Source organism: Pongo abelii, chromosome 4, assembly GCF_028885655.2.
Source record: "Pongo abelii isolate AG06213 chromosome 4, NHGRI_mPonAbe1-v2.0_pri, whole genome shotgun sequence".
Lineage (NCBI taxonomy): Eukaryota > Metazoa > Chordata > Mammalia > Primates > Hominidae > Pongo > Pongo abelii.
In genome coordinates this window covers 33,251,498-33,395,676 of record NC_071989.2, presented here as the reverse complement: position 1 = coordinate 33,395,676, position 144,179 = coordinate 33,251,498, and the positions used below count along the sequence as shown (strand labels likewise).

Below are 144,179 nucleotides of genomic sequence, written 5' to 3'. Positions count from 1 at the left end.
CCAGATACTAAGCTTAGAGGCCTTAAGCAAATGGGACAGATCAACAAGTCAACACAAAACCATAATCCAAGATGATTATTGCTAAGAGATTTGGAACAAAGTGCTTTTAAAACATTTCAACAAACTTGTCCTCAACTAAATTACAGCTTCATCTCAGTGAGTTTGCCTTCTTAGACTCTTTACTATGCTCAAATAGAAATATCTCTCCTTTAGCTTAGTTCTTTCCCAAAGAAGGCATTATTCTCTGTTCTTTCTAATGGATCGGCCTAGAAAGTCTAAGTATGTTTTACATAATGCTATCAATTATTTATTCTATTATAGCCATACTATAGTTCCCATATCATAAAGATCACTGGGAAATTTCTTCAAAATTCCAAGCCATTCCATCCAAATAGTAGCTATGAGCTACATGGACTTTTTTGCCATGAGATTCATTCAAGAGGAAGATGGCTTCCTCCTGAAGAATTGTATGCAGAATACTAAAGATGTGAACCCAGTCATTGGTCTCTTAAACAGAGGGTTCTTGAAAAACAGGAAGAAGTGGCAGCTTAATGTTCTTTCAGTTAAATCGTCTAAAACCATAAATACGGGAATTCCACTTCCTTATCAGTTTATTTATCTCCAACGCCTCTGATGGATAAAAGAGGCGATCTCACATTGTTGATTTGGATGGGTAGCGAAGCATTATTTGGAATATGTTAGAGGAAAGAAAAGTAATGCCAATTCTTTAGAACAATTACGGGGAAACTGCCAATGGAGCTGGCACTTCTTTATAAACAATTGGCTTCGAATGGTCCAGAGATTAATTGACTGGAAGGAGGAATGGCCTCATCAGCTTTCCCCTTGATGTCATGAAACTACTATTACTTGCTCTTCCCTCCACCAAACAAAGGCACTGAAAGCCCTTGGTGACTCAGTTTCCCTATTCCTGTCACCAAAAGTCTTTATGCCTTTCAATGGCAATGCCTCTCTAAAGGGACCCCAACCCTGCTGAACCAGGAAGAGAGAGAGCAAACAGATGCTTATCTGCATGACCAGAGGAACAAACTGCTCTCTGGTCTGAACCTGGTCTACAGCTGAGACAGGCACCACGAGGATACTGTCTGGCAAGAGGCCACCGTGCAGCCCTCTGTGGAGGCCCGGAGCCCTGAAACAGTTCCTTCACTCCACCTGGGTGAGCAGTTTCCTCCCAAGTGGCTACTCACCAATGTCAGACCCAATTACAGACAAGATTGATAGGTCTGCCTGGATTGCTGAACCTACTTTCATTTTTTTTTTCTTTGAAAAAACTAATCTTCACACACAGAAACTCTAGTACAAATAATAGGAAGATTCCTTTAAACAGAGTTTAAAAGGAAACAAGAAAGCCACAAGAAATATCACAGAAAGTGACTCAGGAAGCACTGACTGCCACACCTCCCTTCTACACCCACACCCACACCCACCCTGCACCCCCCCAACACAAACACACCCTAGAAGGACAATAATTCTTGAGGCCAAGAGTTGAAGATCCTGTCTTACTAGTGTGGGAAAAGCCATAAGCTCTGCCTACGGGAAGTGCATGGGCTTTGAGTGCGTTCTCTCCCTTCCTGACTAGATTCCTGCAGCTTAGGGGATCAGTTTGCCTTTGTGCCATTTTATCTAGAATAACTTCTTAGTAAAGCTGTATTAGAATCCCAAGGCCTCTAATTTCACCTACTAGCATTTTTCTTCCAGAGAAAACTACAGAATTTATGAAGCCCAGTATAAAATAAAAATCTGGGCCCCCTGTTCACAATAGCAGGAGGAAAATAGTTTTTTTCTTCTTCTTCTTTCTTCTGTGGTTCCTTTTTTGGCCTGAGAAGGTGTATTTTTTTTTTTTTTTTCGAGACAGGGTGTTCCTCTGTCACCCAGGCTGGAGCGCAGTAGTGCAACTCCTCTCACTGCAACCTCCACCTCCTAGGCCCAAGCCATCCTCCAACCTCAGCCTCCCAAGTAACTAGTACCACAGCACAAGCCACCAAGCCCAGCTAATTTTTGTATTTTTTGTAAAGGCAGGGACTTGCTATGTTGCCCAGGCTGATCTTGAACTTCTGAGCTCCAACGATCCTCCTGCCTTGGCCTCCCAAAGTGCTAGGATTACAGGCGTGAGCCACCACACCCAGCCCCATTGTTTTCTTAATTTGTCACTTAATGTTGCATTTCCTTCGGTGCAAGAGAGAACAGCAGAGCAAATGGAGACCTTCACAGGTGTCCAGGAACTAACACTGCAATATGGGGGCATATGCACTTGACCTCAAGCCTCCCTCCACCCATGCCTGTGCCCTTACTGCAGGCAGAAAACAGCAGTAATAACTGGACTGTCTCATGGGAGAGAGTCAGAGAAGCCATCCAGTGGCGGTAGCAAGAGACAAGGGCACAAGTGAATCAAGGCTCCACATGCCTTGTGCATGCTCCATTGTCCCATCGGATTCCACTTACAAAGTGAAAATACAAACAGAAAACTACAAAGACTTTCAAGACAGTGACCACAGAGCATTAAACCCCAAGTAGGGAACTCTTTTCTGAGTACAGGAACCTGGGCAACTACACTGGTAGCCCACCCATAAAGCCAGCTCTGCTTTCTTCTAACACAGGAAATATTGTGTGAGCATAAAAACTACAAGAGTTTTCCCCACCAAACATGTAGCTGTAGATTAACAGGTGGACACATGCACACATGCATTTACATTTGTGTGTAACTGGCTCTTCCCTTATTGTTTTCTTAGACTAGTTCCTTGGATGCAGGATTATTGAGACAAAGACACGAACATCATTGGGGCTCTTGATGCATACTGACAGATTACTTTGCTAAAGGGTGTGGTGACTTTCACTGCCACCAACAAATCCCAACAGGACAGGTTTACTACATCTGCTTAGGCACTGGATAGTATTATGTGCTGGTAAATAGTTTTGTTCACTTATGGGAAAAAAATTTAACATAAAAAAATTCCATCTTAGGCCAGGCACGGTGGCTCACGCCTGTAATCCGAGCATTTTGGGAGGCCGACACGGGCGGATCATGAGGTCAGGAGATCGAGACCATCCTGGCTGACATGGTGAAACCCCGTCTCTACTAAAAATACAAAAAATTTGCCCGGCATGGTGGCGGGCGCCTGTAGTCCCAGCTACTCGGAGGCTGACACAGGAGAATGGCATGAACCTGGGAGGCGGAGCTTGCAGTGAGCTGAGATCACGCCAGCACTCCAGCCTGGGTGACAGAGTGAGACCCTGTCTCAAAAAAAAAAAAAAAAAATTCCAATTTGAATTTGGTTTAAAATATTATTTCATATACTTTTTGTATGTCTGAAATATTTTGCAATTTTTTTTTTTTTTGAGACGATGTCTCGCTCTTGTCACCCAGGCTGGAATGCAATGGTGCGATCTCGGCTTACTGCAACCTCCATCTCCCTGGTTCAAGTGATTCTCCTACCCCAGCCTCCCAAGTAGATGCGATAACAGGCGCCTACCACCAGGCCCGGCTAATTTTTTGTATTTTTGGTAGAGACGAGGTTTCGCCATGTTGGTCAGGCTGGTCTCGAACTCCTGACATCAGGTGATCCACCACCTCATCCTCCCAAAATGCTGGGATTACAGGCATGAGCCACTGCACCGGGCCTATTTTGAAATTTTTTTAAAGAGAAAGTGTCTCACTATGTTGCAGAGGCTTGTCTCAAACTCCTGGCCTCAAGCCATCCTCTTGCCTCAGCCTCCCGAGTAGCTGGGACTACAGGGGCACACCACCATGCCCAGCTATTTTTACAGTTTTTAAAACCATCAAGTTTTTAAAACATTAAAGTATGCTTTTTAGTGATATCATGTGACACTAGTTCAAAATGTTGCCTTTTGGGTTGATCTTAAGGTAACTATCCATATTCATCAGAAAAGGAGAGAAGAGGGAAGGAGAGGAGAAGAGAAAAGAAAAGAAAATGAAAAATTAAACTTCAATGGGGAAGTATCTTACCTTAAAGTTATCATTGCTCAATGTGGCAGTTGTCATTGTAGAACTTGTTATCGTAACTGGACAAACACCTCTAGTCCTATGGCATGTCTTATCAGTAGTCATTGTAACGCCTGTATCATTTGCTGTTTTGTACCACGGTTGCTTATATGCATGTTTTATTCCCCATCCTTCCACCCTGAAATAAATTGTAAAATCCCTAGGTCTTATTCAGCTTTTCATGTTCCCCCATGGCCTAACACAATAATAGGAACATAGTCACCACCAGACTTCTGAAAGCATCAAGAAAATTCAAACATCTCATACATGCTGAGGTCCTTTATTCTATCCTTTCGCCCTTATATATAACTACTGCTAGATTGATGAGTTTCAAGTAGAATTATATGGTAATCTTGGGTGAAAAGATAAAGAAATGAGTCCAGAAGAGTTTGTGTTATATAGATGTAAATACAAATATAAATGATAGATAGATAATGATATTCATAAAACTGCAATATCTTCGCTATTCAGAATACACAATAGTTGTATTTTTACTTATTTCCTAATTAACACTGAAATCCAGGAAATTTGGGGTGTCTTGGAACAATAGTTTCTAACTCAGCAAATACACATATTAAAAGTATACAATACATTATTCATTAAAAGTCTGCAAATATTATGAAATAACCAAACAATGCTGAAGTTAAACATACTATATTTTTAAAAGTTTTAACTGAATGCAATAAAGTTTCCTTTTTCATGAACCAGAGTTAAAACTAATAACAATAACATAGACGACTCAATACAAAACTGTCTACGAATAGAGAAACATATTTTTAAGAGATTCACCAGACCATGCAGTTACTAGGTAAACATGTCCTGTCCGGTTAAATAACCCCTGATATAAATCATATATATGGATGTAGACAGAGCATATATATCTATAGATATAGATACAGGTATATATATAAATAGATTGTGGATAATTCAAAGGATTATCATTACTGTGTTCTCCGGCAGTATATAAAAATACCAACATTAAAAACACTTTATTGAGCATTTACTGTGTGATAGGCATTCTGGATTATAGCATTAATTCTCACAACAATCCTAAGGAAACAGGAACTGCTGTGGTCCTCCATTTTACAGAGAGGGGAACTGAAGCTCCGGAAGATGCAGGAATCCAGTGAGTAGCAGAACCAGGATATGAACTCCAAGCAACTGAGTCCAGCTTTGGCCTCTCCAGTTTTCTGTCACCCATGGTGTTATTAGTGGATTCACTATCCTTAAAGCTTGGGCCAGGCCACCACCTGCTTCTTGCCTGGGAAGCCAACTTGTAGGCTTGCCAGATTCAGCAAATAAGAATACAGGATACCTGGTTAAAATTGAATTTCAGATAAAAAGCAAGTAATTTTTTTAAAGTATAAGTATGTCCCAATATGGAATGGAGCATACTTGTATTAAAAATGATTCATTGTTTCAAATTTAACTGTGTATCCTATATTTTATCTAGCAACCCTTGCAGCTTGCCATCTCACAGTAACTCTGAGTGACTGTCACAGTTTCTGAAATGACAGCAATGTGGCTTTTTGAGAAAGACAGAAGAGTAATTCTAGGTTGAAGCTGCCGTCAGAAACAAGGACAGACCCTGTTTCCGTGAACAAAATCTCCACTGAATAGCAGCCAAAATGAACATCCCTCTTAAGCCTGCAGGTTGGACCAAACAGCCCCATTGAACACCTCTTCCCACAGGCCCTGTAAACATTAATCAATATTTGCAGAATGAGAGCCTTCTGACCTTCAGCTTCTCAACCTGTAAATAATGATAATATTTCAATTGGTTGGTTGTAAACATTTACTATAAGTGCTATTTCCCATCTCATGTTTTTGGACATACAAAATTAAGAAATTATGTCTTTTTTTTCCAAAAACCAAGAATAAATGTTGTTGATCCAAGCCACTTTCAGTGAATATATAAATCAGGAAGTCTGATATTTAAACAGATTAAGACTAAAAACTAATATATTTGAAGGGGCATTTTTTAAGAAAGATTTAAATTTTGAAATCGCATGTAAAAAAAATTACCTTGCATCTGTTCTGACAATCACATACAAGTAAAAATAGCTCTTTATGCATATTACATTTATTCTTTATTTCCATTATTATGTGATGTCAACTTTTAAAAAATGACATGGATACACCAAAAGCAAGTGATATCATTAAAGGTCATTGTTTTTTAACTGAAACGCTACCAAAACAATTAGATAGAACAAATGCTATATTAAAATAGGTAGTAGCTAAGAATAATATGGGCAGAGAAAAAATAAATACATTATAGACATACAGAGTGATAATGAAACAATGATTTTTAAGAGTAATTTACCAACATTTTTTTGACATTTTCTGAAGTGCTACGGAAAAAGAAAGTCTTGTTTTTAAAAAGCTCCCCAGTCCCACAAATGGGAACTTCAGACTCTTTTCTGTTTAGAGGGGACCTTTTTTCTTTACAAAAAAAAAAGAAAAAAGAAAACACTTCTATGGAAAAGTTAACTGTACAGAAGTCTTAAATATTCAAGTTGAATTGATCAGCTAAAGAAATTTGTTCCTCAAAATTCCTTTGTAGACTGGCAGCACTGCGTCTGACCAGGGTCAGGGGGTCAAAGTACTTGAAATATAACTCTACTGCTAGAAACTTCTGAAAGAGTTTGAAGAAACTCCAAGGAGTTTGAAGAGAAACAGTGGAGTATAGAACAGAGAAATCGTTAAAGCTAATGGAGCTGAATGTAATTCTGTGACTACCGAGAGCAGGGAGCTGAAGAGGCGAGGTTATAAGGAAAAGGATGTAGACTTTGCAAATCAGGAAAATCTGAATTCTTATCCTGGCTCCACTTCCAACTTGCTGAGCAGATCATTCTACTCCTCTGAGCCTCCATTTCCTCATCTTCAAAATAGAGACAATAATATCTCACGGGGATGTCATGAGTAGTAAATGAGATAAGGTGGTAAAAATACACCCAATTAAAATTAATAAATGGTTGTTATAAGTAATGTTCTTACAATATTTGTAAGAGAGTAGAACCTGGGGGCTAAATCAATGCTCAGGAAAGAGGAGATTCTGTGTGGGAAGATGTCATAGGCAGAACTCAAGAATTTTACACAGTGGAGTTCATTTGGGCGCAAAGAGAAGAAACTGGGGATGAAAAAATAGTTACAGTGTCTAGAAAAAGAGCTGCAGTTCCAGAAAGCTCTGATGTCAACTGGAACATAGACCTAGAAATTGCTGTGAAATTGCTTCCATTGTCTGTGGACTTGTCACTGAAGTCACTGGACACATAGCTCATCTTACAGATTCACTTCACACAATAATCACATCCTCGTCTATGCTGTGCCCGAGTTTGTCGTATGGAGGCGGCACAGGAGGGGAACGATGACTCAGGACAGTGTAAGAGAGAGGTCATAGATTTAGAGGAGAAATACATGATGGGATGTGATAGAGGAAAGTTTCCCATGTGTCAACCAAACCAGATAGATGCACTCTGGGCAGATGATTTCATAGTTTGCAATGGTTCCAAGTTGGAAACAGTTGGCAGACAGTCAAAAGGGAAATCATGTCAAATCAAATCAAATTATGAGTTCAGTCTCATCTCTTCCTTCTGCTGCTCTGTGGGTGACAGCAGCTGACTTTAGGAATCAATGAAATACAAAGCACTGCACTTCCCAAATTCCAGTAGATGCATATGAGGGCCTCTGAGTGATTTTTTGTGAAGCCTTCTCCCCTACTTGGCTTAAGGTAAGAGATAAGTACTCCCTCTCCCCATACCCCCAGGATGGGGATTATTCCCACCATGCTGAAAATGTTCTCCAGAGATGTGCTTCTACTGACCTTGTTAACCTCCTTGTGAATTCATAGGCTTTTCTAACAGAGCCTCTTGTGTGAGCTAATAAGGCCAATCCCAGTCCTAGATCAGTAATTTTGCAAATTCTGCATATATGGTCTGTTAACCCCACTCTATAAAGTAGATATTGGCATCTCTTATTTTGTTCTTGGCTTTATGGGCCTCTGAAAAACTGAGACATCAAGAAAAATCTCAATTAACATCCCATTTCTTAGCATATTGGTAGAAAAAAAACTGAAGAAATATATATGAAAGTATATGCAGTCGTTTTCAAGGAAGTGAGAGTGATCACAAGGGACTTTGATTTTCTACATGATGTAATTCTACTAAGTTCAAATTTATATGTGTATTTCTTACTTTTGCAATCAGGAAAAATAAAGTAATTAATGTGGATGTCCCCAAAGATCCGAGGTTAAGGTATTCATAGGGAACGTTGAATTGAATACGAAGTCCGAGCACAGAGCTGACTCTGGCTTCAAGGCATGGTGACTCCATGGGTTGGAAAGATGACATCAGCTCCCTGCTCCTCTCTGCCTCCTACATTTGACTTTGCTTTTCTCTATGTTGGTTTCATTCCCAGGCAGACTGTCTCCACGTGGAAGTCAGTGTGCCTTCTGAAGCTCCAAGTTCACCTGGTTTCTTGATGCTCACAAAGTCAGGAATAGGGAGAGTCTCTTCTTCATAGAGTTCATCTCACTCTTCTCCAACCCCAAATATTTTCAGCAACCCTGCTAGAATTTTTGGACCAATCACTGTATCCAGGGAGTGGGACAATTTGATTGGTCAGCCTGCATTAAGTGGCTACCAAGTGGCAGGTGAGATAAGATTCACTTGATTGTCAGCCCCATCTAAAACACATGGAACGGGGAAGAGGATATTCCCTAAAGTGACATAAGGCAGGTAAAGGAAGGGAGAAAAGAAGAGAGAAATAGAGGAATGGAGGGAGGGAGGTGGGGAGGGAGGGAGGGAGGTGGGGAGGGAGGGAGGGACAAAGGGAAGGAGATGTCTACTACATCAGAGAGACAGCTTTTATAAGAAATATTTACCGCCAGGCACGGTGGCTCATGCCTGTAATCTCAGCACTTTGGGAGGCCGAGGCGGGCGGATCACGAGGTCAGGAGATCAAGACCATCCTGGCTAACACCGTGAAACCCCGTCTCTACTAAAATACAAAAAAATTAGCCAGGAGTGGTGGCAGGCGCCTGTAGTCCCAGCTACTTGGGAGGCTGAGGCAGAAGAATGGCGTGAACCCAGGAGGCGGAGCTTAAAGTGAGCCGAGATCGCGCCACCGAACTCCAGTCTGGGTGACAGAGCGAGACTCCGTCTCAAAAAAAAAAAAAGAGAAAAAGAAATATTTACCGATTGCCTACTGCATGCATGGAACTGTAGACCCTTGGAAATCTGGAATTTACCATTGAAAGCTTTAGCTGTAAGAAACTTGAAAGATCCATGACATGACGGAAAGATCAATGACATGATAGCATACAATAAATTATATGGTGATAATACTGCCTACACCTGTGGTTTCCAAACTTTAGTGAGCATTGGAATCATTCTGAGGGCTTACTAAAACACAGATTGCTGGCCCAGTAAGTCAGGGTAAGACCCAGGGACATACATTTCTGGTAAGTTCTTAGGTGATGCTGATGTTGTGAGGACCACACTTTGAGAACCACTGCCCTATATCAAATGGTTTCATGAAGACAAACTAGATTATATAAGTAAAGTGGCTTCTACCAATTTGAAACTGTGGTTCAGCAAAAGTGGCAACCTTATTTGATTAACAAATCTATTGAACTTCTGCATCTTGATTAGTGGTGTTCTTGAGGAATACCCTAAAATCTATTATTCTTCATCCCCTAAAATCTAATTATTCTTCACAATTGTCGAGAGTTTGGTGTCCAAAGATGTTTAATCAATGATCAACTCCGGAGAACAGTGAGATTCAACATCAGATGCAAGTTCTCTGGCTAAAGCTAAAGTTTGAAGCAAATGGCCCATCCCAACCTTTCCTCGGTACTGCCCTATCTTGTGCAAAACAATGTAAGGCATGGCCAAGTCAAGGACATCATTCGAAAGAAGCCAGAAAAACAGACAGAAAAGACACAAAAGCTCTCAACTCAATATGCTTTAATCTCCAAAACAGCATGTTCTTTCTCTTTGGTTCACTCGGTGTTTCTGACGGAAGTGAAATTCTTCTCTGGCACCCAAGAAAGATTTATGACTGAAAAAGAACAGATTTCACCTGGCAGTGGGTGCGTGCAAGGTTTGTTCTCTTTCATACCAGGCCCAATTGCTCTTTATTTTGCAGATACTAATATTAGACCCAGTTAATCATTGCACATTCCTTTTATTAGGTGAGGAGCTACATTCTTGAAACCATTCTCAAGAAAACAATCCTTCACTTCCAGACCACCCTGAGTTGTAGACTTGGGGTTTCGGCAGCGGTAGAACTATTGGGTCATGTGGCAGACTTTTGGGCAGCCCATAAACATCTGCTCTTCAGCCTCAACCCTTTGGAAGTGGTTCGAGAACTTCCTCTTTTCTTGTTCACTTGGCGCAAGGTTGCTCCTTCTACAAACATCATGAAGGTGTTGGTACCACCAGAATATTAAACTTTATTGCCTCATTCCTTATGGGCAAAGCTGCCTGTGATGAGGGAAAGGCTGCTTGAATAGGATGTATTCAATAGACTTTATTTGAAGGTCCTAATTCAGACAAGTTAGAGCCGTCTGACTTTTTTGCAGAATCTGAAATATGAAATTTTAGACCACATTCCATTTTGTTAGTTCTAAGTGAATATGTCTTGACTCTGATAGTCTTTTCTAAGTTGATTATTGGCAAATTAGCAGCCAATTTGCCATAGAAACATTGTGGTTAGATTCCAAGCCAACCGCCAGATGCCTCCTTAACTCATTTTGTGCCTGAAGTAGAGTACTACCCAATAGTACCATGAAATCTCATCACCAATTGCAACTATGTTTTTGAAATAAAAACAGTCCAAGTTCCAACTCAGAACTAGAGGATGTGGTTGCTGGGTCTCCCCTTCATTTCCTTCTGTTCCTTCTATGGTCAGCAGACCTTCTGACAGTGAGATAGGGACTCCAGAAAGGGACTTCTACAAGCACACTTTGGGTGATGGCAGTGACAGAAGTCTAGGTCTTCAGTGAACATAAGCAAGCAGTAGCAGTTATCCACGTTTTCCACGGTAGTCCCAGTCCTTCCTGAGTGACAAGGGTGGTGGCAGTGGGGAGTGGGGAAACAGGAGGGGGAAAGGGTGGCCCCTTAGAGAAGCAATCAATTGCCAGCAGGGAGTTATGCCTCTGGCTTGGCCTCCAAGTCACAAGTCACAAGAAGAAAACACTTAAGAGTTTAGAATTAGTAAGTGGTCCATACGGTGACCACAGAAGAACAAAAAACATGTTATGAACAAGATCCTTAGGAATCCACTTCACCAAACAAATAGAGTGATTTATAATTGGCAAATCAACTTGAAACCTAAATGGTTCCAATATGCTTGAAAATCATTTATTCCCTTAAGTCTTTTACCACCTACTTTTCTGCCACCCTTAGACTCCATTATCAGAACTGAACTCATCCAGCAACTATGTATTGAGGGCCTACTCTAGACCAAGACCAACCTCATTATCTACTATTAGTTTTCACAACCTGCAAAGCACAATGCTGTGTGTATAGGAAATAAACTTACTTACCTGATTCTTTCCCACAGAATGCCTTCTGGGCTCCCTCTTTCGCTCTTCATTTGTTCCTTCTCTTAGCACTCTAAGGTCAGTACACCTGGCCAGTCTCCTCTGTGCATGCTCATTCTAGAATCTCACTCCTGGTCATAACCCCAGGGCCCAGACAGACAAGGTCTACCCTGCTTCCAGAACAAGAAAGCAGACATGCATCCTGGCTGCAGCCACGCTATGAAGCAGAATAAATGAAGCCTGTCTCTATTTCTGTCTGCATTCTATTTTCTAGGCAATTTCTTTGGAATTGATTCTTTTTCTTTCTTTCTTTTGCTTTCTTCCATTTTCCCCCTTGTATCCTTTCCTTTTCTTTCTCTTTAGATTTTCCTTTCTTCCTTCAGACATTTATATGAGAAGCTCATGCATTCCGCTAAGCAGCATGGAACATCAAGAGAGATGTTAGAATATGCACGCACAGGAGAGATGCACACAGTGGGCTGCAAACGGTGAAAAATGAAATCCAAAATTACCTTTCCAAAAGAATTCTACTTAAGAAAGACTCCTTACAGGCATTCACAGAAGGCTCCAGCCTCTTAAGCTTCGTTTACATTTTATAGCTTTTACTGAATTTTCTTCAACTGTCTCCCCAAATATACTTCTCTGATCCATAAACCGTTTCCAGTGAAACTTGGATCCTGTTTGGTGTAATTCCTGTAACTCTGTGAGAATCTGAGACAGGCCATTCATTTCTAAGCAAAGGTCTCTGTTTAAAAGATTATGCTTGCCATTTCTCTGTCAATGTCGTCAATGTCAACGGCGTCACCCTTCCTCCTCCCGATAATCAGGGTGGTCGGAATCTTCCTAAAATAGCAGCCACTGGGACCCTGCTTGCCACTTTTAATTTCACTGCTTCTTTATAGAGCCTTATTTATATGTTAAACTATGAACAAGTCAGCTTGAATTGCCTGGGGCCAAGTGCGAGAGAAATGTTGATAACATTTGGTATTCCCAGCCTTCCCCCCTGACTCCTCCATAAGTAAGAATCTTTCATACTAAAATTTAGAGAATGGATAAGGCTTAGAAGTGGCTTCTTCCAGTGTGCTGTATTCTAGTTGGGGATAAGTAATGTGGAATTCGGGGGGGTAGCATCAACGATATGTTCTGAAGCTCTGGGGGTATTATATCACGAAGGTAGCCGCTGACTGGCAGAGTCTGAGGGCTCTGAGAAATGGGAAGAATTGCTCACTGGCCCACTGCTTCCTGGAGTTTCACTTTTAAAATAATCAGAATGTAATTAGGAGGCAGCCTGACCCATAACAACCACCTAAGCCAGGGAACTTCACCAGTAGGAGAGGCGTTAGCTCTGCCTTCACCTCCCCAGGACATGAGAACACACAGGCTTCTTTAAGCCACCTAGGAGATACAGAGTCTTTCTTCCAGGCATCTCGCCAAGGAAAAGAACATTTTGTTAATCATTACTCATTATCAGTTTGGCCAAAGAATTGTTTTGAGTTTTGGCGTGTTTTTGTTTCATTTTGTTTTGTTTTGGCATCTGGGTGGCACAGGCTCAAGGCCAATTTCATCATGTAAACATCCAGTTTACAATTCCGAGTGGTTTCCCTGGGGTAGAAACCCTCAAAACTGTCCTTCTGAACTTCCAGTGGGATCTATTTCACCTTGAGCCTATCTTGGCATTTTTAGTCATCCTCTGGACTCGGTGAAATTTGAGTTCTCCATGCCTCTCTTCAGAGCTCAGGCTTTTCTGGCATATAGCTGTTTCTCTGGTACTACCATTTTCATGTACATTTGCCCCAAAATGGAATAATCATTGAGAACAGTTTTGAGCATTCTTCAGCTCCTTCGCCTCATGCCCTAGTCTCCAGGGCTCAGAGTGTCTTTGGGAACAGGGTTATGCTTTGCAATACTACTACTAGCTCTTACTTCTCTTCCTCAAGATTGATTCTCCAAACAGTGACCTTATTTAATTCAAACAAGCCATGTTGGTTCTCCTGACTTCAGCAAATGCAAAAGTCCAGTAAGAAGTACACATTTGCTTTTATGGATGACAGATATGCATTACTGATTACTCTAATCCTCAAAGGTACTTGGAAACACTGATCAAGTCTTCATCTCCTGTAACAGTCCTGGGGAAATCACAAGCAAAAAGCATTTGCTTAGGAAAGTAGGAAGCAATTGTTATTACTTCATTTTGTTTTGCTTCCTGAGAGACTCCCACTCATCTGATATGGGACATAGAAAAAATAAAAATATTCTTAGAACCCACCACAAGGCAAAAGCTGGTCTAGCCAACACCATCTTGATTCTTTAATAAGACCAACTCATTCAGATCAAAGTCAAATTGTACTTTTCCAGAGGGTAAACTTAAGACAGTATTTTTCAAACTTTTGTTTGGGCTACAACTGATAGTAAAAATATATTTTACAACATGACACGTATGGTGTTGCACACACACATATTTACCCGAAATACATTTTATGAAACATAACTTACCCTTGCTATATGTTGTAAACTCAATATTTTTGTCTGTTCTATTTCATTCCATTCAATTGTATTTTGTTCTTTAAAAAATGCTAGTTGTGAAACACAAAATTGATTTCTTAAGCCACAACTCACCATGTGAAAAACACTCTTGAGGGTGGGGGATACAGAAGTTAATCCTTCTCACAAATTGTCTAAGTCTTCCCTTTTTTATTGAAGATGGCTAAAATTTACCATTGAGGATGTCTTTGCTGTGGTTAAAAAAAAGTTATCTTTTATTAAAATGTAAATGAGCCCTGAATGGGTAATAGATTACACCTGGCCCATCATTTATACCTCTATGAAGTTGAGGAGATCACATTGCAACTCACATCACAAATATCACCTCATATACAGTAGAGAAAGAAAGTCAGGTTGGATGAGGGAAGGGCTGGAAATGAGAACAGGAAAGCTCTGAGGCAGGAGCAAGTAAAGGGTTCCTGAGGAAGAGGACAGGTTGCCTCAGTGATTCTGGGGCTTTGCCCCCTCCCCATACATAGGTAGGGAGAACCCAGGCTGAAGGCATCCTCAGTCCGCCCAGGGGTCCCTTGCTGCCCTCTCCATTCCTGCACATATCTGGGGCAGGAATGGGAATCAAAGCACGGAAATGGAAGGGACACCACCAGAGCACAGTGAGGTCTGCAGGGCTGCAACCAGGAGCAGGAGGCTGTACCTAGGCCACCTCTTCCCCTTTACTGCACTCCCTCCCTCAGGGAAGGCTCTTCCCCTTCTTCTCCACCTTGATTACCTTTTCCTAAGAAGGTCCCAGCTCTGCCAGCCCTTCCAGCAGCACCATCCTAATATGGTTTGGCTGTGTCCCCACACAAATCTCATCTTGAGTTGTAGCCCATAATTCCCACTTGTTGTGGGAGGGACCCAGTGGGAGATAATTTAATCATGGGGGCGGTTTCCCCCATACTGTTCTCATGGTAGTGAATAAGTTTCATGAGATCTGATGGTTTTATTAGGGGTTTCCCTAATAAAAAATTCTGTGGCTCTGAGGCTTCTATACACTAATTCATAAATTCATAAAGAATATAAGCTGCTGACGACAGCTACTATGTCCCCAGACCTTCTCCTCTCCAGTCTAAATGTCCCTGGTTCTTTCAGGATTTCCTCAAGATAGCAACATTAGCAATAATATAGAATGGTTTGAATTATCCCACCAGTCTAGTTGCTTTCCTCACAACAACCTCCATTTGGTCTATCATCTCCTGTAAACATGAACCCCAAAACAAAAGCCCAACCCCAGGTGCACTACCTGATGCACCCTAATCTTTATGTACACGGATGCACCCTCCACTGTACCAGTGTCTCTGCAAAACACAGCCTGCATCTGGCTTCATATTAACAATGACTACCCACTTATACTTGGACCTTATGGAGTTATTCACCCAGAAATTCCTTTTACTTCTTGAAAATTTCAAACAACCCTCTCTCTTCCTCCCTCCCTATAAGCACGTTTAAATGGCTATCTTGAGAACTGCCACTTTTTGACATGATTCTGTCTCCCCGGCTGCAAGGAGAGCCCTTATCAGGTTTCCTATCAGAATTCTTCCTCAGGTCTTGTCTGGCTGCATCTGAAAGAGCCAGCCTCTTCCAAGTCCACTAGCAAAAGTTAGAAGGGATGATCTTCAGAAGTGTTTAAGGGCCATAATCCTGCCCTGTGCAGAAAGATGGACTGTAGCAAGAGAGAATAAAACACAGAAGAGAGAATGCCACCCAAAGAGAGGCCAGCCCAGACAAGAAACGGAGAGAACCCAGGGCTTTTGTGTCCCTTGCCCATTTATCCCTGAAACCTAGCAGCCTTCCCTGCACTTAACTCAGTCTGGTTGTTCTTGGATTCTGAGAGTCAATAAATTCCCTTTTTGCCCTTTTGCCTAATCCCAGCTGGATTTCTGTAAGTGGCAACCAAAAAATTCCTGACTAATACAACCACTAATTTTTTCTTCCTAAGTATTGCCGTGCTGTTCCTAAACGAAATATTCGCATCCTAGACTTACATGTTTTTGAACCCAAAGGCAAGATCCTACATTTATTGCTGTGAAATATTATCTTGTTTTCTTTGATTCATAATTCTAGTATTGCTGGTGGCAAATTTGCACACACTACTGTCAACTGCACTAAGAAAATGTGGCTTTTGTCCATTTTTTTTTTAACAGAGTTAGTCACCCTCATAAGCCTCATAAGTCCTTGCTGGTAACAGACACACACACACACACATGCACACACACACACACACACATACTTTTCAGTAACAATATTACATTCAAAAAAGATTTTTAAGCTGGAAGAAACAGTTTATTTCTTCTGAGTTGTCAGTGCTTGGGAGCACTGCAGCCCCAGTTCTCCAAAACATCAACTGGCTGAAGGAGGGAATGATGAGACCCCATGACTGTGGAAAAGGAGCTCCAAATCTAACCATCATCCTCTGATCCCCACTGGCCTGCATACCATGGAGCAATTTGTCTGGTCTTGTCCCTGGGGTGCAGAGCGCCCCGTCTGAGCCTTGGGGCATCCTACTGGCATTCACAGCTAGAGTCACTGGCCTTGGCCGTTTGCCTCTGGTCACAAACTCACCATATGCTGTTGACAAATAAAAGCAAATCCAGAGTTAGTAAGATGAGACTTCATTCAAAATAATTATTGCAAAAGGAGTAAAGTCACTATTGCAATAGGGAAGGTGTCCTATGGTAACAGGGAGAGCACTGAGATCTCACATTCTACAAGTATCTTAAGAGTTAGGCAAAAAGGGGGTTTTCTTTTCTACGGAGGAGTAAATAAGGCTAAAGTGAACTGTAGGCAAGTGGGATGAAAGGGCGATGTGATCGATCAGAAGATAAGATTTTACCTCACGGCAGCCTGCTCTTAGGAGGGGCTGCTTGCTGCTTCAAGTTGAGCATAGGACACAGTTCAGAGTCCTGGAGGAAGGAGAGAATCCTAGTCAAAGTGTGATTAACAAGTATCTTGCTCCAGTTCATCAGTGGAACACACGCAATTTGGCTAATTATTTATGAGGCAAAGAATGGGAATTCGGAGGGTCTGTGGGTAGTCATGTCACAGGTAAGTAGAGGGCACCCACGAGTCTTATCTGTGTCCTAAACGGAAGGGTGGTTCTTTGCAGTAAGCCTTTTGCCAGAACGCCAAAGTGTAAGGGGGTTTCCTAATCTCCGATCGTTTTCCATGATCACAGGGCTTAGGTAAGGTTCAACGTTTCTTCTATGAACCTTTGTTTTGACTCCAAACTCTCTCAGAACCTCATGCCCTCCCTGGGTCACATGAGAATTCTGGATTCCAAGAATGACACAGACAGATCATAGGAGGCTGGGAGTGGTATCTCAGGTCCATCTCTCTACCTGCCTGATACATCATGTTGGAAATTATGGCTGCCCAGCCAATTGCAAGGCCAATTCCAGAAGTTTGCAAGTTTCTTCAGGCTACACCTAAGAACAAAGGCCAATCATCCCCAGTATGATGGTTTCCATATACCTATCTGGATATTTCTGCAGCCCTTGGACTTTTGATCTGGAAAAAGATCTCTGAGGTCCCTAGCATCTGACCTCCATATCCTCTCTATCTCATTTATTTCTTCCCACAGTCCATTGGGATCCCAAGGGGTAAACTTGCCTTCATTCCTTAATGGCAGAGACTTCTGTGACATCATACCTAAATTCCCTCTTCCCTTTTACTTAAATTGAAACTCAATGATCAAAAATGTTGATGAGAGCTAAAGTTGAGAAAATCTATCCTTTCTCACCATAGTTTGTCTTTCAAAATACTGTCTGTGAGCTCAAAACTTCTATTTTGAAATTTAAAAGCTGGGCTTTGCCTTTTCTTTGCATTTCTACTGCAATAATTCCAGTTTCCCCCAAAGCAAATGGATGCCTCTAGCTGAAAAGAAGGTTACATACAGGGAAGTTCAAACACAAAAATCATTTTAATAAACATCAAAAATAGCATCCCCATTACATTAGCAAGGAAATAAAAATTGGAACCTAATTGTGTCATCCAAATTATTTGCTAACTTTCTGATTCATCCATAAATTTGAAAAACTTGTCTTTTGTATCTTCATGGAGTCACTGATAAAATGGAGAAAATTAATTAATGACATAGGGGATAGAGCCATGAGAAACATGACTAGAAACTTATTTGCAAATTAACAGTAATTCACAGTGAAAATTCTGTTTGCCTGAAATTTATTCCTGTTAGCCCAAGTAAACACTGGTTTGGGGTCATGGTGCAGAGTCTATTGTTTATGTTCCCATGCAATCTCTTCTCCTTGAGTTTGGGTGCTACTTGTAACTTGCTTCTAACTGATAAAATATGGCAAAGGTGATGCAATGTTTTCCCCATGATTATATTAAGTTATATAGGACTCCATCTTGCTAGATAGAGAGTTTCACTCTTGCAGGCTTTGAAGAAGTGGGAACATTAGGAGGTACAATGGCAAGCAGGTGAGGATACCTCTAGGAGCTGAAAACGGCCTCTGGTCTGTGGCCAGAAGGAAACTGGGGCCTGCAGTTTTACAGCCACAAGGAAATAAATGCTGCCACCACCTGAAGGAACTTGGAAGTGTAAACTTCTCCAGTCAGGACTCCAGATGAGAACACAGCCTGGCTGACACTTTGATTATTGCAGCCTGAATTCAGAGACTCTACCTAAGCCTTGATCAGACTGCTGACCCACAGAAATTGTGGAATAGTAAACATATGTTGTTTTTGGAGGCTATGTTTGTGATGATTTGTTACGTAGCATAGAAAACTCATCCAGTGATGGGAAAAACTGATCAGACATGTGCCTTTTTTCTGATCCCTGCTTCAGATTGTATTGCCTCTTTTGCAGGTGATGGAATCAATACTCCAAAGACCTCGGAACTAAGACAATTCCCTTCCCTTCTCTGTGCCTACATTTTCTCATCTGTAAAATGAGAACATTGTACTTGGGGAAATCTAAGAGACCTTTCAGCTAAGAGAGTTTATGTCCCATGGTCCAAAAAGGAGATATCCTTGAAATTCTTTTGAACTGAGGTGAAACAGAAAGGAATGAAGCTTGGAAACAGTGGAATAGAAATTAGCAAGTATTAAAGACAAAAAAAAAATCAACTTTGAGTATACAGTAAAAAGAGCCCAAAAACTGATAGCTCCATAGAAGTCAATGAAATGAAATGACCAGACCAGCCAGAGACATGATGCTGGCATATTCAGCCAAGTGGGCAATGGGGCCTTCAGTGCATCCCAGCTTGTTCTTATGGACATCATTCTGAAGGCATCTATTAGTTTTTTTAAAAGAAAAAAATCTTTAAAAAGCCTAATACGAGAAACTTAGCATGAAAATTCTCTTATCTTCACCACCCCTAATAACAGACATTGCTCAGTTATTCAACTGCTGTCTTGACCTCTGGATAGTTGGAAGAGCAGAACCAATGATCTTAGAAGTAAAGCATAGCAACAAACTCATACGAAATCATTTTGTGGGTCTCCGTTTTCTAATGCAATATAAAGAAAAGCTTTGAATGGTGCTGGATTCTGGAAAGAACCATGGTAAGTATTTTCTAAGATTTCAAAGTCAATGGGGGATATAACTGAGAACATAAATTCTAAAACCATCATAAGCTGAATGCTGGAAAAAGAGACGCAAGTGTTCTTTCCAGTGTGAAAAAAAAAAAAAAAAACCCTGCTCATTAGAGCCTTAGAATGAATCTACTCTTACAAGCCTAATCCATGAATAAACTAAGAAATAGAACTTTGCTGAAAAATTCCTCATGGATTTACAAGTTGCTATAAGTCCCCAAGGAATGGGGTTTGAGCTATAAAGTTGCCTGAGGTACACAGGTCTGTATAGTGTAGTGAGAATTTGGGAACTGACATCTTTCCACAACAAAGACACTACTGATACTAAAAACCAGAACTATCTGGCTGTCTGTCTCCTGTGTTAAATAGTACTTAGTGTGGGTTTAAGAGTAACTTAATGGTTGCTGGCTTAAGAAAGAGGGAATTTTGAGGGACTGTTGGATATGTAAAAATAGAAGAGCCAATCTAGATTTCTTAAAAACCTGGGATTTGAAATCATTTAATTTAATTTTTTTCTAATCTTAAATTAATAACTATAAATAGTCAAATAATATTCAAATTCTAATTACTTAGAGATAGGTAAAATCAAAAAACATGCGTACATATATCTTTATTTCTCTTATCTAAAAATAGCTATGTTATGTGCACATGTACCCTAAAACCTAAAGTATAATAATAATAAATAAATAAATAAAATAAAAAATAAAAACAAGTAAAATTACAAAAAAAAAAAAAAAGTTCAGCAAATAGAAGCTTTCAATAAATTTAAGCTTTATCTTCCATTTGGTATTTTATTCAATTGGCCCAAAGGAATAGTGGACCAATTATTTGCCAACTCCTTGATTTTGTAATTAATTTAGCTGAATGTTGAATGTGTTGTTTTGGATGGATATCAGTTAAAAACAGTCACAAAACTGGACTATAGTAAGACCAAGCTCGTAATATTTGCTATCTTAAAGATTATACGTATCTCTGATGTCAAATTCATTTTTGGAGCCTGCTGTGGCCAACTGCAATATTGCTTTATTCCTCAGCCAAAGAAGGATGCAATCTGGGAGTACAGATGCTCCTCAATTCCCAATAAGATCATCATAAATTGAAAGTATCAGAAGATGAATATGCATTTAATATACTTATCCTAATCATAGTTTAGCCTAGCCTACTTTAAACACGCTCAGAACACTTACATTAACCTGCAGTTGGACAAAATCATCTGATGTAAAGGCTATTTTATAATAAAATGTTGACTATCTCATGTAATTAATTGAATACTGTATTGAAAGTGAAAAACCAAATGGCTGTATGGATACTCAGAATACAGCTTCTACTGAATGTGTCTCATTCTTAAAAAATCATTAAGTCAAACCATTGTCAGCCAGGGACATCTGTACTACAGGAGAGAGGAAAATGATCAGCTCCAGGGGACATAAGAATGCCTGATTTAAATAAGAACCATTTTGTCTTCTGTGTGCTTTAATCATTAGATTTAATCAGAAATCTGGAAGTTAGTGATTGGTAGTAACCTTACAACCAGAAACAGACAGCTGGACGTTCACCAGGTGGAGGACTTCAGGGGCAGGTTCTGTGCCCTTTAGATCTCTTCAGGGTAGGCTTTTTATTTACCTTGGAGTTCAATCAGATGTTCTAGCTCACATTCAGGAATTCAACAAAAGGCCGGCACAGTGGCTCACACCTGTAATCCCAGCACTTTGGGAGGCCGAGGTGGGTGGATCACCTGAGGTCAGGATTTCAGACCAGTTTAGCCAACATGGCGAAACCCCATCTCTACTAAAAATACAAAAATTAGCCAGGTGTGGTGGCTGGCACCTGTAATCCCAGCTACTCAGGAGGCTGAGCCAGGGAGAATCCCTCTGCCTGTGAGGTTGCAGTGAGGCGAGGTTGTGCCATTGCACTCTAGCCTGGGCGACACAGCAAAACTCTGTCTCAAAAATAAAAAAAAAAAGAATTCAACAAAAGAAAGCTCTTAGCCATTTGATTAAGTATTTTTACTTACTTACCAAGCACTCATTCACCAAAGAATGTATTGATTTCCAACAGTATACAAAAACACTTTGCCAATTAAGGAGAGTAGTCTGGGAAGAGAGGTAGAGAAATAAATAAGACATAATTCCTGGCATCTAAGAACACCTAACCTAGTAGGATAAATGAGACATATTTGCCCATCAGCACATTACAAGGTAGAATATGCTGTAAGATGAATGTAGATAATATGCAATATGAGTTCAAAGGCAAAAGGGATTATTTGTGATTGGCAGGAGTCAAAAAACGATTCAATGGTTTTATCATTGATATCACAATATGGAGCAATTAGAATTATCTTAGAAGCAAGGATCTCAGAATTAGGAGAATGCTGAGAAATCATCAAGACCTGTTCTCTCTCCCATGGGTTCTAAAGTGGAAATCCATGGACTTGCTTTAGGTCTATGTGTGTTCAGATTCTCTACATTGCCTTTCATTCTGTTTCCTTTGGGGACACACTTTCTTCTACCCTGCCATTAAGCATGAAAGTTCCTCAAGGATTAACCGCAGGCCCATCTACCCACATCCATGACTTCAATAACTCTCTCTCTCTCTCTTTCTCTCTTTCTCTTTCATGACACATAATCTCTCTCCAGCCTAGATTTCACTTCTAAGTTCTAGATGCATATATTTCACTGACTTCTTGGCCTCTCCACTAATAAAACTTAAAAGCAGCTTACACTTAACACATCCAAGATCTACCTCATAATCTGCCCCTTCATACCTGGTCCTCTTTAATAAATTTCTCCCCACCCCTCCGTCCAGTCCTTAAATCCCTACAACCCAATCTCCACACCCTGGAGCATGATTTTTTAACCCACATCTGACCATATTATACTTTTTCTAAAACACTTTAGCAACTCTCCATTGTTTGTTAAAGGCTAAACTCCACACATGGGTTGCATGGTTTTGAATTTTTTTTTTTTTTTTTTGGCTGCAAATAACAGAATCACCCACTCAGTTGGTTTCAATAACAATGATGTCACTTAACAAGATGTCCTTAAAAATGGTGGCTCCAGATGGATCATCCACATCTCCAAAAGCCCAGTTTCCTTCCTTCTTTCTTATTGTCATTGAATTTTGTTTAAAGATTTCTGGTTTGTGCTCACCGTGGTTGTAGTCATGAAGGAAACATTTTCTTTCCATATCAATCCCTCACTAAACTGTTACCAAAGTGCCCTTATTTTGTCTCATCATTATAGTGAAGGTATTTTTGCAAGGCATTGTCAAGTGTGAGCCTGTGGCTTTGCAGGGTACAGCCACCCTCCTGGCTGCTTTCATGGGCTGGCATTGTCTGCAGCTTTCCCAGGCACATGGTGCAAGCTGTCGGCTTATCTACCATTCTGGGATCTGGAGGATGGTGGCCCTCTTCTCACAGCTCCACTAGGCAGTGCCCCAGTGACTTTCTGTAGGGGCTCCAACACCACATTTCCCTTCTGCACTGCCCTAGCAGAGGTTCTCCATGAGGGCCCTGCCCCTGCAGCAAACTTTTGCATGGGCATTCAGGCATTTCCACACATCTTCTGAAATCCAGACAGAGATTCCAAACCTCAATTCTTGACTTCTGTGCATTTGCAGGCCCAACACCACATGGAAGCTGCCAAGGCTTGGGCTTGCACCCTCTGAAGTCACAGCCTGAGCTGTACATTGGCCCCTTTCAGCCACAGCTGGAGCAGCTGGGACACAGGGCACCAAGTCCCTAGGCTGCACACAGCACAAGGACACTGGGCCTGGCCCACAAAACCACTTTTTCCTCCTAGGCCTCTGGGCCTCTGATGGGGGCACTGCCATGAAGGTCTCTGACATGGCCTGGAGATATTTTTCGCATGGTCTTGGGGATTAACATTAGGCTCCTTGCTACTTATGCAAATTTCTGCAGCAGGCTTGAATTTCTCCCCAGAAAATGGGTTTTTTCTTTTCTATCACATGGTTAGACTGCAAATTTTCCAAACTTTTATGCTCTGCTTCCCTTATAAAACTGAATGCCTTTAACAGCACCCAAGTCACCTCTTGAATGCTTTGCTGCTTAGAAATTTTTTTCCACCAGATACCCCAAATCATCTCTCTCAAGTTCAAAGTTCCACAAACCTCTATAGCAGGGGCAAAATGCCACCAGTCTGTTTGCTAAAACATAACAAGAGTCACCTTTGCTCCAGTTCCCAACAAGTTCTTCATCTCCATCTGAGACCACCTCAGCCTGGATTTTATTGTCCATATTGCTATCAGCATTTTGGGCAAAGCCATTCAACAAGTCTCTAGGAAGTTCCAAACTTTCCCACATTTTCATGTCTTCTTCTGAGCCATTCAAACTGTTCCAATCTCTACCTGTTACCCAGTTCCAAAGTTGCTTCCACATTTTCAGTTATCTTTTCAGCAATGCCCCACTCCACTGGTACCAATTTACTTTATTAGTTTGTTTTCATGCAGCTGGTAAAGATATACCCAAGGCTGGGAAGAAAAAGAGGTTTAATTGGACTTAGAGTTCCACATGGCTGGGGAGGCCTCAGAATCATGGAGGGAGGTGAAAGGCACTTCTTACGTGGCGGTAGCAAGAGAAATTAGGAAGAAGCAAAAGCAGAAACCCCTGATAAATCCATCAGATCTTGTAAGACTTATTCAGGATCATGAGAATAGCACAGGGAAGACCGGCCCCCATGATTCAATTACATCCCCCTGGGTTCCTCCCACAACATGTGGGAATTCTGGGAGATAAAATTCAAGTTGACAGTTGGATGGGGACACAGCCAAACCATATGATGATCTCATACCAACTTATTCACAAAGCACCAGCAGCCAATGAGCAGCAAGGTCAGAAATATTCAGCTGTGTTGGACTAAAATGTTTAATTGTGTTTGGTCAAGCATATATTGGCACACCATGTTACCTTTGGGCTATCTCCCAACAAAATAAAATATTCATTAATTATAAGTCATACATTCTCTCCTTGCTATGTACTTTGCTGTGTTGAATGCATGCAGGGCTATAACTTGAGATAATGAAATGAAAGGAAATATAAGAAGTATGATTTTTAAAATTTTAGTGCCATGTATTAGAGGAGAGTCACTCTGGACAGAAAGGCAGCATGAGATATCCAAAGGTGTGTCTCTCTTTCCCTCCTTGGGAATGGTACGATGCCGACAGAAGCACAAGGTTTCTAAGCTAAATGCTGCAGATTCTGATTCAGTATCAACTGCAAATAAAATCTGATGGACAAAAAAGTAATTTGGGGTGAAAACAATATGTTGTTTATGGTAATTCCTTAAAGGTAGCCAAAGTAACATTTGTGACCTCAAAAAGAAGCCAGCTGTTTCAGCTTAAGGAAAGACCAAAATTAGGATCAGGAGAGAGTAGAATCATGTAGCTCTAGTCTAATCCAAGAGTATAAAAGATGTGACACAATGACCCTATGATGGGCTCACAGAAGAAAAGCAGAAGCCAAAATGAAATGGTCTTTCCATAATTAGCAAAATACACAGAAGACTTGTAAGGAGAGCTCTATAAAGTTTATGTAATGAAATCAGGTGGAATTTGGTGGTGAATGTTAACCAAGTGACAATTTTGGATGAAAACCAAACATGAATGTTCTGGATGTTTTCCAATCTTGATCAGGAAATGCTTAATTTGTCAAAACTGCTTTGCATTTTGAAGATCATTTGAATCTCCATCTGCATTTGAAAGTTGAACTAAGTGATCTAAAGTTAACTGATCAAATATTTTCAAAACATCCATAATTCCAGGAATCTTATAAAGAAGTATAAGAAAGACATTGCCATCTCATACCCATTATGATGGCTACTATCAAAATAATAATAATAACAGAAAATAATAAGTGTTGGCAAGGATGTGAAGAAATTGGAACCCTTGTGTGCTGTCAGTAAGATCATAAAATGGTGCAACTGCTATGGAAAACAGTACAAAGCTTCCTGAAAACATTAAAAATAGAACTATCATATGACCCAGGACTCCCATTTCTGGATAGATATCAAAAAGAATTAAAAGTAGGGTATCCAAGAATTGTTTGCACACCTATGTTCATAGCAGCACTATTCACAATAACCAAGAGGTGATAGCAACCCAAGTATCTATTGACAGATAACTCAATAAACAAAATGTGGTATATACATACAGTGGAATATTACTCAGCCTTAAAAAGGAAGGATACACTGTTGCATGCTGCAACATGGATAAATCCTAAGGACATTATACTAAATGAAATAAGCCAGACACAAAAGGACAAACATGTTATGATTCCACTTATATGAAGTACCTAAAGCAGTCAAATTCATAGAAACAGAAAGTAGAATAGTGGTTACCAGGGGCTGGAGGGAGAAGAAAAAGGAGATTTGTCGAATGGGTATAGAATTCAAGATTTGCAAAACAAAAAAGTTCTGGAGATTCATTTCACAACAATGTAAATACACTTGACACTACTAAACTGTACAGTGAAAAATGGTTAAGATGGTAAATTTTATGTTATGTATCTATTACCATAATATAACAGAGAGAGAGAGAAAGAAAAGCATTGCCAATGCTTTTGTTGACAATTCACATCAAGAGAGAAAGGGTGGGGAACTTCCTCACAAACAACAGAAAAATGGTTGGGAGAAGGAATACAAAGTTTTAAGGGGTCAAGATTCTCTCTCCCAGTAACTTAAGAGCTACTGGGGCTTCAGTGTATTATGAAGATAGAGCTAAAGTGATAATCTCAGGGTATCAGAGGGACTGAATGAGTTGTACAAGTCCTCCTTTCTGCTAATTTCAAGTCTCCTCAATTCTGAATATCTTGGCAGATCCACATCTTTTGACAACACAGACTTACTCTCTCCTCCTTAGAATATATACTACCTGAACTTTCATGACAGGATCTTCATATGATTTATCCTGTCCATTTTGGTGAGATGAATAAGAGAAAGTGTTACACCCCAGGAGCTAAAACACAAGAGTGGATTGGGCCTGGGGCAGGGGAAACCTGGGTCTAAAGATGGATGATGGTTCTTCAGGTTGGAGCGAGGTGACAGTTCAAAACAATCAGGCAGTGAGAAACCGCATGACAGCAATGAACTGAATACAAGGTGAGTCAGTGGGTCTGAGCCTCAGAAATGGAGATCAATAGTGTGGACTGTTGGCATGAATCAGAGCCCAGGTGGGAAGCGTGACCAACAGAGGTTTCAGGACTCAGATAGGTGATCCCGGCAGCAGACCCAGGAGCCCTGCAGCAAAATATCACCTGCTGCCCCCATCAGACAGCTCCTCCCAAGAGTACCTCAGACCACCCTATGCAAAAACTCACTGCACTCACACACCCTGATGCAGGACTGTGGCAATGCCTGACACTTCCTACTAATGAAGAAAGGGCATCCGCTGTGGATCTTGTTCAGATTACGTCAGATCACAAAAAGTTCATCTCTGGCAGCATGGAGGACATGATTACCTGGAAACTGCCCACTACAGAACAGCTAGAAATACTGGGTGAATATAACAAACATTATTTTAAATGCATAGCTGAGCTCACAAAAAAATTAAGGGAAAGTTCCAGGGGTCTGAAATGCAGAAGGAACTAAATGAACACCAGCATAGTAAGAGCAGGAGCCAAAGGGCCATTGTTCCAGGTACTAAGTGAGTGGGGAGGTGACCAGTTTGCATAAATCAGTACTTGGGCTTTAACGGCCTTGCAGGAACAGAGAATAAATGCTTCATGGAAAATTTGCCATGACTAAGTATCTCTCTTGGGAGACCCTGGGTGACAGCCTCCCAGTCAGAACCAGTCCGAGATTTTTCTTCCCATTGGCTGGTCCTGAGGAATAACAAGATAAACTTACTTCAGTGCTTCTCTGGATACATTTCTCCTTATCAGAAAGAGGAGGCTAAAGTAACTTGACTCCAATGACAGATCCTGGAGAATCTTGGGTCTTCAAGCCTTAGCAGCATTTAGTCACCTACAGGTCTTCAGCTACTCCTCTACTCACCTAGGTTCACAAAGGCTACAAATACATCTTCTACTCTCCCTGCATGCCCCATTCCAAGACTAATGGATTCTAGACTCTATAGTCTAGGAGACCCCTAGCCCAGAACCTACCTTGCCTTAAAGAGAACAGTCAAGCTCAGTGTTCTTTCAAAAATGAAACAGTTCTTCCTTTTAGAAGGAAGGAGTTTGCCTTTTCTAAAAGTCAAATATGATGTCTTTCCTTTAACAAATCTCTGTGGTGACAGCTTTGGTCATGGCTACTTCAAGTCTGGGACCAGTACCTGGGAGGAGAATTGGAGGTCTTAGGAAGTGGCACCAAGCTGTAAAGTCAGGGAACTAGTAGGTACCCAGATGGAGGGTGCCGGGGGAAAGGAGCACGTGGTTACAATAAAAACAGAGCTCCTTGTTGGTGGTGTTCATTTCTCCTCAAATAAGGAATTCCATGTTTTCTGCAGAAAGTGAATATAAGAAGGTCCGTTAGCCCTGCGATGATTCACTGAAATGCACCCAGAGTAGCTGTATGTTCACTGGGAGACCCCCATTGGCATTGCACACTGTAAATTATGACATTCCTAAGAGGTAACAAGAGAGGTTCTGTCAGCTGTGCAATTACTTTGTTTTGGCAGGACACTTTGGAGTCAAGAAAACATTGGCTGGAGTTCAAGGCCAAGATTTTGGATCAGCTGCCACCATAATTTTTCAGAAATGTGATGACTGTTCCTCAAGAAATAGTTTCCTAAGTAGGCTGCAAGAATGTCTCCTGTACATACTCGAAAGGGATTTAAAGAATGAAGCCCTTGGGGACCTACCAGTGCAGCTGAGTTACCATGGGCTTTTCAAGCAAAGGGTGAGAAGTCCAAGTTGCATCATGATTCCTCCTCACCAAATGTAGTGAAGGAATTAGAGAGTGGCTTTCAATGGAGCTAGGACATGCCTGGACTCTGTATCTTCTACATGATATATGAGCACAATAATATATAATAAAATCTGTCTAGACAACCTACATAGAGCTTCTCTTTTCTTCATTGCAAGATCTGTGCTAAACTAAACAGTGTAAGCTCCCTACAATGCCCAGTATCATGTTTGGATGCAATGATAATCTAGCGGACAGTCATGTGAACTTCTAAACCACCCTCCAGCTCTCGAGAGGACCACTGAAGTCCTGGTTGCTCTCATTTTCTCTTTATTTTCTATTCCCAATCCTTTATTTGTGTATCAGAAAGCATCATTCATACTTTAAAAATTCAGAGGATCATTGCAAGTTGAATATGGCTTGGTATGAAGAACATGCTCTACCTTTTTACCTTTTTACCTTTTTTTTTTTTTTTTGAGAAGGAGTCTCGCTCTGTTGCCAGGCTGGAGTGCAGTGGTGCAATCTCGGCTCACTACAACCTCCACCTCCCTGGTTCAAGCAATTCTCCTGCCTTAGCTTCCCAAGTAGCTGAGACTACAGGCATGCACCTAGCTAATTTTTGTATTTTTAGTAGAGGCAGGGTTTCACCATGTTGGCCGGATGGTCTCGATCTCTTGACTTCATGATCCACCTGCCTCAGCCTCCCAAAGTGCTGGAATTACAGGCATGAGCCACCGTGCCTGGCCTCTCTACCCTTTTTTATTTAGTATAACATTGCATCTAGACACTCTGTAATTAACACCGTATGTTGTGGTTGTCAAGGGAAACATTTACAATGTGCCTGACTGAGGTCCTAAGATAGAAAAGAAGATAAACTTTAGGTGACAGAAGGTTAGGTGTGAAATAGAATCTGTGTTGAGTCAGAAATACCATTCTGGAACCACAGCTATAATGCCTAGGGAGACACTGAGTACGTTCAGCCAATAGGGAGGAAGAGAGAAAACACTCGTGTTTTGAGGGCAGTAGCTGGGCCATGCAGATAATATCCTGAAAAAATGAGATAAGACATTAATTTATTGAGCTGGGCACAGTGGCTCACACCTGTAATGCCAACACTTTGGGAGGCTGAGGCAGGTGGATCATTTGAGGCCAGGAATTCAAGACCAGCCTGACCAACATGGTGAAACCCCATCTCTACTAAAAATACAAAAAAATTAGCCGGGCATGGTGGTGAGCACCTGTAGTCCTAGCTACTCAGGAGGCTGAGCAGGAGAATCGCTTGAACCTGGGAGGCGGAGGTTGCAGTGAGCTGGGATCATGCCGCTGCACTCCAGCCTGGGAAATACAGTGAGACTCTGTCTCAAAAAAAAAAAAAAAAAAAAAAAAAAAAAAAAAAAAAACATTAATTTATTATGAATTGTTACATTCCTTTTAGAAATTTTATAGAAATAAAATTAAGTATATTAAAATACTGCTCTATAGGAGATTTTAAAAGATAGCAGCTGATCTCTGAAAGTTTATATAGTTAACACAAATGATTTCCAAAGTGGAAGCTGATGCTGAATTCTTCATTCCATTTAGGAAATTATAATCATTATTCGTGGGGAAGCCTGTAAAAATTCCTCTGCTTTAATATAAATGTGCTTAGATTGGTTCTACCTTATAAATATAATATTTCAAATTTCACAGAGATAATATCTTGCAAATGGATATGGACTGAAGTCTTACTTGGAAGGCCTACAGTTTCAATTGTTTACAACTGAATTTTTATGTTCCATAGATTTTATGTTTCCACCTTCACCATGTGTGCCATGCATTTGTAAGTGGTGTGTGGGAGTAGAGGCAGTAAATTTGGGAGGAGGTAAGAGGCCTGGAAGGTTAAATAACAGACCTTCCTGTTATCAGATTCCTGGTGATTCTCTTCCTTTGTGTCCCCCCTCCCCTTCCCATCCATCCCCCAAATTACAATGCACACACAAACCTCACTAAAATACTTAAGGTTTCTGGTGAGACAACAATTTGGGACTTTCAGCTGAGGCCATAAAAGAATTTTTTTATTTTAAGGATTTCTGTTTCAGGAATCGAGATCTCTGATCTCCTGGCAGACCTCAGAACAGAACTTTCTCCAGGGCCATTATGAAGCTGGAAAATTCACCCTAAAATTCAAGATACTTTTCAGGGTTGGAGGTGTCCTCATTCACTAGCAAAAAAAGAGCACTAGTTAGGTTTTTGAAGCCCTGGTTTGGCCAGTTTTCCCACTGTGAGATTTAACTTCGTAGAACATCAATTTTCTTATCTCTGAAAGAGAAGTGTCATTGATGGGCTGGGTTCTGGGTCTACCTAGTAGGAAGAAGAGAATGGGAGTCAGTGGTGTCCTGGTAAGCACGTAAGAACCAGGTCTGAGGAAAATGTGTCATGATTTGCAGCATTTGCAGCATGTTGATTTCCATGATGTAAATACTTGTACCACGGCCGATTTCAAGCTGCCAACGTGACATCATGGAACACAGAGTTGGGAAGAGATGCACAGAGCCCATCATCACATAGGATTTCCACCCTAGGAAAAGGCAAATATAAATAACCTCAACAACATAGATAAGAGTAATATGTAGTAAAAATCATTAGGAAGTGCTGTTTTGCATATACAAAATTTTGCATATACAAAAATCAACTCAAGAGGAATTAAAGACTCAAAAGTAAAACCCAAAACTTAAAAAAAAAAAAAAAAGCCCTGGAAGATAACCTAGGCAATAACATTCTGGACGAAGAAACAGGCAAAGATTTCATCATGAAGATGCCGAAGCAATTCTAACAAAAGCAAAATTTGACAAATAGTATCTGATTAAACTAAAGAGCTTCTGCAGAGCAAAAGAAACTATCAACTGAGTAAAGAGACAACCTACAGAATGGAATAAAATATTTGTAAACTACACATCTGACAAAGTTCTAGTACCCAGCATCTCTAAGAAATGTTAACAAATTTAAAAGAAAAAAACATTAAAAAGGGGGCAAAGGACATGAACAGACATTTTTCAAAAGAAGGCATGTATGTGGCCAATAAGCATATGAAAAAAAACTTAACATCATTGATCATTAGAGAAATGCGAATCAAAACCACAGTGAGATACCATCTCACACCAGTCAGAATGGCTATTATTAAAAAGTTAAAAAATACCTGATGCTGGTGAGGTTACAGAGAAAAAGTAGTGTTTATACACTGTTAGTAGGAGTGTAAATTAGTTCAACCACTGTGGAAGAAAGTGTGGTGATTCCTCAAAGATCTAAAAACAGAAATACCATTTGACCCAGCAATCCCATTACTGGGTATATACCCAAAGGAATATAAATCATTCTATCATAAAGACATATGTATGCGTATGTTCATTGCAGCAGTATTCACAATAGCAAAGACATGGAATCAACCCAAATGCCCATCAATGGTAGACTAGATAAAGAAAATGTGGTACATATACATCATGGAATACTATGCAGCCATAAAAAAGAAGGAGATCATGTCCTTCACAGGGACATGGATGGAGCTGGAGGCCATTATCCTTAGCAAACTAACACAGGAGCAGAAAACTAAATACCACATATTCTTAAGCCTAAGTGGGAACTGAGTAATGAGAACACGTGGACACATAGAGGGGAACAACACACATTGAGACCTATTGGAGGGCGGAGGGTGGCAGGAGGGAGAAGGTCGGGAAAAATAACTAATGGGTACTAGACTTAATATCTCGGTGATAAAATAATCTGTACAACAAACCCCCATGACATGAGTTTACCTATGTAAAAAATCTGCATGTGTACTCCTGGACTTAAAAGTTAAAAAAAAAAAAAAGAAACAAAATGGTGCTTTGAGTATTCATTACCTTTGCTTTTCATAAAGCTTATTTAATTATAAGTTTTTATAATTTTGTTTCTCAAGAATGGCTTAGTTCCCAACCAGTTCACAAAATTTCTAACAATTTAATCATTTGTTCTCACAAGCCAATCTGAGCCAGCCCCAGCACACTCCTAGTGGGTTGATTTCTTTTATATGAGAGAGAGGAACCAGAGAATGCCAACTCATTCTTAAATAAAATATAACAATAGCTTTGAGCTGAGGCTTACTTGAATAAGAAGATACAGGATCTTGGGTGGGTAGAAATGAGAATAAAATGCAAAAAGCATCCCTGTTATGCAGGGATTTGGAGTCAGGGGCTTTTCTTTTTTTCTCTCTCAAGTCAAAGCAGCTAAGTTTAGAAAAGTCTTAAAGTTAGAAAAATAGGTTTTAGTTTCACAGTTTGGAAGGATCCACTAAGTAAAATGTCTCTAATGTGTTGTCACATTATTATCACTCCCATTATTGCTGTTGTTATAATAAGCCAGTGAGTAGTGATCTGTTTCACTACAGAGGCTGCTTGTAAATGCAGCTGAAAGTTCAACCTAGGGGCCTCGATTTGAGAAGCAGCTCTGAAAACCTTTCAAGCAAAGAGCAGTGGTCTGAGATGTTTGTTTTGCCAACGGTTTTGGTTTGAGGATGACTTGTTCATCACTCAACTATAGTCAGAATGTGAGAGATCTTTCACAGAAGGACAGAGATACACTATTAGGAACCTGGGCTGGGACACAGGTTTTGTGTGGCCCTTAGAAGAATCAGCCAGCAAGGATTTACTGAACAGATAGCTCTAAGTCACTGGGTATGAAACGAGGGAAAAACTGAATCCTGATGCCCAGAAGACAAGACACATTCTCATGTTACAATGAGTAAACATGCAGATATGATGTCATTCCGTGTAGCAACAGCCTAAAGCAATGTTTCTAGATTCATCAATTTTATGAATTTCATTCAAGTTGAAAAAAATGTGAGTTTGCCAACTTTTTATTTTGTCAAGTAAGAATATAAAACAAAAAATCCGCTATTATCACTATCATTTTTAACAGAAAAGGTATTTTCACAATTCATACACAAAATCATGAAGTTATAATGTGAGAAAAAAGCTTTACATATTGTTTTAAGTATTGATATTTAATATTTGATATTTAAGGCTGGGTCTGGTGGCTCATGCCTGTAATCCCAGCACCTTGAGAGGCTGAGGTGGGAGGACCACTTGAACCCAGGAGTTTGAGACCAGCCTGGGCAACATGGCAAAATCCTGTCTCCACCAAAAAAAAAAAAAAAAAAAAATTACTTGGGTGTGGTGGCATGTGCCTGTAGTTCCAGCTACTCAGGAGGCTGAGGTTGGAGGATACTTGAGCCTGAGGATGGCGGAGGTTGCAGTGAGCTGAGATCACACCACTGCACTCCAGCCTGGGCAACAGAGCAAGACTGTCTAAAAAAAATTGATATTTAAATATTGAATCAGTTTATGTTTATGAACACTTCCCTACATCATCTTAATTCATCTTAATTTTTCTTTATTTCAGCACAGACTGGTAAAACTTTCTGAATTGATACCACTCTACAGATGGGAATGTGGGAAGCCCTGAACTGTGATCCTCAATTCTGCTGTAAAGGCACTCTTTTCCTCTCATCATGACTGATAGGGCAGCAGGCAACAGGGGTGAAAGGTGGCAGGCCCTCTAGAGGGTCCTCCAGGTATTCTTAAGGCATGCGACCTGGAGACCACCAGCAGTGCCACTGCAGCCATCAGAGTGGAGGAGCACGTGGGCTCTGCTACCAGACTCCCTGTTGTCATATTCTGGCCCTGTCATTTCCTAGCTGTGTGACCGGGACAAGTTGTTTAACCACTCTTTGTCTCAGGGATGACCACAGTGCCTGCCTCAGTGGGGTGCAGTGAGGATTGTGTGAGATCTGGGGCTTAGCCCAGTGTGTGGAAGAGAGTTTGTGTCACACACATGAGCTCTCATCCTTGCTCCAGCCAGGACCCTCACACCCGTAACCTTGGGTGTGCCTCAGTGTCCTTATCTGTGGAATTGAGAGGTGAAGCCAGCTAGACTTCCTGGGTCAAGTGGGGACTTGGAGAACTTTTCTGTCTTACAAGAGGATTGTAAAATACACCAATCAGCACTCTGTAGCTAGGATTGTAAAATGCACCAATCAACGCTCTGTAGCTAGCAAGAGGATTGTAAAATGCACCAATCAGCACTCTGTAGCTAGCAAGAGGATTGTAAAATGCCCCAATCAGTGCTCTGTAAAAACGCACCAATCAGTGCTCTGCAGCTAGCAAGAGGATTGTAGAATGCACCAATCAGCACTCTGTAAAGTGCACCAATCAACAGGAGTCTAAAAGTAGCCAATCGCGGGGAGGATTGAAAAAGAGCACTCTGATAGGACAGAAACAGAACATGGGAGGGGACAAATAAGGGAATAAAAGCTGGCCACCCCAGCCAGCAGCAGCAACCCACTTGGGTCCCCTTCCAGGCTGTGGAAGCTTTGTTCTTTCACTCTTTACAATAAATCTTGCTGCTGCTCACTCTTTGGATCCATGCCACTTTTAAAAGCTGTAACACTGATTGCAAAGTTCTGTGGCTTCATTCTTGAATTCATTGAGACCACGAATCCACCAGAAGAAATCAACTCCAGACACAGAATGAGGATGAGAACGAAAATGTACCTGCTCTGAGCCACACACTAAAGAGACCCCCAGGGCCTCCGTTATGGGCCAGTCTTAACACCAGGAACCCAGCAACTTGAGGCACTAAGTAAATAAGGTTTACCTCATGAAAATATTAATGGCTCCAGTCTATTGAGTTTCTGGTGCATATCAGTCACCACTTGAAAACCCTACAAAGGAGTTATTATCCTCCCAGTTGTAGAAAGGCTGAAACTGAGGCCCAGAAAGGTCCTATGGTTTGCAGAAGCCACAGAGCTAGAAAATAGAAATGCAGGGATTTATGATCTCTTAGAGTCTTTCTTGTGGGACGCCACTTAAGAATAAGCCAGTTTTCAGAAAATCTGATTTCACAATGCAGACTTATTATGGAGTATTAGCATTAAAAAAATGCTATAGAGTTTCTTCAACTAATAATTCCCCTGGTACAGCAAATATTTTGTTTTGGAATCACTTATTACTTGATAAAGAAGCTAAAGAGAGAGAAAGACAAATCTACAGTGTCAGGCAATTCTCTGAAGGCCAGCAGCCTGGAAATTATAATGTCAAAAGGATAAATAAGATAGCAATAGAAGAGAGAAGAGCTCACCAATTAGCCATACACACAGGGTTTGCAAACCCTAAAATAAGTTTGTGACGAGAGCTGGGTTTAAGAACATCAGGAGTGTAGGGAGGCTGGCAAATCAAAAGCATTTGCCCCATCCAAAGACATTCACATTCCATTTCTTTCTAAAAACTGGTTGCCCAAACAAAATGCATCTGCTGACCACCCGTTCATAGCCCCTGAGACACAAAATAAGGTAGAGTTCATTTCAGGTTAGGGGGAACAGGGACGCTTACAGAGGAAATAGGATTTCCGACTGCAGATGGGTGGACTCAATTAGAAAGCAAAGGATTTTTCAGGCAGGAGGAACAGTGGGAATTGAGAGTTTCTGGAAGGAAAGGACAGGGAAGTAAATCAATTTCAGTTAAGTCAAATGCAGCACAATTTAACTGCATCAAAGCAATAGTGAATGATAATAAATCAATACAGCAAGACTGAGGTTGTAGGGCTTTGGACATCAGGCGTAGAATATGGAACTTGATCTGTGGGGAATAGGAGTACTTAAAGGTTTTTGAGCAAGGGAGTGAAACTGCTACACTGTCTAGGGTACATACCCTGGGGTTCATTGTCAAGCACTGAGAAATAATTCAGGACATGGACACATGTGGGTGGGTTAAAGAGTGGAAAGTTTAATAGGAGAAAGGAGAGAAGAGAGCAGCTCCTTGCCAAAGAGAAAGAGATGTCCGAAAAGAGGGGAAGCTGCAGCCCACAGCAGATTTTATAGGCAGGATGGAGAAGGCAGTGTCTGATTTACATAGGGCTCATAGATTGGTTCAATCAGGTACGACATCTCTATGTAGCATGTGAGGAAGGCTGGTCTAATTTTCTTATGCAAATGGATTTTCCAGTCGATCAGTGCCATCTTCTCTGCACCTTTACAGTACATGTGGCTGGCAGAGAAGGGAAGATGGAGCCACCATCTTGAACAGTTCTAGTCCTTATTTCCTGCCAGCGTTCATCCGTGCAAGCTCCTAGCTTGGAGGCTGCTCTTTGTTAGAAAATGATTTGGGGTTGCGTTTCATTAAAAAAGAAAAGCCTTACCAAGTACTCCCATACCCTTACTATCTGTCTAAGTAATTTCTTCTTAACCCATATATCAGGAGTAACATTATCAGTGCAGTATTTTAGGAAGGATGAGATGGCAGTTGTATGAAAGAGGAGAGCTTAGAAGGAGCAGAGTTAGGAGGCTGCTTCCTCTCATTTGGAGATAAGGTGATGAAGGCGTTGTTTAGGGGCAGTGAAAATGGAGACAGAGAGTTGGGTGTGAGGTGATGAAAAGGAAGGGAGGTCACTTATAGAAGACTGAAAGTGGCGAATAATGGATTGAGCCATTTGGTGTAGCCACTGCCTACGGCTGTTAGCCTAACTCCAAACCCCAGCTCTGCCACTAGGTAACTGTGAGACCTTGGGCAAGTTACTTAATCTCTCTGTGCCTTAGTTTACACATTCTTTTCTTTTATTTATTTTTTTTTCTTGTGTTGGTAGAGCTTTATTTTTGGGGGGAACACCAGATGATGCCATTTACTTTGTAACTGCAATATTTCTGTGAGAGATGTGAAAACATACAAACATACTTATATTTTATACGTGGGGTTAAATGATTCATTTAACACACCCAAACAAGACACTTGAGCCCACAAACAAGTCTTGATCCTGTCTCTGATTGACTCACAACTTCCACTTGTTTTCACCATCCCATAAAGCCTTTTAAAACCTGTCTGGCTGATATGGTTTTGCTGTGTCCCCACCCAAATCTCATCTTGAGTTGCAGCTCCCATAATCCCCATGTGTTGTGGGAGGGACCCAGTGGGAGGTAATTAAATCATGGTGGCAGATTTTCCCATGCTGTTCTCATGATAGTGAATAAGTCTCTTGTGATCTGATGGCTTTAAAAAGTGCAGTTCCTCTGCACATGCTCTCTTACCTCCCACTATGTAAGACGTGCCTTTGCTCCTCCTTCACCTTCCACCATGATTGTGAGGCCTCCCCAGCCATATGGAACTATGAGTCCATTAAGCCTCTTTTTCTTTATAAATTACCCAGTCTCAGGTATGTTGTCAGTATGTATCAGTATGTATCAGTATCATACACTGGCTATGGAGATAACCATCCTCCCTGACACTAGGTACTAGACAGCAATACCTTGACTTTGCTAGAATTAATACCCCCAGGCCAACTTATTTTAATTCATCAAACGTTTCTTTTTATTTCTTTTTTTTTTAGTCCGAAGAGAATTTAATCAGGAGAAAGATAGGTGGATTACATTTTTAAAATGCTGATCAAAATAAAGATGCTCTAACTATATAAATAGCAGATGAAACAGACTTTAAAGTAAAAAAAAGTTATCACACAATATATCAGAAAATATAACAAACCTGAACCAACAAACATCAGCAACATAGATCCAAAATATTAGATCAAACTATATGAAATTGCCAATAGTTGGCCACTTTTTGACCTTCAAAAGCAACAATTCATATAAAGTAAAGATCAATAAAATTATGGTAAATCAAATTTTTTTATTATGTTCTGGGATACATGTGCAGAATGTGCAGGTTTGTTACATAGGTATACATGTGCCACGGTTGTTTGCTGCACCTATCAACCTGTCATCTACATTAGGTATTTCTCCTAACACTATCCCTCCCCTAGCTCCCCACCCCCCAACAGGCCCCAGTGTGTGATGTTCCCCTCCCTGTGTCCATGTGTTCTCATTCTTCGCCTCCTACTTATGAGTGAGAACATGTGGTGTTTGGTTTTCTGTTCCTGTGTTAGTTTGCTGAAAATGATGTTTTCCAGCTTCATCGATGTCCCTGGAAAGGACATAAACTCATCCTTTTTTAAGGCTGCATAGTATTCCATGGTGTATATGTGCCACATTTTCTTTATTGAGTCTGTCAGTGATGGGCATTTGGGTTGGTTCCAAGTCTTTGTTATTGTGGACAGTGCTACAATAAACATACATGTGCATGTATCTTTATAGTAGAATGATTTATAATCCTTTGGGTATATACTCAGTAATGGGATTGCTGGGCCAAATGGTATTTCTGGTTCTAGATCCTTGAGGAATCACCACACTGTCTTCCACAATGGTTGAAGTAATTTACACTCCCACCAACAATGTAAAAGCGTTGAGATGTTATCTCATTGTGGTTTTGATTTGCATTTTTCTAATGACCAGTGATGATGAGCCTTTTTTCATATATTTGTCAGCAACATAAATGTCTTCTTTTGAAAAGTGTCTGTTCATATCCTTCACCAATATTTTGATGGGTTTGTTTTTTTCTCTTAAATTTGTTTAACTTCTTTGTTGATTCTGGATATTAGCCCTTTATCAGATGAATTGATTGCAGAAATGTTATCCATTCTGCAGATTGCCTGTTCACTCTGATGATAGCTGCTTTAGCTGTGTAGAAGCTCTTTAGTTTAATTAGATCCCTTTTGTCAATTTTGGCTTTTGTTGCCATTGCTTTTGGTGTTTTGGTCATGAAGTCTTTGCCCATGCCTATATCCTGCATGGTATTGTTTAGGTTTTCTTCTAGGGTTTTTATGGTTTTAGGTCTTATGTTTAAGTCTTTAATTCATCTTGAGTTAATTTTTGTATAAGGTGTATGGAAGGGGTCCAGTTTCAGTTTTCTACATATGGCTAGCCAGTTTTCCACATATGGCTAGCCAGTTTTCCCAACACCATTTATTAAATAGGGAATCCTTTCCCCATTGTTTCTTTCTGTCAGGTTTGTTGAAGATCAGTTGGTTGTAGATTTGTGGCATTATTTCTGGGGCCTATGTTCTGTTCTATTGGTCTATATCTCTGTTTTGGTACCAGTACCATGCTGTTTTGGTTACTGTAGCCTTGTAGTATAGTTTGAAGTCAGGTAGTGTGATGCCTCCAGCTTTGTTCTTTTTGCTTAGGATTGTCTTGGCTATACGAGCTCTTTTTTGGTTGCCTATGAAAAAGTCATTTTTTCCTAATTCTGTGAAGAAAGTCAGTGGTAGCTTGATGGGGATAGCATTGAATCTATAAATTATTCTGGGCAGTATGGCCATTTTCACAATATTGATTCTTCCTATCCATGAATGTTTTTTCTATCCAAATGGAATGTTTTACCATTTTTTTGTGTCCTGTCTTATTTCTTTCTTTGTGTGTGTGTGTGTGTGTGTGTGTGTGTGTGTTTGTGTCCTCTCTTATTTCCTTGAAGAGTGGTTTGTAGTTCTTGAAGCGGTCCTTCACATCCTTTATAAGTTGTATTCCTAGGTATTGTATTCTCTTTGTAGCAATTGTGAATGGGAGTTCACTCATGATTTGGCTCTCTGTCTATTATTGGTGTATAGGAATGCTTTGTGATTTTTGTACATTGATTTTGTAACCTGAGACTTTGCTGAAGTTGCTTATCAGCTTAAGGAGATTTTGGGCTGACACAAGGGGGCTTTCTAAATATACAATCATGTCCTCTGCAGACAGAGACAATTTGACTTCCTCTTTTCCTATTTGAATACCCTCTATGTCTTCCTCTTGCCTGATTTCCCTGGCCGGAACTTCCAATACTATGTTGAATAGGAGTGTTGAGAGAGGGCATCCTTGTCTTGTGTGGGTTTTCAAAAGGAATGCTTCCAGTTTTTGCCCATTCAGTATGATATTGGCTGTGGATTTGTCAGAAACAGCTCTTATTATTTTGAGATATGTTCCATCAATACCTAGTTTATTGAGAGTTTTTAGCATGAAGCGGTGTTGAATTTTATCGAAGGCCTTTTCTGCATCTATTGAGATAATCATGTGGTTTTTGTCATTGGTTCTGTTTATGTGGTGAATTACATTTATTGATTTGCATATGTTGAACCAGACTTGCATCCCAGGGATGAAGCCGACTTGATCATGGTGGATAAGCTTTTTGATGTGCTGCTGGATTCAGTTTGCCAGTATTTTACTGAGGATTTCCACACTGATGTTCATCAGGGATATTGGCCTGAAATATTCTTTTTTTGTTGTGTCTCTGCCAGATTTTGGTATCAGGATGACACTGGCCTCATAAAATGAGTTAGGGAGGAGTCCCTCTTTTTCTATTGTTTGAAATAGTTTCAGAAGGAATGGTATCAGCTCCTCTTTGTACCTCTGGTAGAATTTGGCTGTGAGTCCGTCTGGTCCTGGACTTTTTTTGGTTGGTACACTGTTAATTACTGCCTCAATTTCAGAACTTGTTATTGCTCTATTCAGGGATTTGACTTCTTACTGTTTTAGTCTTGGGAGGTTGTATGTGTCCAGGAATTTACACATTTCTGCTAGATTTTCTAGTTTATTTGCATAGAGGTGTTTATAGTATTCTCTGATGGTAGTTTGTATTTCTGTGGGATCAGTGGTGATATCCCCTTTATCATTTTTTATAGTGTCTATTTCATTCTTATCTCTTTTCTTCTTCATTAATCTGGCTAGCAATCTATCCATATTGTTAATTTTTTCAAAAACCCAGCTCCTGGATTCATTGATTTTTTGAAGGGTTTTTTGTGTCTCTATCTCCTTCAGTTCTGCTCTGATCTTAGTTATTTTTTGTCTTCTGCTAGCTTTTGAATTTTGTTGTCTTAAAAGGACTTGCTTCTCTAGTTCTTTTAATTGTAATGTTATGGAGTCAATTTTAGATCTTTCCTCCTTTCTTCTGTGAGCATTTAGTGCCAGAAATTTCTCCCTAAACACTGCTTTAGCTGTGTCCCAGAGAATCTGGTATGTTCTGTCTTTGTTCTCATTAGTTTCAAAGAACTTATTTATTTCATCCTTAATTTCGTTATTTACCCAGTAGTCATTCAGGAGCAGGTTGTTCAGTTTCCATGTAGTTGTGTGATTTTGAGTGAGTTTCTTAATCCTGAGTTCTAATTTGATTGCACTGTGGTCTGAGAGATTGTTTTTTATGACTTCTGTCTTTTTGTGTTAGCTGAGGAGTGTTTTACTTCCAATTATGTGATCAATTTTAGAATAAGTGAGATGTGGTGCTGAGAAGAATGTGTATTCTATTGATTTGGGGTGGAGAGTTCTGTAAATGTCTGCTAGGTCTGTTTGGTCCAGAGCTCAGTTCAAGTCATGAATATCCTTGTTAATTTTCTGTCTCATTTATCTGTCTAATATTGGCAGTGGGGTGTTAAAGTTTCCCACTACTATTGTATGGGAGTCTAAGTCTTTCTGTAGGTCTCTAAGGACTTGTTTTATGAACTAGGGTGCTCCTGTTTTGGATGTGTATATATTTAGGATAATTAGCTCTTCTTGTTGCATTGATCTCTTTACCGTTATGCAATGCCCTTCTTTGTCTCTTTTGATCTTTGTTGGTTTAAAGTCTGTTTTATCAGAGACTAGGATTGCAACCCCTGGTTTTGTTTTTGTTTTTTTGTTTTTTTGTTTGTTTGTTTGTTTGTTTGCTTTCCATTTGCTTGGTAAATATTCCTCCATCCCTTTATTTTGAGCCTATGTATGTCTTTGCACATAAGATGGGTCTTCTGAATACAGCACACGGATGGGTCTCGACTCTTTATCCAATTTGCCAGTCTGTACCTTTTAACTGGAGCATTTAGCCTATTTACATTTAAGGTTAATATTGTTATGTGTGAATTTGATCCTGTCTTTATGATGATAGCTGGTTATTTTGCCCATTGCTTGATGCACTTTCTTCATAGCATCGATGGTCTTTACAATTTGGTATTTTTTGCAGTGGCTGGTACAAAGTTTTCCTTTCCATATTTAGTACTTCCTTCAGGAACTCTTGGAAGGCAGGCCTGGTGGTGATAAAATCTCTCATCTTGTCTGTAAAGGATTTTATTTCTCCTTTGCTTACGAAGCTTAGTTTGGCTGGGTATGAAATTCTGGGTTGAAAATAATTTTCTTTAAGAATGTTGAATATTGGCCCCCAGTCTCTTTCTGGCTTATAGGGTTTCTGCACAGAGATCCACTGTTAGTCTGATGGGCTTCCCTTTGTGGGTAACCTGGCCTTTCTCTCTGGCTGCCCTTGACATTTTTTTTTCTTCATTTCAACCTTGGTGAATCTGATGATTGTATGCCTTGGAGTTGCTCTTCTCGAGGAGTATCTTTGTGGCATTCTCTGTATTTCCTGAATTTGAATGTTGGCCTGTCTTGCTAGGTTGGGGAAGTTCTCCTGGATAATATCCTGAAGAGTGTTTTCCAACTTGGTTCCATTCTCCTCATCACTTTCAGGTACACCAATCAAACGTAAGCTTGGTCTTTTCACATAGTCCCATATTTCTTGGAGGCCTTTGTTTGTTCCCTCTTGTTCTTTTTTCTCTAATCTTGTATTCACGCTTTATTTCATTAAGTTAATCCTCAATCTCTGATATCCTTTCTTTTACTTGATTGATTCAGCTATTGATACTTGGGTATGCTTCATGAAGGTCTTGTGCTGTGTTTTTCATCTCCATCAGGTCATTTATGTTCTTCTCTAAACTGGATATTCTGGTTAGCAATTCCTCTAACCTTTTTTCAAGGTTTTAGCTTCCTTGCACTGAGTTAAAACATGCTTCTTTAGCTTGGAGGAGTTTGTTATTACCCACCTTCTGAAGCCTACTTCTGTCAATTCATCAAACTCATTCTCTGTCCAGTTTTGTTCCCTTGCTGGTGAGGAGTTGTAATCCTTTGAAGGATAAGAATTGTTTGTTTTTTTTTAATTTTCAGCCTTTTTGCACTGGTTTTTCCTCATCTTCATAGATTTATCTACCTTTGGTCTTTGGTGTTGGTGAACTTTGGATGGGGTTTCTGTGTAGATGTCCTTTTTGTTGATGATGATGCAATTCCTTTCTGTTTGTCAGTTTTCCTTCTAACAGGCCCCTCTGCTACAGGTCTGTTGGAGTTTGCTGGAGATCCACTCCAGACCCTGTTTGCCTGGGTATCACCAGCAGAGGCTGCAGAACAGCAAAGATTGCTGCCTGTTCCCTTCCTCTGGAAGCTTCATCCCAGAGGGGCACCCACAAGATGCCTGCCAGAGCTCTCCTGTATGAGGTGTCTGTTGACCCCTACTGGGAGGTGTCTCCCAGTCAGGAGGCATGGGGGTCAGGGACCCACTTCAGGAAGCAATCTGTCCCTTAGCAGAGCTTGAGCACTGTGCTGGGAGATGCACTGCTCTCTTCAGAGCTGGCAGGCAGAATGTTTAAGTCTGCTGAAGCTATGCCAACAGCCGCCCCTTCCCCCAGGTGCTCTGTCCCAGGGAGATGGGAGTTTTATCTATAAGCCCCTAACTGGGGCTGCTGCTTTTCTTTCAGAGATGCCCTGCCCAGAGAGGAGGAATCTAGAGAGGCAGTCAGGCTACAGTGGCTTTGCCAAGCTGCCATGGGCTCCACCCAGTTTGAACTTCCAGGTGGCTTTGTTTACACTGTGAGGGGAAAACCACCCTCAAGCCTCAGTAATGGTGGACACCCCTTCCCCCACCAAGCTCAAGCATCCCAGGTCAACTTTAGACTGCTGTGCTGGCAGAGAGAATTTTAAGCCAGTGGATCTTACCTTGCTGGGCTCTGTGGGGGTAGGATCCTCTGAGCTAGATCACTTGGCCCCCTGGCTTCAGCCCCCTTTCCAGGGTAGTGAATGGTTTTGTCTTGCTGGCATTCCAGGTGCCACTGGGGTATTTAAAAAAAAAAAAAAAAAACTCCTGCAGCTAGCTTGGTGTCTGCCCAAATGGCCGCCTAGTTTTGTGCTTGAAACCCAGGGCCATGATGGCATAGGCACCCGAGGGACTCTCCTGGTCTGTGGGTTGCAAAGACTGTGGGAAAAGCATAGCATCTGGAGTGGAATGCACCATTCCTCATGGCACAGTCCCTCACAGCTTCCCTTGGCTAAGGGAGAGAGTTCCCAGACCCCTTGCTCTTCCCAGGTGAGGCGACACCCCACCCTGCTTCTGCTCACCCTCTGTGAGCTGCACCCACTGTCCAACAAGTCCCAATGAGGTGAACCGGGTACCTCAGTTGGAAATGCAGAAGTCACCCCCCTTCTATGTTGATCTTGCTGGGAGCTGCAGACCAGAGCTCTTCCTATTTGGCCATCTTGCCTGCAACCTAGTTTACACATTTCTAAGATGAGTAGGATAACCACAGTCCTAGCTCATAGGGGTGCTGTGAGAGTGCAATACATGCACACATCTAAGGTGCTTAAGCCCCACTTTGGCATGTGGAATGCTCTCAATAAATAGCTAGTGTCATCAAATTGAGAATGGCATACATTCTGCTGTCTTCATTTTCCTTCTGAATAAAATGCTGAGAATAGTCATAAAGCAGTATATGGTTAAAATGACAGGTGGCAAGTTCTATTGAGAGCCAGCCTCTTGCTGGATGTTTGCCTGAAAGCGTATCTTTGATATCACCCAAGAGGTTCCCACTGGGGGAACACCAATCTCTTCATGCACTGCTGGTCCTTCTCAAGCATTCCACAGAACCAGTCTATGCACCACCAGAGGGAGCCTAGCAGGGGTCACTGTGCAAGGGATGGAGAGGGTGACACAGCCTAGAGTAAGCCTCCCAGATATGCTTTATTCTATCCTCATTCTGAACTGAACTGTCAGAGGCCCTTCCAGAAGAGCAGATGTCATCTCTATTTTGGTCTCTGTAGCTGCTAGCACTGGAAGGAGGAGGATCTTGTGGGTACCAGGAACCTCATGTCCTCTAGTCCAGAAAGGTCACTTTAATGCAGCATTCTCTGCCAGCCTGTGTGACTCCTGGTCTCTCTTGAGCCATTGGAGTAGCAGTGGAATAAAAACCTCCTTTGTCTACACTGGGAAATCCCCTGCCCACCAACACCCTTAATGAGGTGCTACTCTTGCATTTAGGACAAAATGCCAGCATTCTCGGGAAAGACTTGGGGCTGAGGGCATGGAGGTGGGAGGCTCTTCTTTAGGACACACGAGTCCTCTATGTCATGGCAGGGACTGCTCTGACCAATCACAGCAGTGAGGTGATGAATTCCAAAGAGCACTCCCCAGGCCCGTCTCAGCTGGGGGAGAAAGCAGGGGGTGGAAGGCAAGTACAACATGTATGGCCTGCTGCTCCAGGGTTGGCACCTACACTCTAAGGAGGGAACCCAGATTTGAGTAAAGCTGCGCAGGCCCTCTGAAAGCTTCAGAGGCAATGTGGCTATCACTGTCCCTTTCTCGGCCCTTGTCAGGACCCTTTAGAGAGGGGCGGTGTACAGAAAAGGGACCTCTTGCCTTTCATCTCATCCTCCAAGAGGTCGAGGCTACTTGTTATCAAGCCAAATTGAAAAGAAAGAAATGTGGGCTGCCCGGCTTTCAATAGTAGAAATTCCTTTTGCCTTAAAGGCCTCAAAAATTACCAACTGAGAGGTTTGTCTCCTTATCCAAGGAGACAGGAGAGTATAATAGTAATTCCACTGAATGTTTCACTACCTGCCAGGCAGAATCCTAAGTGTAAAGTTCTCACAGTAGCCCCATGAGGTTGGAATTAGTATTATCCTCATTTTCACAGAAGGATCAGAGCCAGGCTATGAAACCCCAGGAGTCTGGCTCCAGAGTGTCGCCATCTATGAAATGGAAATGACAGAAGGGGCAGCATGTGAGAAAATTGCATGATGGATTAATACAAAGCACATAGCACATCATGCCCCGCTCATCTTCCTCCTCCGCTCCGCTCCTCAAGAACTTCAGCAGCTAATGATCATCATGGTTGCACAGGCCTGCAAAGGGATTTTTTTTCTTGACTCTAGTTTGATGCTAATGGACGGTTTATAAAAGTGCTATTTTTTGGCCAGGCGTGGTGGCTCATGCCTATAATCTCAGCACTTACTTTGGGAGGCCAAGGCGAGTGTATCACCTGAGGTCAGGAGTTTAAGACCAGCCTGACCAACATAGTGAAACCCCATCTCTACTAAAAATACAAAAATTAGCCTGGCGTGGTGGCACACACCTGTAATCCCAGCTACTCAGGGGACTGAGGCGGGAGAATCGCTTGAACCCAGGAGGCAGAGTTGCAGTGACCCGAGATCGTGCCATTGCACTCCAGTATGGGCGACAGAGCTAGACTCCATCTAATAAAGACACATGGCCATTGGTATCTCCCACTATAGCAGTTGCTGTTTAAGTCAATGCCAAATGCCCCTGATTTAGGATTAGGGCAGAGCTCTAAATCAATGGTGTTTGGAGCTCCCTAGGGCTTCTTCAGTGGGCACAGCCCCAAGAGCCAGTCATGAGGCATCTTTAGCCCATCATGGGATGTTGGGTATGCATGAAATGAAATTCAGAGGGGACTGGAGAGGTAGGAATATGGTGGAAAGATTCAAGGAGGCCATGTTTCCCAAAATGGAGATGGAAAGTCACAATGGGAAAGCTTGTTTTCCAGAGCTTTCCTGTCTCTACCCTTCATTCCTGCCATGCCCCCATGCCCTACCCCACCCCACCCCTAGTCAGCAGAATCTCCTCAAACATGGGGAGTTTGAGTGGCATTTGTGGTGTCGCCTGGGGACCTCATTGGTGGTGGCAGCAGCAGCAGGATCAGGGGAACATTGCTCCAACCATGCGAATTGCTATATGTTTCTTGGGCTTAAAATAAATCATGAGTAACTTCCCAGATGGTGAAGCAGCTTTTTACAACCCAGAGGCAACTGGAGATGCTGGAGGCTGGTTAATCTGCTTAGTATGCTGGAACCTGGGGAGGTCTTTAAAGTGACAAAATTGACTTAGGACCTCTTTAAAGTGGCAAAGGACTTAATAACATGAGTCGATGAGGTCATCCATGAAGTGCTCTCGAGCTGTAGTGACTCAAGATGACGGTTATCCTTCATGAAGATTTCTTCCCTTACCTGCTGATTCAAGGTTTGCCCCTCATTTTAAAATGCTGTTGATTTGCCTTTGCTAGGCAGAAATTCTTGGGTTTTTTCATAGGTATCATTCAAATATTACAATTCATCGGACCCACCTATTGCTCTTTGACTTAAACAAGTCCCAGGAGAACAAAAGCCCTCAAAGAATATAGATATGTGCAGTGTATGCTGGTTGAATTATAAACAGGAAAAGGTTTCTGTGGGATGTATTTTTTAATGAGAACACATTGTTATACTCTGAGTACGTGGCATTCTTGCTTAATAGAAACATTTACAAGGACACTTACACATTTATATCCAAACATCAAATGAAGTAGATATTTTAAATGACAAGTTTGCACAAGAAATAAAATATATTATACAAAACAGGGGTTATATCCACAGTCATTAGTTCTCCTTTTCTACACAAAACAACAATAAATTAAATCACATTATATGCAAATAGTTGTACATTAGAACAATAAACGGTATGTAACTTGTGCAGCTTTTACTTTTGCTTTTCTACCAGACTCACAGTAGGTTTTTACTGTTTGGTAGTCCTGTATTTAAATTAACAATGAATAATGTGACCCAGAAGACAGGAGTCACAGAATTGATCTGTCACAAGGTCTATCCCATGTCCTCCTGGTTTCAATGATCCACCATGCACAGGGAACAAAGCTCAGATTCCCAGGACCCAACACAAAGGTCTGCAATGAACAAACTCACAGCAACTCCATGCTGTTCAGGGGCTACTTCATTGTTGTCTTATAAGATGTTGAAGATTTTCAGATCTTGGCAATAAATAATGAAGAGGCCACCCTGTTTCCAAATCTGAATTTGCCTCTCTTTTAGCCATCTCTGTCCAACTATTATGCACTGTGACAGCTTTGTTCTCCTAGCAAATAAGAAATATTTTGGTAGCCTACGTTGTGATTTACACTTGGTAAGTAGGCCCTTTATTCCTTGTGCATAGAAATTTCGGTCTTTAAACATGAATCGAAGCAATGCAGCATTTTTGCTAACACTTTATTGCTTGTTCAAATCTCTCCCCTACGAATCATCTCGCACTGATACATCACAGAGCTATTATAAAATGGATTTTTACTCGTGAGATCTGGCTCCCATTGAAACACTTCCGTTGTATCTGAAGTCACTTAAAACTTGAACATTAACAGCATCAGCTGGTTTAGAATACTTTGCATTTGGTATGAATTAACATTAGTGGTTAATGAGAAATTTGAACAAACTCCAATCCAGCACCTTTTGGAAGTTATTTTAATCCTGCAGTCTAGCTGTGGGGTATGCCTGCAAGAGATATTTATGGAATCTGCGTGCTGAACACCAAAGCCAGGCTTGTTGGAGCTTATGCACATCACAGGCTTGAACTTCCCCGAGAGCAAGTGTGGTCAGGTTAGCATAAGGGTTCTGATGAAAAGCCAGCTACATTCTTACAACCAGCACTAGTTTCTCTTTCTTCCCCTGAGGAAGTATGGAGGTCTACTCACAAATTTCTACCTGCATGGGCAAGATGCTGACGCATCCTTGGAGCGATGCTGGATGTGGATGTGGGTGGAGGGGCAGAAGGGGCAGTAAAGACAGTGGCAACGGGCAAAGCTACCTTCTTCTATTTCTTTTAGAGGATCAAGCTTCTGATTCTTCTTGCTCATTATGTCCCATGCTTCTTGCTGAGTATGGCTGTTGAAGGGGCACTAAATTATTGATTATTCTTCAGTTCTAAAGACAACTGAAAAAGAAGCTGGTCCCTCTGAACACCATCATCTCATTCTCTCCACTTCCACAACTGCCCCTAAAATATATCCCGTGTTTTTAGACAGTTTCAGTTTTTTCCACTAAATAAGAAATTCAGCTCATTACCAGCTTCCTCATGTAGCCCCAAACCACAGGGTGTGATTAAATAAAACCCATGAAATGTCTGTAGGTCGAGGGGCCTAATTTGGGCTGACATTTACTCTCGTGTCTGCATCCACTCAGGATCTGAGCGCTTTGTGTCCCAAGAAACACAGGTGCTTTTTCCTTCCAGTTTATAAACACTCACAGTGGCATAACAATCTATTTGATCTCCCAAAGAGATTTCCACAAATAGCCAGTGTATACTGGCTTACAAGAAGGTAGTGACGCCACTGGAACCTACCTTCTGAATCCATCACTATCTGCATGAGATCTATGCAATGGCCTTCATCTTGTTGTTGACTGCATGTCTTACACACACACACCCAAAATCAGCCATAACTAAAAGGAAAGTGATGCATTTGGGGCAAAGAAGGCACATGTGCCTTGAGTAAATTAATGATTCTAGAAGCCTGTGAATAGGGAAAAATGAGGGCATTCCAAAGCAAACGTCTTTGAATTTAAGAGAAAGGAGAAAAGGAGGTGTTCTTTTCCCATGCATTTCTCTCTTCCCTCCATTAAACATGGGTTCTGAAATGTGAAGAATTATAGTAGGGTCTGTAGAACCATTCCTGTGGTTCAAGAAAAGACAAGTTGATGGTTCTTCAGAGAAATGTGATGTTTTCAGGGACCTTCTCATGAAACCTGTGGTCAGTCTTGAGGGAGAGATGGACTCTATACAGAAAATTCTTTCCAGATTGAAGTTATCTGGGGAACGCTTTTATTTCCGAGTCTCCCCCTACCTGGCCCCCCTACCCAAAAAATCTAAGAAGACAATGATGACCATAAGATAGACACTTATTTCCAACACCAAAAAGCATCTACGCATTTTGACCTGTATCAATGTCAGCTGAAGTTTGACTGGATGAGAAAATACTGATAAAGTATCCTTTTTGAAATCTGAACACCCTGGATTTCAGGGTAAAAATGTATAGAATGACTTAAGAACTAAAGCCCTATTTATTTTACTATATGACATGTGACTACTAGTAGAGTATGAATTACTAGTTGTCAAAGATGTTGCTTAGCAGTTAGGAACGTAAATCCCCAAATATAATCAAGAGAGATCTGAATCCAGGGTAACCTTGGGCCAGGCACCTATGTTTTTAACCAAGGTTTTCAACTTAATGGAATTTTCAAAACTTAACAGAGTTTTTGTAACCCATATGCAGATTTCAAGGAAAAAAACTAGATGACTGACATGTAAATAAGCAATCAATATTAACATGAGAATTGATTTTAAATTGGTATAGCATCCAGAAACCTCATGATTTGTTCTGCCACTTTTAGAATACTAAATGCTCACTTATCTTTAAGAGCTTATCTAGAGCTATCATATTAAGTTTAGGACTATTCCTCTACCTGAAGTTAAAAGAATATATTTGCTCTAAAAATGTTAGTGTTAATGGGCTGCTATAGAAGTTTTAAAAAGGTTAGAAATGTTTATACTCAAAGACTGCAAACAGATAGATTATTTTTCCCCTGTAATAAGCACATAGACTTGAAATGTAAATGCTTTTTACAAGCACAAGATAAGAGAAAATGAATATCTCTAAAATATAAAGAAAACATCATTGAAAAATAAAAATGAGAGAGAAACAAGCTCTCCAATTCAAGTAACTAAGATAGACACAATCCTTCCTTGCTGTTTCACTTTGGGGAGTCCCAAGAGGTACAACGCTTTGCTTTCCTGGATTTTACTTCTCAAACTCTCTTCCTGCACTAGAACTTTTGGAGTTTGCCCTTCTTGCCTTCTTCTTCCATCCTTTTTGGAATTCAGCACTTTTTCCTTTGCATCCAGCATGGAGAACTACAACATAGTTGTTTCAGTTGATCATACTTAATTATTTTATCACGCCCTCTCAGCTGCCTCCCAGCTCCCATTTTTTAAACAACAGAAGAGAAACGTGCCTCACACAGAAATAATCTGTTAACTGTGACTCAGGTGGGAGCAACAGAAGCAGACTTCTCCAGGGAAGCACGCACACATGGGCCAGCATCTGGGACAGGCAGCTTGCGCTTACCTTTGCCTCCACTGTTACTTGTGTGAACTACCACCTTCATCACCACCAAGGGATTGCTCAAACTCTCCTGTTTCCTCCCTAGACATGCCTTTTAACAGATATTAAGACAATTTTTTAAACTATTTTTCAGATGCTCAAAATGTTATTGAGGAAAGACCCCAGTTATGTAATTCCAAGATGGTGCACTCTCATGACAGCTTCCCATTCCTTCCTCACTGTCTGTCTTCTCCATAAAGTATAAGTGAAAGTGGTAACCTGAGTTTAAACTCATGTTGCAGACTACTGGGTGCAAAGCAGATACCCAGTAAAAACTTACTCAACTTTGTCCAAATTCCTTATCTCCACACCTAACCCACTATTACAGGTATTCATGGATGCCTACAAAGTTCTGTGGAGTTAACTGAAAGGGAATAGAGTAGATATTTAGGTTCCCTCTTTTAACCAAAATAGTCACTGGGAATTTTGGTAAATGCCATGTGTAAAAGTTTTAAATTTGTCATTTCTGTGCTTGCTGTCAAGTTGTAACTCTCAACAAAGTTGTTCTTGAGGGAGAAGGGCTGCCTCCCTTTATAAAACTCTTTAATTCTAATAACTTTTTACTCTTGATCTTGAAACTCATGATCTGGCCAGAACTGGAAGGAGTGTCACCCTAAAATAACTTGCTTAATTTAAAACAGTTAAACAGTAAAAACGCAAAAGAGTTAAAATTTTGATGTATTCCTGTAGAAGTTTGTAATCTGAATACATTTCCACATCTCTGTAATTAAAGCAGCAATTAGCATTTGGCTGTGGCCAAGGGAAAAATGGAAACAGGGAAAAAAGAGAAGTATTTTTTATCATTATTGGTTTGTTGTACACTTCACCCATGCTTTTAAAATATAAGCAACATTTAATCTTCAAAATGAAAAAATAGACAAATTTTCTAATACCAAAATATAAGATTAAAATACTTGTAAAATAAAATGTTAGTGTGAAATAGGGCTTTTTTTACATCAAAAAGGAAACATTTTTGACTTGCTTTTCTTCTGTAAATCCTCCCATCTCACTAATATTTACAACAATCCAGAGTAGCGTTTATGAGACACTGAAAAAGACAGGGAGGAAATCCTTTTTCAAGATATGAAGTCAGAACCTGAATGTAGACATTGGACAGAGAAGTCCTCAACCACAAACCTGTCCTCCAGCTCTAGAGGGAGTAAGGCTATATTTCCAACCTTGAGATTTTTCATTACATTTTCTCCTTTTTGGGTGTTAAATTCTTTCCAAGAATGCTGTACTTGTAAAAATGATTTTATTCTAGCTACAAAACATTTCATTTAAGAAAACCACATTTTATATCCTTGTGTGAAATGCTCCCAAAAGCCATCAAGATATGGAGACAACAGATTTTAAAAAACATAAATCTAATCATATGGCCTTGAAACAGTATGAACATTTAACAGAGTGACACGATATCATTATTATATTTGTTTGTCATGAGATGAAAGGCCTGGAGGCAGATGGTGATTAATAATAATTCCTGAGCTTCTACAGAAATTTTAAAATGAAATGACTAACTGTTTAAAATAATGAATTCTTCAAGAACGCCCCTTCTGTTTCATTGATGTCTTTCATCCCATCTAACTCCTTAAAGAATCTCAGGCAGAAAAAAAAAAGCGGGGGGCTTCCTTTAAGCTACTGAAAAATGAGATCTGATGGAATCTTCCCGTAATTCCCGATGTTTTCCAAGGTTACTTTCTTCTTGCTGGTTTCGCCTCTCAATGGTTATTCTGTATTTCTTCCTGGGTAAAGGGAAAGTGAATGTGGTAATAAAACTTGGCTACAAAATACCATGGTTTCTCTTACAAAGAGTGCCCTCAAGGGACATCTGGGTTTCAGTTGATAAATGAGAAGTGACAGAATATGAAACCCTGGTCAGAGATTAAAGTATTGTGCCCCCAGGCATGATGCCCTTATTCAAGAGACAAAATTGGCATGCTTTCCCAAATACCACAGAACAAGCCTTCCCCTTCTTCCCTGGGTGCCTTGGGGGTTAGGTCTTGTCTATTCGGCTACAGAAGTTCTCCCTGATTCCCAGGGTATGCCCTAGATAAAAATCAAATTACGTGTACTGTGGCCAAAGGAACAGGAATACAATTGTTCCCACAAAGGGTCACATATGCCTAGTTACAATCCCATGCAGAAATAAAGAAACTTTGCTCTAATGACTTATGACTAAACCACAAACTCAACCACCAAAGATTACAAAGGAATGGGCCACCCTCACGGGGCAGAACAATCAGTACCAGTGAACACACGTACATTATTACAATTTTGCAAGCCTTGGAGCTTAACCACAGTGTCAAATGAGCATGTGGGCTCTCCAGATACTGAGCACAGAACAGCCTGAGAGCATGGGCTATGCAAAGTTCCCTCCTCCTCTTTAAGATGAGCCCAGGCATCTATTTCTGAATTGGAGAAAGCCTGAGAAGGGAGAAGTTGATTTCCCCCTTTATCCAGATTCCCTCCCCACTGCTTCACTTGGTGGGTGGTAGGAATTCTTGTCAGAATATCTGTGATCAAAGGGCTGGACACGGTGGCTCACACCTGTAATCCCAGCACTTTGGGAGGTCGAGGTAGATGGATCACTGGAGGTCAGGAGTTCAAGACCACCCTAGCCAACATGGTGAAACCCCATCTCTAATAAAAATACAAAAAATCAGCCAGCTTTGGTGGTCTGCACCTGTAGTCCCAGCTCCTCGTGAGGCTGAGGCAGAATTGCTTGAACCCAGGCGGTGGAGGTTGCAGTGAACAGAGATTGTGCCACTGCACTCCAGCCTGGGTAACAGAGCGAGTGACACTCCGTCTCAAAAAAAAAAAAAAAAATCTGTGATCAAAGGGCAGCAGCAGCTCTCTGTCCCATTGTGAGATGTAGTCAAAACCCATGACCCCAGCACCCAGTATGCTAAACCACTGACCACACCAATCCTGGGGTCCTGCCAAAAGAATGGCTGAGATTTTTTAATCGCCGTGCTCCCTGGGTGAAAGAAGGATGTGGACAAATCACAAAGAGAATCATGCAAAAACAAATGACAAAGACAGTAGAAGAGAGTGAATTGTACCTTTACAAACGGTCCTCACCTGAAAAAGTAGAAGGCCATTAGCAAGCCAGCTCCTAGTAAGGCCCCCACGACAATTCCTGTCACTGCCGATTCTTCTAGGCCACCTGCTTGAAAAAGAAGCATAGATAATCAGGGTTCATTTTGAGATACAGTTAGAAATGCCTCGAGTTTCATTCATTGCAAGATGTTCCTCGATTTCTCACTGGAGGCAACTTTTCCTTTTTCAGAAATATTTTCTAAGGAACCCTACACTTGTTTTTTGTTTTATGTGTTTGTTTGTTTGTTTTTGCCCAGTGCAAAGCTTAAGAACCATTTGAGAAACTGCTAGATAAACAAAAACACTATTAAGAGAGTGGACACAATGAGAACAGAAGAAAATTCAAGAATCAGAGGAAAACTGGAACTGAAGATTTCAGATATACCCACTCTCTTTTGAGTCTAAAGTCAAAGAATTGGGAGGCCAAGGTGGGTGGATCACCTGAGGTCAGGAGTTGGAGACCAGCCTGGTCAACATGGTGAAACCCCATCTCTACTAAAAATACAAAAATCAGCTGGGTGTGGTGGCAGGCACCTGTAATCCCAGCTACTCGGGAGGCTGAGGCAGGAGAATCACTTGAACCCGGAAGGTGGAGGTTGCAATGAGCCGAGATCACGCCACTGCACACGAGCCTGGGTGAGAGAGCAAGACTCTATCTCAAAATAAATAAATAAATAAAGTCAAAGAAGACAACCAGATGGACCAGGGCACTGACCCAGGCCTTCTTATTTTCACAGATGGATGATGACACTTCAAAGTGCTAGAAGATTTGATGAAAAATTCATTAGGTCAGTGTTCTGTTTTTAGATGTTCTCTCACCAAAGCCAGAGTTTCATGTCAAAATGTCCTACATAGCTTTGAAAAATGTGGATAACAATTTGAAACAATCAGGTTCAGTAGTGTCCCAGTTACATAAAAGTGATAAATAGCTAACTTGTATCTAGAGTTTAGTACGCGGCCCTTCAATGCGTCATCTTGTGTAATCCTCAAAACAGCCCTCAAAACGCTTAGTTGGGCACATTTCTTTCTCTTTACACATTGGAAAACTGAGGCTTAAGAAGCTGAAGGAAGATTCCTAAGGTCACAAAACCAGCAAGTAACAACAGTGGGATTTCAAATACAGGCCCAATCTCCCCAGTGTGTTCTTAAAACATTTCCTTCTTAATTCCTTCCCGTAATTATTGCATAGACATAAATACCTAACAGTTTAAAAGGTACTTTCAAAAGCACACATATATTAGCCTAAAATGATCAACTGGCCTCCTGAAAGACCTATATTCACTTTGTTCTCCCTCACTACCTTATTCTCTAAAACAATTATTTCTAACAACTTTCCTATTTGAAAGCTAATTATGAGAACATCCAATTGCTTCTCTACTTATATACAAAGCTGCTCATAAGTAATACATCTTACACTTATTTGACAATGTGTAGATGTTCAGATGTTTAAGGGATGTTATCTCTTTGGTTCTGAGGAGCTGGAAAGTAACCACAAACTTGAAAAATCAGAACGAGACTTGCTATGACAGATGACTAAGCGAGTGATATTTACTAATTGATATTTTGATTTTCTCTAAAAGTGGAAACATGACCTAGCCAAGAGATTATAGTAAGAGATGTAAAAATAGGAAGAAACAGTCTACCATTGTGGAAGAGAAGGCTGGAAGGGAAGGAAGACCTGAAAGCATCTGATAAAGGCAAGATGCCAGTTTGTGAACTGTTCCCATGTGTTTTACCACATCAGAGAAAGAAATGTAAACTTCCAAAATGTAAGCCCATAGAAACACTTGGGTTTTAAACTTACATTACACTGAGGTTAGAGGTGATGACATACATAGCAAATTAAGTCTCTAGACTTACATGATTTGCAGGGAGAGCTGTTTGTATGCTCTACAATTCGGTTTTCATCTATTCTCAGTTTTAAAGGGCCCCAAGGATATTTGACATTCGGCCGCATTTCAAAACGACCTTCTTTTCCAAAATAATCACCAATAACCTATATAGAGGCAAAAAACAAACAGACAAACCGAAAGGTCAAAGGAGGCACAAAGCTCACAGCCTTCCACAGCTATTCCCCAAAATGTACAGCCTGATCTAAACCGGCTGCCTCTGGGCATTTCATCAAATCACCGTCTCCAGGGCAAGGGCAGCAAGTGCTTCAGAAAAGCATGGTACATTGGGCACGTTCCTTGGTTGTCCACACTGATGGTCATGGTGTGTTCTGGGGACTCTGTAAGTCAAGATTTGAAGTCGCTAATGGTGCTCTCAAGAGGGCATTAAGAGCGGTCGTGCCAGAGCAGGATGTGGCAAGCGGTGAGAGTAGTGCCCCCTGGGCCCTGCACTCACTGAAGGCCCAGCTCTGTCAGCGCTGCCCCTAGGATTCTTCAGTCACTACCACCTCGTGGAAAGGAATAATCTTGGAATTCCCGGCTTTTGCTTTGTTCATCGGATAGGGCACTGTCCCACTCGTCTGTCCCAGAGCAGCCCACCCCATCAGCCAATTGTTAAGGCCCAAGTTACTTTCAGGGACATGTGAAGGACAGCCAGGGTCCACTGTATACCCGATTTAAGCATATGACAGGTGCCCAGCCTCACAGCCCTCAATTGTTTAACATATAATTAAAGAGCATCTTTCAGGAACCTCCTGTTTCACCACTTCCGGTTGCCAGACTATTCCTTCAAGAGTTGCACTCTCCTCTCTGATGAACCCACCCTATGTGCACCCCCATTTCCAGGCTGAATTCTCTTTCTCTTAGTTGGCTCCTCTGGCCCCTGGAAAATCGTTATTCTGTTATGGTTTAATTCCATGGTCATCCCTCAGTTTCTGGTTAAAATGATTGTTTGATCAGCTCCCCAAGCCCCAGTCTAGAAGTGCCTTCCCACCCAGGTTCTTGGGAGTCATTTCTCTTTTGTCTGAAAACAAGCACATGGCTCCTGAGTGGCTGGTGACATCTCCTCCCCTTCTCCTGACGGAGGTACAGCAGGTTCTCACAGGCCATGTCAGGTCTAGAGGAAGTCTAGATTGCCACCAAAATATAACAATCACTGGCGTGTACTGAGCACTTGCCAAGGGCTTTATACACCTCCACCCCTGCAACCTCACAATGGACTCTGATGAACTGTCGCTACCCACCTTTCCCAGGGGGGAACCAGAAATACAGATGAGACCCAGACCACTCAGTGGGCAAAACAATCATTCATTAAACATAGCGAGGGTGACTCCTGCTGCTTCAGAACTTCCCACAAGAGCCAGGCATCTATTAGGTTGGTGCAAAAGTAATTGAGGTTTTGGTCATTAAAAATAAATAATTAAAAATAATGGCAAAAGCCGCATTACCTTTGCACCAACCTGATACACACAAAAAGGAAAACAGCAAGTCCCATATGCCAGGTCCCATGAAGGGCACCAGAGCGATGATCCTGGGAGCCGGCGATCAAGGAAACAGAGGAAGTGGCATTCTTTGCTGAAGCACTGCATATTTGTATAATTGTATACGTACATTTATAATTTAAAATGTAGATAGTACTTTTCTAGGTTTCATTTGATCTGTTCCCCTTAACAATAATCATGTGACATCAGCCAGGAAGACATGATGATTTCCATGTTACAGCTGAGCAAACTGAGGCAGAGAGTTCACACTCCCAAGCACAGAAGACTTATCTTTGGGTCCAGGGCCCTCTTTTCTCTTCACGATGTTATCCTGAAACTACATCATCTTTGGAAATGTTAACACACATTGAGTTTGTAACCACCCACCCTCCCAATCCCCCTCAGAAAAGCTCAAATCTTAAGGGAAGAAATATAGTTTCACTTTACTGATTTCACCCAATGACCCTCATCCATAAGACTAAGGTGTGATTCTTGGCCACTTGAAGGGTGGGATTTCCTCATTCAGAATAAGCATGGAACCATTTTCTGAAGTCTTCCTTGATACCCTCAATCAAAAGTTGAGGTTTTTCAACTCATTTTTATTTGGAAGCTGCATTGGAGACAGCTCTTTGGCCACCAGAACAAATGCATTCCTCAGAGTCCCCAAGAGCAGAAGGAGCAACTGGTGCAGAGGTCTCGCGTGCTCACCTCCTGGGTGCCCGCCTCCACATCAGTCATGGCAATCACAGAGAAATCCCCGTATCGGTCTCCGTTGGCATCTATGGACACCTGCCCGGCGATACCTACAGGACCAGAAGCGAAGAACTCAACGTTGGTTACTTAAAATACCTCTGTCTGCCAACAAAAACAAGAAAATGAATTGGCAGGATTTTTTAAACAAACTCATGCCACAGGGAATCTCATCAGACTCTGAGCATTTTTGTTGGCATTTTGGAAAGACATTGTAATTTCATCTGCGTCTGCATTCCTAAATTCTTAACATTTCTCCATCTAAAAATGAAAAGAAAAAGAAATGAATGATCTTCTTCGGGGGATATGTTTGAAAAAAGATTAAGGCTAATCCTGAAAGCAGCATGCTTATCCCAGAGTTTTGTATTAATTTTTTTTTAATTGCAGAGTGAGAAGTGGAGGTGGGGTACATTTATAGATTTGTCATGGGTTTGCATTATCATTGGATGAACATTATAACAGAAAAATCATTCCAGCCCAGGACTCAGTTAATGTGCTTTTCTCCAGGCTGCTTTAATACACAGGAGAGCAGCGGGCCTGCTTTGTGGGTCACTGGAGCCAATAGCTAAGAAGAGCTATTCTTCTTTATCCTGGTTGAGTTCTTCACTAATTGTTTATCCAAACATTCTCTGGACGCTTAGTACTGAATTAGTGCTGCAGCTGAGGCAAAGATGAACACATTCTCTGCTCTAGAGAGGGGCAGCCTGGACCGGGGATTTAGCTTGTTCACACCAGAATCTAACCACTTGCATTGAAATCCCAGTTTTTACATTTACATAGCTCCATGACCTTGGACAAGGAACTTAGCCCTCTAAGCCTCAGTCTCCACAACTGTAAAATGGGCATAATAGTACCTCCCTACCAAGAGGCTGTGGAGAAGATTAAATGAGAAAACAAATAAAGCACTTTCAACACATTTATGGGAAGTTCATTGTTTTCATCTACTGTCATTATTACTGTCACTATTATTACTACTATTTATTTTATAATTACTCCTGGTAGAGAAGACCTGGCTGTGCCCACATCACTCAGAGAAGGAGCCAGCACATCAAGTTGGAGAATCAGGGAGGACTCAGTGAAAGAGCAGGAATTTTATAGGGATGTTGGGGGAAGTGTAAGATTGGGCAAGCAGTAAATCAAGAAGTGGGAGAGAGGCTGAAAGGCTGGCCTAGGTGTATCTGCCAAGGCACAGAGGCCCAAAGAGACCAGAGGAATTGTGAGATTTCTGGGAAGACGGTCCATGTGGACAAAAGGAGTCAGTGACATGTAAGGCTGGAACAGGGTGGCCAGAGAATGGAGGGCCTTGGGTATCCACTTGCTTTGGCCTATAATGGTGGCTCAGAGCAACTAATCAATAAAAGCAAATATGTCATCTGCTGATATTAAGTATGTCTATGTCATAATTCTCATTCACTAAATAAGAGAATGCATACAACAGCCCCATTTTAATTAACTAAAGCTATTCCCTTTTCAACTGGGGGAGTTCAGTGTAATTCTTAATTGGCATTTCTATTGATTTGGTTCTCTGATTTGGTTCTCTCCGAAAGTACTGACTCCTCTAGTAAAATGAATGTCTGGGAAAAAGGATCCCAAGGGAAAGTTCCATCCTCTAGTGTGGCTTGGAGAGGGCAGGTATTTGGGTTTACTGTCCTTTGGGTTTGGTTTGAAGGCCCACTGATTTTTCCAGACTTTGGTCTACTTTACCGGAAACAGAATGGAAGCTACCATTCACTTTGATTTTTTTGTCTTCTTAATATAGACTGGTTACAAAGGGTACACCTACCATAAACTTGTGTATCCTTGACAGCCTATAAAACTCTTAAGTGATAAATAGGCTTAAAACATATATGTATATTGGCTATCCAAAACCATTTATCATTCTATTGAGAGATGTTTGTGATGTTGTGTCCTGCTAAGTATTTTGCAGAGTATTTTATAAGATGAGGTGGCCCTAGTAATTTAAGACCTCATTCTACCTTTAAGCTATTGCAATTCTGCCAAGAATTGGGGTAAGAATCCTCAGGGTGGCCAATTAGCAAAGTGAGACTTCACCTGAGAGTATCGTACATAAGGTGAGATTGTCAGGCTTACAGTAGAATTTTCCTGTACATAAGTAATGAGACTTTCCACCCCATTTCTATTTGGCTGTAGTGGAGCTCAAAGTTTAAGCCACAGTCCTATTTACCTTGTCACTCTGACCTCTCACACAGAGGAAATCCAGCTTCTTCCCAGGCCATTTATTGAAATGAGAGTTGATCACAGGTTTCGTGGCAATAAAAGCCAAATTTGTCAAATCACAGCCAGAGTACTTTTCCCTTGACAACTTAATGGTCACTTAATGGTGACCATTAAAGTTAAAATTGTTTTCAATTTTAGGAAGGTTTGAGTTTTTCTTCATACAGATACCTTAGAGTTCTTTTTAGGCCTACCCTCAAATGGACCATTGTTTAGCAAATAAAATGGGCTCTCCAAGCAATTCGAGCCAAAAACTTAGCTTGGCCTCAATTATCTTTACATTTGAACAAATGAGATTCTAATTGTAGACTGAACTACACAGTTGGCTGTTTCAGGACTCATTTCATATTGCCTGTGTAGACCTGGCCCTAGAATAGAGACATCAAGATGGCCTATGGGAAAATTGAGCCCATACCCTTGCTCTAACCAAAATACATTCCAGCCATCATGGGCACCTACCCTCCCCTTCACACCCTCCCTCAGTGGCGCCCTCCAGCATCCCCCAACTCTGGCTCCTGTCCCTCTGTCAGAAGACCAAGAACAAATGACCACACCACGTAGTGAGTAATAGCTAAGAATGGGATGTGGCCGACCAAGGTTGTGTCCACAGATGCCAGGTTCTCAGTGTATTGTGCAAAACTTCTGGGAAATTTGGCTCTGTCCTAATATGCCCCCTGAATTATCCTATTGGATTCCAGCTCCTCAAGTGAAGCAGTCAGAGGTAAAACAAGATAATCCTGGAGGTCTACTCACCCATGAACTACGATCTGTCTAATGCTAAGGGAGATGTCACTCTGGTTTTGAGTAAGACATGGCATCCACTAGAGAGAAATGAAGTCTACCAATTGCCACCATAGATACTGCCCAGACAACTCTAGCTGGAGCTCAAACTCTCCCTACTCTCCTGTCCTGCCCTTTCTAAGAACTGAGGACAAACTAAGGGACAGGAGTCCCAACTGAAAAAATATGTGCCCCAAATCTAAACTTGGCAGTATTTGCTCCTGCCATTGAAAAATGTCACTAGTTGGATTACAAATAGATATAGGCATACCCCAGTGCATTAAAGGGCTCAAAGGAGGAAGAGCAAGCATGATGTAAAACTGAAAGAGCTCTTGTCAGTCATTAACTAGACCAACCTCCTTATCATACAGGTGAAGAAAGAGAAGCTCAGAGGACAAGGTTACTGGTTAGTGGCTAGGATGCACTGAACCCTGGTTCAGCAATTTGTACTTTATATTACCAGTTGTCAGGTGATACCCATAAGCATATATAGTTTATTTTCCACATAGCAGCCATAAGGACCCCTTTTAAACACACAAGGCAGATCATGTCACTCGAAGGCCTCAGATGACTTTCTGTCTCACCCAGGTGGAGCCCAAAGACCTCAGCAAGGCTTGCAGGTCCACATGATCTGGTCCCATTACCTCTCGGGCTTTGGCACCTATCACACTACCTGTCACACGTGGTGTCAGCCACATTAGCCATCTTGCTCTCTCTGGGGACACTCCACAGTCTCCCAGATGCACTCAGGATCTCCATGTTTGCCATTCCCTCTGGAGTGATCTCTCTTAAACATCTACAGAGCTTCCCTCACTTCCCTCAGGTCTCTACTCAACTTCACTCTCACAGAGACCTTCCCTGACCACTCTAAACTAGCAGCCCTACTCCTCCTTGCCTGGCATTTTCTAGCTCCCTATCCTACCTTATTTTATAGCTCTGAAAGATATACTGTATTCATTGTTTGTTGCCTCATCCCCCCACTGGCATGTAAGCTCAAATTGCATGAAATGTCTTTAGTTCACTGTTGAATCCTCAGTACCTTGAACAGCACCTGGCACATAGTAGGTGCTCAATGAACATTTGTTGAATGAATAAATGAATATAGAGTTGATATCTGCAAGGCTCCTGCAGTGAGATCACTTCCATATTGAGTTTCATGTTCATTTTCTTTGAGTGTTGGTGAGGTGAGAGGAAACTAGCACTTTTATATACACTGTTAGCAAGAATATAGATTAGCAGAACTTCCTGGAAGCTTTTTGGCAACTTCTAATGCACTTTAAAAAGCACCAACATACTTGTGGACCTAGAAATCCCACAAGTAGGAATGTTCCCTGTTGGAAGGACTCACAAAAATTCTTCAAGATGTGCAAGAGACTTGTGACAGCATATTGCATAATAGCAAAAATTGCAAACAACTTTACAAGTGTCCATCAATAGGAGATTGGTTAAAGAAATTCCTGTACAGCCATACAGTAGAAAAATATGTAACTTCATTTAAAACTGCATTGGATCTATGAGTTCTCATATGGAAAATTCTTTAACTTGACATACAAGTAAAAAACCTAAGATGAAAAATAGCATTCATACTATCACCCCTTTCATAGAAATTTTAAGATAAGATACACAAATGCATACATGCTGGCAGAAGGCTTAAAATATTTGTAGACAGAATCATAGGAAATCATTAATAGTGATACACAGTGGGGAGAGGGGACTAGGTTGGGAAGGAAAGCTTTCACCTTTCAATTTGCACATTTTTGTACTGTTTAAATTTCCTAGCCAAGCATAGTCTTATCTTGTACAATTTTTCAGTGCCAACAGAAGTTGCTTGAGATGAGATTATGGGTCATTTTTTGTTGTTTTCCTGTACTTCCCTGTTATTAAGAAAGCTTGGGAGGCCAAGGCGGATGGATCACCTGAGTTCAGGAGTTCGAGACCAGCTTGACCAACATGGTGAAACCCCATCTCTACTAAAAACACAAAAATTAGCCAGGCGTGGTGGCACACACTTGTAATCCCAGCTACTCAGGAGGCTGAGGTACGAGAATCGCTTGAACCCAGGAGGTGGAGGTTGCAGTGAGCTCAGATTGCTCCACTGCATTCCAGCCTGTGGGACAAGAGTGAGACTCCATCTCAAAAAAGAAGAAAGCAAAAACTAACATTCACTATTTTAAAAGTAAAATAAAAGCACTTTGGGAGGCCAAGGTGGGTGGATCACCTGAGGTCAGGAGTTCGAGATCAACCTGGCCAACGTGGTAAAACCCCGTCTCTACTAAAAAATACAAAAATTAGCCAGGTGTGGTGGTGGGCGCCTGTAATCCCTGCTACAACGGACGCTGAAGCAGGAGAATCATTTAAACCTAGTAGGCGGAAGTTGCAGTGAGCCGAGATCGTGCCACTGAACTCCAGCCTGGGCAAAAAGAGCAAAAACTCTGTCTCAAACAAACAAACAAACAAACAAACAAAAATTAAAAAAAAAGCAGAGGGCTCAATTGAACCTGCTAATCATCTCAAACCACCAGGTTTAACTGTGACAGCTAATGTTTTCTGCGTTTCACAAAAACCAACATAGTCTGAACACATGAATGTATATCTGGGATTAATACTGGTTTTGAAACTCATCACAGAGCTCTTCACAAACTGATTGTCCTGTCGTGCATTAGGCTTGTGTTTAATGCAATATCAAGAAGCATAGAGCTATTACCTAAATAATCAGGACACAAGGCCTTTCCTCTTTCAGTGGGGCTTGTTCAAAGCACTTTCACATGTATTATCTCATTTAATTGGTACAACAAGCCTATGAGATGGGCTGCTCTAGAGCTGAGAAAAGCAAGAAGCTGGAAAGGCCCCACAGCTGCAACTGAGAAAAACAGAACCAGAAAAGCAGCAGCTCATTTGGCCCCATGTCGTTGCCTTATAGATGGAATCCCCACCTTCAAATGTTCTGTTCCAAGTCTGCTGTATAATTTTCCCTCCATCCTTTTTGCTGTAACCAGCTCTGAGTACTTCATGTAGAGCCAAGACGTAGAGGAGGATGGCATCGTGGAATCCTTCAACAAACATGTTAACCTGAAAAGAAAACCCCAGATGGGTGAGCCAAAACACCACATGACTCATGCCAGGAATAAGATGAGCAATCCAAAGGGTTAACAAGTTAGACTTGAGGTCTGTTAGCCATGGAAGAGGTGGGCAGAAGGGGCACTAACAAGAATCATGCCATGACTTTCCTGGCATGGCTCAGAGGGGAAAACCCTTCCCCAGTTGGGAAATTTGGAAAGCCTCATACAGAAGTTAAGAAAACTGTACCTGTTGACCAGGTCAAGTATTTCAAGTGTGCCCACCTTTGCCAATGGTCCCTTTTGGACAAGTCCCCTCCTCCTTCCCCACATCTGCTTCTATCTCAAGCTTATGTGAATTCAGCTTCCCCATTGAGGTCTTCTCTACCTTCAACAGCCCCACGATCTCTTCATGCTCTGAACGTGGAGCATAACTAAAGAACAGTAGAGATCCATTCACTTCTATTTAGCAACTGTTGATATCTACTAGAGTGCTGGTGCTATGGGTACAAAGAAGAGTAGATGTTGCAACTTCTGCCTGTCTGCCTAGCATTTGTGTCCTCTCTCCCATTAGTAATAATGTCTTAGTCTCTCTTTCCAATTTGTGTTTTGAGTACATCTAACCACTCCCTATCCCTACTCCCCTACTCCCTGCCAAGCTCCAAGGACAGGAATGGAAAACAGGCTTGGACTGTTGGTATTTCCCAGTTGAGCCCTGACTCAAGTAAGCTAGCCCTTGCCCTCAGGAAACTTAAAGTTTCATAAACATAAACACTAGTCATGTGGACTTGGGGAAGTCACTTCATCTCTTTGAGCTTTGTTCTTTTCATCTGTATATTGACCATGAGACTAGTGCCTGCTTCAAGAGGTAGTTGCAAGAATTCTATTAAAAAAGATGTTTGGTATTATCATGCCTGGCACATGTCAAACTCTCAACAATTAGAAGCCAATGCTATCATGATATTATACGGGCTTTAAAGTGTTGGAGTCTGTGCTGTGTTCGAGGTCTGTTCAGAATACGGTACAAATACCAAAAAGGGAGTGGTCAATCTGATGGGTTGGAGGGGCTTAACAGCAGTGAAAAAATGTCGAACTGAGTTTTGAAGATGAAGGGATGTTTCTCAGGTGAGGGCAAAAACACAGAGTCAGGGCACATTCTCACAGCCTGGTGTATTTTGGGAAGTGCAAATGTTTTGCTAGGCTGGGAAGAGGAGAAACAGGGTCACACCAAGATGGAGAGGTAAGGAGGCTGGAGAGGTAAGGAGAGTCAGATCATCAAGAATCTGGAGACCACACTGAGGAACTCGGACTGTCTTCAGCATGCATCTAATCACTTTAGTTCACCCCTTACCTACATTAAAAACAATCTTTGGTAAATTCTAATACCACATTTAAACCCATTATAACATTCATTGTATATGAAATGAGCAAATTGAATCTTGAAACACCAAGAGGTTTACAAACAAACTCTGTACAAAAAGTACAAAAAATCCAAGCCTTCTCATTTCAGAAAAAAGTGTCAGTGATGAAATGCCAATGATGCAGGATGAACTGGGCATTCTGTAGATGACCACCTGGCATGGCTTAGTGGGGAAAACCTGCTACCCGCCCCATCTCTGGAAGGAAACCTCCTGGGAAGAGAGCTGCAACTGACCTTCTGCATCACCTGGTTCAGATACACAAACATTCACAAGATACAGCTCGGTGACTGTATCTACTTAACCTTATCCCACCCCTAGCTAGGATGAGGACTCCTGTTTGCATCCCAGAAGCAGATATTTCATGTTTGCCAAAAGCTAATGCTGAGAAGCAGTTTAGAATAATGGTTTAAAATCCTTGCCCCCCTTTCCAGTTCTGCCACTTCCTAGTTGTGTTCTGGTTTCCTCATCTGGAAAATGAGAAAAATTAATAGTACCTATTTCATGGGGATGTCATTAGGTTTAAACAAATTAATAAATGTAGAAGACTTCAAATAGTGTCCGGCAGAATCAGCATTCACTGTTAGCTTGCGTTGTAACTGTCTAGAGATGGAGAATTACTAACCTAGAGATCCTGCTTAGTTTCAAATTATTAACACCAGTATTCAAAATAAAAGTGATTTTCTTACAGGTATCATGTATGTTATTGGCCCATTTTACACTCAGTAGGAGAGAAGCCTACTGTTCATGTTGTTTGTGCCCTAGACAGTTCTCTTTATTCCACAACACCAAGCTCTTAATTCCACCCTAGTATGACAAGTGCAGTTCAAGTGGTCATCTGCTGACCCTCTGCAAGAGGTGGAGGGTGGGAAAGAGTGCTGATTTGCAGGAGAGTTTGGAGTTAGCTGGCTGGACCCACAGTCCAGTCCTGGCCCTGACAGGTTACTTAATCTCTCTAATCTTCAGTTTCCTCACCTGTTAAGTGGGGGTTTAGTACCATCTCACTTCAGAGAGCTCTTCTGAGGATTAAATGAACTAGTGCATGTAAAACACCCAAACAGTTCCTGGGACCATGGAAGCAACTGAAAGATTCTGGCTCTTACTCTTAGCTGTCAAGCTTAAGTGTCAGAGTGATTATTTTCTCAGGCAAAGAAAAATAATGTAGAAATAACATCTACCAGTCAAAGACAATTTCTGCTCATTTGGCTATGCCAATTTGATTTTCCGAAGGAATATGAAATTTCCACCTAGGCCATGAAGTCATTATGGCTTGAGAAAGTCTTCATGCTGATGAATTTTAATAAGTGAACTTTAGCAGTGTAATTTCATTCTCAGGTCACATTTTTTTTAAGTTTGAGGTCTATCTTCTCTTTGATAATTTTACAGAAGCCAGCCAGCTACAGAGGGAAGTCAGAGAATCACAGTCATGGCCTATGGGAGATGCCAGGTGCCCTCGGAAAGCTCTGATCAAATCCCCTTCTTACTTTGAGGACCCAAAGAGCATTCATTGCTCTCCTCAGTCTTCCTGCATTCTGTTCTTGTTGTACAAGGGTTGTGCCCTGCAAGCTCCTTGTTCCTGTGATTCCCAAGACAGGCCTTGTTTAAATTGTGAATGAAGCACCAGCCACTGGGCATCACCCATCCCCCTCTCGTCCTCATCCTTCCATCCCATCCTCAAAATCCTAACCCAGGACCACCACGTTGATGTTGATCACCCAAAGCACTGACTGTGTGCCCCAGCACCATATCCTGTATAGCCCTTCCCCTTCCTTCCTTCTTGACATGCCCTCTGAGCTGCCCCCACTACAATCCAGGATAGGAAGAAAGATTAGGCGGTGGAGAACAATGAACTTGAGTTACTTTCGTCCTCGCAGGTTTAATGGTAGAAGGAAATAGACGGGCCCTGAATACACACCCAGGTCTGAAAATACATTCTAGCTTGATTTGCGAATGGATCGCAAAATTTACCTTTTTTCTTCTCAGGGTGGCTGAGTGTCTCCCTCTCCTGCCAAAATTAGCAGGAGAGCTGCTGACCCTGCTGAGGTTTGCTGGCACCCCGCCCACTGCGGGGGAGGTTTCATAACACCTACCCCACAGGACCTCAAGCCAGAAGCAAAGCCCCAGAGACCGGCTTTTCTTGAGAAGAACATTCTCACATCTACACATGATTTTTAGTGGGAAGAAAGCCCATTAGCACATTGTAGACACTGAAAATTCGACGTGCAAATTAAGAAAAAAATAAGGGAGAAAAAAAGAGGAAGTGTTCTTAAGCCAACTTCATAAGTGGGGTTTTTTTTTTCTCCCTTATTTTTTTCTTAATTTGCACGTCGAATTTTCAGTGTCTACAATGTGCTAATGGGCTTTCTTCCCACTAAAAGTCACATGTAGATGTGGGAATGTTCTTCTCAAGAAAAGATGATGTGGAGAAATAGGAACATTTTTACACTGTTGATGGGACTGTAAACTAGTTCAACCATTGTGGAAGTCAGTGTGGCGATTCCTCAGGGATCTATAACTAGAAATACCATTTGACCCAGCCATCCCATTACTGGGTATATACCCAAAGGACTATAAATCATGCTGCTATAAAGACACATGCACACATATGTTTACTGTGGCACTATTCACAATAGCAAAGACTTGGAACCAACCCAAATGTCCAACAATGATAGACTGAATTATGAAAATGTGGCACATATACACCACGGAATACTATGCAGCCACAAAAAATGATGAGTTCATGTCCTTTGTAGGGACATGGATGAAACTGGAAATCATCATTCTCAGTAAACTATCACAAGGACAAAAAACCAAACACCGCATGTTCTCACTCCTAGGTGGGAATTGAACAATGAGAACACATGGACACAGGAAGGGGAACATCACACTCTGGGGACTGTTGTGGGGTGGGGTAGGGGGGAGGGATAGCATTAGGAGATATACCTAATGCTAAATGACGTGTTAATGGGTGCAGCACACCAGCATGGCACATGTATACATATGTAACAAACCTGCACATTGTGCACATGTATCCTAAAACTTAAAGTATGATAATAATAAAATAATAAATAATAAATAAATAAAATAAATTTTAAAAAAAAAAGAACACTTCCTATTGGCCCTCCAGGCTGAAAGGAACAAGGTCAGCTTGTATGTCCCCTGCCTCTGGACAGAACAACCCTTGAACCTCAAAGTCCAAGTCCTGATCAACACAGGTCGTGCTGTTGTTATGCTGTTGTTACCTATCACAGGTAAACAACTTGGATTTCCCCACAGAGCAATCTGTTCTAGTAATTAGCATCCTTTATTGCCAGGAAGCTTTCCTTACTATCATCAACCATAAGTCTTAATTAAGTTCCTACATGCAGCCATTTCCTCTGCTAGATGCTGAGAAAACTGAGAGAAGAGAACAATGCAGTTTCCAATCTCCACCAAACAGCACCACTGCTACCTACAAACAGGTAGATGGGCTCTGTGCATGCAAGTTACGAAGTTGTGACATGGGCCTCGCTGAAAGCCAAGCTCTAGAGTAATCATTGTTGGTGTTTATCAAATAAAGTGGCCTTCCAACGAGATGAAAATCATTCACCATCTTCCACTCATTCTTGCCAAAACAAGGTAGCATGACAAGAGGGCGTTAACTCTTGTCCCTTTCATTTCTATTTTCTTTCTATTCTTTTTTCTTTTTTTTTTTTTTTTTTTTTTTGAAACAGTCTCACTTTGTCACCTAGGCTGGAGTGCAGTGGTGCAATCTCAGCTCACTACAGCCTTGACCTACCCAGTTCAAGTGTTCCTCCTGCCTCAACCCCACAAGTAGCTGAGACTACGGTGTGCACCACCATGCCCGGTTAATTTTTGTATTTTTTTTAGAGATATGGTTTCACCATGTTGCCCAGGCTGATCTCAAACTGGAGCTCAAGTGACCCGCCCACCTTGGCTTCCCAAAGTGCTGGGATTACAGGCGTGAGCCACCGCACCAGGCCTGTCATCTCCATTCTCTTGCTTCTGTCCTCTGCAGCTGGCCAGAATGGAAGAACACTGTTTTGCCCCGGCCTTCCTCTCTGATAGCACCTGCCAACCACATTTATTTATTAGTGTTTTTTTAGATCCTCTATCATGGGGAGAGCTGAATAGAAATCATGTTGTTGCTGCTGTTTATTTTCTATCTGATCATAAAGAGTTGCTGCTCACAGCCTGGCTCCCAACCATGGCAGCAAGCCACGTCGCTCTCACTTCTCTCTGGAGACACAAATTCATAGTTAGATGAATTCCTCAATGCCTGTGTTCCAAACAAGTCAGCATAGAACGCTGCAGGCCTCAGCTGTTCTGTAAAGTGAGAGTGGTCTAGCTCTTGGGGTTGCTGGATATCTGACAAAGTCTGTCAAGCTCTCAGATAGAGGCTGCTGGAAGAAAGTGACTGAGTTCAATGTTTAGCTAGGCTGTCCTGGAGCTTTGCCTTTGGTGTTCACGGGAACACAAGCATAGCACACAGTAGTTCTACCTTCCCTACCACAGACCAGTGGTTCCCAGTGCAAAGGAGGGAAATTGAGGGTGCCAAGCAGAATTTCTCAAGACTCCCTTGCAAAAGACATGCCATCTAACCACCCATTTTGGTGGAAGGGGAGATGAGAGAAAGGGAAATTTGGATGGAAAGTAGGTAAGGGAGGAGATGGGCCCATCATAGGCTTGTCCCTCATCATAGTGAACAATGGCTGAACCACCTTCTCTGACCTGAACTGAAACTGGTCCAGCCCGCCTGGACCACTGGAGGTGGTAGATAGCAGAAGGAAGTAGTCTGGGAGTGCTGTGTGCATAGCACGAAGTTTAAAGGACATTCTGCATTTGATGAACACTTTACAAATATAATACAGTACCTAGACTTTAAAAATAGAATATCTATTTTTGTTCAATTTCCTTTTAAATCATTAAAATAAGTGTACAATTTAGGGTCATGGCAGCAACTGCCATAAACCAAGTAGCCTCACAACCTCCTCAGCACCAAATAGAGGGAGGTCCCTTTCTTACTGACAGAGACCCCAATTCCTGTTCTATAGTGGGCCTGTCTTCATGGAATTCTCACTTGGTCACTTGATGATGTATTTTAGCCTTGAGGAAAGTTAAGCTGAAAATCTGCACCTTTATCCCAGTAGAAGCCTGGGAAAATGCAAAGGGCAGGTGGCTGACAGGAAGCACCACAGGGAGAGAGCTGGGATCTTCATCTACAACTCTGTGCATAGTGGAAACATGGCTGAACCCTCTGGCATACTTCTTGCTCCCCCAACTGAAGTTAGAACTTACTTAGGGTGGGGTCTGACCTAAGTTTCCCAAATAACTGTCCCCATCATGGGCTCAGCTCTGCACTGGTAGCAATGCCCTGGGCTGGCAAATTAACTTGGACCTTCCTGAGGTGTGGCGACCTGCAGACTGTTTTCTCTCTCATGACCTAGAACAGACTGGATCATTAAACAAAAGCAGTCTTACGAAGATCATTAGGTAGAGTTAGGGCCCTCATTCACCTCCTTTAGTCACAGGGACAACAGAGGGTCACACAGCTGGCACACGGAATCCAGAGGCATGAGCACACCTCAGCAAGGAAAGCTGGTCCTGTTCGTGGGAAGCAACGAGGAGATTTCCATGGGAATCGATTTTTGGAATGGGTGTGTATGGAGCACAAGTAAGTTAGAATGACTTTTGAAAATTCTCCCAAGGTTCATGCAGGGAATATGGTCATATGATATATTTGCCCTTTGGATGTGTCACACATGCGTCATATACAGATGCTTCTCATCCTATCACCCTCTTGAAGGCTTAGTTGAGAAATGCACATACATAATGACACAATCGTTCCTGGCCTTCAGATGAGCAAGTGAGTGATGTCTGTCCTAGGCCCTGATGATTCACCAGTGCCAACCAAACATGCCTCTGAAAGGCTGGTGACCCAACCCCCACAAGACTGCTCGGGACACATGCAGGCTTCTCTTTCCAGAGGTCTGTGTCCTGTCAAGGCACGAAGTTGAGGTGGGCAAAGGCGTAAACCAAAACCCAACAGGAGAAGGGTGGTAAGAGGAGCAGGATCAGGAGCAGGCATCCCACTCACCCTACAACTGTGCCGGGCAGCAATACAAACAGGAAGAGGGGTGATCAGGTCAAACAGAGGTAGAGGCAGGGAAAGAGGAGGGGTACAATTTCTGGCCTCATTACTTCTGATAGTCCAAAATCAGAAGGAGCATGTAATTCTAATTTCTCTGACTTCATGATACCCTCTTAAACTGGTCCTGAGAACTTCGGACATCTTCCCTTGAACTTTTTGAGTCACCTAGAGATGTGTTTATAAAGAAGAGATGAACAAAAATACAGGTTTTTATATGGGTGGCTTTTTTTTCATTTCTGTTTTATACCCTAAAATGAAACTTCCCTGTTTTTATTTAAGCAATTTCAAGGTGTGGTGAAGACTGAGATCCAGAACCCCAACTCCAACAGTTTAATTTTGTCCAATTCTTAATTCAGAGTTTCCCAAGCTGTATTCCACAGAACAGTAGCATTCCTTGAAATGTTAATGAATGGTTCTAGAAATAGAGCATTTTGGTTAAGCAGGTTTACAAAATGTTAAATTAAACAAAGTCAAGCAGTTCTCTTCACTGCTGGGCAATAATTATAATAGCCAACTTTTATTGAACACCTACTATATGCTAGGAGTTATGTAAACAGCTTGAGTTCTGTTGCACCTTACAAAACATTCATAGATGGGTACTGTTATTATCCTACGACAGAGAGTCTGAGTAACATCCTAACAGGAAAAAGAGATCTTGGTCAGTGGATGAGGTCAAAACTCAAGAAAACGTTGAGTGGGCAAGTTTTTAAGAGTCTAAAGCTGGCTTGCCCAGTTATAACATTTATCCTATTGACACATTTGTTCAGCCAGCAAATATGATAAAACAGTTTTGTGCTCCAGTTTGTGTTTTTAATCGGCCAATACTTGGGTGGCTGTACAAGTGAGCATGTACGCTGGGAGAGACAAATGACGCAAGACTGAGACTGACAATGTCCTTCAGTTGCTGTGTCTGAGTTGACCTCCAACCCATCATCAGGGTGAGGGAGGGACAAAACCTGCATCTGGAGAGGGAATGAGAGGGCAGAAGATGGAAGAGAAAGGACAAAACAGGACGTGAGACAACAAGCTAATTGTCCCTCATCTCAACCTAGTATTTAAACCAACAGCTAACAACAGCTTGACTCAGGTCAAGTGAATCAGGATTTCTGCTAAGTTGTGAACTTACCAAAGATACCTCTAAATAAGCCAGATATGAAGGATGAGTGTCCTACCTCACATAGCAGCTAAACACATCAGCAACTCCACCAGGTAATGAAAGATCTACTGATTAAATGTTTTCCAACTAGCACTCACTATGAAATAAGATGACTTTGGTTTTGAAGGGTCTTTATTCTGGAGTGATAATTATAGTAATAACCTTGATAAATAACAATAATAATAATAATAAATGTAGTAAAACTTAATTTACCCAGTCTCATTAGGAAAAAGAGATGTTAACAAATAAGCGAATTTTCCAGATTCCTTAATGTCATTTCTCTAAGTATCAAGACTTTTTATATAATCTAAAGACCTTTGATTGGAAATGCTCCTAAAATGAACCACAGACATTGCTGCCTTGGTAGCAGAAACATGCTGACTGTGATATGTAAGGCTATGATCATGAACAGTCCAGTTGCCTCCGTCACTGTTGAGGTGGGGATTGTGCTGTCTACACAATGCTGACACCAGAATTGTGTTTTTCAGGTATTATTTTTTCATCTGCGCTGGTGGAGCATGAGCTGACAACTCTCACTCCTTCCTGCCATGCTTTCTCCCCTTGGCTGCTGGTCCCCTTCCTGCTAGGGACCTCTACAGTTCTCAACAGCTCATGAATCCAGTCCAAATGCTTCAGGAGGGTAAGGAACACTGTCCATTGCTAACCACCCCCCGGATGAACTCTGTGCCCCACTTCTTACAAAACCACTTGGATTCTCTGAGCATGCCTTGAGGTACTTCACACCTTAGCCCTGGGGCTGGGGCTGGGACTGTCCTCCCTAAGGGCGATGTGTCACCTAAAACAAAATTCTACTCAACTTTGCTGGATATTCTCAGGTTACTCCTCCAGTCCACTTCCCACCCTTCTCCACCCAGCTCTGTGCCCTGGGAAGCTGACATATACCCACAACACCAATGGGCACCCCCCGACCATCCTCTGGCTTCTGGTTGGATTAGCAGGAGGTGAGAGGGCAGAGGAGATAAAGGTGGGATGCCAGGGGCTGCTCTCCCAGACCAGATGCCACAGGCAGTTCCCCCCAACTGCCACAGGCCTTGCAGGCTCTGGTAACTTTTCCTCCTCTTGCTCTTTCTGGTGTAGGGGTGGTCACAGCTTCCCACCATGTTCACAGGCCCTGGGGTTCTTAACCATCCTTTGTAGGTTTTCCTAAGCATAGCTTTGTAAATAGTGCCTTTATTTATAGTTCCATTTGATTCCCTTTCAATGTGTTGTCTGTATCCTCCAAAGACCCCTACGGACAGAGAGATCAACCTTATGTGAGCCAGCGAACTTCTTCTCACTGAAGTCTTCTCTGAACCATCCAATTCCTCCTTCCTTCCATAACTGCACTCAGTGAAAATTTGCTATTGTTTCACTCACCAGTCCATTTTGCACTTTTGCACATCTGTGTACCCAATACTGCACAAGCTCCCTGATGCACAAGCCAAACCTCAGATATCTTTGTTACCCTGGGACCTAGCCCTGCGTCAAATAGAGAAACTGCACTCACTGGAGTTAATGCTGCTGTCACCAGTCACTTCCTGCCACTGTCATGGTGCCTGCCCATAGGATGCCATCATCCCCTCTCTCACTCACTCCCACTAATGTTCTATAAGCTAGGGGAAGAAATCACAAGGCTTGTTATAGCTGTACTTAAAACCGGGGTAAATAGGTTCCAAGTGAGGATTTGAAAGATTCCCCTGTGATAAAATTGAGTATATGTCTATTTTAGCTGCTCAGAGGCCTTTGTCACATACTTCTTTGCTCTTGACTGTGTCCTGAATACCTGAGATTACCATAAAACTGGCTCAGCAGCTGCTGCCAAGGGGAAGACTTCCAGGCTTTAACACCAAGACAGGGCTGCTCACACTATAACTATTAGCAATTGCGGTATTTGCCATTACTTTTAATGCACCCAACCTAGTAACAATATGCTTCTCAGCCAGTGAATGAGTAAACTCATTTTTTTTGAAAGCTTTTCTATCAAGTTTGCTATAAAAAAAAGAAAAAAGCTAAACTAAATATTATCTCCTTCACAAGAAACTTAATTCCCTACATTTGGGTAAAATTAAGAAATCATTGGCAACTTTTTGGTGTGATTAGTAGAAATATTGTTATGTTTTAAAAAGAGCATTCCAGTAGTGGTGGCATAGTTTCTATCAGATTAACTCTCTCCAAAAATAATTCTATATCCTGGACAAATTCTTTTTTTTTTTTTTTTTTTTTGAGATGGAGCCTCACTCTTGTCACCCAGGCTGGAATGGAGTGGCGTGATCTCAGCTCACTGCAGCCTCCACCTCCTGGGTTCAAGCAATTCTCCTGCCTCAGCCTCCCAAGTAGCTGGGACTACAGGCACCCACCACCACGCTCGGCTAATTTTTGTATTTTTGATAGAGACGGGGTTTCACGATGTTGGCCAGGCTAATCTCAAACTTCTGACCTCAGGTGATCCACCCGCCTCGGCCTCCCAAAGTGCTGGGATTACAGACAGGAGCCACCATGCCCAGCCAAATTCTTTTTTGAAGAACTACTTGAAAGCACTAGAAATTGACTAAATGCAAACAGTAGCTAGCAGAGATTTCACCCTCAAAAGAAGAGACAACACTATTTGGAAACTAAATTGACAGGGCTTTTCCCTTGAGGGTACCCCCTGGTCCCAGAAGCAGGGGGCAGCTGGCACTCAAGCAGAAGGTCACAAGCTTCTTGGCTTTAAAGATCAGAAGAGATAGGTGAGAGCTGATATCAAGGGGGTAATTCCTGGGAAAAACAGAGCTACAGAGAAAGAAGCACCCAAGTCTTTCATAAACTTCTGTTGTCCATGGTAAATCCCTAAACTGCACATGCACGAAGGAGACATCAGGAGTCCAGTAGAAAGAGGGGAGGCTGAGAAGCTGAGGAACATCTGAACTGCTGCCCTCTGCATGGAAGAGAGTTTGGAGTTTGAACCCCACCAAGCTAGAGGAAATTGGGGAATGCCTCAGACTTTCCATGAAAACCCTACAAAAGGACTGCATGTTAGGAGTCAAGACTATGTCCAAAGACTAGCAATTCATCCTAAGACTAAAAGCAAAACCAAAACAGAGTAACCCTAAGAAAGATCAAAACCAAGTTTCCAAAAGTTCAAGGACGTCAGTCAGTAATTTAACCACCTGCTAAAACAAAAATTAAAGCTTCAAATAAATACTCTGAATACAATCTTTATAACATAATATCCACAACATCCAGTATAAAATCAAAATGTACTGGACATGCGGGGGCTGGAGAGGTGACCTATACTCAAGAAAAATATCGTGACTAGAAAGTGACCTGGAGATGATATAAATGTTGGAATTAGCAGACATGAGTTTTAAAGCAGCTATTATAAATATGTTTAGAGACTTTTCAAAAAGATGGCCAAAGAGGCTGGGCACAATGGCTCACGTCTGTAATCCCAGCACTTTGGGAGGCCAAGGTGGGCAGGTCACTTGAGATCAGAAATTCAAGATGAGCCTGACCAACATGATGAAACCCTGACTCTTAAAAAAAAAAAAAAAATTAGCTGAGTGAGGTGGCCATTGCTACTAGGGAGGATGAAGCAGGAAAATTGTTTGAACCCAGGAGGCAGAGGTTGCAGTTAGCTGCACTGCAGCTCTGCACTGACACTGCACTCTAGCCTGGGCAACAGAGCAAGACTCTGTCTCAAAAAATAAATAAATAAATATAAACAAAAAATAAAAGATGGGCAAAGAAAAAAGCTGGAGGCATCACACTACCTAACTTCAAACTATATTACAAGGCTACAGTAACCAAAACAGCATGGTACTGGTATCAAAACAGATATACAGACCAATGGAACAGAACAGAGGCCTCAGAAATAACACCACACATCTACAACCAGCTGATCTTTGACAGACCTGACAAAAACAAGCAATGGGGAAAGGATTCCCTAGTTAATAAATGGTGTTGGAAAAACTGGCTAGCCATATGCAGAAAAATGAAACTTGACCCCTTATACCTTATACAAAAATTAACTCAAGATGGATTAAAGACTTAAATGTAAGACCTAAAACCATAAAAACCCTAGAAGAAAACCTAGGCAATACCATTCAGGACATAGGCATGGGCAAAGACTTCATGACAAAAACACCGAAAGCAATGGCAACAAAAGCCAAAATTGACAAATGGGATCTAATCAAACTGAAGACCTTCTGCACAGCAAAAGAAACTATCATCAGAGTGAACAGGCAACCTACAGAATGGGAGAAAAATTTTGCAATCTATCCATCTGACAAAGGGCTAATATTCAGAATCTACAAAGAACGTAAACAAATTTACAAGAAAAAAACAAACAACCCCATCAAAAAGTAGGTGAAGGATATGAACAGACACTTAAAAACAGAAGGATATGACAGAAGGATATAAACAGACACTTCAAAAGAAGACATTTATGCGGCCGACAAACATGAATAAAAGGTCATCATCACTGGTCATGAGAGAAATGCAAATCAAAACCATAATGAGATACCATCTCACGCCAGTTAGAATGGTGATCATTAGAAAGTCAGGAAACAACAGATGCTGGAGAGGATGTGGAGAAATACGAATGCCTTTACACTGTTGGTGGGAGTGTAAATTAGTTCAACCGTTGTGGAAGACAGTGTGGTGATTCCTCAAGGATCTAGAACCAGAAATACCATTTGACCTAGCAATCCCATTACTGGGTATATACCCAAAGGATTATAAATTATTCTGCTATAAAGACACATGCACATGTATGTTTATTGCAGCACTGTTCACAATAGCAAAGACTTGGAACCAACCCAAATGCCCATCGCTGATAGACTGGATAAAGAAAATGTGGCACATGTAAACTATGGAATACTATGCAGCTGTAAAAAAAAAGGATGAGTTCATGTCCTTTGCCAGGACATGGATGAAGCTGGGGAGCATCATTCTCAGCTAACTAACACAGGAACAGAAAACCAAACACCACATGTTCTCACTCATAAGTGGGAGTTGAAGAATGAGAACACATGGACACAGGGAGGGGAATATCACACACCGGGGCCTGTTGGGGGATTGGGAGCTAGGGGAGGGATAGCATTAGGAGAAATACCTAATGTAGATGACAGGTTGATGGGTGCAGCAAACCACCATGGCACGTGTGTACCTATGTAACAAACCTGCACATTCTGCATATGTATCCCAGAACTAAAAGTATAATGAAAAAAAAATTATATTTTTGAGTTAAAGAAATAAAAATAAAAATAAATTTAAAAATAAAATAAAATAAAAATAAAAATAAAAAGATGGCCAAAGAGAGTTAACAGATGGGTAATCTCAGCAGAGAAATGAAAGCTATATTAAAAAAATAGAAATTGTAGAACTGAAAAGTACAATATTGAAAAAGGAAATAGTCACTAGACAGGCTTAAAAGCAGATTAGAGACAACAGAAGAGTCCGTGATCTTGAAGATATAACAATAGAAAATATCTCAATCTAAAGAACAGAAACAAACACCAGTATACAAAAATCAACTGTATTTCTATATACTAGCAATGAACAATTGGAAATAGTTGTTTTATTCTGTGTCCAATAGCAGCAAAAGACATAAAATTATTTTTTAAAAAAATCAGAAATGTGCAGGATCTTTACACAGAAAACTACAAACATTGCTGAGATAAAGAAGAACCAAATAAATGGAGGAGTATCTCATGTTCATGGATTGAAAGACTCAATATATTTAAGATGTCAGTTTTCCCCCAAATTGGTGTACAGATCAATACAATCCAAATCAAAAATCCAGGATTTTTTTTTTTTTAGAAACTAACAAGTTGATTCTTAAATCAAATTGACAAGTTGATTTATATATAAAAAGGACAAAACTTAGAGTAGGCAAAACTTTTTTCAAAGAGAAGGACAAATTAGGGGGCTCACATTGCCAGATTTGAATATTTGCTACAAAGCTACAGTTTTCAAGACAGTGTAGAACTGGTGTAAGAATAGACAAATAGATAAATGGAACAGAATAAAGAGTCTAAGAACTGCACTTAAAATAGTCACTTGAGTTTTGACGAAGGGACCTGAGCAAGTCAATGGGAGAAACAAACTATTTTCAATGCATAGTGGCAGAACAAAAGAAGATGGGAAAAAACTAAAACGTGATTCCTAATTCACAGCAAATATAAAAACTCACTTGAGACAGATCACAGACCTAAATATAAAGCCAAAACTTTTAGGAAGCTCTGAAAGAAAACCAGAAAATATCTTTGTGACTTTAGGGTTGGCAAATTTTTATTAAAGATGATACCAAAAAAGCTGAACATTAAAAAAACTGACTACATCTGAATTTAAAAAAAAAAAAACACTGCTCATCAAAAAGCACGGTTAAAATATTAAAATGCAGGTGAAAGACAGAGAAAATATTCACTATACATATATCTGACTTATATCCAGAATATTTAAAAAAGGAATCTTTCAAACAACAACAAAAAGACAGCCTAATTTTTAAATAAGCAAAGTATTTCAGGAGACCAGTCACAAAAGTGAAGTAGCCAACAAGCACATGAAAAGTAGCTCAAAACCACTAGTCATCAGAATATAATTTAAACTACAGCAAGGTAGCATTTTACATCCATCGAATAGCTAAAATTAAAAAGCTGATAACACCAAATGTAAATGAGGTTGTAGAACAACTGTAACTCCATACATTGCTGATGGGAATGTAAAATGATACTGCTTTGACAGCTTCTTATAAAGTTAAACTTTCATCTATGCTATGACTCAGCAATTCCATTCCTGGATGTTTACTCAACAGAAATGAAAGCACGGGTCAGCAAAAAAACTTATACAAGAATGCTCATTGCAGCTTTGGTCACAATAGTTCCAAACTGGAAAAAACAAACAAACATCCATCAACAGAAGAATAGATAAACAAATCGTGGTGTATTTGAACAACATAGTATTACTCAGCAACTTTTCGAAAAAGAATGAACTACTAAGGGCAGCCACAGAGAAAGGTCGGGTTGCCCACAAAGGGAAGCCTATCAGACTAACAGCGAATCTCTCAGCAGACACTCTACAAGCCAGAAGAGAGTGGGGGCCAATATTCAACATTCTTAAAGAAAAGAATTTTCAACCCAGAATTTCATATCCAGCCAAACTAAGCTTCATAAGTGAAGGAGAAATAAAATACTTTACAGACAAGCAAATGCTGAGAGATTTTGTCACCACCAGGCCTGCCCTACAAGAGCTCCTGAAGGAAGCACTGAACATGGAAAGGAACAACTGGAACCAGCCACTGCAAAAACATGCCAAATTGTAAAGACCATTGATGCTAGGAAGAAACTGCATCAACTAATGAGCAAAATAACCAGCTAACATCATAATGACAGAATCAAATTCACACATAACAATACTAACCTTAAATGTAAATGGGCTAAATGCTCCAATTCAAAGACACAGACTGGCAAATTGGATAAAGAGTCAAGACCCATCAGTGTGCTATATTCAGGAGACCCATCTCATGTGCAGAGATGCACATAGGCTCAAAATAAAGGGATGGAGGAAGATCTACCAAGCAAATGGAAAACAAAAAAAGGCAGGGGTTGCAATCCTAGTCTCTGATAAAACAGACTTTAAGCCAACATAGATCAAAAGAGACAAAGAAGGCCATTACATAATGGTAAAGGGATCAATTCAACAAGAAGAGCTAATTATCTAAAATATATATGCACTCAATACAGGAAAACCCAGATTCATAAAGCAAGTCCTTAGAGATCTACAAAGAGACTTAGACTCCCACACAATAATAATGGGAGACTTTAACACCCCAGTGTCAACATTAGACAGATCAACGAGACAGAAAGTTAACAAGGATATCCAGCACTTGAACTCAGCTCTGCACCAAGTGGACCTAATAGACATCTATGGAACTCTCCACCACAAATCAACAGAATATACATTCTTCTCAGCACCACACCACACCTATTCCAAAATTGACCACATAGTTGGAAGTAAAGCATTCCTCAGCAAATGTAAAACAACAGAAATTATAACAAACTGTCTCTCAGACCACAGTGCAATCAAACTAGAACTCAGGATTAAGAAACTCACTCAGAACTGCTCAACTACACGGAAACTGAACGACCTGCTCCTGAATGACTACTGGGTACATAACAAAATGAAGGCAGAAATAAAGATGTTCTTTGAAACCAATGAGAACAAAGACACAACATACCAGAATCTCTGGGACACATTCAAAGCAGTGTGTAGAGGGAAATTTATAGCACTAAATGCCCACAAGAGAAAGCAGGAAAGATCTAAAATTGACAGCCTAACATCACAATTAAAAGAACTTGAGAAGCAAGAGCAAACACATTCAAAAGCTAGCAGAAGGCAAGAAATAACTAAGATCAGAGAAGAACTGAAGGAGACACAGACACAAAAAAACCCCCAAAAAATAAATGCATCCAGGAGCTGCTTTTTTGAAAAGACCAACAAAATTGATAGACCACTAGCAAGACTAATAAAGAAGAAAAGAGAGAAGAATCAAATAGATGCAATAAAAAATGATAAAGGGGATATCACCACCAAGCCCACAGAAATACAAACTACCATCAAAGAATACTATAAACACCTCTACACAAATAAACTAGAAAATCTAGAAGAAATGGATAAATTCCTGGACACATACACCCTCCCAAGACTATACCAGGAAGAAGTTGAATCCCTGAATAGACCAATAACAGGTTCTGAAATTGAGGCAATAATTAATAGCCTACCAACCAAAAAAAGTCCAGGACCAGATGGATTCACAGCCGAATTCTCAGAGGTACAAGGAGGAGCTGGTACCATTCCTTCTGAAACTATTCCAATCAATAGGAAAAGAGGGAATCCTCCCTAACTCATTTTACGAGGCCAGCATCATCCTGACACCAAAGCCTGGCAGAGACACAACAAAAAAAGAGAATTTTAGACCAATATCCCTGATGAATATCGATGCAAAAATCCTCAATAAAATACTGGCAAACCTAATCCAGCAGCACATCAAAAAGCTTATCCACCATGATCAAGTGGGCTTCATCCCTGGGATGCAAGGCTGGTCCAACATACGCAAATCAATAAATGTAATCCAGTGTATAAACAGAACCAAAGACAAAAACCACATGATTATCTCAATAGATGCAGAAAAGTCCTTGACAAAATTCAACAGCCCTTCATGCTAAAAACTCTCAATAAATTAGGTATTGATGGGATGTATCTCAAAATAATAAGAGCTATTTATGACAAACCCACAGCCAATATCATACTGAATGGACAAAAACTGGAAGCATTCCCTTTGAAAACGGGCACAAGACAGGGATGCCCTCTCTCACCACTCCTATTCAACATAGTGTTGGAAGTTCTGGCCAGGGCAATCAGGCAGGAGAAAGAAATAAAGGGTATTCAATTAGGAAAAGAGGAAGTCAAATTGTCCCTGTTTGCAGATGACATGATTTTATATTTAGAAAACCCCATCGTCTCAGCCCAAAATCTCCTTAAGCTGATAAGCAACTTCAGCAAAGTCTCAGGATACAAAATCAATGTGTAAAAATCAAAAGCATTATTATACACCAATAACAGACAAATAGAGAGCCAAATCATGAGTGAACTCCCATTCACAATTGCTTCAAAGAGAATAAAATACCTAGGAATCCAACTTACAAGGGATGTGAAGGACCTCTTCAAGGAGAACTACAAACCACTGCTCAGTGAAATAAAAGAGGATACAAACAAATGGAAGAACATTCCATGCTCATGGATAGGAAGAATCAATATCGTGAAAATGGCCATACTGTCCAAGGTAATTTATAGATTCAATGCCATCCCCATCAAGCTACCAATAACTTTCTTCACAGAATTGGAAAAAACTACTTTAAAGTTTATATGGAACCAAAAAAGAGCCCACATTGCCAACACAATCCTAAGCCAAAAGAACAAAGCTGGAGGCATCATGCTACCTGACTTCAAACTATACTACAAGGCTACAGTAACCAAAACAGCATGGTACTGGTACCAAAACAGAGATATAGACCAATGGAACAGAACAGAGGCCTCAGAAATAATACCACACATCTATAACCATCTGATCTTTGACAAACCTGACAAAAACAAGAAATGGAGAAAGGATTCCCTATTTAATAAATGGTGCTGGGAAAACTGGCTAGCCATATGGAGAAAGCTGAAACTGGATCCCTTCCTTATCCCTTATACAAAAATTAATTCAAGATGGATTAAAGACTTAAATGTTAGACCTAAAACCATAAAAACCCTGGAAGAAAACCTAGGTAATACCATTCAGGACATAGGCATGGGCAAGGACTTCATGTTTAAAACACCAAAAGCAATGGCAACAAAAGCCAAAATTGACAAATGGGATCTCATTAAACTAAACAGCTTCTGCACAGCAAAAGAAACTACCATCAGAGTAAACAGGCAACCTACAGAATGGGAGAAAATTTTTGCAATCTACTCATCTTACAAAGGGCTAATATCCAGAATCTACAAAGAACTCACACAAATTTACAAGAAAAAAACAAACAACCCCATCAAAAAGGGGGCAAAGGACATGAACAGACACTTCTCAAAACAAGATATTTATGCGGCCAACAGACACATGAAAAAATGCTCATCATCACTGGCCATCAGAGAAATGCAAATCAAAACCACAATGAGATACCATCTCACGCCAGTTAGAATGGCAATCATTAAAAAGTCAGGAAACAACAGGTGCTGGAGAGGATGTGGAGAAATAGAAACACTTTTACACTGTTGGTGGGACTGTAAACTGGTTCAACCATTCGTGGAAGACAGTGTGGTGATTCCTCAAGGATCTAGAACTAGAAATACCATTTGACCCAGCCATCCCATTACTGGGTATATACCCAAAGATTATAAATCATGCTGCTATAAAGGCACATGCACACGTATGTTTACTGCAGCAAAGACTTGGAACCAACCCAAATGTCCAACAATGATAGACTGGATTATGAAAATGTGGCACATATACACCATGGAATACTATGCAGCCATAAAAAGGATGAGTTCATGTCCTTTGTAGGGACATGGATGAAGCTGGAAACCATCATTCTCAGCAAACTATCGCAAGAACAAAAAACCAAACACCGCATGTTCTCACTCATAAGTGGGAATTGAACAATGAGAACACTTGGACACAGGAAGGGGAACATCACACACTGAGGTCTGTCGTGGAGTGGAGGGAGTGGGGAGGGAAAGCATTAGGAGATATACCTAATGTAATGATGAGTTAATGGGTGCAGCACACCAACATGGCACATGTATACATATGCAACAAACCTGCATATTGTGCACATGTACCCTAGAACTTAAAGTATAATTTAGAAAAAGGAAAAAAAAGAAACAAAACATGAGAGTGAACAACAATAAAAAAAAAGAATGAACTACTAAAATATGCCTCACCATCCAAAATCTCAAAAGCAGCATATAAAGTGAAAGAAGCTAGACACAAGAGTATAAACCACACGATTTCACTCATGCAATATGTGCTGTATGAATTCAAAACTGGACAAAACTAATGTGTGGTAATAGAAATAAAAATGCCTGCTTATGGAGGTGATAATTGATTGGAAAGGGACATGAACAAACAGTATATGATCCCACAAATGTTCTATATCTTGATTGGAGTGGTGCTTACAAGGACATACACTTTCATCAAAGTTGACCAAACTGCACAATTTAGATCTACATATTTCATTGCATACAAATTTTAACAAAATAATAAAGAGCCTTATCTTTTAGACACAAACTAAAATATTTACAGATGAAATCATGATGCCTTAGATCTGCCTCAAAATTATCAGGATGTGAGAGAAGGGAAAAGATTATAAATCAAATTAGATCGAGCTGATAATTGTAGGATCTGAGTGATGGGGGCATGGAGTTTCCCTTTACTGGGCTTTCTATTCACGTATATTTGAAATTTGCCATTTTTTAAAGTTTTGTTTATTAATCAATTTCCTAAATGAACAACCTATGCCTAGAAAATTGTAGAAGCTTTTCCACAGTCAGTACCTTTAGAACATATGAAAAACCATTAATAATAAGGTCAACATTGATATTTTTGACCAGTCCAGTACTGTTTTCTCATCATTTAACCAAAATAATTCGTTTAAAAAAAAAAAAAAAGACATTTGTAGATCTCAAATGTCAACCTAAAAGGATAGGGCAACACACCAATGATCAACGCTCTCTTATTCCCATTTGCAATCCATCATACTGAACTGATCTAAATCATTCTGGAACCCATTTTAAAAGTCTTTGGAAACTATGGAAATAATGAATTTCATATGCTTATTAGCTATCAGGAAAAATAATAATTCATTATAATTATCCTGAAAGTATCCCTTCAGTTTGAGAATTCCATTGTCTTCAAATTTCAAGAAATGCCCCATAGTCTTCACAAGGTTGGATCGTGCTGTATCCTATATATTTTAAAGAGACTGATCTTTCTAGCCTATTTTATAAGAAAGTTGTTTCACCCCTTTGGGCAATTAAAAGATACTCTATTTCTTTTTTGAAACCTTTAAAGCTAACATACTCTACTAATGTGGTGAGACTTATTTCTGTTAAGAAATTTATCAAAACTATAGAGAGTATTCCAGATGCAGATGTATCATGATTTGGAATCATAAAGATATTCCCAATATTTTGAAAGGTAGGATGACCTGAGCCCAATAAATGCATTGGCCACCATACAAGAGAGACTCCTGGGTACATGTCTTAGGAGGATGCATTACCTCAACCTTATAGGCATTCTTAACAGCCTAAAAGAGTTACAGATCACAAAATTTTACAACTGGAAGGGAATTTAGACCTCATACAGTACAACCAGTATACTGTGTAAATGAGAAACTGAAGCCCACAGCAGTTGCCTGATTCACCCAACATCATGCAGAGGGAAGGATGGAGCTACAACTAGAACTGAAGTCTCCTAACACCAAACAAGCACCTTCATCATCAGTGTCCATGTGTTTATCAAGCAACACACCTCCCTAAACACCTAACTTACACTCAGGGATAGAACTCCAAGTATATCAGCCTCTTCTTTAGAAGACTTAATATGACTTCTCTAGCAAGTATAAAAAGTTCCAAGACGTTATCTGCATATCAGAAGGGATTAAAAGAAAGAAAGTTTGCCCTATCAAACACAACTTTTCATTAACTGTCAGGAAAATATGAACCATGAAAAAAAAAAAGGTAACATTGGATATTAGATTGTTAGTCAGCCTTAGGGTTGTTGAAAAGAATTCTGTAAATTGACATAAAGCCAGAAAAGAAGACTTAATCTCTTTAGATCCACTGCTGACAAAGCCAATTCATCATTATTTAAGGATCTGCTATAATTTTTTAAGAGATGCAGAATTTAAAGGGGAAAAAAAAATCTTAACCAGAGTGTTCTCAAAGAACTGAGACATCAAAAATCTTATCTGTCAAATATTTTTATCATCTGACACAAGTGCCCTCCCTCACTCTCAGGGCATAATGAGTATATTACAGAGGTCAGAAGTCAGCTCACATTCTTCTTCTCCACCCACATTCTATGGCATTCCTGGTGAGCCACTTCAATGTCCCTGTGCATTATCCATTCATTCAACACCGTAGCCTCTTGATTCCTTGCCCACCATTATTTCATCTCCATTCAATTTCGTCAATTCATTTTTATGCACAAACTCTCTACCAATGTCTCTCAGACTTTAATATGCAGACAGTGCCCCCTGAGGATTTTGTTCAAATGCAGATCATGATTCAGTAGATCTGAGGAATGGAGGACTAAGATTCTTCATTTCTATAATCTCCCATGTGATGCTAATGCCACTGGTCCATAGACCTCCCTTTTGGTAGCAAGCCTATAGACCTTATTATTGCCTGGAATGGCTCAATTTTCAAAATCCTTGGAAATCATACTTTTTACTACTATCCCCTTGCCTTCCTACACTCTTCTGTGGGCAAAACAAGCTCTTTGAACGCAGACTTTCGTCTTCCTTGATTCCTCTTCCAGGCTTGGTCACAGAGCTCTGAATGGAGCAGTCAGGAGGTGACGTAGATAGACACAGTGCTACTCAGGCAGAGGTGCCAGCTGGAAACTGGAAGTGGGGGCTGTCACTCAGGAGAGAGGTTGGAGTCAGAGACAGAAGGTTAGGTCTTATCCACATAGAGGTGAACAACCTGCTCAGCAAGCAGATGTGTTGCCTAGAAATAGTGTTTAGAGAGAAAAGGGCCAAGGGAAAAAGCTTGGAAAACATCAATATTTGTGGAGCAAGTAAAAAAGAGGCGTCATCAAAGAAGACAAAGAAGGATGCGGCAATGTACGTAGAGAACTTGGAGATGTTGGTGTTTTGGCAGTCAAGGAAGGAATAAATTTCAAAAAGACACAGATCTTTCCAAACTGCTCCTCTAAGAAATCCATCCATTCAAGCGGGGTTATTTCACTATTCCTTAAATGTGTCTAATATGTCTCTAGTTCTAAGCTTGGATTCCCTGTATTTGCCTCACATAAGAGGCTCATATCTACTCATCTATTTTGACCCACCAGGGAACCCCAACACAGATGCTAAATTGTCCTCACAGCACGTAGTACAATACCTTACCCAGAGGAGCTGCTCAGGGAGTGCTGGAGGGTGCATATATGGGTTCAATCACCAACCATCTTCAGGCTTAACTATATGCGTGCTGATAGGGAGAGTCAAGTGGTTAACAAAAATATATGTGCACTGAGAGGTCAAATAAACCACATCTGAAATCTGTTTAATCCAAGGAATTCTTGAACACATGGTTACCATAAATATATGTCACCACTGAGCACAGAAAAGGAAAAATAACCTAAGATCGAAATGAATATAATGTGTGTGGCAACAGTGGGAAAATTGGTATGTCAATCTCACACAGAATTGTTGACTAACGAATAAATTAAATCTCTTGGCTGGGCGCAGTGGCTCACGCCTGTAATCCTGGCACTTTGGGAGGCCGAGGCAGACGGATCACAAGGTCAGGAGATCGAGACCATCCTGGCTAACATGGTGAAACCCCATCTCTACTAAAAATACAAAAAATTAGGGAGGCATGGTGGCGGGCGCCTGTAGTCCCAGCTACTCAGGAGGCTGAGGCAGGAGAATGGCGTGAACCTGGGAAGCAGAGCTTGCAGTGGGCGGAGATCAGGCCACTGCCCTCCAGCCTGGGCTACAGAGCAAGACTCCATCTCAAAAAAAAAAAGAAATTAAATCTCTTTAAGATAGGGTAGAAACACAGCTTTCCAACATCAGTGATTTAGTAATTATCCCACATAGAGATATCTGGGTAGAAGAAATAATTAATAAAGGTCTTCAAATTCAGGCCAATAGTCATATTGTTTATTATACAAAAAATAATCCTCTCTGCACCCCCCTCCCCACCTCCAAATCACAGTCTGTGGGGCAAGATTTTTTAAGATCTTTATAGAAGAAGCAAGTTCACCCCAGAGGAGAAAAAAAATCAGAAGATAAATACTAATCCAAACTAATTTCCTACAGCTTGAGCTCCTTTGAAATTTTATGATCAGTAAGAGGGCTGAATCCCCAGCAATATATTATTCTAGTTCCTCTCTCTTAACAATTGGCTGGACCCCAGAAAGTATATCACTTAAAACTGTTACTACATACACACTGCTTGCAGGGCCACGGGGAGGTTCTACACTCGGCTGCTGGGACTATTTTCTTTGGCTACTATCACTCAAAGTGCTTGTAAAAAAAACCCTTTACAATCATTTTTCATAACTTCCAAGAGCAACTCGGTGTGGTTTACTTCATTTAACAAATTAAAGTCTCTGGTACACGAGGTGGCATGCCCTTGGGCCATCGATTGTTTTAATACCCATCAATTAATATTTATTGAACCACTACCTTGGGCTCCTCCACCACATCTACCCACATGGATAGCAGCATCAATGGCCAGGCCTTATGAACCAGAACTCTGCCCTAAGACTTTAAAAAACTGTGGCTGCTGTCGGTATCAAACACCAGAGTCCTTGGTTAGTACAGTGGCCAAGGAAGCTGGCAGTGGCCTGTCAGTCTCTCTTCTTCCATGCTGGAAGGCTGACTACATGAGCATGCCTTTCTGGGTCCTGTAAAATGATCTAAAATGCAGAGTAATATTGTTTCCGCTTTACTAGTGCAATGCAAAACTTCATCAGGGGAGTTTAAGTTGTAAATGTGGTCATCAGGTGGTCTGACTGAAGACATGTCTCATGAGCAGGGCTCTCTTATCAAAGGAGTAAATCCTGGCATTTGAGGGACACTCTCATCTCCTGTGATTGACAGCAAAATATCACCTTTAAATTTGTTTACTTTAAGCCTTCCTTTTTCAGGTTCCTCCTTTAAATGCAATGTCCTGGTAAAGCTACTCTACTGAACCTCTAATATTTTGTACAAGAGTTCCTCACCAAGTTAAAAAAAAAAAAAAAAAAAAAGGATGCTGAGACCCTGAGGTGCTCAGAGGCATTGGAAGGGGTGAGAAAGGCAGAAAAAAAAAAAGGAAATCTGAGCTTTTATCCTCTACAGCTTTGCCTCAGACTCCTTCAGTTACACTGATGGGTATAACTGCTAGAGCTGATACATGTTCTTTCTACAGGATGAACTGGCAATGTGTCTATAGTCCATATTTTAAGTGATTGGACTATTCCAACAAGAATTTAAATTGTGTTTCAATTGTGAAGAAGTTGGCCAAGTTAACTGAAGTGCCGTTCTCCTTCATACAGGAAAAAAAAAAGAAAATAGCATAGCATTTCAATTTAAAACATATTCCCATGCTGCATTGCTATTTTAGTGATGCATATTTAAGTATATTGTCACCATCATTGCAAAACATCTTTCTAACTGAAATTAATTACATTACCACACATAATGGAAAAAAAACAGTGACTATCTTTCAGAAGGACAAAATGAAGCTCATTGCTTGGAAAAGACCTTTTTCACAGGTATTGTGGCTCTTCATATTTTCAGATTGTACCGCTTCAATAGTATTTTTGAAATTAATAAATCCATACCTGCCAATATGTGCCAATTGCAAGCAAATACTTATTTACAATCAAACGAAAAACACTCTAATCAGGAGATTCCCAAGTTCTTCAAATATTCTACTTTTGCACAACTAAAGCTAAGTAAATATTAGAGGAATAAACAAGTTTCCCTTGTAGTCCAAGAAAATGGGAGTAACATATATTTTTTAGATTTTATTACCTCTTTATTTAAATGAGTTCTGAAAGCCAACTGATAGTTCTTTAGCTAGAGAAAATGAATGGCTTTTAATCAGCCATTCCTCCTGCAACACCTCAGTCCACTTGATTACATTTTCCTAATAAAACTAATCTTATTAAACATGTTGCCATGCGAACTCATTATTTTTCTGTTGTTAAAAGCCAACTTGTAGTTTACTTTTATTCTCTCAAATACAATTAGCAAAGCCCTCCAGTGCATGAAAGGACCTTTTTATATGGACAAATTATTCCCTAGCTGACTTTAAAGAAAGGGAGTGAGGGCGAAGGAGGGGAGGGGAAAGCTTCCTTCTATCCAGATGCAGCTCCAGCAGAAGAGCCCAGCCTTGTAGTCTCGCTGGAAGCGGGGCAAATACAGCTTCATTTTATTTCTCCCATTAGCTTCTTCCATTAGCTTAAAATTTTTTCTCTAGGAGTATACAATTCCAATTAAATGATATTGTACAAGGCAAGAGGGCAGGAAGTGCCTGGCCAAGATTTTATTGATGATCTGATAACTTTTCAAATAATGTCACCTCCCATACTGCTTCTGTGCAAAACTAGTATCAAAATCCAAGTTGGTTTTTTGTTTTTGTTTTTGTTTTCAGAGGTGTAGTCTCACTCTTGTTGCCCAGGCTGGATTGCAATGGTATGATCTTGGCTCACTGCAACCTCCACCTCCTGGGTTCAAGTGATTCTCCTGCCTCAGCCTCCTGAGTAGCTGGAATTACAGGCACCCGCCACCACACTCAGCTAACTTTTTTGTATTTTTAGTAGAGACGGGGTTTCACTATGTTGGCCAGGCTGGTCTTGAACTCCTGACCTCAGGTGATCCACCTGGCTTGGCCTCCCAAAGTGCTGGGATTACAGGTGTGAGCCACCACGCCCAGCCCCAAGTTGGTTTAAACAGCTTTAATGCTGACACTTCTCCCTCATTTAAGGAAATTAGAGCATTGTTTTTCAACATTTTAGACTTTCCAACATGTGACGTCTGGGCTATTCTAAACAATTACTTATTAAATCCAGTCCCTTTCAAACACCTTGGCTAGATAAACCACCTGCTCCTCAACCTCTTGTTTCATATTTGAGTGTCAGAGGGAGACCTGGGAGAGAGGGAATGCCCAAACACACATCCCACCTCCCTATCAATACTGCTGTGTGTTGGTTACTACTGGGGTATTTGTTTAATTAGTTAAATTTTCACTTCTAAATAAGGAGAAAAAACAAGCTACGGGTGGCCTGCTAACCTCAAACGAGCAAATATCCAAGGTTATAAAATCACTCTCTGCTCAGAATACCTGGTTAGAAATAAAAACAGCATTTACCAAATTCTACCCCAAAAACAAGAACAGAGGTTGCATTAAGAAGTATAAAACTGAATTTGAAAGCCAAAGTACTCAGGATGCAGCATTATTTTATTTAAAATGTACTTTACATGTTCTTTATAACTAACACAACTTTCTTTAATGAAACAAAACCAAAAAATATATATATACGATCTCTGAAATTCACTGGAGAAATTCTGACCCACTTTTAAAAACTAGGCTCTAACTTTATGTTTGCAAAACTACACTTGCAACTGTATCTTTGCAAACACATATTGGACACAGAACATTGCAATTACTTAACTTGTGTATACAACGGTGGGTTTTGCATTGAGAAACAGTTACACACCATAGAACGGTGACAGTTTAGAGCTGAAGAAAAGCTGGCCCTTTGTATTTTAAAGCTGGAGTAATGAAAATTTCCAAGAGACGTTTCTGATGTAGTGTTACAAGCAGCAGAATACTTGATTGTAACAACATTCTCCTCAAATGGGGGGTGAGAAGGGGTGCCTGTGATTATTGGGACTCTGATTTGTCAATAAGGGCTAAATAAATTCCATACCGAGATAACAACAATGAAACTCAGCCTCTAAATTAAGACTATTAGAAAAACACTGTTTGCCTGCATGTAATAACAAAATCTGGGGAATGGGAAGGCCCCTTGTGGTGGGGGACCAAATGTCTGGCTGCAAAACAGAGGAAGCACCAGGAAGATGAGGGACCTAGCCAAGGGCTTTCTCAGCCCAAGTCCGCTGTGCTTGGCCACAGTCAGGACCCTGCCTTCCCTCCTTTGGCACTAGAAGGATGCTGTCTGCAACAATGGAGATTACTACAGGGTGGATTCATTTCAGAGGAGATGGTCTCTGCTCTCTAAGGGTACAATGGAAGGTAACTGCGGCCCTTTCAACAAGTTTATTATCCTCAAATATTTTTCACCTTTTTCTCTCTTATTTTACAACAAAAGAGTTCTAACAGATTGTAGAAAGGGTATAAAATTGCTACATTATACTGTGATAAACTACAAATAACCTGCCAGGACACAAATATCTCCAATTATTTTTATGTAAATATCCCTTTTTTTACCTTAAAATTGACTCAGCTCAATTTTTTAAAATCTACTTTAAAACCTAAAAGTCTCCTTACACTGGGAACAGGATCCCTAAATGATGTTCTTGTCCATGTAGTAAAGACGCATTTTTAAAAGCCGACAAAGAGCTATGTTAGAGGAAACAGCTCCAGACATAAAGTAAAATCAACAGTCTTCATATACCAAGATGACAAACCTGCAAGACACCACCCTTTTTGTTGTTACCTGGCAAAGCAATTGGTATGCATTATTGTTCGTGTGTTTTGCTTGTCTGTAGTTGCTTTTAAAGAATCACAGAAGTCAGGTATGTCCACAAGGGTAAAAGAATGCACTGAGTTAGTAAATGAAGAAAAGCAGCCCTTAGAAGGAAACTATAACCAAATGGGAATTTCTAAAGGAGCTAGGGCATTTTGGACCAAAACATATGTTCACTCGCTCTCTCAAATACATCCTGTCTCTCTTTCCCCTGCTTTGATAAGATTATTCCCCACCCCACCTCCACCCCACAAAAAATGGCACCACCATCTTTGAACACTTGCATGGTACTGAGAGTCAACAATACAGAAGAGACTTCAGGTAAATCACAGCCATATAAACACAGATTCTTTCTAAAATCCCCACCAAAATGAAATAAATAAATGTTTTAAGACATAAACCTACAAGTCTAAAGAGTACAGAAAGGAAATAGCAGATAAGAAATATCGACAAGCAGGAGGGGTGGCTCCCGTCCGTAATCCCAGCACTTTGGAAGGCTGAGGTGGGCGGATCACCTGAGGTCGGGAGTTGGAGACAAGCCTGACCAACATGGTGAAACCCTGTCTCTATTAAAAATACAAAAATTAGCCATGCGTGGTAGCCGGTGCCTGTAGTCCCAGCTACAAGGGAGGCTGAAGCAGGAGAATTGCTTGAACCTGGGAAGCGGAGGTTGCAGTGAGCCGAGATTGCACCACCGCACTCCAGCCTGGGTGACAGAGTGAGACTCCGTCTCAAAAAAAAAAAAAAAAAGGAAAGAAAAGAAAGAAATATCAACAAAATGTTGGAAGTTCAGAAAAGGTAACTGACTCAATAGAACTGAAAAACTACAACCAAAGTGTACACAGGAGGGTGGCAGGGAACTCCAACAAGAAGCAAAGCCAATCCAGTTCAGAGGCTCTAGAATTGGAGTCACTGTCACCTCTGGAGGTGGGGGATGCAGTGGCACTGAAAACAGCAAGATTAGTTAAAAGTCTGTATAAGGAGCTCTCATAATTATTTTTATGTAAATATCCCATTTTTCAACCTTAAATTGAGTCGGATCTCCTCCCTAACCTTATACACAGAAGAAAGTGCCCATCCCATCTAGGCAAAAGGCGTTAGTTTTATTGTCTGAAGATGTTGAAGCCAAGAAGATCTGAACAGGAAGGTACCAGGCATAGCTGAAGATTGGGTGAAGCATAAAACTGAAAATTGGGTTTAAGTAATAAGTCTGCAGTCCTAAAGGTGAGACTTTCACTCCCTGGGCCCCCAGAATATAGGGCAGCCTTATGACCCTCAAGAAGGAATTTAGAGGAGAATTTTGTAGTGAAACTGACCAACCTAAGGTAAGCAACTTCCAGATATTCATATTTGGGATAATCCCTTGAATAATAAGCTTGATACATTATTACCCTATAGTAAAGTTCACCACTATAACAAGTTCCACTCATACACACAGAGCTTCTGGAAAGCTCCATAGTGGCTCACCCTTAAATATAAACAGCTAAGGATTACCAAAAGTTTAAGAAAAGTTTATAATATAAAAGAGAAAGAGATCAAAATTAATAGAAAAAAATGAACTTGAAAGGCATACACTATGCAGAAAGTAAAAGAAAAATTTTTTTAAAATCTCTTTTTTTCCTTCTGATTTAGTTCTCAAAGGAAAAAACCTTATCTCAACAAATGTAATATACCTGCAATTGTAAGAAGCACCTTTTTTTCTAAGTTGCCCTTAGAAAGAAAAAATTCTACTTATTAAATTATGACAGTCCACCAATAATAAAATGAATCTCAATTTTGGATAAGTTAAAATATTTTTTAAAAGTGTATTCTACAATTGATGAAAGCATGCACTCAGAAAGACAAAATATTGTATGCAGGAAACAAGTCAAGGTGCTATCTTTTAAAAGGGGGGCACAGAAAACAAGAGAGAGCTGTTGGAAATTAAAAATATGACAGCAAAAATTGAAAATTCAATAAATAGGCTGGAAGGTAAAGTTGAGTCAATTTCTCAGAAAGTAAAAGAAAAAAGAAGGGTTGGAAAATAGGAGAGAAATTAGAGAATCAACTGAGAAGAGCCAACATCCCATTTTAAAGTTCCAGAAAAAGCAAGCAAAAAGTACTCATAACAAGGATGTAAAAACGCTCATATTATTGTGAAATTTCAGAACACCAGTGAGTCCAGTTGTCTGCCTATTTCATTCCCCTCCAATTCATTCCCCTCCCTTCATCTGCTTTACTCTGCCCTATATCATATGAAAATGACTCCTCCAGGTCCCTTTCCCTGTCAGCTGACATCTAGTTGGTTCAGCCAAGAAGAAGCACTGGTGGGAGACTAGCACCAGAAAGAAGAAAAAAGCCAGGATATTTCTCCCACTTTCCCTTTGCCTTGGGCAGCACCTCTAGAAGAACCTGCATTTACTCTATCCTTTTATCTCCCAGGGCAACCCTACCTTTGGAGTCTTAGGAAAACTATCTCTTCCTTGGTCCTTCCAGCTCTACAGGTGGTAATGCTTTCTGCTGTTGCTAATCTCTGGCTTGCATTATTCTTGCATTTGGCGTCTCAGCTCTTTCTACACCTTAAAGGTAATTCCTCATATTAAATCCCTGTTGAATCACCTGGCATAGGCTCTATTTTCCTGACTAGATCCTTACTGATACAATCAACAATACAGAGAAAATACTAAAAGCTTCTAGAGATGGAGAAAAAGAAAGCATGAAAAATATAAATAATCAGAATGGTAACACCAAAAGCTACAAAACAGCAGAATAACAGTATCAAAATTTTGAGGAAAATTAATATTCAAAGAAAATTTTATACCCAGCTAAACTCAATTAAATGTAAGACTAAAACAAAATGTTTTCTGATACTCAAAGTCTCAAAAGATTTTCCTGCCAGGCATGATGACTCATACCTGTAATCCCAGAACTGTGGGAGGCCGAGGTAGGAGGATTGCTTGAGCACAGGAATTCGAGACCAGCTTGGGCAACATGATGAAACCCTGTCTCTACTAAAAATACAAAAATTAGCTGGGCATGGAAGCACGCCTATAGTCCTAGCTACACAGGAGGTTGAGGTGGGAGGATCTATTAAGCACAGGAGGTGGAGGTTGCAGTGAGCTGAGATGGCACCACTGCACTCCAGCCTGGGTGACAGAGTGAGACCCCATCTCAAAAAAAAAAAAATGCATACCTCCTTTCTTCTTCAAAACCATGGGGAAATTTAAGAAAAAAGGAGATCTGATACCTGAGAAAAGAGATATAATAGAGAACTGAAGGACATTTCCAGGTGGTATTGGAGAAATAAATTGCTCTAGATTAGAGCAGGAAGATAAAGGGTTTAAAAAATTAACATTATCTAAAATGTTTGGCTGGGAAAGTGAAAATGAAACAGTAAGAACTACATAGGCACAGAAGCAAATAAAAACTAAGGCAATTAGTAAGGCCAGAGAAACAAAAAGCTGTACTGGAAAGGATATGAAATTGTAGAATACTATATGGTTCTACTATAAATATTTATATGGTCATAATAATAAAAGCTCTGAATTTTTTTAGCTTTTCTTCACATTTTATTTTATGAATGTATTTTTAACCAGAAACTATGTTGTAAAGTATTGGGAAGGTAGAAGGAAAAGGAAGAACTGGCAGAGAAAAAGTACATAAAAGAGCTAGCTAAATCTTTTTCCACTTTAGGAAGTCAAGAGATAATATCAAAATTTTTACTATCAAAAACAGCAATATGGATAATCGATTTTAGAAATGTGGAGAGAAACAGCAGAAAAGCAGATAAAACATTAATGATGATTGTCTCTACGGAAATGGGAGTTAGAAGTAGAGAATGACAGAAAAGAAGATTCATGTTTATCTATAACCCTTTAGTACTATGAATGTATTTTTAATTCATTATATTGGGCCCTTTCAATCTAGAAAGTTGTGTATTATTTATCATTTAATTTGTTGTGTATCATTTAATTGTGTATCATTTAATTCATTATATTGGGCCCTTTCGATCTAGAAAGTTGTGTATTATTTTGACTTAAACAACAACAATATGAGGGAAGGAATGTGAACTTCACCCAAAGACAGAACCAACTGTTAAAGGGCCAGTCAGTGAAAGGGTCTCAAAAGTGCCAAACACAATCAGGAGAGTGCGTCAAGTCAAAAGTGAAATTTACAGGCCAGAAAAGCCAAATAAGCTGACTGAGAGGAAAATCTGTCTCCCACACTGACTCAGTCTAACATGAGAAATAGTAGCAGGGACAAATTTAAGTCTACTCTTAAAAGCATAATGCAAAAACACTGGGAATTGAAAAGACTGAACTGTCTCCCTAGTCCAGAATAAAAAAATGAATATATCTTTCATTTCAGAAATAAAACTAATGGTTTTTATCATGTAAGATAAGGTAGCATTCAAGCATTTAGGTCTTTGTTTAGTTTCTTCCAAGGGAGTGATTTTTCAGTGCAATCTGACATACACAATGTTGTCGTACCCTATCCATGTGAATAAACAGGGCTCAGGACAGTAACTGGGTGAATGGAATACTGACAAGCCATGGTCTAATTCAATGATTTTCTACTTTTTGCTACACTGACCCCCATTAAGAATCAGATGATGGATGCTGACCCTTCTCTCCAAAAGTATACACACGTGCACTTACACATAACATTTTGTACATAATTATAAAGTGTTAATACACCCTAGGTCAAGAAAACATCCACCTAACGAGCTCATGAAAACATGAATGAATTTGAAAGGTACCTCTTACTAAAGAACAAAGTGAACTCACTGTTTAATTTCGATTCTCTAGAAACATGGATATTTTCACATATATGCCACATTCAATCTGCTACAAAATAAACTGTCTAGACTCCTGTGATTATCACCAGCGTGTCAGAGTGCTTTACACTAAGGTATATGTTGTTTTTTGTGCATGCTGGCATAAGAATGCAGCTCTCATGGGCCCCCAGAGCTCACAGTCATGGATATTTATGTACCTGCTCAAGTATTTTTAGGGAGTGAGGATCCCACCCCAGATGGGACCACTCATTTTCCAGGATCAGACTCACATTCATACTTCTGGAGCACTCAAAAAACAGCATCTGATTATCAAAGGAATGATGGTTTATACTTCAGAAAAAAAATAGGAAAACTAGGTCACTGAGGATGAAGAAGGAATGATGGTTTATACTTCAGAAAAAAATAGGAAAACTAGGTCACTGAGGATGAAGAGGAGATGAAGTCCTAGCCAGACTTTGCCAAGTGTCTGAAAGAGGAAAGAGAAACCAGTATCTTACAAGTGTGTATTTGGGCAGGTGGGGTGCAGGGAAAGGAAGGAAATACTTCAGCCTGTGTTGCTTCCAGGCTCACTTGTAGAGCCTGAGACACATAATCTTCAGGTCATGGGTTTGCCCCCTTATGGGGTACATTGTTGTTAAAAGGGTCAGACTGATGTAGTGGAAAAAGAAAGTCACTGACCCAGGCAGGAGTCAGGGGATGCAACTAATCTTGGCTTGGCCACCACACACTGCATTCTAAAACCAAATACCAGTGCTCTGGAATTGGAACTGCTCATGGGCAGAGGCCAAGCACCACCATTAAGATGCCCTTGAGTGAGGGCCACTGCACATATGGGCAACCCAATAGAAACCACCAGAAAAGGCCAGGCGGGTACTTGGCAAAAACTTGTCTGAGCCATACCTAGAGCTCCACTGACACTTGAGAGCCTCTGCAGTAGGGCTTTACTTCTCACTTTAGATTTCAGGTGACCTCCAGATGGTCCTCAGAACCCCCACTGTGAAACCCCATTACTATCCCCACACTATCTCCCATGGTATAAGTGAAACTGAATACTTGGCTTTGTGTACCCAATAAGGTCTAAGTATAGGACTCCACCACCAGCCAACATCACTGTACTGACTGCAATATACTAGTTACATTTGGAAAGGCCACCCCACCTTTCTCGGCCTCAGTTTCCACCACTGTAGAGGAAGTGTGTTTGATTTGATGTCCTTTCTATTCAATAATAACAAAAATAATAACCATAATAATAATAATAGGTACTTTGGCCATTTCCTATGTGCCATGTACACAGTAAGGGAATGCAAGAGTGGGCAGAAACAGGAGTAGTTCCTGCTTTTGTAGAGTTTACAGTAGAAGAGACAAAGGTTAATCAGAAAATCCCACACATCAGTGTATAATTACAACCCAAGAGGTGTGCTGTGATGCAAAGGAACCAAGCACCGTGACATAGTCTGGGGTGTCAGGAAAGACTGTCCTGAGGAAGTGGTGTTTGAGTTACAATCTGAAGGATGAGTAAGAGTACTGCGTGCAGTAGGCATACAAGAGTGTCATATATATCAGCCTGGAATACAAGAAACAAAAGTAAGAGAAATGATAGCTACCATCCGATGAATGCTTACCAAGTATTCATCACGGTAAGTATTCATCATTGGTAAGCACCAATGAATGCTTACCATCCAGTGAATGCCTGGCATTGTGGTGAATATTATTTTTATACAATTCTTGAGCTATTTGAACAACTTTGTCAGTCAAAAATTGTTATTCCCATTTAATAGCCAGTAAACTAACGAACTAAGTCTCAGAAAGGTGCCCAAGATAAGAATTGTAAGAGGCAGCCAGGTCTATGAAATCCCAAGCCTGCGTATTTAACCACTGGGCTGCACTGCCTCCGGTGGTCGCCACTGAGCCTCATTAAAACACGATGCAGGCTGGGCGAGATGGCTCACACCTGTAATCCCAGCACTTTGGGAGGCTGAGGCAGGCAGATCACAAGGTCAAGAGATCGAGACCATCTTGGCCAACATAGTGAAACCCCATCTCTATTAAAAATACAAAAATTAGCCAGGCGTGGTGGCACGTGCCTCTAATCTTAGCTACTTGGGAGGCTGAGGCAGGAGAATTACTTGAACCCGGGAGGCAGGGGTTGCAGTGAGCCAGGATAATGCCACTGCATTCCAGCCTGGCGACAGAGCGAAAACCTGTCTCAAAAAAAAAAAAAAAAAAAAAAAAAAAAAAAAAAAAAAAAGATGCATCAGAATGGAATAGATTTCCCCTTGGTTCACTAGTAAAAGAACAAATGCATTTTTTTAATATTATAGTACCCATAGGAATAGTGGGGACATTGTCATAAGATACATGTACTAATAACTAGACAATTATAGTATATGCAACACTTACAGCCCCAGTGATAGACTAGCCCTAAACAACGCCATTTTCTATCACACCACACACATGTAGCACCCAAGCTGAGGGAAACAGGAGTGAACACTGGACTCAGGGAAGCTAATTTACAGGCTGCTAATAGCATTTGAGACAACCCAGCCTGAAAATCTCCACCTAGGCAGGCATGTGTAGGTTCAACCATAAGTATATTCTCCAAAATATGAACTGGGAAATAGAACAATTCAGTCTTGAGGTTGAGATGGTCCTGAGTTATTCTAGGAGTGCAGAAATGGTTACAATCAGAAACATCTACTAATACAACTCACATCACAACTTTATAACAGAATAAAGAAAAACTGAGTATCACAATATGTGTAAGAATACGCATTTGATAAAATTCAAACACTCAAATCTACACAGAATAAAATTGCATAGAACTTAATACACACACACACACATATAAAGAGTATAGGTAAAACTGGGAAATCTGAGCATAATGATTGCATTGCATCTGTGTCAATATCCTAGTTGTGATCTTATAATTTTCCAAAATGTTACCATTGCGGGAAACTGGGAAATGTATACAAGGAATCTCTCTGTATTGCATCTTAAAACTGCATGTAAGTGTGCAATTACCTCTATTAAAAAGTCAGTTAAAAAGAGAGAGGGCAAGAGATGGATAGAGGAGAGAAGAGATCAATTTCACCAAAACAAAATGGCATTAATCCATCAAAATTTGGTAAGTTAAAAATATGAAATATTAATTTTACTAAAAACATCATTGCTACTCTATCCTCTCAATGCTTCAGTATAGTCTGTAAATATTTTAAAGTTTCAAATTTTTCATTTTCAGAAGACCATAACCTTTTTAAGGATGCTGACAACATGGTAATATGATGAATGCAATACTAACATATAAGAAATAGAGTCAGTGGTATCATACGATACATAACGCCTAAAGTAAAAAACCTATGTCCAAAGATTTTCCTTAACCTACATTATACAAACCTTGATGCTTGATGTGCTATTTTTGTTTCAGTTATCGTATTAGAAGGAATCATTTTGCCAAAGAAAAAAGATTCACTAACAAGAGAGAAAAGGGAACTGCCACAGTCTAATAAAGAGTGTCCCCCGAGCCCCACAGCAAACATCATGTTTAAGTGGTGATGTGAACAGATATGAATTCTGTTGTATGCTCTTTACATTAAAGTTAAGATGCCCACTATCACTGCTTATATTTAATACATATTGGGATCCCACCCAAGGCCATTTAAAGTTTTAATTTAATTAATTATACTTAATTTTAATTCAATATATTTAATACTTAAATTCAATTAAGTATACACATACTTAATTATATTTTTAAAAAATTACTTTATTTACTTATTTTTTTAGAGGTGAGGTCTTGATATGTTATCCATGTTATCCAGTCTGGGCTCAAACTCCTAGACTTAAGCGATTCTCCCACCTCAGCTTCCCAAGTACCTGGGAATACAGGCATGTACCACTGTGCCCAGCTTCTTAAGGACACTTTCAATTAAGCATACTTAAAAGTAGAAGAATTTAAAAGAAACTAAACTGTCACTATTCCTAGGTCATGTGATTCTTTGGAAAATGCATGGTAAATTTTAGAACAAATGAGAGAGTCCACCAAAGTCACTGAATTCGAGACGGATAGCAGAGAACGAAGAGCTCATGATGGGCATCATGAACTGGAGTTCTAAGTAAGCAGATGAGACAACTCATTAGCACAAATAAGAGAAGCAAAAAGACTGAGTCTAGAGAGAAGACCCCAGACTCCTACAGGCTCCCCCACCACACTAGATCAAGGACTAGTCTCTGGGATCCCAGCCACACCAGGCGCTGGCTCTTTGGCTCCCATAGTTCCTTCCCATGATACTCACCAGGACCACCTGTCCAACCTAACTTGATAAACATCTGCAGCTGGTGTTCACAACAGCCCAACTCAGCCAGGCGTGGTGGTGTGCACCTGTAATCCCACCTACTCCAGAGTCTAAGGCAGGAGGATCACTTGAGCCCAGGAGCAGCCACAGCAACACAGGGAAGCCTCATCTCAAAAAAAAAAAAAAAAAAAAAGCCCCACTAAAACCTACATACATACAAAATATGGACACATCTTCAGAACTAAAATAAGTTATTATAGTTGGCTCTAACTTCTACTTAAAATTCTAATTTTTATGTATTTATAAAGTCAGTTTTAATAGTCCCACCATCAGAGGGAAGCAGGATGGTAATCTAGGGCTGCAAATAATCTCTAAAGTGCTCTTGTCAGGTTTGGAATATACTATAAATCTTTGTAGTAGGTATACCTTTCCAGTGAGATTTTGCTTAGACTACCATTAAAATAAGATTTAATATTATGAACACAGAATAACAGATAACCAAGAAGAATTACCCAGTAGTGGGATGCCAACTTTGTCTTTGAGACAGGATCTTACTCTGCCACCCAGGCTGGAGCACAGTGGTGCAATCACAGCTCACTGCAGCCTCGACCTCCCTGGGTTCAGGTGATCCTCCTACCTCAGCTTCTCAAGTAGCTGGGCCTACAAGTGCATGCCACCATGCCTGGCTAATTTTTGTATTTTTTGTAGAAATGAGGTTTCACCATGTTGCCCAAGCTGGTCTTCAACTCCTGAGCTCAAGCAGTCGCCTGCCTCAGGCTCCCAAAGTGCTGGGATGACAGACGTCAGCCACCACTCCTGGCTGGGATGCCAACTTTTTCCCAGTGAGAGGAAGCCAGACAACATGGCACCATTGTTGACTCTTTAAACCATAAAATTAATATGAACCTAATAAAGTAAAACAATATACAGTGGCATATGTAAAAGAGTTTGATGTTTTCAATAATGGCCCAGGCTACATTTGGCGGCACTACTGAAGGAAGTTCAGTACCCTTTGCGTTCTTTCATATTTCTGAGACAAAGGATTTGGATGATGACAACACTATCACATGTTTCCTTAAACGTAGGCTCTGTTGCAAAAACCCTACTTCTTTCGTAATTCAGAACACGCTGTTCAATATGGTAGCCACTAGTCATGTGTGGCTATGGGGCACTTGAACAACGGCTTCGCATGCTGTAAGTGTAAAATTACACTGGATTTCCAAGACGTAGTACAAGAAATACATTAAAATCTCATTAATAATTTTTTAATTAATTAAATGTTGAAATATTATGTTTATATTGTGTTAATTGGAATATATTATTAAAATTAATTTCACCTGGGTTTTTTTTTTCACTTTTTCAAATGTGTCAACTAGAAAATTTTAAATTATACACGTGGCTCGCTTTTGGGTCACGTTGTATAACTACCAGACAGCACTGATTTAAAAAGTCAAAAGGTATTTTAAATGATGTGAGCATAGTATATGTAACATTTAAAACATTAATAAAATGTTTATAAGACCCTTTGTATGTCATTTGATAACAAATTCCTATAAAGACAGGTATAATCTTGCAACAATGGTACAAAAGATTTACCACTTATTTTGTTCTAACTTTCTGACAGGGATAGCGCTAAATGCTTCAGGTAAATAATCCGAAATCCTCCCAACAGGAAAAAGCAATTTGAATCAGGGAAACCGAGCAATTTTTCCAAGATCACACAGCTCAGAAGCACTAGATCTAGACTCAGAAGGCAGCTCTGAGGCCAATGCCAGTACTCTGTGGTACTTCAAGTAGAGAAACTAGGAGAAATCTTGTTTGGAAGTGGCCATCTCTTATGAAGTTGATCATTATTCAACTTGGGAAGAGACTATCCAGGCCATATGCCTATCATTAAGAAGGTGTTCCTAATTAGCTGAGCATGGGGGTGTGTACCTTTGGTCCCAACTACTCAGGAGGCTGAACTGGGAGGATCGCTTGAGCCCAGGAGTTTGAGGCTGCAGTGAGCCATGATCACGCCACTGCACTCCAACCTGAGAGACAGAGCGAAATGTTGACTCAAAAAAAAGAAGAAGAGGAAGAAGGTGCTCCTTTTCAGTCTGGGATGCTGTAGATTGATTAGTTTTGAAGACCAGCACACCTACTCAGCTAGCCCAAGGTGCCCATCACATCCTTTTCTAAGAAGGGATTTACAGGAGTGGCATGTTGGCCATGCAGCAAAGCATGTCAGAGGCGGTCAAAACAATGATGCCAAATGAGGTGTGGTCAGCTGCCTGCAGTGCCAGCTCTTAGATGAATCCCTCTGCCTAATCCTCAGTCTGAACTGAGGTTCTGACTCTTGTCCACTCTTGAAATGCAATAGGAACAACAGCACTAATGGAATGTGAAGCCCTACAATATGTGAGTAGGAAGCAACTTCCAGCAGAAAGAGGCAACAACACCGTCCACAAGCAGACTAGTCAGAATGCTAAGCCAGGCTGCCAAAAGAAAGTGTCTCCTAAAACCTCAAATATCAGCTGCCACCAAGCTTTGGAAAAATTAGGCATGCAAACCTTTGGCACTCCTTCATCCTCCTTCTCCCCCAAAACTCTCTTAGTCAAATACGTGATGGAAGCCTACAGACATTCTACTCAGCACCACCACAAGTGCCCATGAAAAAGCAATTGTCCTTCCTGCAGCAGCTAAAAAAGTGTAAGTGAAGGGTAGAGATGATAGTGGGTATATTGGGGAGGGAAGGAGGAAAACCACCCAGAAAGGAAAAAAAAAAAAAAAACACACACAGAAGGCAACAGTGACATTCAGACCTGAACCTAGGAACTTTTGAATGGCTCAGAATGGGACACTCTGTCATCTCTGATTTAATTAGAAGACTGTTTTCAGGATGTTAAAGGTCTAGGCTCATAATCAGGCACTTACATAATCCTCCATATTGAGCCCTTGTTTCTCAACTGAACTTTTCACCTCCATGGAAAACTTCTCAAACTCAGGTTTCACTGTCCTCAGTAGAGTGACTGTCTGGAGGGACGAGTATGCTTGCTTAGCTTCAAAGTCGTGTTTGTCTCCTCTCTTCCACGAGCCATCTCCTACGGAAGAAATAAAAATATTTATAATTCCAAGCCAGCCACCATAAAGAGGCCATTCTCCCTTCACAACTGTGAGGTGCCCCCACATGTTACTTTTGGCAACCAGGAAGAGAAGCATTGTCATAGTTTTGCACTTAGGTATGATGGGACAACGTCAAGACCATTAAAGGAGAAGAAGGCCCTTTGGACATGTGTTCCTTTGAAGTGTGAGCGAGAAAGAAGAGTACTGTTGAGGTAATTGCCTTGTAATAACCATGTAACTGCAATTTTCAGCCCTGCCCCACCCCCAAAATTGTAGCACTGTAAGAGAAAGAATTCAGTTTTTATTCCTTGCCATTCATACTTCTTTTTTAATACCTACAATCAACTGTGGAGGTGAATCAAGTGGCCAGTGTGGTATAATAAACCTGATGTTATGTGTGTGTGGGACAGCAGGTCACAGCGATGCATGGCAATGGATATGCACAACTGTCAGACAGTCAGTGATGTTACTCATAAGTGGGAGATGAACAATGAGAACACGTAGACACAGGGAGGGGAACATCACACACCAGGGCCTGTCAGGGGGTGGGGGCCTAGGGAAGGGATAGCATTAGGAGAAATATCTAATGTAGATGACGGGTTGATGGGTGCAGCAAACCACCATGGCATGTGTATACCTATGTAACAAACCTGCACATTCTGTACATATATCCCAGAACTTAAAGTATAATTTAAAAAAAGAAAGTTAGTGCTGTTAAAATAAAAAAGTTTGAGATTATTGATATTTCTTGAATCTTTTCAGGGTGACTAGTAGCTTAGGTGAACTCAAAGATTTGTGTCTCTCTCGTGCTAGCAACATCATAGAAATTATTTATTAGACAATGTCCATTAGTGCATTAGTGGTAATGAGATAAAAATTGCTAACATTTATTAAGCACATATATAATAATAATAATAAAAGCTCTATTTATTGAGCACTTCATATGCATAAAAACATTTACTCCTCAGAAAACCCCGTGATATGGGTACTATGATCCTCTTTATTTTACAGATAAGAAAACTGATGCATTGAGAAGCTAGGTATCCCAGTGTTTCACAGGTCTCTCTTTTACAAAAGCAAAAAATTACATGAATAAGAATAATTATTTTTCTCTTCATTATTTTATTTTCAAGAAAACATGTGGCTTACACGGCCCCAAAAGGCAAGGTGGACCTCTAACTTTTGACAATAAGCTATTTTTTCTATGAATTATTGTTATGATTCCTGGAGATCTCTGAAAATACAAGGAACTCCACCTGCTGGAGTCCAGTGCCAAAGTCATTTGTTTGCCCTGAGCCCCCTCATCCTTGGCAGAGGCCTCAAACCCAACAGCTAAGCAGTGAGAATGTCTCTAGGATATACGGCCAGGACTTTGTGGCACTCACTTACTCTTCCTGAAGAAGTTTAACAAAGACCTGGTGGCTTTGGAATTTCTGTGACAGTGTGAATCAGACAAACATCTATGAACTATGCAAGGTCCTGAGATTGGCAGGGTGAGCATTGTAAATACAGTCTCCACCACAAGAGATAGGCTGAGGGTGTGACATGTAAACAATTGAAGTTATCACAGGTAGGACCACAGCTTACTATGGGGGGTACAAAGAAACAACACAGAGAGGAAGATGCAATGAGCTCTAACCTGAGGGAAGACTGCATGTGAGGAAGAGGCATTAGAAAGGTCCTAACTGTGTGAACAGGATTTTAATAGGAGGGGAGGAGGCTGGAAGGCATGCTTGGCTGAGCCTACATCACAGCACAGGCAAAGGTGCAAATGTGCCTGACAGCCAGGAGGCAGCTGGGCACTTAGTCTAGAGCCCGAGAAAAGGCAGAGACAAAGAAAATGTTTGCAGAGGCATCTGTATAATCATAATCCTAATAATAGCAACCATTTATTAATTGCTTACATGTGCCAGGGAGCTGTTAAAAGACAAATAAGACACAGCTGAGGACAGAATTTATTAGGAACTAAATCTGTGCTCAATGAGCATAAAATTAAATTTCAGGCCACCGAGCAAAACTTGACAAAGTCTTCCTCCTCTCCCACGAAACCTCCCAGACACTGAGGAGGCCACAGTGTGAGCAGAGCCATACCCATGCTCGGGCCAGTGAGCAATCAGGCAGGCAAAACCAGCTGGATGCTCAATCACCAAGATAGAGCATGGCCTTTGTTAAGGGGCCAAGTCCATTGCCAGGAAGACCCCAAATCCTAAGAATGCTCAGGACATCTTTGTCCAATGGAGGAGCCCATTGCTTGCAGGCATGCGATAAATAGTTATTGATTCATTTTTGATTGACTCAAAGTATCAAGACTCAGTAGAGGTGATGTCTCAGGCAAAGAGGGTGTGAGTTTCTCAGCTCTGGAAAAAAGTTCTCTCCAGGGGAAGGGAAATGCTTAACTCTACAGACTTGTATGCTATGTAATTAGAAAATACACATAGGACTAGAAACTGCAACTATCTCAGGGACCAAAACGGACAAAAACTTTTTTTTAATTTGCAAAGAAGTAAAATCCAATACAATAAATCTGTCTACCACAATCTAAAAGGTAACAGCTTTGGAGTTTTGTTTTCCTTTTTTTTCCCTTTTTTTTTTTTTTTTTTTGAGACAGAATGTCTCTCTGTCACCCAGGCTGGAGTGCAGTGGCATGATCTCAGCTCACTGCAACCTTTGCCTCCAGGGTTCAAGCAATTCTCCTGCCTCAGCCTCCCGAGTAGCTGGGGTTACAGACATGCGCCACCACACCCGGCTAATTTTTGTATTTTTAGTAGGCACAGGGTTTCACTATGTTGGCCAGGCTGGTTTCAAACTCCTGACCTCAAATGATCCACCCGCCTTGGCCTCCCAAAGTGTTGGGATTACAGGCGTGAGCCACCGAGCTCAGCCTGGAGTTTTGCTTCCTGGAAAAAAGGATGGAAATAGTAGTGCTTATTAAATTTAAGCCAAGCTAAATAGGTATCTATTCCCAACCATAACTGATACTATGACTTCTTGCTTTTGTGGGCATTTCTAACTGTGGTGTGTCAGTAACATTTCCCATATCAGGGCTGTTGAGCATTAGGAAAGCAGAGGTCGGCTTGGCATGACGCCCCATCAGTGGGGACAAACTTAATGCAGTAGACAACTGGGTGCCTCTGGAGATTTATGAGCAGAGCAGAAGAGTGATATGATGAGAATCAGCCTTGGGAAATAGCAGTGGATTAGGGTGGGGGAGACACCAAGCATTCACAGTCGCAGTAATCCAGGCAAGAGGTTAGGGAAGGTTATATGTGGGAAGTCACACCAAAAAAGTTAAAAATGGTTCTCGGGATGTTACAATTATGAGCAAGTTTTCTTTTCTTTTCTTTCCTTTTTTTTTTTTTTTTTGGTATTTTTCTGAATATTGTAAATTTTCAACAATAAGCATTGACTTTTATTATAAAAAAAGAGATAGAGCCCTTGAGAACAAAGGCAGAGCACTGTGTGTGAGGAATCTCAAGACTGTACAACAGTTAGGGAGTGAGGGACAACACAGAGGGAGGCATGTCACAGATGACGCCAAAGAGAAAAGGAAAACAGGTTAACAGTAAAGCAGCAGCAGAGCCAGATGAAGGACATGGAAATGACTATTTCAGTTAGGGGTATGGTAAATCCAAGGTGACTGCAGAATGCCCAAGTGACCACCAGGCTAGAAGTGGAAATACTAGTCCGAAGCCAAAAACAGGAGTGAGGACTAGAGACCATCCTGGGTGTCATTTCCAGACGGCTCCAAGTTAGAAACCAGGGGCTGCCTCGCCAGATCTGAAATACAGTGCAGAAAGCAGAGGGAGAAGGGCAGAGCACAGACACTTTGGGGGGATGCTATTTTTAGTGGGCAAGAGGAGTAAGAGGAAACAGAGAGGAGCTAACAGAGAACCAGAAGAATGTTGTGTCACCAAAGCTAAGAGCATAGGGTTACCAGAAAGGGATGAATGGCAACAAGATCGAATGCTCTAGAGCAGTGCTGTCTCACAGAGGAGCCACTAGCCACATGTGTGACTATTTAAATGTAATTAAAATTAAAAATTCAGCTCTTCAGTCACACTTGCCATATTTAAAGTGCTCAATGGCACATGTGGCTAGTGGCTACCACATTGGGCTGCACAGACTAGAACATAGCCGTCATTGCAGAAAGTTCCATTGGGTGGCACAGCTTTGGAGGCATGAAGCATGGTCTCAGGTAAGGCTAATGGATTTGATAATGAGAAGCTCACTGGTGACCTTGAGGAAAGCACTTGCAGAGGAGTGGTGGATTCTAATGCTGTATTGAACACCCAAGCTTGCACTGGGTACAGAATATTTATGAAAGATGAAGGTAGTCTGCTCAGCACCAAGCCCTGTGCCCAGCGATCCTGTGGCTGAAGAGCTGCAGCCAATAAGGGGTACCCATGTTGGCGTAACTGTGCCATCCTGTAGTTCCCAGTACTTACCGAGGACCTAGCACATAGTAAACTTTCAATATACATCACCTGAATGAGTGGTTGAGACATCACAGAACCTCTCCAAGAAATGAATGCTAAGCATTCACCTGGCCTGGCCCCACAGTACTGTGGCTCTTCAGCTCTGGTGGTCATTTAAGGAGAGAAAATATCTGCATTCCTTGGCTTACCCCCACCCTCTCCAAACGACCCACTGTCACATGCTTGCCATGGCTAGGCTGGTCCAATTACACCCATTGTTAATAACAGCACCCCTTAATGGGGGATACCACTGTGCACAGCTCCATATGGCTGTTCAACCTGCAGTATTTCTTTCTTTAATTCTCATAACAACTCTTTGAAAAAGATTTAAGTACAATCCCTATTTTACAGATGAGGAAATTGAGGCTCAAGGAGATTAACATGCCCAAAGTCATTTAGCTAATAAACGATAGGAACAAGATCCAAATGCAAGCCAGACTCCAGATACCAATGCCCCACCTAACCTACATTCATTTCATCAGAGTTTGGGTGTTCTAAGATTTAAAACTGCATATACGGTGATTGACAAAAACGTCAAAAACAAATGTAGAAGAGGAAAAAATATCAGAAAGGGAAGTGCCAAAAGCTGTTTAGCAGCTGTTATGATTGATGAATTATGTGAGAATTCTTTTTCTTTTTTCTATGTTCCAAATTGACTTTAATGTACATGGATCACTTTTATGGCAAAACATAATTCTAATCTCTCCCTAGTTTTTCTGTTATTTTTCCATTTTTAGCCAGTCAAATAATTTAATTTGTGCACATCACCAATCTCTACTATACTTCTGTTCTCATCTTAATTAGTGCTCTCTGAGTTCTCAGGAAGATAGGGAAGCTCTACAATAATAACATTTCTAGACAGGATCGCCCAGATAAGTTACCACCTAACTCACCTTCTAAGTAGGTAATGCCAATGGACAAAAATGTCAATCGGTGCCTTTAAAAACTCCATGGGGCAATATATATTATCTTCTTTCTAGACTTTTTTAAACCCATGTTTTAAGTCTTATTTTCAATCACTTGAATTATCCCATAATATATTACCCACTGAACTCCTATAATCACATAATTTGGGCAAATCTGAGAATCTTTTTTTGAGTGCTCACCAAGACCAAACAATCTAGTAATTAGTAAAAATGGACACACTATCAATATTTTTTTTTTAATCCAACATCAAGTAAGTAGTGACTAAAATTAGATGTCTTGGCCGGGCACAGTGGCTCATGTCTGTAATCCCAGCACTTTGGGAGGCTGAGGCAGGCGGATCATCTGAGATCAGGAGTTTGAGACCAGCCTAGCCAATATGGTGAAACCCCATCTCTACTAAAAATACAAAAATTAGCCTGGCGTGGTGGCACATGCCTGTAATCCCAGCTACTCGGGAGGCTGAGGCAGGAGAATTGCTTGAACATAGGAGGCGGAGGTTGCAGTGAGCTGAGATCATGCCATTGCAATTCAGCCTGGGTGACAAGAGCGAAACTCTGTCTCAAAAAAATTAAATAAAATAAAATAGTAATAAATAATAAAATAAAACAGAAGCCTTTTCCTAGAACAAGTATAGGGTTTGGTGTGAAGAGGCCCAGGGAGAGGTAGATGTTGAAGAACTTTTCATGAACCTATATATCTGATTATTAGGGCACAAAGTTTCAAACAAGGCCCTTTACTACTGATGTATAGCAGAACCTTGGTCCAAGTCACTCTGCCCACCATGTGATTCTGTTGACTGCCTCTACCCCAAGGAAAAAGGTGCTCCAGAGTCTGTGGAAGATGGACAGTTGCCTTCCTACATCCATGCGCTCTTCTTCCTTAGTAACAGATTCCTAAATTGATGTAGGATAGCAGTGAGTCCAATTAAAAGCACAAATTCCCTGATATCCCTTGTCACTAGAGCTAGTCAGTGAAATGTAAGCAGAAGTTAATGAGTGGGGCTTCCGGGAAAGCCTTTCACAGAGAACCATGTCAACCAGGAGGGTCTGTTTTTACCTGTTGTCTTTTCTCTTTGTCTTGCCTAGAATTAACACATGATCCCTGGAGCTCTAGCCACCATCTTTGATCTTGAGAATGGATTTTATGCACTAAGATTGAGAGCAGCAGGAAAACAGAACCAGCTTGGACTCCTGATGACACTAGGAAGTCATCATCCCTGCCCTCAACCTCCCACCTCTGGATGTGTTTCAGGTGAGAGAATAAATCTCTACATTTGTTTAAAATCACTACAACTGGACGTCTTGGTTAGGTGCATGAAGATTCAATTCCTAATGCACTGAGGTCCTTGGGATATATTATATTAACATTGGCTAACCTGATAACAGAATGTATGACCTTAAATCTATCCATAAACCTAACACCACAGAAAAAATGTACAAACAAAACATAATTTTTTAAGTATTAGGTGTAATGGTCAAAGTAAGCTAGGACTAATAAAATATAGCTAACATTTATTAAATAGTTATTCCAAGAAGTTTGCAAGGTATTTTATATACATCACCTCATTTATTACTGAGTCTGATGCCATAAGATAAGTATTATTATTCTCATTGAAGAAACTAAGGCTTGCAGGGGAGGGCAGAGTTATGTTACTTTGCCAGGGTTAAGGATTAAGCTCTTAACCATCTCTTAACCCTTAACTCTTAGAGTTAACAGCTAGTTCATGGCAGAGCCTCTCAGGCAGAAAAACACCAAAGCACAAAGTCTGAGCAAATATGGTGTAAAAGGTAAAATATAAAGGATCTAATCAGAAACCCCAAGTATACTTTGTAAGTTGTATAAGAGCATTCTGTATAACTCTGTGTAGTAGAACTTTCAAGAAGCAGAAAAATTAAACTCATAGGAAAGGAAATGTTAAAAAGTTGTCCAAACATCACCAGCAATAAGTCATATAGTATGGCTTCTTATGCACTGGTATTATGCAATGAGAGGGACACAACATCACGTCTGCAGTATTCTCACCAAAATACATAAACTCAATCTCATTGTGGAAAAATACCAGATAAATCCAAATTGAAAGACATTCTACAAAATAATGGGCTCATGAAAAGTGTCAAAGTTAAAATAATCTTCCTTACATCTAAAAAAAATCTTGTTGAAATTTTTATAAGAAATTTATTTAACCTCAATGTAAGAAAAATTGTCTTCTTTACCATGTTGAGTCTTCCAATTCATAAACAAGGTATGTCTCTCATTAATACAGATTTTTTTATTTCTTTCATTAGTGGTTTCATCAGTGTTTTGTAGTTTTCAGCAAAAAAACTTAGACATTTTTTAATTTACATTTTTTAAGTATTTCTTTTTTGACTAAATGATATTATATTGTTGATTTTGGCATCTACATGTTCATTGCTAGAATATAGAAACACAAGTGATTTTTGTATGTTGAACCTGTATTTTGGGAACTTGCTGAACTCATTAATTAGCTTTAAGGAATTTTTGTAGATTATTTGGGATTCTCTACATAGACAGCCATGACATCTGCACAAAACAGCAGACTTTTTTCTTCTTTTCCAACCTGTATGCTTTTTATTTTCATTTCTTGCCCTGTTTATCTGGCTAGAACCCCCAGTGGCAAATTGAATGAGTAATGAAAGTGAACATCCTTGCTTAGTTTCCCATATTATGGGAAAAGCATTCAGTCTTTCACCATTAATTGTGATATCAGCTGCGAGGTTTTTGTAGGTGTTCTTTGTCAACCCAAGCAGGTTCCCCTATATTCCTGGTTTTATAATTTTTTATTTTTTATTTTTAAAATCATGAATGAGTGTTGAATTTTGTTAAAAGCTTGTTCTGTATCTATTGATATGATCATGTGACCTTTTTTTTTTTAACTTCCTTAATTTGATGGATTAAGTTGATGGCTTTTCAAATATACAACCAACTTTGCATCCCTGGGATAAACCCCGCTTGGTCATAGTGAAAACTTTTTTTTTTAAGTGTCAAAGTCATGAAAGACAAGGAAAGACTGAGGAACTATCACATACTGGAGGAGATAAAGGAGACACAACAACTAAATGGCAGTGTGAGATCCTGGATTGGATCCTGGAACAGAAAAAGAACATTAGGAGTAGAAGTGGTAAATTTCAAATAGGCCTGTAGTTTAGTTAGTAATATTGTGCCAATGTTAATTTCCCTGTTTTGATAATTGTACTATGGTTATTTGGTAACATTAGAGGAAGCTTGGTAAAATATGTACAGTCATGCCCCATATAACATTTCAGTCAATGACAAACAACATATATGACAGCAGTCTCAGAATATTATAAAACTGTATTTTTACTATACCTTTTCTATACTTAGAATCTATATTTAGATATCCAAATACCATCATGCTATAATTGCCTACAGTATTCAGCACAGTAACTTGCTGTACAGGTTTATAGCCTAGGAGCAATAAGCTATACCACATATAGCATAGATCTGTAGTAAGCTATCTGCCATTTAGGTTTGTATGAAAACCTATGGTGTTCACACAGTGATGAAACCTCCTAACCACTCATTTCTCAGAATGTATCTTCATCATTAAGCAACACATAACTGTACACGAAGTCTCTATACAGATTAAGCTTCCTAATCCAAAAGTGGGAAATCCAAAATGTTCCAAAATCCAAAACTTTTTGAGCATCAACATAACAACATAACACCACAAGTGGAAAAATTCTACACCTGACTTCATGTGATAGGTCAAAACACAGGCACACAATATAGTTTATTCAGGATCCTCAGGGAAAAAATAAAATTATCTTTAGGCTATGTTTATAAGGTATATGGAACATAAATGGATTTCATGTTTAGACTTGGGTCCCATCTCCAAGATGTCTCATTTTACATATATGTATATATGTATACGTGTGTGTGTATATATATATATATACACACACACACAAATATTCCAAAATCCAAATAAAAACTTGGAATCTGAAACACCTTAATACCAAGAAATTTCAAATAATTAATTTTCAACTTATATTTTTTTGCAAGTTTTTTATATCTGAAATTATTTCATTATAGAAGGGTTTTTTTAAGTTGTCCAAAAATTACCTCCAGAAAGAAGTTAGGTGCAAATACAGAGTTGAACTGTTTTCTTATTTCAAGGAATAGTCCTATGGTATCAAAATTGTTATAGAGCATGGAAAACAATGGAAAGTATCTCAATTAATTCTATAAAGCTAATAAGAACCTGATATTAAAATCTGGCAATACCAACCCAAGAAAAAGACTCTTTTTTTTTTTTTCTGAGATAGAGTTTCGCTCTTGTTGCCCAGGCTGGAGTGCAGTGGCAAGATCTCAGCTCACTGCAACCTCCACCTCCCAGGTTCAAGCAATTCTCGTGCCTCAGCCTCCCAAGTAGCTGGGATTATAGGCGCGCACCACCATGCCCAGCTAATTTTTGTATTTTTAGTAGAGACGGGGCTTCACCATGTTGGCCAGGCTGGTCTTGAACTCCTGACCTCAGGTAATCCATCTGCCTTGGCCTCCCAAAGTGCTAGCATTAAAGGCATGAGCCACCGCAGTCCAGCTAAAAACTGCTCTTGAATCTCACTCATGAATATAGATCCAAAACCCTAAATAAAACACTAAAAACTTAAACTCAACAATATATCTTTTAAAAAATCATCATGACAAGGTACACTTGATTCCAAGAATGCCGTGGTGGCCCAATATTTTAAAATTTATTAAGAGAACAGGTCAAACGTATTTGATATTATTCAATATTCATTTCTGATTTTAAAAATCAGACTTGATAAACTAGGAATAAAAGGATACTTTACCATCTATTTCATGACAGAAGTCAAAATTTAAAGTATCACCCCTGTTATATGATATTATTCTGGAAGTTCTTGCCAATGCAATAAGAAAAGAATAAGAAATAGGATGTTCAACTATCAAAACGGAGAAAAAAACTGTCATTGTTATTTGAAATGATATAAAAACTATTAAAGCAGAGGATTTAATAAGTAGAATTCTTGCAAAATAAATAAACAAGAGCTCATTGCTTCTCTACATAAATACCATTCCAAAATACAACAGGAAAAGATCATGATCATAATAACAACCAAAAAACATAAAATACTAAGAACAAACTCAACAAGAATAATGCACAATATAAATGAGAAAACTGCAAAACTTTGCTTATAAACATAAAAAGAAATTCAATTAAATAAAATAAGGTAAAAGTTAGATTATACAGGGTTGACAAGGTTACAGGAAAACAGATAATCACATATTTTGCTGCAAAAGTAAAAATGGACAATATCTATTAAAACCTAAATGGCAGGCAGCATGGTAGCTCATGCTTGTAGTCCCTTTGGATTTTGGGAGGCTGAGGCAGGCAGATCACTTGAGCCCAGGGGTTCGAGCCCAGCCTGGGTAACGTGATGAAACCCTGGCTCTAAAGAAAATAAAAGAAATTAACCAGGCGTGGTGACACATGCCTGTAGTCCCAGCTACTCAGGAGGCTGAGGTAGAAGGATCACTTGAGCCCAGGGTGTTGAGGCTACAGTGAGCCAAGATCACGCCACTGTACTCCAGCCTGGGCAACAGGGTGAGATCCTGTCTCAAAAAAGAAAACATTAAATGCACATAACCTTTGAGCCAGCAATTCTACTTCTAGAAATTTATTTTACAGATAAAATATATGTATAAACATGTGAGAGAAAGTGTATGTGTGTATGTACACTCAACACAGCATTGTTCTTAATAGCAAAAAGCTGGGAACTACATCAATATTGAAAAATAAGACTTATAAAAGATGACTATCAACATTATAAAAGAACATGTAGCCATACCATAAATAGTATGATCAATATATTGAAGAATATTTTTGTAAAACATATATTTATAAAATAGGCAGGATGTACATACTTCTAAAAATTATCAATGTACTTTTGTCTGCGTGGCAGAATTATGATAACTTGTTTTCTTTCCTGTGATTTTCTATGTTTTCTAAATTGTCTACAATACTCATGTATTGTAATTAACAGGGAAAAGTAATAAAAGCTTTATCTGTGGATAAGAGGAATTCTAGTACCTAACATTTGTATCAGGTACTTGCCAGACCTAATGCCTCTAAATTCACATGCACTGCCTCTAAATTCTGTATTTGTAGTTGCCAACTTGCAAAACTCAGCATACATGTTTTTCATTTTCACCAGTTTCTACCACTATTTCAATGAACTCAACTCTGCAGCCCATAGTAAAACTACATTCTGATCTTGAGTGAAGAAGTGAAAGCACCACTCTGCTTGTGTAAAACAGAGGGGAAAAGACCATCATGGCAGGAAGGAGGGCAAACTAGGGTGTTTATCTTGAAGCCTCAAATCTCTAATTTTATCCACTACAGGAAGCAGTGGCTACTTTTGTTTCATCAACTTTTCTTTATCTCCATGATAAGTGTGTTTTATTATCTGTATATGCACAATGATGTACTGCTCCAGTAAGCCAGGATATCAGGGCAGGAAACCGGGGCGTATGTTTTAAGGTTTAGATCCTGTCCGACTATATCTCATCAGCAAGAACTGGGAAGCGAAGCTCAGTATAAACATGCCATTTGTGATATACACACTTACACTTCCCCTACAACTGTTCCGCTCTGAGCAGCCAGCATGCAGCGTTTGAGAAAATGTTCTGTAGCCTGATGCTCTCTGCTTCAGAGAGAGCCCTAACCACATTTGGGGGAGAAATGTCTTGTACCTATTGTCTTTATGATCGCCTTAAACATCCTCCATCACAGGAACCCTGCAAACTTCCCCAGATTCATTATAGGGAATTAAATGCTTTCAACTGTATACATTGGTGGTTCACAACTTCTGTATAGGAGAGGTTTAAGGTGCAGTAATCTAGAAGAAGGAGGGGACTGGGAGCAGTGGCTCTCAAATGATTTTTACCTCAATTTGCAGTAACAGTTATTTTATTTCACACTGTGACCCATTGTAAACATAGGTGTAACATGCACATATACACACAAATGTGCAATAATATTACTAAAGTAAAAGCTTTCTAAAACAATACACATGCTAAGTGTGACACACCTTTACCTATTCAGTAGTGTTATGTTCTAGTCTATTCCATTCTATTAAAAATTCTGCCCAAATTTCACTGAAATTATTCTGATCATGATGGTATCATGACGATAGCAACGTGCAGTTGGAAAAGTACTGGACAAGAGGTCTTTGGGGCCTGGATTTACGACCATTTGGAGTGCAGGAGTGGGCTACGCTCATACCCAGACAGGTGTCTTGACATCACAGGTACATGGTATCTTTTTGCTCTAATTGAATTGTTGGAGATGAAGCAAATTCAAGAAATTTTCGAGAAGCTGTAGGAGTGTTCAGAGTCACAAATTTCCAAAATTGCATTTCTGGAAATCACATTTATGGACATAATTCAAATTTTTGAATCTTTCTCACAACCCCCTTGTTTTTTATTTTAACTTTTACTCTAGATACAAGGGGTACATGTGCAAATTTGTTACATGGGAATACTGTGTGATGCTGGGGTTTGGAGTATGGATCCCATCACCCAGGTAGTGAACGTAGTACCCAACAGAGTTTTTTAACCCACCCCCACCAGCCCCAGGAGTCCGCAGTGTCTATTGTTCCCATGTTTATGTCCGTGTTTGCTCAATGTTTAGCTCCCACTTATAAGTGAGAGCATGCAGTGTTTGATTTTCTGTTCCTGCATTAATTTGTTTGGATCACGGCCTCCAGCTCCATTAATGTTGCTGCAAAGGACACGATTCCATTCTTTTATAAAGCTGCATAGTATTCCATGGTGTTTATGTACCACATATTATTTATCCAACCCACCATTCATGGGCATCTGACAACCTCTCTTGGAACCCTAGCAGAGGAGGGGAAAGTGGAAGCAGAGTTACCATAGGAAGAGCTGTTGAAGAGCTCAATGTTGAAGAAGGCGTAGTCTCCACTGGTCATGCCATGCCTGTGCGCCGCCAGCAGGATGCTCCGGATGGTGTCACTGCTCGCACACATGATCACCACTGGGGGAGGAACAAACAACACACATGAGGCACCCCTTTGCAGAGCACTTCAAGCATGCTGACACCAGTAAGGGACATCTGACAAGGAACGGGATACTTGTATGGTCCTGAAGTATCTCCTCACAATCACTTGTTAACTACAAATGGACCATGGAGGTACCTAGCAGACGCCTCCATAACCAAGAGATGGAAGCCAACATCACCAACCATGGGAACACAGACTCATGAGACACCTGGAATAACACTCTAAGGACCAAAAATGTCCAGATGGGCAGCCTACATCTAATCAGAAGGAGGCAGCCACAAACCCAACTTGGGAGATGGTCTGTAGAAAATCGGCCTATGCTCTTTAAAATGGTCAATTTCATGAACAACAAAGACAGGCTGAAGAGACATTCTAGACTGAACGAGGCTTAAAGGAATAGGCAACTGACTGCAACGTGTGATGCTGGATTGGATTCTGGACCTTAAAATAAATACATACATATATACATAAATGTTTTGCTATAAAGGGCATTATGAAGATGACTGGTGAAATTTGAATAAGTTCCATACACTAGATAATAGAATTATGTTTGTGTTAAAGTTCTTACTTTTCATAATTATGCTGTGGTTATGTAAGTAAACATTCTTGTTCTTAGGAAGTACACAGTTGAATGTTTAGGGGTAAATAAGCATGATTCTGTACTTTCAAATGATTCATAACAAGTATTATCTGTGTGTGTATGTATATTTACACATATATTGATTGATAGATGATAGATAGATAGATAGATAGATAGATAGATAGATAGATAGATGACAGGTAGGTGGGTAGAAAAGAAGAGAGGAAAGGAAGGGAGGGGAGGGGAGAGGACAGGAGAGGAGGCGAGAGGAGGGGAGAAGAAGGGAGAAGAGGAGAGACAGAAAGGGAGATACTTGAAATCATAAATCAAATGTGGCAAAATATTAACAATTGATGAAACTCTAAATGAAGCTTTTACAGACCAGTTCTTTATACTTTCTTACATCTTTTCCAAAAGTGCAAGATTATTTCAAAATAAAGTTCTTTTAAAAAAAACTGCATCAAATAAATCACCAGATTTGCCCAATATAAGATAGTGAAAATTGTCAACTGCTTTTTATACTTAATAGCATGGTAAATGCATTGTCCTGAAAAAGCAAACTTAATGATTTTAGAGAGAACATTCACTAAGGATTCAGAGGGTGCTACAAGCTTTCTGCTGTTTGAATTTTAAAACATTATTTTCAGGTTGTCTCAACATACGTAAGAAATTGTTTGTAAGATTCCAGGTATCTCTCCCATGTTCTCTCAGTTTATATCCACACTGTTGGATTCAAGAGGCTTCACACAACTCGAAAGCCTCTCGAATTGGATATTGTTGCCTACCACATAAGGGCTACACAGGCTAGAGTGAAGTAGGGCTTGACCATTACCCAGTCTATTTGATCCCTGTTGATAGACCCAGGTCTCCATGACCGGGACCACTGTGTTTTGCTGCACACATACTGTGCAGAGAGACCTGGAGAGACCTGGGTGCTATAAACCGCATTATCACGATGCATGCCAGCCCTCCAAGATGTGTATGTTCTTTGTAAAAGCATGGGTGCTGAAAGACATAAAACAAACTTCAGGCTATGCCAAAGCGACCTTGGCAACCCGCATGGAGGTTGGGCTTTTGTTGATATTTAGTTTACTGCACACGTTAATTCAGTGTTAGATCATGACTCTGACATTTCATACCCCAGAAGGGCTCAGTGTACAGCATAAAAGCTCTAGAGAAAAAGTTTCTAAAACAATACAAAATTCTTAAAGATCTACAACTATGGGAGTAGGTGTTGTTTCTGCCTGAAAGTATAGGTACACATTTGGGATAAATAATCAATTCCAAGATGCCTCAGTAAGAAAGTTTTCAAAGAAACTCCTAATTATTTGTTATGACTTAGACCCTTGTTTTACCTCTGATTTGATTCTAGCCTCTTAAATGAACAAACAGCCAAGGTGTCCCATAAAACATTCAACAAGGGACTGAGGCTGGACAAGTTTGAAGAATGTGGATTCCAAGAGTGGATGTCTCCAGGAGATTCCAGGAAGTTCTGGCTGACTGGCCACCAAGCAGCCCTCATCATTTTTCGATCAAGTGATCATAGTCCAGGGTCTGGCTCTCAGTCCCAAGATGCAGAACCTGATTCTGTCAACATATAGAGAGTAGAATCGTTGCTTAGGGGCAAGTTTCCAATAACCTAACTCAGATATGTATAGGTAATCTGAAATGCATACTGTTTAAATTCAATGAGGTCCAGGATGGTTATGAATATATTTCTGTCAACATGGCCTGTACCTGAGCATGCTAACTGGAGAGACAAATTATAAGCAGTAGGACGCAAGTAAGGATGACATCAGAATCAGGGAGGCCAGTAGAGGATTCAGATGCCAAAAGCACCAGGACTTGATGACCCTAGGCATCCATCTAAGAGATTTATCTGGTCCAGGACCAAACAGGCAGGGTCCAAGGACCAGAGGACAAGCTTTCCTAAACTTTGCCTGAAGTTTCCCTAAACATTGGCCTCTGTGGCACTTTTTTTTCTATTTTTACATTCCTGGCCCATCTCCTTCCCTCTCTTCCTGCTATGGTTTGGTTGTGTCCCCCAGATTTCATGTGTTGGAAACTTAATGCTCAAAATCATTTGTCGGTGGTATTTGGAGATGGGGCCTTTGGTAGATACTTATGATTAAATAAGGTCATCAGGTTGGGTCCCCTAAGATGGGACTGGCAGTTTAGAAGAAGAGGAAGAGAGACCTGAGCTGGCACACATTTGCTCTGTCACCATGTGATGCCCTTCATAGTGTTATGACACAGCAAGAAGGTCCTCACAAGATGCCAGCACCATGCTCTTGGACTTCCTAGCCTCTAGAACCATAAGCTAAATAAACTTATTTTCTTCACAAATTACGCAGTCTGTGGTATTTTGTCATAGCAACAGAAAACAAACTAAGACATACCCCACCACCACCAAGTCCTTCTGATGGACACATTCTTTGTTTAGTTTTCCGTTGTTGTTATTTTGTTTGCTGGTTCATTTGTTTGGAGACAGATTCTCACTCCGTCACCCAGACAAGAGTGCAGTGGCTCAATCTTAGCTCACTGCAACCTCCATCTCCTGGGCTCAAGCGATCCTCCCACCTCAGCACCTCCCAAGTAACTGAGACTACAGGTGCATGTTACCACACCCAGCTAATTTTCGTACTTTTTGTATAGATAGAGTTTTGTCATGTTGGCCAGGCTAAGTGATCAGCCCACCTTGGGCCTCCCAAAGTGCTGAGATTACAGGCATGAGCAACCACGCCCAGCCTACATTCTTTCTGTATATGTTAGTAGCCACTTAGACTGAGCAACAGAGACATAGAGTGGCACTGTGTCTATCTAAGCAGATTTTGATTATTTTAGATCTTATCCATTTTGTGTTGGCCATGTGATTTAAGACTCAAAAGGAAGCCCTAATTTCCAAGTTCATGAGCAGAGCATTGTCTTACTTGAATAAACCAAACCCACAATGAACATTATCATCCAGTTTCAGTTCAAACTGGAGCAAGCACCTAATGACCGTTGCAAAGTAGTCAGAGTGAATGATCCTAGATTTTTATGATGCTCCCCAATCTCTTAGGGTTGTCTCACTCATGCCTAATTGAACAGCAAGTATTTTTAGTAACTTGCCTTTATACAATCAAAAGGTTTAAAATAGTTTTAATTAAAATAACTTTCTTTTCCTGCTTATGTTTCATCAATTCATATAATAACTAATTAAATTACATATTTATCATAATAAGCACAACCAGCATCAACAGATTTGGGGACAACTCTTAGAAAGTATATGAAGAAGTATGAGAAGTGTGCAGCATATTCAGGAGAACTATACTAGCTGCCAGCACCAACCAACAGGTGATAAGATTTATAGAGAACAGAGGACATCAGCTAATCCTGCGACCTGCATAAGTGGAGGTTAATTAAGGCAGTTTTTGTTGTATCTCAGTATAGTTAATATATAAATATTAATTTTGGGTCACATTGTTAAAATTCTAAAAGAGGGAATGATGGTGTAACTGTAACTTTATGTATAGACTTTTCTTCATTCTACTCTATTCTCTCCTCCTTGCCAAAGAACTTTCAATGTTCCATGCCACCCTCCATCATCTGGCTCCCACAATGACTTCTGTAAACGGCTTCTCACTACTGCATCATGTTCTTGCCATCACTCTAAGAACAGCAGAGAGAAATGCAAAGAGGTAGCTATAGAAGTCAATTCAGAGAATCAAAAACATTCCAGGTTGTATCCCTGAATTAGGGGGATACTTATTTCCAAAATCTCAAGTTTTCATTGGGAGAAACCTCTAATGTGCTAACATTTCTCATCTCTCAATGTGCTTTCATTTACACTCCCCTCACCCCCAACAAGAGGAAAAGAAGTGAAATGTCTGATTGTTGAGCCTAAAACTGAGTATGCTGGCTCAGTCTTTTCTTCCCTCTTCTTCGGGTTGTGGCTGTTCACAGAAAGCACACATCATGAGCTTCTTTTGTCACATGATCAAGAGTTAGCAGGGGAGATTTCCAGCTAAATGGCACTATATGTGATTTAACAGATATTCCTGCCTAATTGTGGGAGGAAGTAATAGCAAGCAGGCCCTTTTGGAAATAGATTTAAATCCATGTTCAACTGCTTTTATCAATAATAAGGATATAGTCATATTCTCCATCTGGTTACTGTACCCATCTTCCAGTTAATTATAAATTTAGAAGGAAAAGAGGGATATCACTGCATGGAAGCAAAGCAGAGTATGCCATGTCCTGCACACTGAAAATGTGATACCAAAAATGAAAAACTCAACAGTAACTTTAAAAGTGGCCAAGGAAATATCCAAACAAGATAAATTACAAAAAAAAAAAAAAAAAAAAAAAACCAAACAAAACATAGGTGGTAAATAGAAGGTAAGAAAAGTAGAAGATCAATCCAAGAGGTCTAGCACCCAAATAAGAAAAAAACCTAGAAAGAGCAAATAGAGAAAATGAAAAGGATACAATCATCACAGAAATAAGAAGTATTCCCAGAATTAAAAGATATGAGTTTCTGGATAAAAGAGGTCTATTGAGTACACAAGGAAGAGGAGAAGATTCTAAAAATTTCTAGGAAAGCAAAGCAATGAACTATAAGTTCAGAATCCAAACTGATTCCAGCTTTCTAATAGCAACGTTAGAATTTAGAAGACAGTAAAGCAATACTGTCACATTTCAAGGGAAAATTATTTTCAACCTAGAATACTATAACTATGTGTAAAGGTATGATGAAAATTTTTCAATCACAAAACCTCTCAAAATTTAGGCCTTATTCATTCTTTCTCAGAAAGCTCTTGGAGGATGTGCTCCACCAAAATAAAAACATAATCAAAAAAGAGAAACACACAGGGATCTAGCTCAACAGAGAGGTGATGGAAGTCCCAGGAGGATGTTGAAGAACCCAGAGTGGCAATTGTGCAAAATACCTAGAAAATAACTGGGATGCAAGGCAGGTTCAACATACGCAAATCAGTAAATGTAACTGATCACATAAACAGAACCAACAACAAAAACCGCATGATTATCTCAATAGATGCAAAAAAGGCCTTCGATAAAATTCAACAGTGCTTCATGCTAAAAACTCTCAATAAACTAGGTATTAATGGAATGTATCTCAAAATAATAAGAGCTATTTATGACAAACCCACAGCCAATATCATACTGAATGGGCAAAAACTGGAAGCAGTTTTTCCCTTTGAAAACTGGCACAAGACAAGGATGCCCTCTCTCACCACTCCTATTCAACATAGTGTTGGAAGTTCTGGCCAGGGCAATCAGGCAGAAGAAAGAAATAAAGGGTATTCAATTAGGAAATGAGGAAGTCAAATTGTCCCTGTTTGCAGATGACACCATTGTATATTTAGAAAACCCCATCGTCTCAGCCCAAAATCTCCTTAAGCTGATAAGCAACTTCAGCAAAGTCTCAGGATACAAAATCAATGTGCAAAAATCACAAGCATTCCTATACAACATTAACAGACAAACAGAGAGCCAAATCATAAGTGAACTCCAGTTCACAACTGCTACAAAGAGAATAAAATACCTAGGAATCCAACTTACAAGGGATATGAAGGACCTCTTCAACAACTACAAACCACTGCTCAATGAAAATAAAATAAAATAAAATAGGACACAAACAAATGAAAGAATATTCCATGCTCATGGATAGGAAGAATCAATATCATGAAAATGGCCATATTTCCCAAAGTAATTTATAGATTCAATGCCATCCCCATCAAGCTACCAATGACTTTCTTCACAGAATTGGAAAAAACTACTTTAAAGTTCATATGGAACCAAAAAAGAGCCGGCATTGCCAAGTCAATCCTAAGCAAAAAGAACAAAGCTGGAGGCATCACACTACCTGACTTCAAACTATACTACAAGGCTACAGTAACCAAAACAGCATGGCACCAGTACCAAAACAAATATATAGACCAATGGAACAGAATAGAGGCCTCAGGAACAATGCCACACATCTACAACCATCTGACAAAACGAGAAGTGGGGAAGAATTCCCTATTTAATAAATGGTGCTGGGAAAATTGACTAGCCATAAGCAGAAAGCTGAAACTGGATCCCTTTCTTACACCTTATACAAAAATTAACTCAAGATGGATTAAAGACTTAAATGTAAGACCTAAAACCATAAAAACCCTAGAAGAAAACTTAGGCAATACCTTTCAGGACATAGGCATGGGCAAGGACTTCATGACTGAAACACCAAAGGCAATGGCAACAAAAGCCAAAATAGATAAATGCGATCTAATTAAACTAAAGAGCTTCTGCACAGCAAAAGAAACTACCATCAGAGTGAACAGGCAACCTACAGAATGGGAGAAAATTTTTGCAATCTACCCATCTGACAAAGGGTTAATATCCAGAATCTACAAAGAACTCAAACAAATTTGCAAGAAAAAAACAAACAATCCCATCAGAAAGTAGGCAAAGGATATGAACAGACACTTCTCAAAGGAAGACATCTATGCAGCCAACAGACACATGAAAAAATGCTCATCATTACTGGTCATCAGAGAAATGCAAATCAAAAACACAATGAGATACCATCTCATGCCAGTTAGAATGGCAGTCATTAAAATGTCAGGAAACAACAGATGCTGGAGAGGATGTGGAGAAATAGGAACACTTTTACACTGTTGGTGGGAGTGTAAATTAGTTCAACCATTGTGGAAGACAGTGTGGCAATTCCTCAAGGATCTAGAACTAGAATTACCATTTGACCCAGCAATCCCATTACTGGGTATATACCCAAAGGATTATAAATCATGCTACTATAAAGACACATGCACACATATATTTATTGCAGCACTATTCACAATAGCAAAGACTTGGAACCAACCCAAATGTCCATCAATGATAGACTGGATTAAGAAAATGTGGCACACATACATCATGGAATACTATGCAGCCACAAAAAGGCTGAGTTCATGTCCTTTGCAGGGAAATGGATGAAGCTGGAAACCATTATTCTCAGCAAACTATCACAAGGACAGAAAACCAAACACCACATGTTCTCACTCAAAGGTGGGAATTGAACAATGAGATCACTTGGACACAGGACAGGAAACATCACACACCAGAGCCTGTGGGGGGGTGGGGGTTGGGGGGTTTGGGGGAGGGATAGCATTAGGAGAAATACCCAATGTAAATGATGACTTGATAGGTGCAGCCAACCAACATGGCACATGTATACCTATGTATCAAACCTGCACATTGTGCACATGTACCCTAGAACTTAAAGTATAATAATAAAAAAAACTCAGGAGATTTAAAATGAAGAATTAGAAGATTATTTAATTATAAATCCATAGGAAATTAAGCAAATAAACAAAAACAGGCTGTTTTAACTCCATGGAAAATAGGTAGGGGAAAAAAAAGGAAATGTCAGCATAGGAGCCTATGTGACTTACCCTTAAATATCATTTAGAAAGTAATGATAATATTTATACTGAATACTGGGCTAACTAAAAAATATTGCGTAAGAGATGGGGTCTAGCTATGTTGCCCAGGCTGGAAGGCAGTGGCTATTCAAATAGGGCAATCCATAGCCTCAAACTCTTGGACTCAAGCAATCCTCCTGCCTCAGCCTACTGAGAAAAATTTTAGCACAACCACATTGGAAAGATGACTGGAAAGAAAGCTTGCATGTGTGGTTAACAGGCAGTAGAATGATCAAGAAGAGAATTTTCTTCCACTGGGATTCCAAGAGATAAGACCTAAAACTGAAAAAAAAAAAAAGTAGCATGTTATTAAGAGATATGAAAGCCAATACCTACAGGAACAGCTAACAAGAATTGAGAGTGAAAAATGGAGAGTAGGAGACAGGAACATTTTTCTCCTCATAAACCTTGTGTAGTTTTCTCACTTTCTATAGCTGTAGAACTAAATTTTGGTAAAAAGTAAACCTAATTTTTTTCAAAAAAGATTTCTCTCTGGCTGTTTCTATACTCCATAGCAATGGATATTGTTTGCAAAATGGAGATTGCATCTTTATTTCTGTTGTTCATAAAGCTCCACCTACTCCAAAGGCCTTTAGAATTCCCACACTGCAGCCTACAAAGCTCCTTTTTTCCCCTGCTGTGTTAGTTATTTTACACTTATCATGGGTTCTTTCCTTAAAAATGCTGCTGATTGACCACTCGGTCATTTACCCCAGACTAATTCTAAAAATAAATGACTCTTGTATTGATTAAATACTGTTATCTCTATCTCTACTGACTGTATAATGTTATACAGTCATTATGCAGGCCCAGATTAATGACATACTAATAACTAAAAGGATAAAACTACAGTTCTTCACGTAAAAACATTTGCATTAGGATACTTCTAGTTCTGCATCATATAAAGTGCATCAACAAAACAACTCCTGGCTTTTATTGCTTGAAAAAATTATTTCTAAGCCTGTCTTTTTAAAACTAAATTTATTGTTAAGAGTGTGGAATACTGAGGGCAGTAGCTGGCTGTGTAAGTGAATCTATTTTAAATAAAGATAATTGTTTTTAAAAATAATATATGCTCAGGTCTGTTTATTCTAGTGGCATTAGCGAAAGACATGACAGGAAAAAAGAAAGATTTTAAATTATTGACTTAGATGGTAAATCCTTAAAATGAAAGAATAATTGATGCCCCTTAGTTTTTCTTTATACAGTATGCCATGTGAAATTTTAGTCACATTATTATTTGAGATGCTGGCACAGTTTTTAACTTGTTCAAACATTTGTGATTTGGTTTTAAAGAGAAACTTAAGTCCAAAAAAAAAAGGAATACAAATGTTCTCACCAAAAGAGGGAGGAACTCTCTCTACTTTAATTCATAATGCTTAATAGGGAATTTTCAAAAGCAAAAATCCTGTCAGTTGCATTTTCACACTTGGGTGATAATATCAGTTTGAAGAGGCCTGATTCTCTCACCCCACACATTGTTTCACAGAGAAGAAAACTCACATAAGGAGGCCAGCCAAATCCAGAGGCATCTACAACTCAGCCCAGGGTTCTTTCCCATGGCATGGCCTCACCCTTGGGGTAAAGGTGATTATCATCATATACAAAATAATAACTACAATGAAACCGCACATTTATTGAGCACTTCGTATTCTTCTGGCACTGCTCCCAGGCATTCCTGGGTTAGCGCCTCTAACCCTCCCAGTTTCCCAAAGACATGGGTGCTCTGACTACCCCCACTTTACCTAAGGAGCTCGAGGTACAGAGGTTTCATAGCAGTCCAAGATCCCCCAGCCGGTGACTGAGCCAGAAACTTCACTGCAACCATGTACCGAAGCCCTATTTAATACATTAACGGCTTACGGTAAAGTAACTGTGTTACTTCAATGTGTTTGTAAAAGGTCCCCTAAGAGAGCTTTGTTATCAAGCAACTTTTTCTCTTGAGTGTAAGGAATTTCGGGGTGGAAGGACTATTAGAGGCGACTGGAGGACGATTAGAGGAGAAACTGTTTTGTTTCATATTTCTAAATATCTGCCAGGTCACTGTTGAAAAGACTTTTTAGAGTAAGAATTGTAAAATCCTAACCTTATCACTTGTAAAATATACAGGTCAGTTAAGCAAACTTTCACCCCTCAATGTAAACTTGGAAAAAAAAAAAAAAAAAAAGCAAAGAGACTTCGGAACCTCTATGAGGCTTTTGGAATTAAAAAATAATTCCTAGCAGCCGACTGCAGCCCTAGTCCTCAGAAGCCCGGGGCGCACCAGTCCCCAGGCCCACCAGGGCACTGCTGTCCGCCCAGCCCCAGGCCTCAGCCACCACTGTGAGACTGAGGGGCCCCGGGGCCGCGACCTGCCCTCCTCTGGTCTCACACATGCCCTTGGTTTTGTATCCCAGGCCACGTGCGCCGGGGCAGCCGCTGACATTAGGATCTACAGGGTAGTGGCATTACGGACGAGTCAGCAAACCGCGGATCTCGCCCGTAGGGGGACACACCCCCAGCCCCAGCCCGCCTAGGGAAGTCTCTGACTTCTAGCGCCTAGCCCTCGAAAGCCGAGAACTGGAGAAGCAGGTTCCGGGAGCCATAGCAGCCCCGGGCGCAGACACCCCCGTGGAGGCTGCAGTAACCCGGCGACTGGGACTTGGGAGCGTAGATGTGGGTTCCTTGCCGAGGCGTGGCAGGCGTGGCAAGTCCGCAGCCGTTGGACACACGTGCCCTTTTTCATAATCGGCAAAGCCTGCGCCCCGCCTGCTTGGCTGGTAGGGATTCGGCACAGCCAACCTGGAGTTCGAGAGCTCAAAATTTGGCCATGCATTCCCACTGTCAAACACCTCTCGCCTCTTTGCTGTAAAGGGTGAGTCCGAGGTGGCCAAGATGGCAAGGCGGTGACTGCAGCGCCATTATCGATGGCTTCTCTGTCCTCTCTCACCTGTTCCTGGGTCCCTCGGCCTCAGGTTGCGCTGTCCCCTACGACCAGCGCCCAGGTGCCCGGCCATGCCAAGTTGTGGACTAGCCCGGCGCCTGGCTCAACTCCGCTCCCCTTCGGTCTCATCAGAGTGGCACTGGGGTCTCGGGGAGCTTTGCCGGGATTGCACCACTCACATTCCAGACGCGTGAGCGCCGAGGGGGAGCAGAGACGGGATTCCCTCATCGCAATGCTCCTAATCCCTGACTAGAGGGAGGAGAGATCCGCGCTATGCTGGCATCTCAGCCCGCCTTGCCTCAGATTCTACCCTACAGTAAAATGGGCTACACTGTCGATTACACATCCGCGTCCACCCGCTCCCCGCAGCCATAGCCACCATCCTCAGCCTCGAGCTCTTTGTCCAGTTTGGGTTTTATTCCAACACCCAAAGACTCATGGAGAAAACTTGGGGGACAGGTGGAAAGAAGGTTCAGCGCCTGTTTCTTCAAAAGGCACTCCCGCAAAGCTTAGCTCTGGGCGCGTTAGAGACTGCGTTGCAGAACACGCCGGGAGAAGTGAGTGTCGCCAGGGTTCAGACACACAGGGGCATTTTTGGTGGAAACCACAGAAGCTCGTTTATAAGGGGCTGGAAGGGAAATGAAAGGAATGAGAAGAGTGATTCAAACAAGCCCTTAAAGAAACCTGGGGTCTGTGGAAACAACAGTCAGAGAAACCCCAAGAGCGGGCGAGCCAAGTGGCGACGCCTGGCTGCGAGGCGTCCGCAGACGCTTCCGCACTAAGTTGGGGCGCACGCTGGCAAAGGACTGGGGAACAAGTTCTTTCCGCCTTGGATGCTTCAGACCCTGGATGGAGCCAGGCACTGGGAATGTGCCCCCTAATCACCAGCCCGGCGCTGGCAAAGTGGAAACTGGGAAGAAGAAACATCCAAGTGTTTGACAGCACCTGTTGGACCTGGGCACGCAGGAGCTGCGGGTTCAGACGCCCTCCCCTCCAACCTCTTCACCTCCCTGGGACCCTCTACGTACACCCCTCGACCGCGATGGGCGGACGTCAAAGGTTGTCGCAGCCACACAGCGCATACCTGAACGAGTGCCCGCGCGCACCCGACCTCAGCGCCGCAGGGGGGGAGTGGGGTCTGCAGAGCGGACGGGTGTGCAGGGAGAGCCGCGGAGAGTGGTTGGGTTAGGGCCCCGGGCCCGGGACGCGCCCCTGCTCACCTCTCTCAGTGGCCTGGATATTGCGCACGATGTCTTCCAGATCCAAGTCTTTGGTCTCGTCGAAACTGTAGATGGACGTGTGCAAACCCTCCTCCTGGAAGACCTCGTGGACCCCCTCGAGGGTGAAGTAGCAGTTCCGCTCCAGCTTGTCGTCGCTGTAGACCAGTGCAGCGCGGCTCCAGTGGTGGTGGCGGAACAGGGCGAGCATCATCTCGCCCATCTTGGCGTAGGCGGGCGCCACGCGCGTGAGGTGCGAGTACTCAGAGTCCTTGTGCTTGAAGCCGGCGGCCAGCGCCCCGGCCGACAGCATGGGCAGGTCCCAGTGCGATGCAAGCCGGGCCACTGGCGCTGCTGCATATTCGCACACTGGCCCCAGGATAAGGTCCGGCTTGGCGCCCCGCGCCGCCGCCACGCGGTCCACCAAGCTGAAGAGCGCACGGTTCCCACAGTCCGAGTCCTCGTAAGCCACCTGGAAGCGAGTGCCCAGCGGCAGAAGCCGCCTCCCTGTCCCGTTGCCCTCCACGCTGCGCAGAGCATACTCGATGGCCGGCCGCACCCGGGTGAGTGAAAACAAGTACGAGTCATCCTGGGGCAGTAACACCAGCACCTCTATCTTCTGTGGCGGCAGCGCCTCTCTCTCCTGGCGTCCGCCGCCTATGCCCGCGCCGCCGCCGCCGCCACCAACGCCACCGCCACCGGTGCCGCCGGCCAGCAACGCCCAGCCGAGTAGTACGCACGGGGAGAAAGTGAGCACCAGCAGAGACGGCATCTTGCCGCAAGAAAGCGCTTGCCCTCGCCGCTGCCGACTCGCCCTCTGCCCCCCACCCACCCTTCCTCTTTCCTCCCCACTCTTCTCTCCAAGGTCCCTGCGCCCCCTTGGGCGCTTTAACAAAATAGAATACCCCCTTCACTAATGCGCCAAAAGATAGAGAGAAAGCGTCCTTCTCTGCAATGTCACTAGTTTTTCTTAAAAAAAAAAAAAGAAAAAAGAAAGAAAGAAAAAGAAAAAGTTCACCGGGTGTAAACCTGTGCGTCTGTAATATACATATATATATACTCGTATATATTCGCCCTCCGTTTATACATATACTATTTTGCTTAGAGGTGGCTTCTTATTTGGGCGTTGCTAAGGTTGCTTTTGAAAGCGTTTTTGTAGAAGAAAAAAAAAGTTAGACTTGTCCAAGTGTTTGTAGTTGACGGTGCATCTCCTTCGCATTTGATCTCATTGATTCGCGCCGGTTCCTGGATCCATAGCCCGCGTTTAAATAGCGTGGCAGCGGCTGAGCGTGTTACCACACATGGCGCGCCGAGGCCGGGCTTGTATTTCCAGCGGGTGGGGTGGGTGGGGGTGGGGAGAGGTGGGGGCTGGGCTGGGGGAGTCTCTCATTAACATTCTTACATCAGGGCTCCTCCCTGCACCCCTTCACTACCCATCGCGCCCCTGTCCCTAACCACCACTCCCCGCAGGCCCTCTGCCTTTTCCTTAAAGCTGAAATCGCCCACGTCTGCACCGGCAAGAGCCCCCACCACGCCGCGTGCCTCTGCGATCCCCGCCTTTCCCTTGCCACGCTCTCCAGCTCCTGGCTTTAAAAAAGGAAACGTGCTTTAAAGTAGAGAAATGCGCGCGCTCACGCACACATACACACACACACATACACACACACACCGTGCAAAATAAAATAAAAAAAAACAGGACTGGGGAAAGGGATGGTTCTAGAAATTGTGGTTTCGGTGCAAAAATCCTTAGGTGCCGCTTGCTCTCACCTTTCTCGTTCTGGCCACATACCCTCCTGACTCACCGACGCGGGGCGAGCACCTGACCTTCCTGGTCCCTCGGCGCAAGGTCAGGGAACAAGGACCAAGGTCCCAGTGCAGATGGCTCCATCGCGGACCTGGTGTGCCCGGCTGGCCCGGGCGTCACCTACACCCCGCCTTCCTCAGCCCCGCGCCAGCCCCCTCCCGCTGGGCCACGCAGGTTTGCGCTGGAATCGCAGCGGTGCCGGGGTCACAGTGTCCCAGCTCACGGACCTTCTGTCAGTCCACTGAGAGCAGGAAAGTGAAACTTGTTGCTCCCAAAGGCGAGGGAACGGTTCAACTTCTGGAGGTGTCACAAAGCTTGGAAAGCATCCCCAAAGCGTCCTCGGGGCTTTGTTTGCTACACCAGGTACCTAAATAAAGGGACTGTCTTTCCCAAAACGTTCCGGGTAGGTCCCCTGGGTACGACACACGCTCCCCTCCAACCTGAGCGCTCAAAGATCCAACAGCTCCTTCTCTGGAGCGCTCGAGGCACTGTGCTGGGGTTCCGCGACTCTAAGAAAGGTCCTGCCTCGGGGAAACAGTCCTCCCACTGGCCACAGCCACAGTAGCGGTGGAGACCGGAGGGAAGCGGCTCTGGAGAAGTCCGTGACCAGAGGAGCATCGCGGGAGTCCGCCGCGCGGCGGGGCGGGTCAAAATGGAACTGGACCTTCTTCTGTGCCTACTGCAGCCAAGTTATTTGCAATGTGAACGTGCTACACTGGGCGGGAGAATTCTGACAATTAAGTCCCGCACATTTAAATACATTGAAAATGTGTTAAAATGGTCTTTCATTTGACTAGGCGTCCGTGTCCACAAATTTCTTTTAGTCTCAGACCGACGCCCTCTTTCGGCAGAAACTTGCACCCGACTCAACCCCGGTGCCGCAGTCCCAGACGCTGAGTTTTTTACTCCGAGGCCTTAACGCGCTCTGGTTCTCACTTGCGATGGTGAAAAGGCAAACTGGGGTTTCTGGGGATATGGCAACTTCTGGCGTCAGCGCTTGCCTCCCTCAACAGCACTCTCCTTATCGCTCTTTCTGGAACCGTCAATGTGATTATGGGTAATGTTTCAGCTTCTGGGTCATTTATATTTCAGATTATGCACTGTGATCCCGAAATCTTCACTGTTAAGTAGGAGCTTCTAATTCCTGCGAGAATTTCCATTTATTTAATTAGAGCCACTAACCAGGAGCAAAAGAGACATCTATATAAAATTTAATTCCACAAACAGAGTAATCCACACACACTGGAAATTGAGATTTAGTGCTTCACAGCAATTAAATCTTTCCTGAATTTGCAGAAGGGCAGGCGTTTATGGCAGCACAGATTTAAAAAAAAAAAAAAAAAAAAAAAAAAGAACAACAACAAAACAAGGACTAAATTGTGAATTCCAAGGGTCTTAATGGATTTCAAAACTGGTTGCCAGGCACTGTGCTGGGGTTCCGAGACTCCAAGAAAGGTCCTGCCTCGGAGACCCAGTCCTATCACTGGCCACAGTGGTAGGAACCAGTGTTTCCTATTACTCTGCGGTATGCCCTGTGTCTGCGGAACACCAGCCAATGGCGATATGATTCTGCTGTGTGTGGTGTGGGTTTATGCGGAGAGTCTGGGGTTTCAGTGGCACCGGTGTGAACGCCTGTCCCATCCCAGATGCTACCCAGCCTCGCCTGCAGTTCAACAGCAGGGCAGTTTGCTTAAGTAAGGGTGAGTGCCCGTAGCCTCTCCGCAGCTTTTGGACAAGAACTCTCGACTTGCAGTTTGTTACACTTAAGAGCACCAACAAAACCAAGCTGCGGAAGGGAAGAGACCCCAAACCAAGCAGAGGAAAGAATTAAAAAAAAAAAAAAAAAAAGCCAGTGTTATGCTTCTGCTGAGGCTCAAAACACCGCTTAAGAATTTCAATGAGCAACAATTAGGATTTTTAAAAAACCTTTTCAAATGAAAAGAGTCACAAGATTATAGGAAGACCCACCAAGTAATGTAAGTGTATGGATTTCAATGTTATGGGTTTGTTTACTTTCCATCAAGTTAGAATTTTTGCAACCAACTGAAAGTTTGTGTAAATATGTAGTTCTAAATCTTCAGGCCAGAAGACTTATGTCACCCAGCCTGACACCCCTTACTCTCTAGCTGAATTAAGGCCCAAACAGTATAAGTGATATACTTAAATACCTCTTCATCCCCTGAGAATACTTTTAAATGGGATTGGATTCAAAATAAACCAAGGACCACGAGTTACATCATGTAAAAGTGTTAGGAACAAAGTTAATTCCTACTCTAAGTAATAACATTGTTTATATCAAATTTATATATATATAGCTAAGTTTTGAGGCTAATACAGCACAATAAACCCCAAAATCACATTTTTATAATAGAATTTTTGCAGCACTTTAATCACAAAAATGAACCAAAAGAAAAAAAAAGGAAAAAATAGAAATGACTTATTTGACTCAATTTTTAAATATTATTTCTTTCAATTCTGTAAAACACTGAAATGGGGAAAAATAAGTATTTTTTTAACATTCAGAAGAGTGGTAACCTTTTTACTAGGTGCTTCCTTTCTGGCTTCAGTTGTTGAATGAAACCAAAGAAAAGTTATGGGAAAATGCTGCTAAATGAAAGAAAATTAGCCATTTGAAAGAAAGACAATGTTAGCTCTAAACAGGATATTTCAGAAACTAATAGACTTTTTATGAGGTTTAGAAATGTTTTACTTAATATCCACAAACCATGTTTTGTTGTTTTGGGTTTTTTTTTTTAAGCTACTACAATAAGGTGGCAAGTTTTCTATAAAGTATTCAACGGTTTATTTTCCAGCTCTATGAAATGAAATTACTGTCTGTATGTTATTTCTCACTACCAGGAAAGACAGCATTAATATAGGGAAACTAACATGTGATTCTTTGAAGTGTATTAGAAATTCTATCAGAAGTAAGTTTTCTCCACCAACCGTAACAGTCTCTGCAACTCTTCTCCTTTGGCATCCTGGCTGCAACCTCTAAAGTAAGAGCCCACCCAGATTTTCAAAGGGCCTTTTCTCCCTTATTGAGCCAACCCTAAAGTTGTATTCGAGTATACCCCTGTGAAGCCTGTGGCCCACAATAAAATACCTTCTGAGGCCAGAATTGTTGAAAACACACTCCCCCCTAGAGGCAGAAAAGATGAAAGAACATTACAAATAATTCAAGAACATTTCTGTAATGTAATCAGTGTTGAGATTTCATTCTTTACATATAGTTGCTGTTTTAGAGGGAACTATTCAGGAAGTGGGGAAAAAAATCAATGGATGCCAAAAAATTAAATCAAAACTTTACCTCTAGGTTCTCACTTTCCTTAGCAGGGACTTTATTAACTTACCCTTTTTCTTCTATTATACAAATCTATTATTTTAATTTGCCAGCACTATAAATAATAGTAATTTTATATTTTTTCTAATTAAATTTCTAATTCAATCTCATCCGAAGCTGCAGCTAAATGTGACCTTAAGGGGTTCTTTTGAAAACACAGAGTTGTTTCTTTATTATAATCCTCTTAGATTTCCATCAACTACAATCTTTTTTTCACTTCTTTGAAGATGTTCTGAGGCAAAGTGACATTAGAAAGACTTCTGAAAAATGTATAGCTAGTCTGTGACTTAACCTGAATACTGGCATAAGATTTGCAAGCTATATGAAGAATTCTCATATCATTGATTTATAGACAAGTTACTTTATGTAGATTATTATATTCACAAAAACGAGTGTGAATGGGGACTTCAAAAAGTTCATGTAAAATGGAATTAAAAGATAAAAATTTAAAATATGAACTTTATTTCTTAACATAAGATTCATCAAGTTCAAGACACTCTTCTGAGTGGTGATCCCAACCATGTAGTTTATCCCTAAAAAACCAAGGGTCCTGGAAACTTAAGCATGTCAATGCAATCTTTGTTAACTGAAAAAAAAAAAAAATGAGTGCCCTTTACAAATTTATTTAAGATCAGGAAACAAAGAGAAGTCAGAAGGAGCCAAATCAGGACTATAAGGTAGATACCCAATGATTTCCCATCAAAACTCTCACAAAATCACCTGTGTTTGATGAGAGAAATAAGCAGGAATATTGTCGTGGTGAGGAAGAAGTCTCTGGCGAAGCTTTCCCAGACATTTCTAGGCAAAGTTTTGGCTAACTTTATCAAAACACTCTCATAATAAACAAAAGTTATCATTCTTTGATCCTCCAGAAAGTCAACAAACAAAATGCCTTAAGCATTCCAAGAAACCATTGCCATAACCTTGGCTCTTGACCACTTCCACCTCTTGGTAGCCACTGCTTTGATTGTGTTTGTCTTCAGGATCATGTTGGCAAAGCAGTGTTTCATCCCCCTGTGCATTAGGCCATTCTGGCATTGACATACGGAAATAACTGAGACTGGGTAATTTATAAAGAAAAGGTGTTTAATTAGCTCATGGTTCTGCAGGATGTACAAGAAGCATGGCACCAGAATCTGCTCGGCTTCCGACAAGGGCCTCAGCAAGCTTACAAGAATGGCAGAAGGCAAAGGGGGAGCAGGCACTTCACACGCTGAGAGAGAGTGCAGGGTTGGCACGGAGGTGCCACACACTTAAACAACCAGATCTCATGAGAATTCACTCACTATTGCCAAGGACAGCACCACGTCATGAGGGATACTCCCCCATGACTCAAACATCTCCCACCAGCCGCCGCCACTGACATTGGGGATTACAATTCAGCATGAGATTTGGCAGGGACAATTCTCCAAATAAATGCTTTGGGATATTTCACTTGTTTAAAATTTCCATTGAAAGTTCTCCCCCTCCCCATCTCTCTTCCTCCTGCTCTGGCCATGTAAGACATGCCTACTTCCCCTTTGCCTTCTGCCATGATTGTAAGTTTTGTGAGGTCTCCCCAGAAGCTGAGTAGATGGCCATCATCTTGCTTCCTGTACAGCCTGTAGAACTGTGAGCCAATTAAACCTCTTTTCTTTATAAATTACCCAATCTTAGGTATTTCTTTATAGCAGTGTGAGAATGGACTAATACAGGCACGAACAAGGTTGATTGGTTTGTTTTTTTCTCAAAACTTGATGTGGATGGTCTGCCACTGTGGGCTTCGTTATCAACATCATCTTGTCCTTTCTCAAAATGAGTTATCTATTTGTAAACTTCTGATTTCCTTAAGGCATTGTCCCCACAAGATTTTCTTAAAGCATCAATTACTTCACCATTTTTCAACCCAAGCTTCACTGTAAATTTAATGTTTCTCCTTGCTTCAATTTCAGCAGAATTCATTTTGCTCTGATAGTGCCTCAAATTGAATCCTATTCAGACATGTCATAAAAAGTTAGTATAAGTTTGTTAAAAAATAATTTTGAAATCTATGCATAGTTTTTTTCATAATACACATATTCCACAAACTTTTTGAAGACCACTTATATGCACTTCAACTTCATGCATACCAATACTGACTATGTTTAATGGATTTATTTAGTTGTACGCTGCCTTCTTCCAAAAAGGATTTCAGAAAGCACACAAATACATAAAATCAAATTTTAGAAAACTTTCCTGCACTGGCTGGGGAGTGCAGGAAATGGGCACTGGGCCATGTGCAAATGCCAGTGCATGTTGCAGAGCCATTGGGTCTTACTCTCTTGTAATGGCCTCAGAAATGATCTCCTCTCCCATCTCAGTTTCCATAACATTGCTCAGATTTGTGATCACACCAAATTGTATTTCCATTTGCAGGAAAATATGTCTGGGTTGGGATCCAGTCTCTAGGGTGGTATACTGTGTTAAGATCATGCATTTAGAAGCCTCACCAAAATGTCTGCGCATTATCCCTTAACCTGTTTAACCTTCACTTTCTCAATTTTCTCATTTCTAAAATAGAGATATCAATTGGAAGACAGGGCAAGTTGGCTAAATAGAAGCCCCCACCACTTATCCTCCCCACAGGAACACCAAATTGAACAACTATACACACACACACACACACACACACACAAAAGAACCAAAAAAACACTTCACAAGAACCAAAAACCAGATGATAAATCACAGTACCTGGTTTTCATTTCATATCACTGAAAGGGGCATTAAAAAGGGTAGGAAAGACAGCCTTGAATTTCCAATGCCAACCTTCACCCATCCCCCAGCAGCAGCCATGTGGTGTGGAGAGAGAATCTGTGCACTTGAGAGACAGAGTGCAATGACTGCGGAAATTTGCACTGGGACTCAGTGCTGCCCTTTCACAGCAGAAAGAAATACTGGACAGAACTCAGCCAGTGCCCATGGAGTGAGCATTTACACTAGCCCTAACCAAAGGGGAATCATCCATCCTAGTGGTTGGAACCTGAGATACAACAAGCCTTGCCACAGTGGGCTAAAGTGCTTTGGGTTCTAAATAAACTTGAAAGGCAGTCTAGGCCACAGGGACTGCAATTTGTGGGCAAGTCCTGGTGCTGTGCTAGGCATGGGGCCAGTGGATGTGGGGGACACATGACCTAGTGAGACACCAGCCAGGATGGCTAAGGCAGTGCTTGCACCCCACCCTCTCCCAACCCCAGGCAGTGCAGCTTGCAGCTCCACAAGAGACTCTTTCCTTCCACTTGAGGAGAAGAAATGGAAGAGAAAAGAGGACTGGCTTGCAATTTGGCTACCAGCTCAGCCACAGTAGGATAGGCCAGCAAAAGGAGTCCTGAGGCCCGCATTCCAGGCCCTAGCTCCCAGATGACATTTCTAGAAATATTGTGGGCAAGGAGGGAAACTGCTGCCTTGAAGGGAAGGACCCAGTCCTGGCAGGATTCATCACCTGCAGACTAAAGAGCCTTTGGGCCCTGAATAGTCATCAGTAATAGCCAGGAAGTATTTGCTGTGGGCCTTTGGTGAAAACCAGGGCTACGATGGCTTTAGGTGTGACCCAGCACATTCCCAGCCATGGTGGCTACTGGCAGAGACTCCTTCTTCTTGAGAAAAGAAAAGGGAATAGTAAAGGGGGCTTTGTCTCAAAGCTTAAGTGCCAGCTCAGCCACAGTGGCATAGAACACTAAACGGGCTTTTGGGGTCCCCAGCTCCAGGCCTTGGCTCTTGGAAATGGAGACCCCAAGATGCCATTGGATGGCATTTATGGACATTACCTGGGCCAGAGGGGAGCCCAGTGCCCTGAAGGGAGACTCCCAGGCCCAGCAGCATTTATGACAAGCTAAGTGAAGAGTCCTTGGGCCATGAGTGAACATCAGCAGTAGCCAGGAAGTACTCATCATAATCCTGAAGTGGTGATGACCACAGGGAGAGATTCCTTTGCTTATGGAAAGGGAAGGGAATAGTGGCATAGAATTTGTCACATGGCTTGGGTACCAGCTCAGCCGCAGTAGACTAGTGCGCCAGGTAGATCCTAAGGTTTCCAACTTTAGGCCCTGGCTCCTGGATGGCATCTCTGAACCCACCCAGGGGCAGGGGGAACTCAGCATCCTGAAGAGAAGAACGTAAGCCTGGCTGGCTTTTCCACCTGCTAATTGTAGAGCCTTGGGGCCTTGAATGAACCTAACTGGTAGCAAGGCAGTGGTTACTACAGACCTTGGGCAATACCCACTGCTATGCTGGCTTCAGGTCTGACCCAGCACAGTCCCGGTGGTGGTGGCCACAACAGAGATACTTATGTCAGCATTCCCCAGCTTCAGGCAGCTCAGCACAGAGAGAGAGAGACTCCGTTTGTTTGGCAGAAAATAAATGGAGGAGAAGAAGAGTCTCTTCCTGGTAATCCAGAGTACTCTTTCATGTCTCATCCAAGACCACCAAGGCAGTACTCTATATAAGTCTGCAAAAGCCACAGCATGACTGAGCTTGGGATGCCCCCTAATGCAGATACAGATGCAGTGACCAAAAACTTAGATTACAATACTCAAGTCCCTTTGAATATCTGGAAAGCTTTCCCAAGAAGGATGTGTATAAACAAGCCCAGACTGCAAAGATTACAATAGATACCTAACTCTTCAATGCCCAGACACTGACAAACAACCCACAAGCATCAAGATCATCTAGGAAAACATGACCTCACCAAGTGAACTAAATAAGGCAACAAGGATCAATCCTGGGAAGATAAAGATATGTGATCTTTCAGACAAAGAATCCAAAATAGCTGTTTTGAGGAAGCTCAATGAAATCCAAGATAATACAGGGAAGGAACTCACAGTCCTATAAGATAAATTCAACAAACAGATTGAAATAATTTAAAAGAATCAAGGAGAAATTCTGGAGTTGAAAATGCAATTGACCTACTGAAGGATGCATCAGAGTCTCTTAACAGCAGGAGTGATCATGCAGAAGAAAAAATTAGTGAACATGAGGACAGGATATTTGAAAATACATAGTCAGAGGAAACGAAAAAATAATAATAATAAAAAACAGCCAGCAGACACTTGAAAAAATGCTCATCATCACTGGTCGTCAAAGAAATGCAAATCAAAAACACAATGAGATATCATCTCACACCAGTTAGAATGGTGATCATTAAAAAGTCAGGAAACAACAGATGCTGAAGAGGATGTGGAGAAATAGGAACACTTTTACACTATTGGTGGAAGCGTAAATTAGTTCAACCATTGTGGAAGACAGCGTGATGATTCCTCAAGGATCTAGAACTAGAAATACCATTTGACCTAGTCATCCCATTACTGGGTATATACCCAAAAGATTATAAATCATGCTACTATAAAGACACATGCACATGTATGTTTATTGCGGCACTATTCACAATAGCAAAGACTTAGAACCAATCCAAATGTCCATCAATGATAGACTGGATTATGAAAATGTGGCACATATGCACCATGGAATACTATGCAGCCATAAAAAACAATGAGTTCATGTCCTTGGCAGGGACATGGATGAAGCTGGAAAGCATCGTTCTCAGCAAACTATCACAAGGACAGAAAGCCAAACACCACATGTTCTCACTCATAGGTGGGAATTGAACAATGAGAACACATGGACACAGGGCAAGGAACATCACACACTGGGGCCTGTCGGGGAGTGGGGGACTGGGGGAGGGATAGCATTAGGAGAAATACCTAATGTAAATGACGAGTTGATGGGTGCAGCAAACCAATATGGCACATGTATACCTATGTAACAAACCTGCACATTGTGCACATGTACCCTAGAACTTAAAGTATAATGAAAAAGAAGAAAAAAGAATTTAAAAAAAAATGAAGCACATCTACCAAATCTAGAAAACAGCCTTAGAGGGGCAAATCCAAGAGTTACTGGCACTAAAGAGGAGGTAGAGAGAGTGATGCAGCAGAAAGTTTATTCAAAGGGATAATAACAGAGAACTTTCCAAACCTAGAAAAAGATATCCATATTCAAGTATAAGAAGGTTATAGAACACCAAGCAGATTTAACCCAAAAAAGAACTTGAGACATTTAATTATGAAACTCCCAATGGTCAAGGTTAAAGAAAGGATCCTAAAAGCAGCAAGAGAAAAAGAAACAAATAATATACAATGGAGCTCCAATATATCTGGCAGCAAACTTCTCAGTAGAAACCTTATAGGCCAGGAGAGAGAGTAGCACAACATATTTAAAGTGCTGAAGGAAAAAACTTTTAAACTAGAATAGTATATCTGGTGAAAATGTTCTTCAAACATGAAAGAAAATTAAAGATTTTCCCAGAAGTATAAAAGCTAAAGATTTCATCAATACCAGACCTGTCCTACAAGAAATGCTCAAGGGAGGGATTCAATCTGAAAGAAAAGGACATTAATGAGCAATAAGAAACCATCTGAAGGTACAAAACTCACTATTACTGTGTAATAGTAGGCACACAGAAAAGCACAGAATATTATAACATTGTAATTGTGGTGTGTAAACTACTCATATCTTGAGTAGAATGACAACAACATAAACTAATCAAAAATAATAACTACAACAACTTTTCAGGACATACACAATACAAGAAAATATAAATACAAATGACAAAAAGTTAAAAAGCAGGAGGATGAAGTTAAAGTGCAGAGTTTTTCCAAACACTGCATGTTCTCAATCATAAGTGGGAGTTAAACAATAAGAACACATGGACACAGGGAGGTGAACAGCACACACTGGGGCCAGTCAGGGGGCTAGGGGATGAGTGGAGGGAAAGCATTAGGACAAATAGCTAATGCATTCTGGGCTTAAAACCTAGATGATGGATTAATTTGATAGGTGCAGCAAACCACCATGACACACGTATACCTATGTAACAAACCTACATGTTCTGCACTTGTATCCCAGAACTTAAAGTTAAATAAAATAATAAAAAACACAAAAATGAAGTGCAGAGTTTTTGTTCGTTTGCTTTTTGCTTGTTTGTTAGTTTGTTTATGCAATCAGTGTTAAGTTGCCATCAGTCTAAAATAAGTGGGTTATATTATTTGTAAGCATCATAGTAACCTCAAATAAGAAACATACAACACATACATAAAAAATAAAAAGCAACAAATTAAAACACACCATTGCAGAAAATCACCCTCACTAAAAGGAAAACAAGAAAGAATGAAAGAAGAGAAGACCACAAAATAACCAGAAAACTAATAACAAACTGGCAGGAGTTAAGTCTTTACTTATCAATAATAACATTGAATGTAAATGGACTAAACTCTCCAATCAAAAGACATAAACTGGCTGAATGGATTTAAAAAGACAAGATCCAACCATCTGTTGTGTACAAGAAACACACTTTGCCTACAAAGACACACATAGACTGAAAATGAAGGGATGGAAAAGATATTCCATGCAAATAGAAACCAAAAAAGGGCAGGAGTAGCTATACTTAGACAAAATAGATTTTAAGATAAAAACTATAAAAAGAGACAAACAAGGTCATTATATAATGATAAAGGGGTCAAGTCAGCAAGAGGGTATAACAATTGCAAATATATGCACCCAACTCTGGAGAACCCGGATGTATAAAGCAAAGATTATTAGAGCTAAAGAGAGAGACAGATCCCAATACAATAATAGGTGGAGACTTCAACATCCCACTTTCAGCCTTTGACAAATCTTCCAGACAGAATATTGACAAAGAAACATTGAACTTAACCTGCACTATAGACCAAATGGATGTAATAGATATTTACGATCATTTCATCCAATGGCTGCAG

The 144,179-nt window shown here is 40.9% G+C and overlaps 1 protein-coding gene across 2 annotated transcripts; it reads right to left on the bottom strand.

The window, feature by feature from the left end:
* Nucleotides 1-47,677: 47,677 nt before the first annotated feature.
* On the bottom strand, nt 47,678-133,766 carry NPR3 (natriuretic peptide receptor 3). Of its 2 annotated transcripts, none has more exons than XM_009240613.4 (8): nt 131,249-133,766; nt 118,912-119,034; nt 105,382-105,548; nt 64,604-64,739; nt 58,614-58,708; nt 56,396-56,531; nt 54,518-54,605; nt 47,678-53,178 (listed from the first exon to the last, which is right to left on the bottom strand). In XM_009240613.4, the coding sequence occupies exons 1-8, from the start codon at nt 132,015-132,017 to the stop codon at nt 53,067-53,069; spliced, it is 1,626 nt and encodes a 541-aa protein (XP_009238888.2). In that variant the 5' UTR covers nt 132,018-133,766; the 3' UTR covers nt 47,678-53,066. The 2 variants fall into 2 exon arrangements, with proteins under 2 accessions (XP_009238888.2, XP_009238890.2); XM_009240615.4 differs by having other exon boundaries at nt 54,518-54,602.
* Between the last annotated feature and the right edge of the window lie 10,413 nt (nt 133,767-144,179).

Excerpts from the sequence above, each read along its gene's own strand:
- NPR3 (XM_009240613.4), bottom strand. The coding sequence starts at position 132,017 with ATGCCGTCTCTGCTGGTGCTCACTTTCTCCCCGTGCGTACTACTCGGC. Across the intron at positions 119,035-131,248 it reads TATCCAGGCCACTGAGAGAG|TGGTGATCATGTGTGCGAGC; the intron begins GTGAGCAGGGGC and ends TTCCTCCCCCAG. Across the intron at positions 58,709-64,603 it reads TTGGAACAGAACATTTGAAG|GTATCGCCGGGCAGGTGTCC; the intron begins GTGGGGATTCCA and ends CTGGTCCTGTAG.